The sequence below is a fragment of the Myxine glutinosa genome, chromosome 6 (genome assembly GCF_964187855.1).
Source record: "Myxine glutinosa chromosome 6, kmMyxGlut1.1, whole genome shotgun sequence".
NCBI lineage: Eukaryota > Metazoa > Chordata > Myxini > Myxiniformes > Myxinidae > Myxine > Myxine glutinosa.
Genome location: NC_136266.1, coordinates 151615423 through 151759601, shown reverse-complemented (window position 1 = coordinate 151759601; position 144179 = coordinate 151615423). Strand labels below are relative to the sequence as shown.

Sequence of the window (144179 nt, the reverse complement as noted above, 5' to 3'; positions counted from 1 at the left end):
CTTCTGGGTGTTTTGGGTCTTCGGGGTGTTTTGGGTCTTCGGGGTGTTTTGGGTCTTCGGGGTGTTTTGGGTCTTCGGGGTCTTTTGGGTTTTTGGGTATTCAGGGCATTTTTCTTTCTCAGGGCCTTGAAGGGTATTTTGTGTCTTTGGGGTGTTTTTGGTCTTTGGGGTCTTCAGGATATTTTGGGTCTTCAGGATATTTTGGGTCTTCAGGGGTCTTGGTGGTCTGAAGGGTCTTGGGGGATTTAAAGGGTCGTCAAAGGTCTGAGGGGTCTCAGCAGTCTTATCGCAATTAAGAGGGTTAAATAAGAGGGTGGTAATTTGTTTGAAGAAGAAGAAGACGTTCTCATCGCAGAAAACATACATAGCGACATAACCACATACGTTTGCTCTATTATAATGAGTATGTAATGGCACATTATGATCAACGAGTATAAAGATCGTCAAAAATGACTGGTTGGAACAATTTATTAACGCACAGGTTGTAAACCTGGTGCGTTATAGCGTTTGCCTGGGAATTTCGGGCGCTCAAAAGTGAAGCTAGTTTCTGTCACCCATTTCTGTCGCTCATTTCTGTCGCTCATTTCTGTCGCTCAGATGTGTAAACATGACGTCATCAAATCTATATTTATAGGATAGGTTATAGGAGATATATATGTTATAGGATAGGAATATAGGACCCAAATGACCCAGAGGACCCAAATGACCCAGAGGACCCAAATGACCCAGAGGACCCAAATGACCCAGAGGACCCAAATGACCCAGAGGACCCAAATGACCCAGAGGACCCAAATGACCCAAATGACCCAGAGGACCCAAATGACCCAGAGGACCCAAATGACCCAAATGACCCAGAGGACCCAGAGGACCCAAATGACCCAGAGGACCCAAATGACCCAAATGACCCAGAGGACCCAAATGACCCAGAGGACCCAAATGACCCAAATGACCCAAATGACCCAGAGGACCCAAATGACCCAGAGGACCCAAATGACCCAGAGGACCCAAATGACCCAGAGGACCCAAATGACCCAGAGGACCCAAATGACCCAGAGGACCCAAATGACCCAGAGGACCCAAATGACCGAGAGGACCCAAATGACCCAGAGGACCCAAATGACCCAGAGGACCCAAATGACCCAGAGGACCCAAATGACCCAGAGGACCCAAATGACCCAGAGGACCCAGAGGACCCAAATGACCCAGAGGACCCAGAGGACCCAGAGGACCCAAATGACCCAGAGGACCCAAATGACCCAGAGGACCCAAATGACCCAGAGGACCCAAATGACCCAGAGGACCCAAATGACCCAGAGGACCCAAATGACCCAGAGGACCCAAATGACCCAGAGGACCCAAATGACCCAGAGGACCCAAATGACCCAGAGGACCCAAATGACCCAGAGGACCCAGAGGACCCAAATGACCCAGAGGACCCAAATGACCCAGAGGACCCAAATGACCCAGAGGACCCAGAGGACCCAAATGACCCAGAGGACCCAAATGACCCAGAGGACCCAAATGACCCAGAGGACCCAAATGACCCAGAGGACCCAAATGACCCAGAGGACCCAAATGACCCAGAGGACCCAAATGACCCAGAGGACCCAAATGACCCAGAGGACCCAAATGACCCAGAGGACCCAAATGACCCAGAGGACCCAAATGACCCAGAGGACCCAAATGACCCAGAGGACCCAAATGACCCAGAGGACCCAAATGACCCAGAGGACCCAAATGACCCAGAGGACCCAAATGACCCAAATGACCCAGAGGACCCAAATGACCCAGAGGACCCAAATGACCCAGAGGACCCAAATGACCCAGAGGACCCAAATGACCCAGAGGACCCAAATGACCCAGAGGACCCAAATGACCCAGAGGACCCAAATGACCCAGAGGACCCAAATGACCCAGAGGACCCAAATGACCCAGAGGACCCAAATGACCCAAATGACCCAAATGACCCAGAGGACCCAAATGACCCAGAGGACCCAAATGACCCAGAGGACCCAAATGACCCAGAGGACCCAAATGACCCAGAGGACCCAGAGGACCCAGAGGACCCAGAGGACCCAAATGACCCAAATGACCCAGAGGACCCAAATGACCCAGAGGACCCAAATGACCCAAATGACCCAGAGGACCCAAATGACCCAGAGGACCCAAATGACCCAGAGGACCCAAATGACCCAGAGGACCCAAATGACCCAAATGACCCAGAGGACCCAAATGACCCAGAGGACCCAGAGGACCCAAATGACCCAGAGGACCCAAATGACCCAGAGGACCCAAATGACCCAGAGGACCCAAATTCTATGTATGTCTATGATGATGTATGTTTTGGTGAAAGTACATAATGTGAATACTAGTAGCAATTTTACAAAAACCATGGCATAATTTCAAATCTTGACCCGAGATGATAATTATGCTACATCATAATTTCCATGTGCCAACCTGGGCGGAATCCAAGTGGATTCACTTGTTTGACGGTGCAGCCGCGTGAGCGTGCCAAAGTCTGAAGCCTGGGCATCGTGTCAGGTGTGCTTCTATCTTATTTATTAATTAGATATCCTACAGACGTAAATGAACAATCAGTTTACTCTGTGCATGTTTCACATCACGTGCAGTGAATTTCACCTCCCTGCACCTTGTGTATATTGTGATTTTTTTTTTAACACTTCTGTACACTGATCTTGAGGCTTGGTTTACAAGCCAGCATCTACAATTCCAATGTAAGAGATATAATTACTCTTATTTTTGGTCTTCGGGAGTCCTCTGGCACATTTAGGTCCTCTGGGTCTTTTGGGTGCTGAGGATCTTTGGTGTTCTTGGGATCTTTTGTGTCCTTTTGGTATTTTGTGTACTCTTGGTCATTTTGTCCTCAAGGTCTTTTGGGTCTTCAGGGTCTTTTGTGTCTTTTTGGTCTTCTGGTTCCTCGGGATATTTTGGGTCATTTGAGTCTTTTGGGTTCGCTAGGTCTTGGGTCATTGGAGGTTTTTTGGGTCCTCTGGATCGTTTTGGTTCTCTGGGTCATTGGGGTATTTATGGGTCTTTGGAGTATTTTGTATCTTAGGGGTAATTTGGGTCTTTAGGATCCACTGTGTCTTTAAGGGTCTTTGGGGTCTTTTTGGTGTTTTGGATTGTTTGGATCTGTGGAGTCATTAAGGGTCTTTGGAATGTTTTGGGTCTATGGGGTATTTTCAATCTTTTCGCTCTTTGAGGTCTTTCAAGGTATTGCTATGTTTGTGGAGGGTAGGCAATGATTACCTTAGTCCAGGTAGAGGTGTGTGGATTACCATGCTCCGTATGTCATGATGAAGAAGAAGAACCCCCAAGTACCATAAGTCAGGAATCCGTTTTCATTTCAATGTCGTGAAAGAGTGTATCTTTGTCCCCATGAGAGGGTTGGGGTTATGCTAATTAGTTAGGGATTAAGGGTGATTAATCCCCTGTATGTACTTGCCTCTGTTATTTCCCCACTGTTCCTTATGACAATGCAGCACACACACATTGCCAAGCAAGCGCATTAATAACAACAAATAAAAGTAACTGAAACAGGGCCTTATTCAACTACCGCTCATACCACCGACCTGGTGATCACAAAGATTGTTCAGGACGGCGATAAAGTGATGTGGTGGCGGCCGTTGATTGGAGCGGACACGCAGACGTCATCGGATGACGTCAGAGCCTTGATGACAAAAGACTATGTTCCGACATTTTCTGCCGCTTGGGTCCTGGCTTTGTTGGCGAACAGTCGTGTCCCAACATTTTTTTCCCTCTCTCTGGGCTGGCCTCCATAGCGAACGGTCGATATTTACTTTCTCTTGCATTGGGGTGGTCTTCACGACCAGTCACATTTTATAGCACTCTTCCGCCAGGGACATTGGAGGTTTTGACGATCGTGAGGAAGGGCGGTTGCGGCTCGTGAACTCTGGTGCGCTTGGCCGGAACTTCGTGACGGCTGATGGCTGTGCCGAGTGAACCGGAGAGGCAGCGCTGCTGTGTGGAGCAGAGACGAGGACGAGTGCGGCTGGAGTGACCGAACGGCGCGCTAGGGCCTGTTGCGCCAACACGGACTTCACGCCAACCAGTGTGCTGTTCCCGCACATGGACTTCGCGCCAACCAGTGTGCTGTTCCCGCGCATGGACGTGGGGGCTGTGATGATTCCCGACGGGGTTCAAGAGACACTCAGAGCTAAGTTACAAAACAAACACGCTTTATTTTCACATTCATTTTTCCCCTTTTGTGTATACGGGTCCGTATGGGAGCGCTCCATTTGGGATTTTATGTTTTACCGTGCATTATTTTGTTGCCAGCATTTCTTTCAATAAAGCCGGTATTTTTGCATTATAATTCCACATAGGTTGAATTGATTTATGGCAGGATTGAAGACGTCCAGTGGGGTCCGTGAAGGTAAGAGCTTCGCTGTCTCCCTCCCCCCTCCCTCCCTTAAAGTATTAACTCCGTCATATTTGGATTGAGTGCCTCGGAGTGTTAAGCTTGATCGGTCATCCGTCCGAGACCGGTATTTATCGGCTCGGACAGGACAGTAATTTGGGTATTCGGTGTCTTTTCAATCTTTTGAGTGATCGGGGTCTTTATGGGTCTTTGGGGGAATTTTGGGTCTTCAGGGTATTTTGGGTTTTTGTGGTCTTTTGGATATTTAAGGGTCTTTGGGTCTATTGGATATTTTGGGTCTTTGTGTTCTTCGGGGTATTTTACGGGTCTTTGGGGTATTTTGAGTTTTTGTGGTCTTTTTGGTCTTTTGGGGCATCACGGTCTTTTGGGTATTGAAGGGTCTTGGGGTCTTTTCAGTCTTATGGGTATTCGGTGTGTTTATGGGACTTTGAGGAATTACTGGTCTTCAGGATCTTTTGGGTTTTTGTGGTATTTTAGGCCTTGAAGGGTCTTGGGTTCCTTTGGGTCTTTTGTTGATTTAAAAAAAAAAAAAAATTTGGTATACAAGATCGAGGCTCGTGAAAGAACTAACATTAATCACACAAAAAGTCAAACCGACACACAAAACACAAAACAAGGGGAGCAGTAGACAAGGTGGGGAGAGAGGGGGAAAGACTCAAACACAACATTTGAGAGCAAGGACATCGAGAGAACTGCGGGAGGGAGAGGGCTTGGGGGGAGGTGGGAGAGGTACAAAACATATGGACACTGCAAGGACTTCCCGGAAAGAAGTTGGAATTTCAAAAAAGTGTATCTGGGGTGAAAATTAGTGGGGGTAGAAAACATCAAGGTTTTGGATGGGGGAAGATTGTTCCAGAGGCGGGAGAAAAGGGGAATGAAAGAGTGAAGGTGAGCAGAGAGCCTCGATTTTTGCAGTTTAACCGTAAGAGGGTTGCTGGCAGATCTTGTGCGACCTGTAGGAATATTTGGGGGACAGAGCACAGAGAGAGCTGGGGGAGCAAGGCCGGAGAGGAGTTGGAAGAAGACAGAAAGACCACCAACCTGCCTGCGGTGAGTGAGTGAAAGGCCCTCGGAGTTAGGTTCATCGCAGGAAATTCCAATGATTCTGAAAGCTTTGGTTTCAACAGCGTGAAGCCAAGCTAGGTGTGAGGCAGGAGCCCTGGCCCAGAGGGGGGAACAGTATTCCATTGAGCTGCGGATGAAAGCCTTGTACGTGGTGAGGAGCTCAGGTGTGCCAAGGAAGGACTTCGCACGATGGAGGATGCTCAGTCAGCAACTGGCTTTGGAGGCCAGCTTGGAAATGTAGTTTTCCCAAGAAAGATCATGGCAGATAGTGAGACCCAAAAGCTTGAGCGACAGAACTTCTTGTAGAGGATTGTTGAGAAAGTGGATGGGAGGGTTTTCCAGTCGGTCTTTTCAGAGAGACATAGTAAGAGTTGTCAGGATTGAAAGACATGTTCCACTTGTTTGACCAGTCTGTGATTTTGTCCAGATCTGCAGAGAGTGAGGAGGGTGCAGACTGCCGATCTGAGGCATGAGGAATGGAGTGGCAGAGAGTGGAGTCATCAGCAAAGAGAAAGAGAGGATTTTCCAGAGAGTCAGAGAGGTCATTGATGAAGACCAGAAATAGCACAGGGCCCAGAACACTACCTTGGGGAACTCCAGCCAGAACAGAAAGGGGAGATGAGAGAAATCCATTCAGGGCCACATGTTGACTATGACCAGAGAGGAAGTCCCCAAGCCATGCGAGGAGCTTTCCATGGATACCACAGGAGGAGAGTTTGGTGAGCAGAGCTGGGTGCCAGACCGTATTGAAGGCACGTGATATGTCAAGGGAGATAGCTCTGATTTCCTGTTTGGCATTGAGGACCTCCATCCATTGTTGAGACAGCAGAAGCAACATGTCCAGAGTAGAATGACCTGGTCTGAATCCAAATTGATGATCGGAGATCAAGCCATTGGAGAAGAGGAAGTATTTGATATCCAAAGCAATGATGGATTCCATGACTTTGCTGATAATTGGGAGTAGGCTGATTGGTCTGTAGTTGCAAGGATCTGTTTTTGCACCTTTTTGTGTGAAGCGGTAATGTTTGCTGATTTCCAAGATGCTGGCAGATGACCTTGAGCAAAAGAGAGGGTGAAAAGAACAGAGAGAGGGTGAGATAGAGCAGCAGAGCAGGATTTTAGGACCTGTGGGCTGATGCCGTCAAGTCCAGTTGCAGAATCAGAGTCGAGGTTTGACAAAAACTTCTCCACCTTGTCAGGAGAGAAGGACACAGAGTCCAGGAGCAGTTGGGTTCGACTGGGTAAGGTGGGAATAGAGAGAGATGGGATTGGGATACAAGATTTTGAGGCAAACACAGAGTTGAGGCATTCGGCTTTGTCACGTGTGCGGTGTCAACTGTGTAGCCATTTGAGGTAAGGGAGGGGATGGAGGGGGAACAAACACCAGAAACGGATTTGACCAGACACCACCAGGATTTGGAGGAAGGAGAAATTTTTGTGAGTTCATTCTTGAGTGTGGAGAGATAGTGCTTCCTGGCACTCCTGAGGGTAGACACACACTTGTTCCGAGCTTGGTGGAAGGAACTGAGATTGCCTTCAGTTGGATTGGCCTTCCAAGAGGCAAAGGCAAATTGTTTCAGGGCAACTGCCTCACCACAAGACTCAGTGTACCATGGACGGGAGGAAGGGTAAGACAACTGAAGACGAGATGGAATAAATCTGTGCATGAGAGAGAGACAGCAGTTTGTTTTGGAATAATTCCCATGAAGAATTGATGTCAGAGCCAGTCGAGATGGGAGACCAGTCCAGATGATTGATGGCTGCTTGCAGACCGTGCCAGTCAGCCCGAGTGAAATGCCAGACTCGTTGGCGCTGAGGAGGCTCTCTGAGAATGGCCAGAGAGATGTTCACTTTAACAAGCACATAATCAGAAGAACCGATTGGAGCAGAGAAAGAGCAGCAGACATTTGCAGGGAAGTTTGTCATAACCAAGACTGGACTGGACTGGTCTCCCACTCTGATGGCTGCTTGCAGACCGTGCCAGTCAGCCCGAGTGAAATGCCAGACTCGTCGGCGCTGAGGAGGCTCTCTGAGAATGGCCAGAGAGATGTTCACTTTAACAAGCACATGATCAGAAGAACCGATTGGAGCAGAGAAAGAGCAGCAGACATTTGCAGGGAAGTTTGTCATAATCAAGACTGGACTGGTCTCCCACTCTCTTTCCCACTCGCCCTGCACTGCGCTCTCTCCACCTCACCCCCAGGAATACCTCTGGCTACGGCTTCCCCTTCGCTCCCACCTCTTGTTCATATGTGTGTTATACCGTCCACCAAACAGTGATGTCTCCATCTACATCTCGCTGTCTGATAATATGGACCAACTTCTATCTACTCATCCCAACTCCCTCTTCCTCATATGTGGTGATTTCAATTGTCACCATGCCAGTTGGCTGGATGTGGGTACCGCTCTCACCAGCCATGGCTCCTCAGCAAAGGACTTCTGCGACTCACTGGGACTGACACAACCTGTCAATTTTCCGACCCGGATCTCAGTCAACGGAGCATCTTCTCTTCTGGACTTGGTTATGACTAACTTCCCTGAAAATGTCTGCTGCTGCTCTTCTGCTCCAATCAGCTCATCTGATCATGTGCTTGTTAAAGTGGACATCTCTCTGACCATTCTCAGGGAGCCTCCTCAGCGTCGACGAGTCTGGCATTTCACTCAGGCCAACTGGCACGGTCTTCACGCAGCCATCAATCATCTGGACTGGTCTCTTATCTCTACCACCTCTGACATCAACTCATCCTGGGAATTCTTCCAAAGAGAATTTCTCTCTCTCTCATGCACAGATTTATCCCATCTCGTTTCATCAAGACCCATCAAGACCATCCCATCAAGACCACCAACCTGCCTGTGGTGAGTGAGTGAAAGGCCCTCGGAGTTAGCTTCATCACAGGAAATTCCAATGATTCTGAAAGCTTTGGTTTCAACAGTGTGAAGCCGAGCGAGGTGTGAGGCAGGAGCACCGCCCAGAGGGGGGAACAGTATTCCATTGAGCTGCGGATGAAAGCCTTGTACGTGGTGAGGAGCTCAGGTGTGCCAAGGAAGGACTTCGCACAATGGAGGATGCCCAGGCGGCAACTGGCTTTGGAGGCCATCTTGGAAATGTGGTTTTCCCAAGAAAGATCATGGCAGATAGTGAGACCCAAAAGCTTGAGCGACAGAACTTCTTGTAGAGGATTGTTGAAAAAGTGGATGGGAGGGTTTTCAAGTCGGTCTTTTCAGAGAGACATAGTCAGAGTTGTCAGGATTGAAAGACATGTTGCACTTGTTTGACCAGTCTGTGATTTTGTCCAGATCTGCAGAGAGTGAAGAGGGTGCAGACTGCCGATCTGAGGGATGAGGAATGGAGCGGCAGAGAGTGGAGTCATCAGCAAAGAGAAAGAGAGGATTTTCCAGGGAGTCAGAGAGGTCATTGATGAAGACCAGAAATAGCACAGGGCCCAGAACACTAACTTGGGGAACTCCAGCCAGAACAGGAAGGGGAGATGAGAGAAATCCATTCAGGGCCACACATTGACTACGACCAGAGAAGAAGTCCCCAAGCCATGCGAGAAGATTTCCATGGATACCATAGGAGGAGAGTTTGGTGAGGAGAGCTGGGTGCCAGACCGTTTCGAAGGCACGTGATATGTCAAGGGAGACAGCTCTGATTTCCTGTTTGGCATTGAGGACCTCCATCCATTGTTGAGACAGCAGAAGAAACATGTCCAGAGTAGAATGACCTGGTCTGAATCCAAATTGATGATCGGAGATCAAGCCATTGGAGAAGAGGAAGTATTTGATATCCGAAGCAATGATGGATTCCATGATTTTGCTGATAATTGGGAGTAGGCTGATTGGTCTGTAGTTGCAAGGATCTGTTTTTGCACCTTTTTGTGTAAAGCAGTAATGTTTGCTGATTTCCAAGATGCTGGCAGATGACCTTGAGCAAAAGAGAGGGTGAAAAGAACAGAGAGAGGGTGAGATAGAGCGGCAGAGCAGGATTTTAGGACCCGTGGGCTGATGCCATCTGGTCCAGTTGCAGAATCAGAGTCGAGGTTTGACAAGCACTTCTCCACCTTGTCAGGAGAGAAGGACAAAGAGTCCAGGAGCAGTTGGGTTCGACTGGTAAGGTGGGAATAGAGAGAGATGGGTTTGGGACACAAGATTTTGAGGCAAACACAGAGTTGAGGCATTCGGCTTTGTCACGTGTGCGGTGTCAACTGTGTAGCCATTTGAGGTAAGGGAGGGGATGGAGGGGGAACAAACACCAGAAACGGATTTGACAAGACACCACCAGGATTTGGAGGAAGGAGAAATTTTTGAGAGTTCATTTTTGAGTGTGGAGAGAAGTGTGGAGTGCTTCCTGGCACTACTGAGGAAGCAAAGGCAAATTGTTTCAGGGCAACTGCCTCACCACAAGACTCAGTGTACCATAGACGGGAGGAAGGGTAAGACAACTGAAGACGAGATGGAATAAATCTGTGCATGAGAGAGAGAGAGAGCAGTTTGCTTTGGAATAATTCCCATGAAGAATTGATGTCAGAGGCAGGAGAGATGGGAGACCAGTCCAGATGATTGATGGGTGCTTGCACACCGTGCCAGTCAGCCCGAGTGAAATGCCAGACTCGTCGGCGCTGAGGAGGCTCTCTGAGAATAGCCAGAGAGATGTCCACTTTAACAAGCACATGATCAGACGAACCGATTGGAGCAGAGAAAGAGCAGCAGACATTTGCAGGGAAGTTTGTCATCACCAAGACTGGACTGGTCTCCCACTCTCTTTCCCACTCGCCCTGCACTGCGCTCTCTCCACCTCACCCCCACGAATACCTCTGGCTACGGCTTCCCCTTCGCTCCCACCTCTTGTTCATATGTGTGTTGTACCGTCCACCAAACAGTGATGTCTCCATCTACACCTCGCTGTCTGATAATATGGACCAACTTCTATCTACTCATCCCAACTCCCTCTTCCTCATATGTGGTGATTTCAATTGTCACCATGCCAGTTGGCTGGGTGTGGGTACTTCTCTCACCAGCCATGGCTCCTCAGCAAAGGACTTCTGCGACTCACTGGGACTGACACAACCTGTCAATTTACCGACCCGGATCTCAGTCAATGGAGCATCTTCTCTTCTGGACTTGATTCTGACTAACATCCCTGAAAATGTCTGCTGCTCTTCTCCTGCTCCAATCGGCTCATCTGATCATGTGCTTGTTAAAGTGGACATCTCTCTGACCATTCTCAGGGAGCCTCCTCAGCATCGACGAGTCTGGCATTTCACTCAGGCCAACTGGCACGGTCTTCAAGCAGCCATTAATCATCTGGACTGGTCTCCCATCTCTACCGCCTCTGACATCAACTCATCCTGGGAATTCTTCCAAAGCAAATTACTCTCTCTCTCATGCACTGATTGATCCCATCTCGTCTTCAGTTGTCATACCCTTCCTCCAGTCCATGGTACACGGAATCTTGTGGTGAGGCTGTTGCCCAGAAACAACCTGCCTTCTTCTCCTGGAAAGCAAATCCAACAGAAGGAAATCTCATTTCCTTTCACAAAGCCCGAAACAAGTGTGTGTCCACCCTCAGGAGAGCCAGGAAACAATATCTCTCCGTTCTCAAGACCGAACTCTCTTATCTGTCTCCCTCTTCCAAAACCTGGTGGCGTCTGGTCAAATCTGATTCTGGTGTTCGTTCCCCCTCCATCCCCTCCCTTTCCTCAAACGGCAACACAGCTGACTCCGCACGTGAAAAAGCTGAATGCCTCAACTCTGTGTTTGCCTCTAAATCTTGTGTCCCAAACCCATCCCTCTCTGTACCCACCATACCCAGTCGTACCCAGCTGCTCCTGGACTCTGTGTCCTTTCCTCGTGACAAGGTGGAAAAGTTTCTGTCAACCCTCGACTCTGATTCTGCAACTGGACCTGACGGCATCAGCCCACGGGTCCTAAAATCCTGTTCTTCCGCTCTTTCACTCCCTCTCTCTGTTCTCTTCACCCACTCTTTTGCTCAAGGTCATCTGCTATCTGCTTGGAAACCAGCCAACATCAACGCTTTACACAAAAAAGGTGCAAAAACAGATCCTAGCAACTACAGACCAATCAGCCTTCTCCCAATTTATCAGCAAAGTCATGGAATCCATCATTGCTTCAGATATGAAATCTTTCCTCTTCTCCAATGGCTTGATCCCTGATCATCAATTCGGTTTCAGACCAGGTCACTCTACTCTGGACATGCTGCTACTGCTGTCTCAACAATGGATGGAGGTCCTCAATGCCAAACAGGAAATTAGAGCTGTCTCCCTCGACATATAACGTGCCTTCGATACGGTCTGGCACCCCGCTCTGCTCACCAAACGCTCCTCCTTTGGTATCCATGGAAATCTCCACACATGGCTGGTGGACTTCCTCTCTAGTCGTAGTCAAGGTTTGGCCCTGAATGGGTTTCTCTGATCTCCTCTTCCTGTTCAGGCTGGAGTTCCCCAAGGCAGTGTTCTGTGCCCTGTGCTTTTTCTGGTCTTCATCAATGATCTCTCCGACTCTCTTGAAAATCCTCTGTGTCTTTTTGCTGATAACTCCACTCTCTTCCGCTCCATTCCTCATCCCTCAGATCGGCAGTCTGCAGCCTCCTCACTATCTGCAGACCTGGACAAAATCACAGACTGGGCAAACAAGTGGAACATGTCTTTAAATCCTGACAAATCTCACACTCTTACGATGTCGCTCCGAAACGACCGACTGGACAACCCTCCCATCCATTTTCTGAATAATCCTCTCCAAGAAGTTCTGTCACTCAAGCTTTTGGGTCTCACTATCTGCCATGATCTTTCCTGGGAAAACCATATTTCAAATCTGGCCTCCAAAGTCAGTCGCCGACTGGGCATCCTCCGTCGAGCGAAGTCCTTCCTTGGCACACCTGAGCTCCTCACCACATACAAGGCTTTCATCTCCAGCTCAATGGAATACTGCTCTCCCCTCTGGGCTGGTGCTCCTGCCTCACACCTAGCTCATCTTCACGCTGTTGAAACCAAAGCGTTCAGAATCATTGGAATCTCCCGTGATGAAGCTACCTCCGAGGGCCTTCACTTACTCACCGCAGGCAGGTTGGTGGTCTTTCTGTCTTCTACCGACTCTTCTCCAGTCTTGCTCCTCCTGCTCTCTCTGGGCTCTGCCCGCCAAATATTCCTGCAGATCGCACAAGATCTACCTGCAATCCTCTTATGGTTAAACTGCCAAAATCAAGACTCTCTGCTCACCTTCACTCCATCATTCCTCTTTTCTCCCACCTCTGGAACAAACTCCCTCACTCTCTTCAAACCCACTCCTCCCTCCAGGTCTTTAAAACAGCTGTGCACCACCATCTCTTATCTTCCCCCATCCAAAACCTTGATCTTTTCTACCCCCGCTAATTGCACCCCAAATCCACTTTTTTGAAATACCAACTTCTTTCCTTGAAGACCTTGGTGTCGTTGTGTTTATACTTCTCCCACCCCCCCCCCCCCGCCCCCTTCCCACGCCGCCTCCCCCCAAGCCCTCTCCCTCCCACACATTCCCGATGTCCCTGCTCTCAAATGTTGTGTTTATGTGCTTCCCCTTCTCTCCCCATCTTGTCTACCGCGCCCCTTTTTATATACTTTGTTTGTTTGTCTGTTTGATTTGTTTGTGTGATAAATGTTAGCTCTTTCACGAGCCTCGATTATGTATACAAAAAAAACCCCCAAAAAAAAACTAAGTCCAGAAGAGAAGATACTCCATTGACTGCGATACGGGTCGGGAAATTGACAGATTTTGTCAGTCCCAAAGACTCGCAGAAGTCCTTTGCTGAGTTGCCACGGCTGGTGAGAGAGGAACCCACCCCCAGCCACCTGGCATGATGACAGATGAAGTCGCCACATATGAGGCAGAGAGAGTTTGGATGAGTTGATAGAAGTTGGTCCATGTTGTCAGACAGCGAAATGTAAATGGAGTTATCACTGTTTGGAGGACGGTACAGAACACATATGAACAAAAGGTGGGAGCGGAGAGGAAGCCGTAGCCAGAGGTACTCCTGGGGGTGTGGTTAAGAGAGGGCAGTGCAAGGAGAGTGAGGAAGAGAGTTTTTGATAAAGATAGCAACCCCATCACCTGGACGAGGCTCAGGTCTATCATACCGGAGTAGGGAGTAACCAGGAAGAGATATTAACGAATCAGAGACATCTTGAAGGAGGAAAGTTTCTGTTAAGCAGATCAAGTCTGAATTGTCAGAATCAACCTGAATGGAGAGATCAATCAGGTTTGAGTGAAGGCCCTGGATGTTTGAGGTCCATACCGTTAATGAGGAGAGAGGGGGAGCATCGTGTGCAGGACAGGGGAGGGGAGGCATAGGGTCAGATGAAGGATGAGAGGGGGAGGTAGGGAGAGCAGTTGATAGTGTGTCAGAGATTACAGAAGAGTTACAAGAAAGGGAAGGATGAGGAGGACGAAAGGTTTGATGGTGATGGGATGAGGCACAGTCAGGGGTTGTTTGAGGGGGGGGCAGAGGAAAGTAGAAGGTTGGGGGCAGTGGAGGTATGAGATAGAAGGGAGACTAAGTGGGGAGGAGGCAACTTTGAGGAGGAGGGGGGAGGGGGAAGAATTGGAGGGGGATGGGAGGGGGGGAGATTTGAAGGGAAGGGGTTGGGGGTGAGTTTAGGATGGGAGGGGCAAGGGGGGAGATTTGGAGGGGAGGGACAAGGGGGAGTTTAGAAAGTGGATGATTCATGAAAGACGAATATTTATAACAAATTGGGTTTATTGTGATTTTCAAGTTAGCAATCCGTTTCAGAACGATGGAGGAGTGCAATGAATGTGAATTTAGAGCATGTCGTGAGGAAGGATTATAAGAGATTGAATTTTTTTTTGAAGTGGAATGAGTTGAAGAGGAAATTGAAAAAAGCCTTTTAAATAGGAACAAAAACAGCGTGTTGTAATATACCACTGAATAAAACACTGCAGGGGAAAGTTTAAACATATGAAAACAGAACCGTGAAGAACAATCTTATATTCACAAAAATACCAACGGGGAGAGGGCCGAGAGGGACAACCACGAGTCACGTAAACAGGACAAAAGGTGGAAGGCAAGGAGATAATGGGGACGGGGCGACACAGCACACGTGGACAGAAGCACACAATGAGACAACAACACACGTGGAGATAGGGAAATAAATGTTGTCGTTTAAAAAAAAATTATTATATTGTTTTTTTTGGGGGGGGGGGGATTTAAAACGTTAGACAAAGAGTAGATGTTCGGGTACGTTCGGGGGAGAAGGGAAAATCTAAGAACCAAGCAAAAACAGCGAAGGAAGAAACTTAAGTGAACAAACTTCGACGGGGGACCGGAGACGCCTGAGGCTACAAGGCCGCACACACCGGGCAAACAGAAACGATTAATTTATGAAAGATTAACACCGAGAATCTTCCTCGGGACACACTTTTGGTACACACACCGAAAGATAAATACAGTTTCGACAAAAATACAATTGTGAACAATTACTTAATTTCGAAAACGTGGAGAACGTGTGGAGCTTCGAAAAACCGTGTCTTCGGGGTTTTTTTTAGTCTTCGTGGTATTTAAGGGTCTTGGGGTCTTCTCAGTCTTTTGGGTATTTGGGGTATTTATATGTCTTTGGGGAAAGTTGGGTCTTCAGGATCTTTTGTATTTTTGGGGTCTTTGGGGATTTTGGAGTCTTCGACATATTTTGGGTCCTCTGGGTTTTTTGTATGCTTTCGGTATTTTGGGTCTTCTGGATCCTTGGGGTATGTTGGGTCCTTAGAGTCTTTTCGGTCTTTTAACCATTGGACACAGTGGTGTTCCAAGATTGCCCATGAAAACCCCACTCAAAACCCTCCTAAAACGTGACTCAAAGCCTTTAAAACCTCTTTTTACAAAGGGGGACAGACATCACACAAACACACAAGTACACACACATACAAAGACACAAACACACATTGTGTTTTATATTGAAAATTATCAGTCATTGGAGAGTTTGGAGTTGTCCATATCCGCATAAGTAATCCTGATCAAACTGAGAGTTGTTCACCAAACCAGTCGAAAGTCTTGCAGAGCATTTACCATCATAGCTTGACTGCACTTCATCCCATCACTACCAAGCAGCTCAGTTACACAGGTCCCAACATGGAAGGCCACACAACTAGTTGCTACTACATTTTTCTCAACATCAATGGTAAAATATTGTTACGCTTCTCCGCCGCCATTCTTACCCTTACCAAGGGGGGATTAATCCCCTTGCTCTTTCTGGGCTTGGCGGAACCGAGAGACCTGAAATGCCTCTTCCAGGCAAAACGCAAGGTAGGGTTTCGGGAGCAAGTCTCGATCGTACCTAAATCCCTGTGCCGCCATGGAAGCGAGGAAGCAAGCCTCGCACGAGCCACGTGTGATCTGGGTACACTGAGCGGATTGAGTACCAAGTGGTCCGTGCAGTTTTAGGTAGTGGAACCCGATTCGAGTGGTTATATTCGTACCACGCTTAGCCAATGAGGAAATCACGAGAACGATCGAAAAGGAAGAACACAGGTTTAATTATTATTCCCACACGTATGTACAAGGATCGGTACGCAGAGACACAGAGAAGCACTTAGTCAGTCTTATCTTATTACCCAGACTCGGGACCGTCACACTCACACAGGGAATTGCAGGCAGGTTGACGTTCCGCCCAGACGCGTCGACGTGGTCGTCCAGGAACTGCCCCGTCCGGCTCTCCACGGTCCCAGCACGTCCCGCGAAGATGGCAAGCAGGCGGTGGAAGGGTCCTCATAGCGCGTCTCCTGAACAAAAGGCAGCCGATGAGGTAGGACGGAAAATGCGCGTCTCTCAGCGCGGCTGGCGGTAACACAGCCGTTATCACTCGCGTAACTTAATGCACTGTACGCAGTTCGGCTTTAAGCTCAACCGAGCATCGCTTTATATATCAGTGCATATTTTGGTTCAATGCGCGTTTTTCTCCACTCGCGTATCTCTCAAAGTCCTCTTAGGCTCATCGCGCTGCTGGAACTCAACTCTCAACCGCTGGTGCTCAGTCCTCTGCTCAGTCCATCAGTCGTCAGTCCTCTTGGGGACTTTCTGCAACGGCTAATATAGATACGCCCCGAAACTTCTCGAACCCCCTCGAACCTTCCAACCATGCCCTGTGATGCAGTGCTGCCGCCACACCCTCTGAGCCCTGGTTGGTGGCTCGTGCTTACCGTCTGCTCCTCTGCTGCCCTCATTCGGCCCCGCCCTGACCCTCCTACGCCTGCCTCGTGTTAATTCGCCCAAAATGAACCAAAGTTAGCGCAAAGGGGAATGAGGCTAGGGAGGCCGGATAGTCAGTAGAAGTAGGACCTATTCTCCTTACTCTACTCAACGCAGACTAACATAGGAAAAGGACTAAGCTCACAAATACTGAGAGATAACTACAGTATCGCGAGGCTACATGTTGCTTGTGTGACTAACTATGAGGGGGAAATTTTAACTTTTATTATACTGACTGTACAAAACTCAAAACCGCAACACTACCCCTCTCCCTCGTCAGACTCGTCCCCAAGTCGAACCTACAAAAATTGGAACGACCGGTTTTGAGAAAGATCTGGGAACTAACTTTTACTTTTACATGTGACATATAGATGTGGTTTCCCCTAACATTTACTCTAACCCGTGTATGCGACACTTTTAAATCACTAAATATGTCCCACCTACTGCGTTGAGTAGCTACTCTAACAGAATCACGCCCACGATTAACCGAATCCGGAATTGGTCAAACTAGACATAGAGCCGGTGAGCAGCATTTTATATACAAGCACAAAACCTACTCCTTATTTGCAGTTCTATGACCCAGGACCTGCCCTTTTTGGAAAGAAGATTGGAGGGGAGAGAAAGCACAGCAAAATACACAAAACACTCTCAAAAGTCATATTTGCTGCTTGCTTCTTGCATCTTGCTTCTTGCATCTTCTGTGTGCATATATCAAACCGGCAAGCCCCCTAACCGGCATACAGACCATTCCTGCTCTTCAGGGCTAAGTAAACTTACAAATCTTTTCGTCCCTAGCACACCATAATAAAAATACACAACAAATGTGTTCCTTTTATTTCTTTGCCAGGCAGGACCAACCCTATGTGGTTCGACTGTGTGACATTCATTCCACTCAAAACAAGTGGTCCGAAGATGCAAGGTGAATTTGCAGCAAAGTGCTACACAGGTGAGGGGTAAGGCGACAAAACTTGTGGTCCATAAGTGTAATGTGCAGCAAAGTGTTTGTGGCAGCCATGTGCTGCACAGGTGCAGCAAAGTTAAAACAAAATGATATGGCAGCAAAGTGCTGCACATTTCAGCTGCACAGATGTAGCAATGTGCAGCAGGAATGCTGCACAGATCGCTGGTGCTGCACAGTACCACCTCCAAAATGGTCCTGGGGTGGGGGGGGGGGGGGAAGAGACAAAGCACGACCAGCAAAGCGGAAAGGGCACAAAGGTACACAGCAATACAAGGTAATGCAGCATGAGGGGCGCGGAAGAGCGAGCAGAGCAAGCTCGTCCCTAACCGTCCGTACCCCCCAATGTCGGCTTACACTACCCTAGCCCTTTTCTTGTATTTACAAATTCGTCCCTTCGTCTTGTCTCCCATATCCCCCTCTAAACCAAATTTGTCTCCCAATCCCTCCCAGGAAGGAAGGAATGGAACAAACACAATGACTCATTACGTCATGATGTGTCTTACTCACTCAACAGTTCACTTGATCTTGGTGCGGAGCTTCATCCTCCTTGGTGAATGGCTGTGGATGGCGCGAAGGGATTTCTCTCATCCTAACTACGCTACTGACATTAACTTTTAAACTACCCGGGGTCGTGCCCTGCCAATCAGCCACCTTTAAACTTTGTGGTTCTAAAAACCGAATTCACCATTGTCCATCCTGTGATGCCATCTGAATTTGGGTCTCACTTCCCAATTTTTCACACTGTGCCCTTGCACAATTTCAGGGCTGGGTCATGTGGCTCCACTAGCAGTTCTACCTACCTGCGCACCTCCGCCACTGAAGTCGCCACCCGAGCTTACCTGCTCCTGCGACGACCTAAACTGGGGAAGGCCCCTCCTGGCACTTTACCCCTCTGATGCCCTCCTTGGCATTGGGCAACCCGGGTCCTTCCCTTGGATCCTCGGGCCCCACTGAACAACTCACAACTACTCTAACTGGCTCCCAGAGCCTACCTGCGGCCTCACCTGGCCGACAAACTACCAGTGGCGGAGTGCCCCAATAACCATACGCACCAATTAAGCCACACACCCAGCCAGTCCACATACTCATGCACCCTCCAAAGCACTACATTGCCACTACCTGCACCACAGGTGTCAATCTTCATACAAATTTTTCCTAAGCACTCTACCTGGCTTTAAACGACCCCCCCCCAGCCCCCCGGGCTTTCGTGAATGGGTTCCACTCTTCCCCCATTCAGTCCTTCGCTCCATGCATTCCACACCTTTTATTCCCACACCAAGCATTCTCACACAAAATTTCTCACACACCATTTATTTTTCACACCCTTTGTCTCGCACACCTTTTGTGCTCACGCACCTTTGGTGCTTACACACCTTTTTCCATACACTTCAACACAATTCCTTTTGTTCTCCATACACAATTCCTCAAACACTACTACACAACTCCTCACACATACAGCATCATCTATCTAACTGCTTTTCCCCTAACACTCATGCTCTCCCGTTATCCCTTGAAGCTAAGCACCCCTTTCGTCATTAACATCCATCTAAACTACCTACGTCCCCACTACAGTACAAATGTCACTACTTAAATCTCGTGTCCTCTACAGTCTTCCAATTCCCTATCAATTATCCTAGCCCTCCCTCGGCTAGCTTCGGTGCCCCATGGAAGTAACCATCGCTGGCCCCCCATGTGCCTGTCACTGCCATCCCTCTAATCTAATGCTCATGAGCCCTGGATGTGTGAGGAATGGTCAAACTACCATTCCCCCCACATAGGGTACACTATTTCCATTCGTCCACTGCACTTGAGCCTCTCCAGGTGGATATACATCGTCATAGCTCGACCTCGAAAGGCCCAGCGATCCATGCGGGTGGTTAGTCTACTGTAGGTTGGGTCTGTCCAGGATTTTCGATCCAGGGGAGGAGGCATGGATGGGCTGAGGTTCAGAGCTCCATCTCTGTGCGGGGCCTCGCGGTCCCACACACGATGGCCCAACCGCTCACGGTCGGAGCACCGCACCCGCCAGGGGGCGCGGCTCTGAACTCTCCTACCTCCCCTTGAACCTTGCCGTTCGCCTTTACCGCCACGGCGCAGCACCAACCATACAGGGCGGGGGCCGGCACGAATCGTGCACGTCGGTCCTTGTGACACGGCCGTGGCATCGATCCCTGCCAGTCCCTGCCGCACACAACTCACCGAGGGCTCACGTCAGCTATCCGTCGCACTAAACGCTACCCCGGTCTGTGTCGATGCTTGAGCCACGTTCTCGCCACACCTCGCGATCCACTCCACACTCGCACACCGCGGCGCCCCCATACACTCCATACATTCTGTTACAGCACACTCTCCTCTCGTGTCCGCTGGTGTGCATTCTCCCTCACACACCGTACTCGCACCTGCACATCTAGGTGCACTCACACCTTCCACACACTCCGTTACACACTTTCCTGTTACACACTCTGTAACACCCACGGGTGTGCACTCTCCTGTTGCACACCCAATCCTCATACACTCTTTTCCCCACTCTCGGGTGTGCACTCCTTCGCACACTTTGTAACACACTCTCCTGTTACACACTCTTCCCACACACAGTCCGGTGTGCATTCTCCCTCACACTCTGTAACACACTTTTCTCGCACACACTCGCGCTCCGGTGCACACTTTTCTCTCACACGCGCGCCAGTCGCCCTCGTACACCGCACGATGGACCTTCCACGACCGCCCGGGTTTCGTTTCTTTCCCAAGCGCACCAAAACCCTTTTCGTGCCAAACACAATCCCGCCATTATTCCTACTCACCTTGGGGACCTTCTTCTCCGCCAGCAGCACCTGCAAACTTTTCATTTTGTTAGCAAGCACGACATCACGATGTAAATGCAAACTTTGTTCAGGCTCAATTTTTTTCTCCCGCGCTTCATTCCCCGATTCTACTGTCTCTTCAGTTTCGATTATTTCTTTGAGTTCAATTATTTCCTTTTCTACCTCGGTGACCGCCGGCGTGCATAAAATTTTCTGTCCAATTTGGCGGCCTCCTGCTTTTCTACACCCCGTGTCACGATTTCCATACCCTCGGTCAACCTAGCTGCGCTCTGCCCAAGCTCGCTCTCCACGCACTCCTCACACCGCGTCACCTTGTCGCGTACCAAGGCGACCTCATCGCTCAACCTGCGCCCAATGTTCTCCCCCAATTTTTCCATATCACACCTGGATTCCTCCTTCATTTTTTTTTAATGTCTCCCCTCGGGTGTCCATTCTTTCATTTATTTTATCCATGTCATTCTTTTGGGCGTCCATTTTCGCATTCAGTTCGCCCTTCATTTCTTTCATTTCTTTGGTGGATTTGTCACCTTGGGCGACCAAATTTCCTCATTATCCGGGCCAGGTATAACCCAATGTCGGGCCGGTCCACTCAGCGGCCCCGGCTGCCCCCGCCACGTGCGAGGCGCCGCCATTTTCTACCCCTGCTGCCGACCCCTCTTCAATTCTCCCTTCGTCTACCAGCTCTTCCTGTGGGTCCTGGGTCATTAACTCTTCCTTATCGTCTACCTCATCTTCTACCCCCACCGGCATTCGACCATCTTGTCTAGCCATGGTACGAATATACAATTTGGCTTTTAATACTAAATTTTGGTCGCTCGTAATTTTGGGGCCAATTCGTCCAAAAAAATTTATTAGGGTTCCAAATCCCACTCCCGGACACCAATTGTTACGGCCAATATGTACAATTGGTGTCCAAAATTTTGTCCCGGGTTCCAAATCCCACTCCTGACACCAATTGTTACGGTTCTCCGCCACCCTTCTTACCCTTACCAAGGGGGGATTAATCCCATTGTTCTTTCTGGGCTTGGCGGAACCGAGAGACTTGAAACGCCTCTTTCGGGCAAAATGCAAGGTAGCGTTTCGGGACCACGTCTCGCTCGTACCTAAATCACTGCGCCGCTACGGAAGCGAGGAAGCAAGCCTTGCACGCGCCACGTGTGATCTGGGTACACCGAGCAGTTTGAGTACCACGTGGTCCATGCAGTTTTCGGTAGTGGAACCCGATTCGAGCAGTTCTATTCGTACCACGCTTAGCCAATTAGGAAATCACGAGAACGATCGAATTTAAAAGGAAGAACACAGATTTAATTATTATTCCCACACGTATGTACAAGGATCGGTATGCAGAGACACAGAGCAGCATTTAGTCAGTCTTATCTTATTCCCCAGACTCGGGCCCGTCACACTCACACAGGGAATTGCAGGCAGGTTGATGTTCCGCCCAGACGCGTCGACGTGGTCGTCCAGGAACGGCCCCGCCCGGCTCTCCACGGTCCCAGCACGTCCCGCGAAGGCGGCAAGCAGGCGGTGGAAGGGTCCTTGTAGCGCGTCTCCCAAACAAAAGGCAGCCGATGAGGTAGGACAGAAAATGTGCGTCTCTCAGTGCGGCTGGCGGTTACACAGCCGTTATCACTCACGTAACTTAATGCACGGTACGCAGTTCGGCTTTAAGCTCAACCGAGCGTCGCTTTATATATCAGCGCATATCCTGATTCAATGTGCGTCTTTCTTCACTCGCGTATCTCTCAAAGTCCTCTTTGGCTCACCGCGCTGCTGGAACTCAACTCTCAACCGCTGGTGCTCAGTCCTCTGCTCAGTCCATCAGTCGTCAATCCTCTTGGGGGCTTTTTGCAACGGCTTTTATAGATATGCCCCGAACCTTCTCGAACCCCCTCGAACCTTCCAACCACGCCCTGTGACGCAGTGCTGCCGCCACACCCTCTGAGCCCTGGTTGGCGGCTCGTGCTTACCGTCAGCTCCTCTGCCGGCATCATTCGGCCCCGCCCCGACCCTCCTAGGCCTGCCTCGTGTTAATTCGCCCAAAATGAACCAAAGTCAGCGCAATGGGGCATGAGTCTAGGGTAGCGGGATAGTCAGTAGAAGTAGGACCTATTCTCCTTACTCTACTCAAAACAGAACTAACATAGGAAAAGGACTAAGCTCACAAATACGAAGAGATAACTACACTATCGCGAGGCTACATGTTGCTTGTGTGACTAACTATGAAGGGGAAATTTTAACCTTTATTATACTGACTGTACAAAACTCAAAACCGCAACAATATTGTACATGGAGGGCCTCCTTTGAACACAGACTTCCAAAGAAGAGAAGAGGGGAACAAACCTCACCCCCCTAAAAGGTTGAGATTCTAGTCGATGTGGCCACTGGTCAGATCAAGCAGTAAGAATGATTCCAAAAACTAAAAAAACAAGATTCCAAAAACAGAGCCTGCTCCCAATCAGCCTGCTCCCAATCATCAGCAAGGTCATGGAATCCATCATCACTTCTGACATTAAATCCTTCCTCTTCTCCAATGGCTTGATCTTAGATCATCAATATGAATTCAGACCAGGCCACTCTACTCTGGACATGCTCCTTCGTCTGTCTCAACAATGGATGGATGTCTTCAACGCCAGACAGGAAATCATAGCCGTCTCCTTGACAAATCTCGGGTCTTCGATACGGTCTGGCAGTCCGTCCTGCTCACCAAACTCTCCTCTTATGGTAGCCATGGACATCGCCACGCATGGCTCACGGATTTTCTCCTGTCGTAGTCAACGTGTGGCTCCAATTGGAATTCTATTATCTCCTCTTCCTGGCCAGGCTGGAGTTCCCCAAGGCAGTGTTCTGGGCCCTGTGCTAGTTATGCCTCCGCCGATGATGTTGATGGAGGCTTAATGTTTTCAGGTTGTCTGTCCATCCGTCCGTGATAGGTTTTCGCTATGACTTCAGAACGGCTGAAGCAATCCAATTCAAACTTGGTACAGGTATGTACGATGATGGAAAGATGAACTGATTAGATTTTGGGGTCAAGAGGTCAAAGGTCAAAGTGTAATCGGTCCATAACTCGAGAACGGCTAAAGCGATATAATTCAAACTTGGTACAGATATGTATAATTATGTAAAGATTAAGGTCAAAGGGCAAAGGTCATGCCAGGTAAAAATGTGATGGTAAAATCATGACAGGTAAAATGAAACTTGGTACAAGTATTACGATGATGTAATAATGTGGGCGGAGGCATATTGTTCGACGTCATGACGTTGAAGAGTGTTTTTCTCGTTCTTAGCTTAATCAATGATCTTTCTGACTCTCTGGAAAATCTTTATCTTTTTGCTGATGACTTCACCAACTGCCACGCCACATCTAAGCCCTCAGATCGACAGTTCCGAGCAAAAAGCAGCCTCTTAACTCTCCTCAAACTTGGATATAATTACAAGCTGATCAAGTAACATTGTAACATTGCTCTCAATTCAACATGCAATGTTTAGGCTATTTTCTGTCCTAACCTCGAATCCTCCCCAGGGAAGGTCTCATTTCTTGGACTGTTTATTATTTATTGCAAATAATCCATCTTACAAAATCCACAACTATTTATTGTAATCCTCTGTGTTGTGTTTATTTTTGTGCACCCATCATTCTGATAGACTTTCCTCCTCCTCGTGTCATAAAGGAGAAAACAAAAATAAAACTGTGCTGTTCGTGCAGCAAAGTGGATAAACCAGAATTTCGGTTTTGGTGTTTCCAAGAATGGTCGGATCGGAGGAGTGGGACGGGACGGGGCTGGGCTGGGTGGGACGGGATGGGGCTGGGCTTGGCGGGGCGGGACGGGACGGGGCTGGACGGGACGGGGTGAGGCGGGACGGGATGAGGCTGGACGGGGTGAGGTGGGATGGAATGAGGCGGGACGGGGTGAGGCGGGACGGCGTGAGGCGGGACGGGGTGAGGCGGGACGGGGTGAGGCGGGACGGGATGAGGCGGGACGGGACGGGGCTGGACGGGACGAGGAGGGACGGGACTGGGCTTGGCGGGGCGGGACGGGGCTGGGCGGGGCGGGGCGGGACGGGGCTGGGCGGGGCGGGGCGGGACGGGGCTGGGCGGTATGGGACGGGACGGGACTGGACGAGGCGGGACGGGACTGAGCTGGGCTTGACGGAACGGGACTGGACGAGGCGGGACGGGACGAGGCGGGACTGGACGAGGCGGGACGGGACGAGGCGGGACTGGACGAGGCGGGACAGGACGAGGCGGGACAGGGCTGGGCGGGACGGGACGAGGCGGGACGGGACAGGACGAGGCGGGACGGGACTGGGAGGGACGGGACGGGACGGGGCGGGACTTGACGAGGCGGGATGGCGTGAGAGGCGAGTTGCACTCCGAAGGGCGCGGCATTGCTGGAAAAGGTTCTGATGTTCTCTCGTTTACTATGAGGTCAATATAAGGGGTTGTGTGTAACTGAAATCCTTCTGCCAAGTCGACGATCAAACAACTGAACTAAAGGTAATTACACTACTCACAATAAGTTAGGGATATTGGCAGGTTCTTCGGTGTGGTTGATTTTGTGTGTTAATTATGTTGAAAAAAGTTGTTGGTCCTAATTCTATGGTTATTAATGAGCGTGAAAAAACACAGCATTGTTGATTTCAATACCCTAACCCTAACCCCTATAAAAATAATAAACTCACTCCCACAATATCCCTAACTTATTGTGAGGCGTGTGCTCTCATGCACGGTGAATAGGAGTGGTAAAATGGCCGATGTATGGCTTCAGTTCTTTATCTGACGCCAATTGGTCAATGAGCCATCAACTACTTTCTCATATGGTGGACATCGGTGATTACGAGGAAGACGAAGAATGAATTGCTTCAACAGGAAGAAGTCAATAACGCCGTAAAGCTTCCGGGTGATTTTGAAAACTTTAAACTGTAATTGTGACGAGTTCTTCGTGATCGGGTCGGATCTTCTGAGGAAAAGGTTTTTTTTTGCATAGTACAAGATCGAGGCTCGTGTAAGAGCTAACATTGATCACAAAAAGTCAAACTGACACATAAAACATGATAAAGGGAGCGGGAGACAAAGATTTTGTTCGGAATATTTTCATTTTATGTTATTATAACATGTAAGTTTCACACTAAGAGATTTGCAAAACGATCATTTGAAGGGATTCTTCATAACAGAGAAGGGATTCTTCACATCCGGTAATGAAAAATTAAATAGTACATCCGGTAATGAAAAAAGCAATCACATCCGGTAAAAAAAACATCACATCCGGTAATGGCGGCTCTGGCTAATTTTTTTTGCAGTCCGTTTTTCGCACTGAACTATAACACTACGTGGAACGGACGGTGCCCGTGATCCGCTGAAGCCACCGACATGTATGGCGCCCCCTATCGTATGCACCCAGAAAAATGAATGCCCCCATAGCCTTTGTGGGTAGGTGTAAGTTTTCCAAGATAAATTTTGCCATTATTTTCATCGCAAGAACGTACTAAAAATATTGAATCCATGATTATCAATGTTACACACATGACTAATACTGTAATGTACACTGTACTTGCACAAAATACAAGGCAAAACATGGCTATCAAGGTCGAGTTTAGGTAATTTTGTGGCATACTGTCCATAATTCACACACAAAGCAAATTACAATAAACATGTCAAAAAAAATTAAAGGAAGTGTAGCACAACAAAGCGCTTAAATTGCATCATATACTTCATACATGTACACATACATAGATATAATAGTGAGTAAACATGCATAAATGTCCATGATAGGTACATGAACATTTTCTGTACAGTGTATACAGTAACAAATATGTTGCATTTCAGAAATGAGCTGATGAGAGTGAGGCAAGAACTTTCAACTGTAGTTATACAAATAACAAGGCAAATTACTGTACACAGTCAAGTGTCAAAGCTTCATACTATTAAAAAAATTACCAGTGACAATAATTTTCACTATCATTAAGATCATACATGTCTTTGAAATATCTGGATGTTGTATGCTAATAAAAAAAAAAATCCAATTTATTATCATTTTCTACATAATATAAAGTCCATGTCTACTGATGACGAAACAAAATTGTTTTGGCTAGGAGCTTCCTTACTTTGGGCCCGGTAGCAGCATCTGTTTTTACCCTTCCTAAGTGGTAGAGCTTGATCTGTCCATACCGTGATGCAATTTTCTTGATCAGGCTGTGAATGTGGTTGTTGTCAATTGTAGTATCAAACTGGTGACGGTGCAACTGAGGAAATAAGTTCATGTGGCTTGTGTTCTCCAGAACTGAGGAAGAGATAGCAGATGTCACTCCACGGCCTTGAGGAAGCTTTCCTTGAGTTATTCTTAGAAGTCGCTGGAAACATTTCTCTGTTTCTCTACATACAGATACTACGCTAGCTGATGGCCTCTGCAGCCTCCCGCGATCTTTCATGGTGACAAAGTCATGAGCATTGCCATCAGAAGATGACATTGCATTGGCACATTCCATACAGTCCATATGCAGCCTAAGAGATTTCACAATGTATCCACTGATGTAGTTGACAGCCGCATCCTTATATTCTGATAAGGGCTCAATATGTGGCATGTCACTGTAGTCATGATCTGTCTTGCTGGGTTGTCTGGGAATGAGATCATACTTTCGAGTAATGTTCATAGTTGTGACATCATTGACGCTCTCAGTGTGAAGAATGGCTGTGTCATCACGAAGAATACAGTTCCCAGTGCCATTTTTTATGTGATGTCTCATCAACAGGCGTTTGTATGCAGCTTTGAACTGTCTTGCAGTGGGGTTGTTGTTGAATCCTCCACGTGCTCTGAGGGCGGAAAAGAACAATTCAATGTGATCCTGAGAGAATTTATACGTTAGTAGGTATTTGAGTGGGGCATCGGTTGGTGCGACAAGTTCTTGATACATGTTTAAAATGCTTCTGATGCTAACAACGAAGCCAACAAAACCAGTCTTTCTTGGTCCTTCACACATTTTCCTACCAGATCCATCTTTGAGACCGAGAAGGAAGACTTCAGCATCATGCAATCGTTGTTGAATGGATGCATGGTTGTCCCCTTTCAATGGTGCTTTCAGCCCCCTTCCAAACGGATTTCTGCTGTTTAAAGCATCGAAGGCTGAATCAACATGCCGAAGAAACTCTATAGTTGCACTGCAGCCCTGGAATTGTGGAAGTTGAAGTTTTTCTTCGCAATATTGCAGAGCATCAGCAACACTGGCACTGAATATTTGTGCTGCCAGGTTCACTTTCATTTTCTGCGTTCTCCACTGAATGTGGGCATTTTTTACCTTGTTCCCAAGTCGGAGTCCTTCAGATCCTTGAAGTTTGTGAAGCTCTTCAATGTATGTCCATTTCACACTTTGACCATCCTGCGTTCTAAAAATCCCACCATCTGCAAATGAATTGCGAAGTAGTTTCAGCATATGGCAGACGTCAAGTATCACATATACGCGCACGGAAGGGTCAGCTGGGTGTGGAAATGAAGGATCCATTCCATTGATGTTCACGTTTGCTCCTAGTACCTTCATCATTGCAATATGGCAGGATGGCCCATCGCACGTTAATGACACAGCACGTACACCAATGTTATTCAGTCGCAACAGACATTCCAGAACCAAATTTGCCCTTTCTGCTCCCGTCATTCCATCTATGAGGAAATATGCTAATGGTATTTTCCAAGATTCATTCACTGAGACTGCCATGAGAACAAGGGCATCTTTAGCTAATGGGGTGGCATCATCTGTTGCACCATTTCCAACATCTACATAGCCATGATATTTGCCTTCAGCAAATTCCACATGCTTGTGAATAGACATCTCGTCCAACATCAAGGCGATGATAGTCTCCTTTCCAGTTTCTCTGTTTCTGGTCACTTTTCCTGCTAGTGAGGAGAATGCCTGTTTCGTGAAACCTGGATCACCATCAATCCTACTGTACCATCTCCGAAGTTGGCGTGGGTGGGGTATGCTCAAGTCAAAAGTTTTTCTGACATATTCATAAGCCTTTGCCGAGTAGAATTGTAGTGTGAGTGCAAAGGACTTCAGCTCCTCAGGATAAGCAGATGATCCCTTTCCCTTTTTGCATTCAACGATTCTTGTCATCAAATCTTTAGGTATGCCATCAATGGTGCCATCAAGCAAGTCCGCGCAATTGGTGGAAATCAGGTTTTCATTCCGTAGCTCATTGATGACACCTCTCAGGGTCTCTACCTTCCGCTTAAAACGGCGTGTTCGTTGATGCACTACTTTCATTTTCTTTTGACATATTTCCAGTCTCTCTATGGACTTATCTAACTTGTGCTTCAATTTCCTCGGAGAGTCCATTGTAGCATAATTGTGCTCAGCCAGCGGGTCAACAGGGGCATTTTGCTGTGGCAATGGGCAAGAATGAAGATCTGGTTCCCTTAAAGGTGGTGTAGAAATGCGGACTGCTGGGCATTTCCGGTTGTTCACTTTCTGAAACAAAAAACAAAAAACAAAATTTCAAAGGGTAATTCCATGCAAACAGTGATGTACATTGCAGAAGCTAATAATTAAAATTGCTGTAATCACTATAGGAACTAGTAAATTTCATAAATTAGTATTTTAATCACAAAGTACCAGAAGGTCTTACATTGGTTGCCCATTTGTGTGCACACAAACAAAATCAGAATTTCTGCCAGTGTGCATTAGCAGGTAACATAAATGTTCCCAAAATGTGATCTCTTTCAATACATTAGTTGTCTAAGAGACTAAGACAATCAAATAGACAATGTCATCAGATATAAAGATAAATTCTTTAAAACTATTTTATTGCAGCCGTCTAATGACAGGTGCCTCTTTTGGTGAAAATTGTCATCCCTTAAACAATGGCTTTATTCCAAAGTGTTACTAAAATTCATTATGAAATTTAATTTTGTTTTACACCTCACCAATTGCATCAATTATTTCTGATGTGAAGGATTGTCTTAGTACCTCAAAACCTGATCAAGACACACAATATCAAAGATGGAATCACATGTGACATATATACTGTACATGTCACAATGTACTCTACCTGTATTTCTTAGTCTAAGTTTGATATAATTATTAATAATAGAACAGTGTACACTCAGAGCAACTTGGATTTAAATGTACAGATGTGAATACAACATACCTTTTGGAGATGACGAGGGAGGTCAAATATTGTTGGCACAGCAGAATCACGGAGCTTTACACGCAGTCCAAACGTGTGGAAGCTTTGTGCTGTGAAGTGCTTGGAGCATAGCACAGACCTGGCTGTTGGCATCCATCTGTCCCTCCGCATGTTTATCAGCCATTGCCTCAACCGATCTGGGTTGCATCGTGGAAACCTGAAAAAAAAAGTGATTACATGTAAGTGACAAAAGGGTGACAAGGGAAAAAAATGGAAAAAAATTGGCGTTTCCTTACCTGTGAAATGTCAACCCTTTCTCGCGATTTTCACGAACATCTCGATTCGTGCAGTTGATTGCAGAACAGGATGGCATTCTGTTTTACTCTAGTATCATGTCACCGAAGTGAAACAACTAAGAACAAATGTGCAATTATGAAAGAAATCTCTATATAAATCTTGCAAGATGTGTACGTCGTTCAATCACAGCGATACAAAAGCAATACGCTTTTTGCGTGACTAAATCCCATAATGCATTGCGATCCCGTGGCTTCATGTAAAACTCACTGCCTATGGGCCTTTTGTGTGTGTGTTCGCAGACTGTCCGTTCCACGTAGTGTTATAGTTCAGTGGTTTTTCGTCGTGCAGTCTTCGTTATAAAAACACGATAATAATGGCTTTGTTTCGTAAGTATGGCATTATAATGGAAGTTTAAAAGTTTTAATTGTTATTCATAGGTATTTTATTAAAATGATGCATCGATAACGTGGATGAATGAGGATTTTATTTGCTTGTTTTATCCACTCGATCGGTGACTGATCGAGGCCTGTGTGGCAGGGACGGTTATCCATAATCGATATCTGTTAATATTATCTTTCCGAATATAAAAAAGGGTCCGGAAACATGAAATTGAAGTTCTTGTTGAAGTTTAATCAGCAAAACTCCTTCATTTCATATGAACTCGGGGTCCATTGTACCAAATTTTCATGGTTATGGTTTGCAAGCTCTGACATCATCAAATACGAGTTAAACAAGATTTAATTAACATCGATTGGCTTTCTACCTTCAGTACTTTATCAATGAACTAAGTTCTGCATCGGAGATGCTTTTCTTTGAGCTCACAAAGTTAACTTATTCATTGAAGTAATTGATATCGCTAATTGACAATATGTTAATTGCATGATTTATGAAGTATAAATTGAGCCATCAAAATGTATATCCCATGGGTTTTGTTCACTGAAAGTTTTATTTCCATATTTCAGGTATTAAGGAAGTTATGACGCTTTGCAACACTAAACACCTGAATTTGGGCCACTCTTCTTGACATTTAACTCCTTGTTAAACAAAGACCCAAAAATGGGCTGTTTTCACATTTTAAAATATTGATAATTTCCGAAATATTAATCCTAGAACAAGGATTTATATGTGATTTTTTATTTATTTTTGTAACAGATGGGTAAGTGGCAAGAACAAGGTGATTCGGTTTATGTTAAGATTCGAATCCAGATCCGCCCTATCAGTGGATACAAAACGTAACCTGCTTATCCTGGCGGAGGTTTGTGCGCTACCGAGAGTTCGACTTCGTCACTTGTGAAACTAATCCTGGTGTTGGCTTCATGGTTAATGTGGCTCACTTAAGATCTTAGGGTCACTTCGTTAAAATAATACCAGGTGCGTTGAGTCAGCCTGTCATCCTTTTGAAGTCGGCAAAATGAGTACCAGCCTCGTGGAAACAGGGGGTATTATAACATGTCGGATCAGGTCGTTGAAAGGATCAGAACATGCATGATATTATAAGATGTCAGATCAGGTCATTGCAAGGATCAGAACATGCATGATATTATAACATTTTAGATCAGGTCATTGAGGGAAATTAACATGTGTCCCACAAGGCTAACCCCCGCTCCAGCAGGGAAAATGGCCTTAAAATGCCTGTTGTTGTTGTTGTCGATCAGGTCATTGAAAGGATCAAAACATGCATTATATTATAACATGTTAGATCGTGTCATTGAAAGGGTCACACAGTGCATAATATGATAACATGTTAAATCAGGTCATTGTAAGGATCAGACCGTGCATGGTATTATAACATGTTAGAGCAGGTCATTGAAAGGATCAGAACATGCACGATATTATAACGTGTTAGATCAGGTCATTGAAAGGATCAGAACATGCATGATATTATAACATGTCAGATCAGGTCATTGAAAGGATTAGAACACACATTATATTATAACATGTTAGATCAGGTCATTGAAAGGATCAGAACATGCATTATATTATAACATGTTTGATCAGGTCATTGAAAGGATCAGACCATGCATGATATTATAACGTGTTATGTTATAATCCGAATATTTGACTATATGAATATATGACTCAGTGGTCATTGAAAGGATCAGAACGTGCATGATATTATAACATGTTAGATCAGGTCATTGAAAGGATCAGAGCATGCATGATATTATAACATGTTAGATCAGGTCATTGAAAGGATCAGAACATGCATGATATTGTAACATGTTTGATCAGGTCATTTAAAGGATCAGAACATGCATGATATTATAACATGTTTGATCAGGTCATTGAAAGGATCAGACCGTGCATGATATTATAACATGTTCGATCAGGTCATTGAAAGGATAAGAACATGCATGATATTATAACATGTTAGATCAGGTTATTGAAAAACCATGCATGGTATTATAACATGTTAGATCAGGTCATTAAAAGGATCAGACAGCATGATATTATCATGGTGTAAATCTGCTCGTGCTCCCTTACCTCTGCTGACACTCCTTTCCAAGTCCTCCCCACTCTTCTCTTCCCTTTACTCCTCTCCCCTCACTCCTTTCCAACTCCTCCTTACTCCTCTCTTCACCTTACTCCTCATCTCTCACTTCTTGCCAAATCCTCCTCACTCCTCTCTTCCCTTTAATGTCGCCAATTTTCACAACTTTTGCTGAAACTGAGACTTGAATCATCCTAGCGACTGTGATGACCGCCATCCCCTGGACAGACAGACAGACAGACAGACAGACAGACAGACAGACAGGATCACCTACGGAGATTATCATATAGATGGTAGATCCATGCATGTTTCGTGTTTGATGTGTTAGCGCTTACACAAACCTTCACTTTCCACACAAAAAAATAAATAATTTGAAATGATCAGAACATGCATCACATCTTAACATGTTAGATCAGGTCATAAAAAGGATCAGACCATACCTCACCATTTTAAATTCCTGATGGTAACATTTGCTTCAGTGAGGATTTTGGGGTGGGGAGGGGGGAGGCAATATCTCAATCTCCAAAACCCCTTGAGGAGTGGGGATATTGTTTAATAACATCATTAATATTATGTGATCATCATGTGTTATTACTTTTGCAATGAGAAGGAGCTTTGGGAAAACGCCACAAAAACGCCTTGAAAGAACTCCACGGAAGCGGCAGCAAGGGTCGTGTTATTAACCCCTGGAGGGTATATAGAGTGCAGTAGATCTCCGATCAGGTGTGATCGTCGATGTGATCAGCATGGACTAATATCTGGATTTCTCCAAAAAAAATTCAGTTTTGTGTTAAACAGCATTATCGACTATTTAAAAAGATAACCAAATATGTTTGTGGTTTATAATATTTTTACTTCCTGTAGAGGCCGTTACTCCCACCAAAACGGCACAATAAGCTATTGATCAATTGATCAATAAGCTATTGACACGTTAACACGGCAGGGAAAAAATATTTGGGGAGGTGGGATATTGCTAGTATTAATATTGTTTTACTAGCCGAAACCCGTGGAACATCCACGGAAGGGAGGATGTGGTGTATGGATAGAGTGTACCATTATGGATGGCATCGGGGATTTGCTTGTCCGTGTAAGAGTTAGGAAGAACGATGAGAACGAAGAGTGCGTATATGAACAACGTATTTATTGCAATCTACTTAAATGACAACGCTACGATATACTTTTGAAAAATGAATGGATTCGTAATAGGAATCGGCATAGCACCACTCTGGCCACACTGGCGCAGTGGTATGTGTCAATGGAAAGGAACAGCAGTAGAACCATAGACTTTTAAAAAAATGAACAGATTAGTAAATCAACTGGAATTAGCCCCATACTGGCGCATTGGGAAGCGTCAATGTCAAGGCAGAGCAGTAGGAATATAATACAATGAACGCAGTATCAGAGGTAGAAATTATTTTAAAACCTCTGGATAAACAATGTTTGGGGTAATAGTCAAGCCTCTGACGACTCCTTGCGTACTCGTATTATCAACCTTGATATACACATCTTTGAATGACCGTGCTCTTGAACATGCCACATATAACTGGCCGTGGGAGAAGACAGGAGCAGGCAAATAGATACCCAGTTTACGGAATGTTTGGCCCTGGGCTTTATTTATGGTCATTGAATATGCCAGGCAAACAGGAAACTGAGTTCGCTGTAGAACGAAGGGTAAACTGGCATCAGATGGGGCGAGTCTGATACGGGGTATAAGAGCTTGTTGTCCCTGGTGGGCACCTGTTAGTATTTCTGCATCAAGTACGTGATAATGAAGGTGGTGAAGGCGAAGTCTAGTGCCATTTTTTTTTTTTTTTTTTTGTGTACTGAATCGAGGCTCGTGAAAGAGCTAACATTTACTTCACAAACAAATCAACCAGACAAACAAAATACCCAAAAAGAGGGAGCGGAAGACAAGATGGGGAGAGAAGGGGAAGCACACAAACACAACATTCGAGAGCAGGGAGATGTGTGCAAGGGAGAGGGACTGGGGGGAGGAGGCATGGGAAGGGGGGGGGGGGGTGGGGGGGAGGGAGAAGTATAAAACACAAGGACACCAAGGATTTCCTGGACAGAAGTTGGTATTTCAAAAAAGTGGAATTGGGGTGAAATTAGCGGGGGTAGAAAAGATCAAGGTTTTGGATGGAGGAAGATAAGAGATGGTGGTGAACAGCTGTTTTAATGACTTGGAGGGTGGAGATCCCTGAGACCTTGCAAAGCAGTAGAACTGGAGCCATTGCTCCAGAACTGGAGCCACACTGGAGCCATTGCAAAGACCTTGACGAATATCGAGATCCCTGAGAAGCATTATAATAGCCCCTGGTTTGAGGCTTAGACGGCGGCATCCCCGAAGGTGTTATGCTGTTGAGAAACTCAATTGGATAGCTCTGAGCCTCTTCATTGTCATCAGAAATGGTGCAATCAGTGCTGTAGTAGACTGTCTTTGGATCAGGAATTCTGTCCAAGACCTCATCATTTAGCTTCAGAGTATGTTCGTGCAAAAATGCTACTCACAATTACATCGCCTGTGCGTCGGCCTGTGATTGAGCCAGAGAGTTGGCCTGTGAGTCAACTTCCTTTCCAATGTCTGCAAGAATTGAAATACTGATTGTGAATGTGTAAAATTATATGAAAGAAGAACATGCATATTGTTACAGACACGACTTTGATGTTATGGTGGGCCGAGCGGAATGGCCGCCGTGTCCGCACAAGTTACCCGATTATGCTCGAACGTTGACTAAGTCGCGCTATGCTAGATCAATGAAGGAAAAGGACACAACGGCTGGGTTAAAATGACACGACACCAAGGGTTCAGTTCTCAAGACCTCCGGAGGAGGTTATATTAGGGCGGAAGGTCAGATTACAACTACAAGAGGGACAGCATAGAAAGGCAGGCACTTAGACACACTCTTATATTAACCCCGACAGACGACAGATAAACGGGACAAAAACTGACTCACACGGGGATTGATGGCAAGGAGGGGCAGGTCTTCGATGGCTCAAGGTGCACCTTGGCTCAGGGGCAAAATCGACCCGGTCCAGTCCAAAGATGCGGGAAGGTCACAGCGCTCGAAGGTCGCGACTTGTCTTCTTCAGTCGGGGGCGCATCTCACGTCACGTCCGGTAAGTCGCTGCGTATATCCGGCGGGGAGTGACACGCCCTCGGCTCGTTAGCTCCGTCCCAGATGGAATCGGCCCGTTGCTTCTCATTGGGTGCGTGCGGGGGGGTTACCGGCTCCGCCCTTGACGAGGGGCCGACAGGCAGCCCCTTCTTGGTAACCCCGTCGGCGCACATGGGTAATGGCGGCTAACCGAGCCGGAGTGAGGACGCACACTCCCCGCACGCCGCGCCCCTCTGTTGTTGTAGTTGTTGTTGTAGTTGTTGTTGTAGTTGTTGTTGTAGTTGTTGTGGGGAAGATGGGAGGAGGTAAGGGGAGGTCCTAAACTCACTACTGGTGCCATACAATCATATTCTGGTGCAACGAAGAGTCAGAATTAATGGAAACGAGTCCTTAACTGACATAGACTAAGAATAACTAGCAAGATGTCCGAAAGTTGTCTACGTGAGATGCGGTGGACCTGGGCACGACATTTAATGGGGGAAAAAGGGGAAGGTCGGTTCTACAGAGTGTTATTTACAGGCAATGGGACTAGGGAATGGGGGATTGGGGATAGTTGGGGAGTATTGGGGAAATAGGGGAGTATTTACAAGCGGATATTGAGGCCAAATGCCATATCCGCAACATTGCACCCTTCTCTACCCTCGGGGCGTCCCGACCCGATAAATTTTTACCTATTTTAGTGTGGCACTCAGATGTAGTTCCCTCTACTATTAACTCTACCCTGAGTGCGACAGTTTTACAGATATTCACAAATGAGTAAATATGTCCCCCTGCGACGTTGCACCCTTCTCCTCACAGAAACACACCCACAGGATAACCGAATCCGGAAAGAATTCGCAAACTAAACATACAGCCGGTAGGGAGCATTATTTACAAGACTACGCTGATATTTACACTACGATCCAGGACCTGTTTTTGGAGGAACACATGCAGATGTTATGCATAGAGAGAGCACGCATGCCAGCATCTACACCAACCCACGAGTGCTCTGTGGCCTGACGGCCTTTAATAATGTGCAGAGCACCCCTTCCAAGCACCGAAAGCACCACCCCAAGCACCAGTCAGCACCATCCGGTGCAGTCACCATTGTTCAATGAATAAAAATAAATTCAACAACCCCTAACCCTGCAGGTGTCTCTTGCTCTTCATGTGGTGCACTTGGCCTTCTGGCTTCTTTCAAAAATAAAGAAAGGCGCCAACCGCGTCCATTTCTTTATTGTGGCCGTCAGGGGGCCAACTATAAGTGGTTCACCTGTTTGGCATCGGTGCCACGTTGACCCAGAGGTCCATCCACGGGTGGTGCTTGGCCGCAAAAGAACTGCGGTCCATTGTGGGTGGCCACCAACATTGCGGTCCATATGGTGTATCGATCCAGGCAGCAAGCAGCGAAAGTGCAGGCCCACAACTGCGTAGCCAGCACCTCTCTCTCCTCTCTCTCTACCCCAAAGCCAGATCCTCGGAGGTGGGAGACAAAAGAAGAAGACAAGTGAGTAAGGTGGTAAGGGCGCAAAAGTGCACGCAATGCAAGGTAATGCACACTGGGGGCACATGGGAACCAGGTGAGACAGGTACGTTCCTACCGTACGCCCCCCCCCTCCAGGTAACCTACATGGCCCCTCCCTTACCCCTTACTGTATCCACAAAACACAACACTACCCATAAACATCTACTTTACAAATCAACAAACGTCCCTACTGTCTTCCCCGTTCCTCCCATATACCAAATTCGTCTTCTCTCCCTCCTAACCAATCAAATTTGCCATTTTCAACTTTCATCAAAATTTGCCATCTCCAACTCAACATCATAATTTGCCATCTCCAACTCAACATCATAATTTGCTATCACCAATTCATCATCAGTCCCTCCTAGGGAGGGAGAGATGGAATCACCCCAATGTCTCATCCACGTCGTGATGCGTCTCACCAATCCACACAGCAATTCTCATTTCCTGCACACAGAACAAAGAAAACACAGGTGTGGAGTCATCATCACCACAGGTAAGTGGCTGCGTATGGTGCGACAGGTTCATCAATCCTAACTATTTCCCTAAATGACTTTAACAACTTTACACTACCCGGGGTCTTTCTCCGGCCAAACCATTGGCCCTCTTACACTATGGGTTCTACAAACCAATTCCCATTGGCCAAACTGTGGTGCTTTTCAATTTGGGGTCTCACTCCCCCGATTCATCTCCCGGTGCCCTCGCACAATTTCTGGGCTGTGGCGTGTACCTCTCCCAGCGGGTCTACCCACCTGCACACCTCCACCACTGCAGTTGCCTCCGAGCTTACCTGCTCCTTACCCTAACCTAACTACCTGGGGAAGGCCCTCTGGCGCTCTCCCCACTCGGTGCCCTCTCTGGCACTGGGCTACCCGATCCACACCCGGGATCCTCAGGCACCCACTGACACTAACGGCTCCCAGAGCCCACCTGCGGCCTCACCTGGCTGACATCCTCACAGTGGTGGAGTGCCCAACCAACTACACACACTAACAGGCTACACGCCCAGCCATTTCCACAACACTAATGCACCCATCCACAACACCATTCTGCAACCGCACCACAAATGCCAATATCCAACCACAATTTACCTGTACCCTCTACCTAACACTTACACTACCCGCCCCGGGTATCCGTGATGGGGGTCCACTCTTCCCCCATTCACACCTTCGCACCATGCACACCACTCTGTACCACTTACTCCAACTCTCTCCACACACCTGTACTTGCACACCTGTGCTCTCACACCTGGTGCCACCTGCACCCTTCTCTCCCCAAGCGCATTCGTGCTGATCCACAACACTCACTACTCATACACTGCTCCACACACCTGTCCAGTTGCACACCTGTGCAATCACACCTGTTCCATCCTCACACACACACGGCATCATCTCATCTAACTACTCCCCTCTGAAACTTGCGCTTCCCAGTCGTCCCTTTAAACTATTGCGCTCCCACGTCATTATCATCCATACTAATCTACCTGCGTCCCCACTACAGGTATCAGTCACTAACTAAACTTAACGTCACCTAATGTCATCTTCTAGGGCCCTACACACATATAACCTAACCCACCCGGGCTAGTTTTCACTGCCATACACCCCATAAACTATTGCTCCTTTGCCCCCACTATGGGAAGGGTGGCAGGGATGCCCCCCTTACCCACCGGGCCCATCGCTCACTACCAATTTTGCACATCAAATTTCAACAAATCAAAAATTTGCCAATCACCACCCATCATCTGCCAATCACTACTGCCAATCCCTTGCCAATCACCAAATTTTGTTTTTTTCTAATTTTGGGGCCAAAACACTATCCTCATCACCCGTCTACTCACTAATGCCTCTCGGTGCGCCAATCCCTGTCCAAAGCCCGGCTTCGTAAAGCCAAGCCATGAATGCGGGTTGTTCTGTGCCAGCGGCTGGATGCGTCCGGCACTCGGTGCAGGGACGGGGGCTTACCCGGGCCGAGATCCCACGCACCATCTCGGCGTGGAGCCATCCAATGTCCCGATCTCGACCTGCCGGAATGCCTCAACAAAAAGTGGTCGCCATGACGACTCTTTCTATCGGGCCGCCCGCTCCGCCTAGTGGAGCACGGACGCGGCCGTTCAAAGCGAGGCCCAGCACGCACCGAGGGCCCGATTCGGCTACAAGTCGTTCTAAACTCTACCCCGTCTAACGTCGATGCTTCACCTGGACGCATACACCCCGCAGCCCGTTCCTTGCTCACACATCCAGCCGTTTCCATGCTCCTCGTACCTTTCCTTACACACCCAGGTACCCCCATTCCACTCACAGCCTTGGTCACACACCTGACCACCGAACACCTTGGCACACATTCGTTGGTCGCACACCTCACCAACACACCTCTTCGCGCCCCCTCCTCTGTCACCTCCTCTGTGACAATCACAGGTGTGCTCTCATTCGCACACCCAACCACGTGCCTCACCACCAACTCCAGCGTGCATTCCCACTCACGCTCTACCATTCCAGGTGTGCATCCTTCCATCCCAGGTGTACATCCTCGCTCACCTGTCACAACCAACTCACTCTCCTTGTCACTCTCACTACTCTCACCTCCATTCTTGACAGCGCACTCACCCTTACTCTTGACAGCGCACTCTTTCCTCATGCACCCGTCCGTTACACACCTCTCTCGCGCACACTCTTGCGCACACTCTCCCGTCACACCCTCTGTAACACTCACCACAGGCGTGCATTCTTCCTTACTTTTGACAGCGCACTCTTTCCCCATGCACCTGTCCGTCACACACCTTTCTCGCGCACACTCTCCCGTCACACCCTCTGTAACACTCACCACACCGCGCTTCCATGTACTCCCTCGCACACGCGCTACGACCGACTCACTCTCGCCAGCACCCTCACTACTCCTTGGCACGCACTTTTTCCTCACACACCCCAGAGTCAGACTTTCTTGCACACCTCCTCTTTCGCACACCAGACCTGTCGCACACTTCACCAACGGCCTCTCACGAACACCCGGGTCCATCTCGACCCCCAAGCTTCTTAAATCCCCTGGCGCATCATACGCACGACCATATTGGTCACCACTTACACCGGGTCCTCTTCCTCTTCGCTTCTCCTCCATCACCTGCGAATCCCTCATCCGGTTAATGAGCACATCATCATGATCCAACCACAGACTTTGGACCAATTCTTTTATCTCCTCTTTTATCTCTTTCTTATCCCCTCTCCGTCGCTTCTTAATTTCGCTCACCCCCTCTTCCACTTCTTCTAATTTCTGCTTCACCTCCTTCATCTCCTCGTGCGCCCCTTTAAGTTCTTCCTCTAACTCCACTTAATTTTTTTCTATGTGCTCCCGCACCTCCCGCTCTTTAACCTCCATCACCTCTACCACTTTGTTCATTTTTCTCGTCAAGTCCTCATGTACCGTCTGACACTCTTTTTTAATTACCCCTACGTCCTTTTTCATCTCCTTCTGCGTCGATTTTAACCCCTCTATTACCGCTGTGTTCTTCTTTACCTGTTCCCCCAACTCCTTTTGTCCCACTGTCAGTTGTTCTACTCCCAGCGTCAACTCCTCTATACCACTTTGCAATTTTACAGTCCCCTTTCTCACCTCCCTCTCCATGCGCTCCTTACAGTGCCTCACCTCCTCGCGCACTCCTCCGACCTCCTCACTCACACCTCTTCTGATCTCCTCTCCCATCACTTGCATCTCCTGCCCAGATGCCACCCTCATCTGCTCCATTTCCTCCCTGTGAGCATCCAGTTTGGTTTCTACCCCCATTCTGACCCCCTCTATCTGCTGCCCCATTTGGTTAACTTCCCTTTCCGCTTGGTCCCTCATGTCCCTCAATTTGCCTTCCATCCTGTTTTCTAACCCCTCTAACCCATTTTTCACTCCCTCTATCTGATTCTCCTGGGCAGCCATTCTATTTTCTACCCCCTCTAACCCCTTTTGCATCCCTTCCATTTGATTCTCTTGAGCGGCCATTCTCTTTTCTACCCCCCTCTAACCCCTTTTGAATCCCTTCCATTTGATTCTCTTGAGCGGCCATACTGTTTTCTACCCCCATTAACCCATTTTTCACCTCTTTTATCCCGTTGTCTAACCCCTCACCGGTACCCCTCGCTTCGTCCCTCATTACCCCCATTTGGTTTCCCATTACCCCCAATTGCTCATTCTGAGCCTCCATCCGGTTCCCCATTTGTCCCATACTGCTTTTCAAACCTCTAATTTGGTCTCCCAATTGCTCACCCATTTGTTCCATAAGGGCCCTCATTTGCAACATAAAAAGGTTCGGATCCACCAGGGGCGCTGCCACGGTCGCGGGCGCGGTGACCAGCGAGGCGCCATTTTTGCGCGCCCGCTACGTCGGGCGCAACGACGCTATTTTGTGCATCTGCTACCCTCGCTGCTTCGCTCTCCCCGCGTCCCTCAATTTGGTCCTGGACCGACCCTGCCTCACTTTCCTCTACCGGAACCCAGCTGTCTTGATCCGCCATAGCGCGACTTTCAAAATTCGGGTTTTTATTTTCGTAAAACAAATTCAAATTTCGCCGTTATAATTTCGAGCGCGGGAAACGCGCTCCGGATCGAATTCTACCTCCTCGACACCAATTGTTACAGACACGACTTTGATGTTATGGTGGGCCGAGCGGAATGGCCGCCGTGTCCGCACAAGTTACCTGATTATGCTCGAACGTTGACTAAGTCGCGCTATGCTAGATCAATGAAGGAAAAGGACACAACGGCTGGGTTAAAATGACACGACACCAAGGGTTCAGTTCTCAAGACCTCCGGAGGAGGTTATATTAGGGCGGAAGGTCAGATTACAACTACAAGAGGGACAGCATAGAAAGGCAGGCACTTAGACACACTCTTATATTAACCCCGACAGACGACAGATAAACGGGACAAAAACTGACTCACACGGGGATTGATGGCAAGGAGGGGCAGGTCTTCGATGGCTCAAGGTGCACCTTGGCTCAGGGGCAAAATCGACCCGGTCCAGTCCAAAGATGCGGGAAGGTCACAGCGCTCGAAGGTCGCGACTTGTCTTCTTCAGTCGGGGGCGCATCTCACGTCACGTCCGGTAAGTCGCTGCGTATATCCGGCGGGGAGTGACACGCCCTCGGCTCGTTAGCTCTGCCCCAGATGGAATCGGCCCGTTGCTTCTCATTGGGTGCGTGCGGGGGGGTTACCGGCTCCGCCCTTGACGAGGGGCCGACAGGCAGCCCCTTCTTGGTAACCCCGTCGGCGCACATGGGTAATGGCGGCTAACCGAGCCGGAGTGAGGACGCACACTCCCCGCACGCCACGCCCCTCTGTTGTTGTAGTTGTTGTTGTAGTTGTTGTTGTAGTTGTTGTTGTAGTTGTTGTGGGGAAGATGGGAGGAGGTAAGGGGAGGTCCTAAACTCACTACTGGTGCCATACAATCACATTCTGGTGCAACGAAGAGTCAGAATTAATGGAAACGAGTCCTTAACTGACATAGACTAAGAATAACTAGCAAGATGTCCGAAAGGTGTCTACGTGAGATGCGGTGGACCTGGGCACGACATTTAATGGGGGAAAAAGGGGAAGGTCGGTTCTACAGAGTTGTAGAATAATAATTTTAACTACTGTTCTACTTCAGAAACTTCAGAAACTCGTTTTAGCAAAATCAATGTTTTATTCACTTTCGAGAATTTGTTGTATACTAAGCCGAGATCTTTAATGAGACTTTGTTCCAGAGTTTGTTGAAGCTCGTTTGGTCGGTCTTTTGAAGCTCGTTCAGTAGGTCTTCTGAAGCTCGTTCAGTTGTTGACAATCTCCAGTTGGTTGATCAGTTTCAACTGGTCTTCAGTTTTCACTCCTCTTCAGTTCACTGTCCCAGTCCACTCCTCTCTGCTCGCAACTTTCTCCTGGTTTTAAAGCCCCAAACTCCTTTGATGTTGCAGAGCATGCAGGGTGTTCCTTATCCAAAACCTTATTTGGCTCTCTCGGCCAGCAAATACTTATTTCTGTTTCAAGAGGTCAAATACTCTGACCTGCTGAAGGAGAATTTGCAGCGTGTGCGCAGTGCCCTGAACATAGGCTATTAATGATCGACAGGTGGCGGTCCAAGAGCGTTACACATTCTTGTCTGAAATTAACTCTCCTGACCACATGTTAATGCTAGCTCTATGCTCTTTTGCTCATTCGTAAAGTAAAACATAATTCCACTTTAAACAAGATTACATTGATATATATTCTAGCAATATTGTCAATATGAATATTTAATCCCCAACAATCCCCAGTTTTTCTTTTATGTTTATATTAACCATTAATCTAAACATTACCACATTAAATATTCAAACCACTAATCTTGTAATTCAATTTCCTAAGGCATACACCGTCATTCTGGAAGAATTTTGATCACAATGCATTTCCTTGTTCATTGACTCTTTCTATGTTGATAATTCAATTCAACTCATTTGCATAAAGATCACAAAACATTTCACCTTTACCAAAACGCAATAATTTCAGTTCATCAAAATAATGAAGCATCTGCAACATTTGGCAAAATATTTGCCTTTAATCAAATATTGACTTTCTTTGTTTGAAAAAAGGGGCGGATCACTTGTGTTTGGAATTTCAGCATAAAACATTTTCTCCTGTTGTCTTCATCACACCTTCACTATTTGCATAGGATTTTCTGCTGTTGTGATAACTGGGCAGAGTCAAAGACTGACCCTGCTCTCCATGCAGCATCCTTGCCACTCTTGCTGTGAGCCATAGTAGATTTGAACAAGGCCTCCATCCAGTTGTAGTTGACTTGCCTCCTCACTAATCGTGAGCATGGAGCAAGTATTGATGTGATGTTGATTTGTCAACAAGATGTGGAGCAGGGATGCCGGATGCATCCGCAATGATGATGTTGGGACCATGGTACTCAGTTGTCCATGGTCCATACCAGGAGCACACAGCAGAATCGTGCACAGCTGTTGTGAAGGAAAAGGCAGTCGTTCGCTTGCAGCTCCATGCTGGCTCCCCGGAAGTTGGTGAAGTAATGACACACGTCACCGTATCCCGTAAACGTTGCAGGTAAAATATCGTCGTCCTGCAATTGCTGATGTGATGACTGTTCGAGGTATTTGAACACAAGTAAGTGATCGTCCTTTTCCATATGTTGCAGTGTGACCCAGACAAATGGTCACATAATTTTCCCTTGGTGAAGGTAAACATCCATCTTCCAAAGGAGCATTTCTTCATCATTCTTTGAGAAAGAGGGTGTATGCCAAGATTAACTTCATTTTCACAAATTTTCCTTTTTCAAACTTCTTCCCAGATGTCGTTATCACTCCATTTGGGATGTGGTCTTGTCTTTCCTTTACTTAGCCACATTTATATCTGCTCTCCACACAGATTGAATCAGATGGGGTACATTGTAACATGAAATCACTATATTTTAGAACAACTTCACACGAATAATATTCAACTCAGACATGTGTTTTACACTACTAAAACTAAGAATAGCATCCACAATTGCTTTCAGGTTCATATAATTCAAAAAATTAAACTCATGCAGGTGTTGTAACTCAACTCAAAGAAAATAAATGCATTAATAATGATTATATGATTTAAATCACAAACAGGAATATCTAATTCCCAACAATTCTTGCAAACAAGCAAACTATGCCTAATATGTTATTAGCATAGTCCTCCCCGCTTTTTTTTTCTTTAACAGTGTTACTTGTGGTGATATGAGTTCATCGATCGTGTAAAACGGACATAGTGCACAACAAGTTGTTATGCCCTCATTTATGTCAATGACATTCAACATTATATACCAAACTAACAAACTTCTTAAAATGTGACTAAAGAAAAATCCCTTAATATGTAACATAAATCTGATTATTTGCCTTATTCTGATGCCCCTATTTCCCGGGGTCCATATTTATTTCTATTGTTATCAACTTCCTATGATCTGTGAATTCGTTCCAAAATACCACAACCATAGGTTTTAACAAAGCTCTACCAAACTATTTCCAATGTGAACTCAAAATACTAGTAAAACAATCAATTTCAAAGAATTAACTTCAAAGGGTCAGCAAATTCATTCTATAACCAGATCTAATTTTCCCATCCAATAGTTTGCCTTGACACATGTCATATTATAACATTTTAATAAACCTTCAGAAATGTTTCCCATCGCAACAACTTCCCTTTTACAAATAGCCATGTGTAAATTACGTATTGAACGACAATTTTCTCTCAATGTGTTTGGCCTAAATGGCCGCAAAAGTGGCTGCCAACATGCAGTACCTTTTTTTATCTACCAAGTAAGTGCTCGTCGACATAAGACCTCTACCAAATGTTGTTTGTAAAAACAAATCTGGGATTTCTAATTACATGGATGCACACTCTCAGGACATTGCAGGCTGCTGTTATCAATCCATTACGATAAAATAATTCCTTTACCCACAATCAAATAAGTAACACAAATTGAGGATATTATCCCTATCACATTCATTTATAGATTCATTTGGTTCTAATTCACTCTTTTCCCACTGCTATAAGGAAGAACAGTAGCTCTTATAAGTCTTTGTAATATCTCATTAAATTTACCCAGCATTGAAGAATTTATTTACTATCCATTTCCCTTCTGTTTACCAGTAACTTTGTTTAAACTGCATAACTTAATTTGATAAATCTCATGTGTACAGCTACCACTCATTGAAACCCCTACTTTTGTAGAAAATATCCAAATACGTGGTTGTATACTCCCTTAAAAGTTGTTCCTCCATTTCTATGCAACTTAGTGAATACTACTGTCACCAGTATGCCAATATAGGTGTGGCAGAGTAACAAAATATGTTGCAGGTACACGTAACATCGTGTTCTGAGTGTAAAAAACATAACAGCGCGTTCACGTCTGCCCCTTGGTTTTAAGATTCACAATGCATTTCGTTTTAAAACTCACAAGTTCAATTCAACAAAACTTTCTTTACTATCTGCCCATATCGTCTATGCCTAAGACACATCCATACATACAGCACAATTTATATGCTGATAAAGGTCAAGTTTATATATGTAAAAATCCATGAGCAGAGTACTCTGGAAAGTCAATGTAAGACCACTTCCAAATTTGGCTAATTTTGTACTCATTTTGTTTATGAAGCTCCTATCCATAAATAGCTGTTATTCTCATATAAATTCTATCAAAAAATGGAATCCCAAAATTACTCACAATTTTACCATTAATTAATGGCTGCTCATAACCTAGCACATCAAATCTGTATATTTCATCGCCCTTGACAAAAGAGATAATGTTCATAATCAAATTATATTCCTATTTTATTTTACGAATTTTCTGGATATTCTAGTAAGATTGACACACAAAACCAAAAAAAACACAAACATTGACGCACAAACATACACAAACCCAAGCATTATGTATATTTGTTTGCATTTGAACCATCATTAACAGATCAAGATGGGTGTCAATTGCATTTCAATTTCGTAAAATTTATCCTTTAATTTTAGAAACGCTAATACACAAATAGACAAAAAGTTTATTTGTTTTAGAAAACCCCTATAATGTCACATTGAAATTACCCTTTTTTTGGTCCCACAATAATTTATCCCAATTTGACAATACATCTATTTACATGTCAGTCAACCACTGACCTATCAGCATGCAAAAAAATAGTCCAAAATGCCCACCTGCTGATCATGTGATGCTCGTCACTTGGTTCCCAAAAAATTTTGCAAAGCAATGTTCCACACTTTGGTAATTGTTTTGTTGTAAAAAATTGTTTCACCCAAAATACTCCCTAAAACGCCATCTATAATTGGCAAATATGAGGCTTCCAGAATGAACTCTAATTCTGGATCTTTTAATTCATGTTCCAAAAAAATCCAATTTTGGCATTTAATCAATTAATTATTAATTCGCTAATAAGCAAAAGTAAAATTCATTCTTGCTCCGAAAAAAATTTTGAGACAAGAAGCAGGAACAATTATTCATGTTGGTCTGTTGGCATTTGATCTGTTGAGGCCTGTCGTCATTTGGGATCTGCAGCAATGAAAGCCTAAACGTTATCTGAGGTACTGGTAAGCACTGGTACCCTTGATCCTGGTTTTTTCTATGAACTAGTCTTCCTATTTGAATATGGACAACGTCGTTTCCAGTGTCCCATATTTCCACACTTGTAACATCGATGTCTGTCATTGGCTGGTTTGTCCACCTGTTCACTTGTATTTCTAGGCTGCATCTCCAGATCCCTGAGTTGCCACTGCAATCTCTGGTTCTCTCCTGAAACACGAAAAAATTCTCTGTACCGTCCTTTTTGGGGAGACAAATGGGAATCAGATGGGACAACTGTCACTTTTATTCCTATGTTCGAGGGCAGTTGTGCATTTATGTCCTCCAATGTATCCTGCATCGTTTTTATTTTAAGTTCTAGGTCCAATATACGTCCTTGCTGTGCCCTATTCCTGGATTCCATATCCCAATAATGGAATGCAAGCCAGTCTACTGTTAAATTATGTTGCTTCCTGGCTTTCAATTCTTGTCCTAATCTCTCCAATCGATTTCGCTCAAATGTACCATCTCTTGGAAACTCCTTATCATGTCCCTTTGTCCACAAATACCAATTTTCAACCTCACTAATAGCCTCTTCACCATATCGGTCGTACATATAATATGCACAAGTACCTTTTTTTGGAATATCTGGTTGTCCTTGTGTATTCTTACAAGCTGCATTCCCCATTCTGGCTGTATATGAATAACACTCAGTATTTACTCAATGTACCAGATAACTACCAAGACTACACTTTAAATTACACTTGTACCCCCTGTCAATTTCCTAGCTTATGTCCTATAAGCTCGACTCCGTAATCGTCCAGGAAGTGTCTCTCCACCTTTGCAATTGATGACTTCAAGTGACTGCCAGAGAGTCTTCCTGTTCTGTGGCTTTTCCCACACCCCAATCTCACTGATCAGTGTTGCAGATGAGTCTGGATCAGTAAGTCCTGTTAAGGGGGGGTCAAACAAAAATAACCACATAATATAACAAATAACCACTAGACTCACCACCTCGCTCATCGTCCCAGGTTGTCTGCACATTGATGTTTTGCAAATGTCTCAAAGCTTCGTTCTTGAGACCGCACTTTTTATTCATCCATCAATTGACTTGTTTAAATTAAATTTAAATAAAATCAGATCAGATTAAATTAATCAGATCAAAATCAATCAGATCAATCGGGTCAGAATCAGAATCAATTCAAATATGCAATTTCAATCATTCATCAACATTTATCAATAAAATCCTAATAATAATACATAATAAAATATCATAAATGATAATATCAAAATTCAAATATCAAAATAGCAAAATTCACATTTATCAGTCTGATAACCCTATATCTAAGCCTGTACCCAATGTTGGCAAAACAGTTCCGTCTACTGACGGGGAAATATGATCGCCGGTCCATGGTCACCGTTTGACCCATATCTGCCGTCAGTTGACAAATCACCGTTCCGCCTCTGGATCATATCTGACATATTTTTTCAATCCTGTGTGGTCATCATATCACAAATTAAAGTTTAACAACCACTGAAGGCAACTCAACCCTTCATTTGTGAGACAATCAACCAAATTGATCCGACCGATATGAACCAGTTCATTGGGCAATGTCGCACATGTCACACGTGTCACATGTCACACGTCATGTGATGTCACATGTCATGTCATGTGTCACCCACCATGTCTCACTTTGAAAGACACTCAAAGTTCTTGACAATTAAAATGGTGTAAGATTCCTGAAATGTGTACCAATGAATGACAATTCATAATATTTATCAATGGAATCCAATCATACCGAAATTTCGACACTCCAATAAACTTTGTAACTTGTAATACATCATTAATCCTGCAGGGCTATAAAGCTATCCTTAAAGTCCATGCAATCGATTTACATCAAAACCCAATGATGACATGCCTGATAATCATAGCAATTTTCATGATTGTAAAATCATGACCATTGTAAATCATTGTAATTATAAATTGTAAATATAAATTTACCATAATTGTACAAAATTTGAGAATGAACATCAATAATAATCAGCATATGACAATCATGATGACAATGATGAATCTCATCAACAATGAGAGAAAACAATGAGAATGAGAAACAATGAGAGAAATGAGAAAACAATGAGAACTATGAAAGGTGAAAACAGGTAAAAGAAGAAGCAAAAGAGGAGGAAAGGAGAAGGAAAGGGGGGAGGAAAAGGGTGGGGAAGGGAGGAGGAGAAGTGGCAGAATGCCAAGGGAGGAATGAGGAATTAATACTATGCGAAATACGACACTCATTGTATTTTAACCTAAAGATAGCTGTGTATCATTGGCCGCACTCATGACTCCCTTACAAGGCTGTGAGATTATATGGTAAATACTGTCTCCCTCTCGAACTTCTGTGCGAGCCATTACACTCATCTGTGTATTTTTTTTAACCATTTCAACTGTGTCGTACCATGGCACTCATCACTTTAACACTATGGGGCCATATTCTTTAGGGAGAGGGAAAAAAATTTTTAAAAATGAGAATGAAGAACACATACCCACACACACAAAAACACATAAAGCCACATAATGAGGTGATATGCTAAATCAACATGGGATCCAATGGGATATGGGATCAACAATCCTTTACATGCCTCATACAATCAGTAATATAACATGATTTGGAGGGGATGGATAATGGTAGAATGAAGTTAGGGTTAAGATTGGGTTGGGGTCAACAAATTCATGTACATGTAAATTCATTCATGTATAAACAGATCACAATATATTTCATCATTGGTTTCCCTCCATTTAATTGCCTTGTCAAATGTCATAGGATCTTATATCAATAAATTCCCTTTTTAAAATCTTAAAAGACAGATGAAATATAAAATGATCAAAGGTACATTGGATGGTTCTATTTTTTAGAGATTACGGATCACAGTAGCATGGGATTGGCTCACATTAAATTTCATCTTGATTGAAGGATTTTTAGCTGTGGTCCAAGATGGCCGCCGCCATAAAAATCCTAAAAATATATATATATTTTTTCTAATCAGGATGTAAAGAGGTTACATTTAAAAAATCGCTTCTGATTCCATAGATAAGTGGACACAACACCAAACGGTTACCATGGGCAACCTGCCTGCACGCATTCCAGTGGCAGGGTCAGTGTGTGCAAATCTTACGGGACCCAGGACACAACACCAAACGGTTACCATGGGCAACCTGCCTGCACGCATTCCAGTGGCAGGGTCAGTGTGGAAAAGAATGCCTATTTTTGGACTGTCTGTCGACTCGTGCAGACAAATTGGCTAAATGCTAAACAATGCTAAATACTAAACTCACTTTTTGGTACCACACTGGAAATGCATGTTTGAAAATCGAATCCAGCCGATTTTACCATTATTTGGCTTACTGTACAGATGCTGTATAAAATCGCTTTAATCGCTTTTAAAAAATCGCTTGAAAAATCGCTTTTTACAAAAACCGCGAATATGATTATAAATCAAATAGTGTCCATTCTGCAATCTGCTCGTCTGTGGTCACAACCCAAGCAGGATCTCAACCATTATTTTAACGGGAAAATCGACACACTTATAAGTCATTTAATCACGAAAACGAGCAGAGATTTGAATGCAGACCATTGCTGGAAATCATTTTAAAGATATTTACAAAATTGACGTTCTATTTCATGAATTCATGACATTCATGAAATGAGCAAGAAATATACAAAATCCATATTTCAGTTGTACATGACAAGACGAATGCAGCACCTGTTGGCTAACGCCCGGGGTTCGTTAGTGGCTCTTTGCAATCGTCTCATTAAACTCGTAAAATGTACCGAAAAAAAATTCAAATTACAGAAAAAACCAAAAAATAATTGATTATTAATTATAAAAAAAAATTTTTATCGTCATGACTTCTGAAATTTTTTAAAACAAATCCTTCATGAAAGCACAGCACCTTTTCTAAAGACACCAAGCTTTAGTGGATATTTGTGACAGTTCATGGCACCATCCCTCAAAAATGCGTATACATAAATTTTGGAAGAAAAAAAATTGGCATGATTTCTGAAACCTGTTAAAGGCCTCGTGTTTTTTCCTTCCACACATCAACAAACGTACACAAAACTCAAACACTGAACTATTTTCACAGATTAACATCAGACTACACAGATAACAAACAAAAGCTTACCTGGGCAGTTGAGTCCCTACGGGCCACCAATTGTAGAATAATAATTTTAACTACTGTTCTACTTCAGAAACTTCAGAAACTCGTTTTAGCAAAATCAATGTTTTATTCACTTTCGAGAATTTGTTGTATACTAAGCCGAGATCTTTAATGAGTCTTTGTTCCAGAGTTTGTTGAAGCTCGTTTGGTCGGTCTTTTGAAGCTCGTTCAGTAGGTCTTCTGAAGCTCGTTCAGTTGTTGACAATCTCCAGTTGGTTGATCAGTTTCAACTGGTCTTCAGTTTTCACTCCTCTTCAGTTCACTGTCCCAGTCCACTCCTCTCTGCTCGCAACTTTCTCCTGGTTTTAAAGCCCCAAACTCCTTTGATGTTGCAGAGCATGCAGGGTGTTCCTTATCCAAAACCTTATTTGGCTCTCTCGGCCAGCAAATACTTATTTCTGTTTCAAGAGGTCAAATACTCTGACCTGCTGAAGGAGAATTTGCAGCGTGTGCGCAGTGCCCTGAACATAGGCTATTAATGATCGACAGGTGGCGGTCCAAGAGCGTTACACATTCTTGTCTGAAATTAACTCTCCTGACCACATGTTAATGCTAGCTCTATGCTCTTTTGCTCATTCGTAAAGTAAAACATAATTCCACTTTAAACAAGATTACATTGATATATATTCTAGCAATATTGTCAATATGAATATTTAATCCCCAACAGTGTGTTATTTACAGGCAATGGGACTAGGGAATGGGGGATTGGGGATAGTTGGGGAGTATTGGGGAAATAGGGGAGTATTTACAAGCGGATATTGAGGCCAAATGCCATATCCGCAACAATATCAATAGACGATGCCATTGAAAAGGAGAGCAGCTGTCATTAGAAAAGGATGTCTGACTTATCAATTTGACATTATTGCACAGGAAATGACAAACAAAGAAACAGTTCATTTCCATCGGGTAATATTACGATGAGAGATCAGCCGATACCTTTATTTTGTCCATCAGCATCCATGGCACTTAGAGAAAAAAAAACGTGGCATCAGCCAGCCGCAGCCAACTATCACGTACCATCTCGAAGTCAATGCCATCCTTTTATCTCTTCGTATACAACTCACTGATTTCTACCTTATCGTGAACAGGGTAAAGCCTACTTTGATAATCATGAATGGTGGCAGATGCAGGAGTTGGTGAAACGAAAGGGGGAAGGGGGTGGGGGGGGGGGGCTGATCATGACCTACCCTACGCCACATGGCCTACGCCATTTGTTGAGATCATGGCCACAATGGAAACACAACTGGATAGGTAGGGCCTAGGCCTACGCCTACGTTTCGTCACTCGGCGAAGTACACTTTGTTTAAGCTTTCAGAAGCGGAAGCCTTGGTATTTATTGCTTTATATGATACTGATGGGCTGCTGAACGGTTTCACTTCGTTGTAATCACAGTATATGGAAGAAATTATGGTAAACCCACCTGATGAGGTTAGCGTACACCGCGATCGACGACACCGGCACAAATCCATGCTCTGGATTGTCCACTCGGTGGACGGCTTGCTGTCGCCTTCGACTGTCCAATCAGCGGACGGCTTGCTTCGCCTTCACCCAGCAGACGCCAATAAGATGGCGTCGTATCGGCAGTTAATCGGATGCTTTTGGGCCCCAAAGTCAACTAATTCAGATTTTTCGAGTATGGCTGCACGTGATAAACAAAGAGCCCGGTTGGAAGAAATTATGGTAAACCCACCTGATGAGGTTAGCGTACACCGCGATCGACGACACCGGCACAAATGCATGCTCTGGATTGTCCACTCAGTGGACGGCTTGCTTTCGCCTTCGCCTGTCCAATCAGCGGACGGCTTGCTACGCCTTCACCCAGCAGACGCCAATACGCTGGCGTCGTATCGGCAGTTAATCGGATGCTTTTGGGCCCCAAAGTCGACTAATTCAGATTTTTCGAGTATGGCTGTACGTGATAAACAAAGAGCGCGGTTGGAAGAAATTATGGTAAACCGACCTGATGAGGTTAGCGTACACCGCGATCGACGACACCGGCACAAATGCATGCTCAGGATTGTCCACTCAGTGGACAGCTTGCTGTCGCCTTCGACTGTCCAATCAGCGGACGGCTTGCTTCGCCTTCACCCAGCAGACGCCAATACGATGGCGTCGTATCGGCAGTTAATCGGATGCTTTTGGGCCCCAACGTCGGCTAATTCAGATTTTTCGAGTATGGCTGTACGTGGTAAACAAAGAGCGCGGTTCGTAGATCGTAAATCCATTAGTGCCGTGGGCATCGGGTCACTGGGTGCGGCGTAAAAGGGATAACAAAGTCGAGTCCTTACGCTATTATTATATAGACTAGCCGAAACCCGTGGAACATCCACGGAAGCGAGGATGTGGTGTATGGATAGAGTGTACCATTATGGATGGCATCGGAGATTTGCTTGTCCGAGTAAGAGTTAGGAAGAAAGATGACAACGAAGAGTGCGTATATGAACAACGTATTTATTGCAATCTACTTAAACTAGGGCATGCCCGTACTATATATATATCTACAATTATATCCCCCCCCCCCCCTCTATTTACATGAAATGGTTTGGTCCATTCGCAAAGCCAAAGCGAACGGCTTGCGAGTACGGTGACAATCCCCCCCCCTCTATTTACATGAAATGGTTTGGTCCAAAGCGAACGGCTTGCGAGTACGGTGACAATCCCCCCCCCCCCCCTCTATTTACATGAAATGGTTTGGTCCAAAGCGAACGGCTTGCGAGTACGGTGACAATCCCCCCCCCCCCCCCTCTATTTACATGAAATGGTTTGGTCCAAAGCGAACGGCTTGCGGAGTTTGGTAAAGAAATCGCCATAGCTCGGTAACTACTTGTCCGATTAATATGAAACCTTGAAAAGGCACATCCTCGGGTCCCCAGCATTTTACCTGGCAAGTTTCAAGTATATCGGACCTGTGGTTGTCGAGAAACAGCGGTCACAGACAAACACACAGACACACAGACACACAGACATTCACACAGAGATTACTGGAATTATAGATAGATGACAACGCTACGATATACTTTTGAAAAATGAATGGATTCGTAATAGGAATCGGCATAGCGCCATTCTGGGAGTGTTACGTCTCGCCACCTGCTACACCTCTCTGAGTTACGAGGATTTATGCAACGCACCCCGAGTATCGCAACGTCACTCCATTTAACTTTATTAAAATGACGATAAAGACGTTTCCTTATATATCCTAATTTAAAATGTTCAAGGGAATAAAAAGGCCATTTGGTTCACACCAGCCATGTTCACACCACTCGACTGTCCAATCAGCCGACGGCTCGCATCGCCTTCGCCCAGCAGACGCCAATACGATGGCGTCGTAAGATGGCGTCGTATCGGCCGTTAATCGTATGCTTTTTGGCCCCAAAGTCGACTAATTCAGATTTTTCGAGTGTGGCTGTACGTGATAAACAAAGAGCGCGGTTCGTAGATCGTAAATGCATTAGTACCGTGGGCATCGGGTCACTGTGTGCGGCGTAAAAGGGATAACAAAGTCGAGTCCTTACGGTATTATTATATAGATAATAACATTAGCTGAATGCACCCGGCGTTCCCCGGGTTCTTTTTGAACGAATTTAATCTTTTGTACATAGGTCTGATGCGAACCCAGTATCAGTTAGTGCTCAACGATTCCTTGTTCTTTCTTCTGTCGGTCGCCACGAGAGAGAATTTTGAAAGCATGTGTTGCAATCAGTCAGATATTCCTATTAAGTGCATAAGTTGTACTTCAATATAATTTTGAAAGAAGAAGAAGATTTATTCCTCGACCGGCCTCGCCACCGAGCCCATAACCTTCCCGGGGCCTGTCCCGACATTTTTTGTTTCAGAGGTTTCTTCCTAACTTGCACCGTTCAGGAGATTAGGCCGAAAAAATACATTGCTGGTCTCTGGTCAGACCAAAGTTCCAGAATTGATGCGGCGATGCGGTTTTTTTTTTCTTGGTTTTTTTGAAAAGCATGTATTGCACATATAAAGGTGTTGTTTTTTGTGTCCTCATGCCTTGCGGTCCTCCTCATCTGCCGTGGCGCCGTCTGGAGAGAAATTAAAGACGGGCAATGGGACAGGTCGGCCTTTTAGTAAATAATGAACACAAGCTTAATAAGTTATTTTAAAATGTATTTATTCTGAAAATCACTGAGTTCTTCCAGCATATTATAGATTGCCATTTCGTTCTCGAGATCGCCTCGAAGCAGGGTCGGTGTCATGGGAGGGCATTCACGGGCCATTCCCCTCCCCCCCAAATGAATTATTGTGCCCCCCTCCCCCCCCCTTCCCCATCCCCAGGCCAAGCCTTTGGTGCCAAACTTTGCCAGCCTTGGTTTTCATGATTATTACGCAAAATGTTGAATGATTTTTGGGTCTGTCTGCTTTTTAAGAGTGGAGTATACAGTCTGTTTCAAATGATGGTCTAATGACGTGCACAGTGCAGTGTGTGTGAGAGAGGGAGAGAGCGACAGAGAGAAAGAGGAAGACGTGGCTTGCACGTAGGCTATAGTGTGTGTGTGTGTGTGTGTGTGTGTGTGTGTGTGTGTGTGTGTGTATGTGTCTGTGTGTGTCTGTCTGTGTGTGTCTGTGTGTGTCTGTGTGTGTCTGTGTGTGTCTGTGTCTGTGTGTCTTTGCAGCATGTTTTTAAATTCGAACTGGGTTGGTGTGTTGGTTGTTGACGGCAAACTCTTATTATCAAGCATTTACATCATAGATTGAGTTCTCGAACGGCAGTTTGTGCCCCCCCCCCCACGGTTACCCTAATGCCCCCCGATTAGATTTGTTCTGACGCCGAGTCTGCCTCAAAGTACCATCAAACATTCCAATGCGTCGATCGCGTCAACACTGCGCATGCGCAAGTGGTCTAACAGGCCGATGGTCTCCCACGATCTCTTCTCCCAGTCCACCAGATTATCACAGACACCGACCAATTCATGACAAACGAGATAGGATCCACGCCTAACTAACGAGACCACCCGCAGCTCTCTAGGCCTTCTGGTTGCTTCACACGAACCCGACAAAGAACGTCTTCGTTTTAATAAATGAGAATATCCAGCCGATTGGGTTCATGACGGCATGGCACACAAAACTACTCATATCTTTGGAGAACCGTGCGCGAACGTCGATACCAATGGCGACCCTCACAGACCCGTATTCCCCGAGATAGCGCGCCGTCCCGGCAACAACAGGCGTGCGATGTTGTAGGTACCGTTGGAAATTTGAAAAAAACAAAAAAAAATTGTTGACGCGCAGGGTCAAAATGGATGCGCTCGCTGACCAGAGACTGGAAATATATTTTTCTCGGCCTTAGCGCATGCAGACAAACAAACAAACAAAAACTTTCTTTTATATATATAGATTAAATTTATGCTATTATCATTGGTTTTGTTGGTCGAAGCGGCCTTGGAAAAACATCACATTAAAGCTATCTTAACACTGATATACACCTCAATACGCTTCCCCATTGGCGGCAATGGTGAGGAAAACACCTTTAGGGGGGAAAAAAACCCTTGGGAATGGGGGGGGGGGCAAATGAATGTTTTACAACCTTCATTGTGTGACCATTAGTCCTGTCAAGTTTGGTTGAGATTCGATACGTGACGACGGAATGTATCGCGGTCAAAAATCATCACAGACAGACCCCAAATTGCGTATTTTAGTATGATAATTAAAATAAATGCATTTCCCCATTTGTATTTGACGTGCTTGGATATACCTGGTCGTGCCACATCGTCTTATCCACATTCCTACCCTCATTCTTCAAATAAAATTGCATCGTTTTCGCGGATAAAATTGGTTTGATGTTGAAGTGGCGCAGCATAATGGGCCAAATGGTCTCCTCCAGTTTACTCTGGGTTTATATTTCTCTGTATATTAAAACTCGCATTCATTAGATCCTGATTGGTAATAAAACTTACAAAATGGGACACGGTGGGTGAACAAACTGGATACAAAACCCCGTATTTATTGGATAATAATTGATTGGATTGTCCATGGAAAAACTCACAAAAATTCCAAACAGAGTAAGGAAAACTAGCATTCTGAGTATTGCGCTGCAATACATGTCCCCTACCGGCAGTCTGTCGTCCGGAAAACTGTTGGGGAAATTACCAAAGTTCAAAGTGCCATAACTTTGTCAAAAATGATTGAAACGTTGTGAAGTTTGAACTTGATCTGTAACTTATCATGAGGAAACCATGTACCAAGTTTGAAAGCGTTAGCATTAAGAGTGAAGAAAAAAAGTCTGGAAAACTGTTCTTTGCGTAACGGACTGACAGACGAACAGATGGAGGGACGGAGTGCAAACCTATAGTCCCCTCCGGTGTACACCAGCAGGGGAATAATAACATGTATAACTTTTCTGTGATTAACATGAGCATTGTATCCTTGGCAGGTCATCAGTGAAATGGAGAGCTTCTTGAAATGGCTCCAATCACAAGGCCTGAGAGCAGAAACAGCCCAAGCAGTGATCGATAAGCTTGGAATTGAGGATCAGAAGGTTATTCGAGCTTGTACTGAGTCGGATTCATTGCGGGAGGAGCTCCTCGCTCTCTCCAAAGATAAATTTCAATTTGCAATGTATGCTGACTTCTGTAAATTTATGAATTCTTTTTTAAAGCCGCAAGATATCCAGATTGCAGGGTCTTCTCTGTTGGGAAGTATTTTCGTCAACTTGGATAATGTTATTCTGGAACTTTCCAGTTTCTGCCAAAACTTTATCAGATTCCAAAATGTAAAGCTGGAAAATTTTCCTTGTGTCTCTGGAATGGGGTTCAGTGATGTCTGCAGCCTCCGCTCTCAGGATGATGGATTAAGACCCACGTCTGGTATGTGACTTTTTTTACATGTCATCAAATATCTTGATCTTCTACCATTACTTTTTTTTAAATTCTTTCAACTTTTATAATCTCTTTTGATGCAGTTTTGTATTGTCTAATATGAATGGATTTTTGATGTATGGTACAAAGTCAATTTTTAGCTCACCTGGAATATGTTTCCGGGGAGCATATGGGATGGCGCATCTTCATTCCGTCCATAAACACTTGCAACTTCTTCTCCGAAACTGCTGATCAGATTGTGACCAAACTTGGTTAAAATTATATTTTGTGTGACGGAACTTAAGTTTGTTCACGGCATTAAAAAAAATTGGGGTCTCGAAGGTCTACCGGGGGTTAAAGTAGGTCGAGGTTTGACCCAACCCAGCCCCCCAAAGTGGAACTACCGGGGGGTCAAAGGTAAGGGGAGGTGGGGAATCAACTTGGCTTCAGGTTTGATCCCCCAAAATATATATCTTCTGAAATTGCTCGCCTTATGAGAGAACAAGGTGATGGACCAAAAAATGTTGTTGTGGATGTTCAAAAATATACTTCAAAATCAACAATTAGACTTAAAAATAATTATAAAGTTGATTTCATTTTTGATAATTAATTTTGAGAGTTATTGGGTTTCTCCTCAAAAAGGTTGCAATTAGCAGGACGTTTTACAGTGATAATGTAATTCAAATATCGTCAGGTATAAATTCGGTGTTGATTCACTGTGATTTGATTGATGGTGCAACAAATAAATACGATGGTTATTGTGAGGAAATATGAGTTGAGAAAATATAAAATAATTACGAAAGACGGGGATGGGATGTTCCTTTCACCGTATTATAAGGGTGGAGGTATGTTTCTTTGTCGAGGATACTATAAACCTAAGAGACAGCTGGGACATCAATTTAGAAATAAAGGAGATGGGATAATTGATACTCTAATGGGTATTGGTTCTTAAACATAAAGACCGAATTGGTTCAACCGCTTCTGCGTGGGAAATGTAGCAGGTGCTATAAAGAGCATAAAAGACGCTCAAAAGGAGTCTAACAAATTACAAGCAATCAAAGAAATTAAGAAAGGCAAAACTCAACTATCTCCACAAGAACGGTAAAAAATAATTCAAATACTTGGGTCGGTGTTTCAAAAGTTTTAACAACTTTTTTTGACGAAATAAATACAAGTGTGGAAGCAATTGATGGTATCTATGATTTGGATGATACGATTATCATCTCAAACTCTACTAAAAAGAAAGACGATTTCAAGGTAAATGCTATAACAGAAACAGACTGGAATTCAAACGGAACAAAAAGTTTTGAAATAAATAATCAGCAAGCTTTCTTCAATCTGGCTGATAGTTTCTTGTTGTGTAAATTTAAATTCACTAAGGCTGTGAATAATACTAATGCTACACTTGTAAATGATTTCTTCTGGAAAATGTTTGATAGTGTTCATTTGTCTTTTGGTTGAAGCAGTTGATTATGTTTGCTGCATCTGAAATGATGAAATTTACACAATATTCATTTTGTCGGGGAGGGGAGGGGAGGGCAAGAGAGGCAGGAGAGAGGGAGTGGGGAGAGTGGAAGGGGGAGGGATGCGAGAGGTGAGGGAAGAGGGAGGGGAAAGATATACTACATAGATGCCTCTTCTGCGAGGACTTTGACAGGCTCCTCCATTTTGGCAGAGGGGGGATGAGAAGGAGAAAAAATTTATCCGTGCAAAGAGTGCTTTAACCTCAGTGTTTCCCAGGTAAAAAAGGAAATTGTAATGCCATCTGCCGCCATCACCAGGTGGCGCTACATGGTGCACATTTACATGGAGAATTTATGCCCCTTTTCCGGTCCCCCATCCCCCGCTTGAAGCCGCGGCCACATAGGCTATGTTACCCCCCCAGACATTTTGTATTTGTACCCCGAGTAAAGTAAAAAAGCATTTATAGCTGGAGTACCCGGCGTTGCTCAAGCGAAAAAGAAACATTGACATTGTAGCGGTTACCGCTGGATGTACATAATCGCCTTGCACCGGCCAGAACACGGCCAGACGCGCCTCTCCCGGGCACGCCCGCTCTCGCCTTTCCAGGGCTCGCCCAGAGCGTCCGGGCATGCCCGCTATCGCCTTTCCAGGGCTCGCCCAGAGCGTCCGGGCATGCCCGCTCTCGCCTTTCCAGGGCTCGCCCAGAGCGTCCGGGCATGCCCGCTATCGCCTTTCCAAGGCTCGCCCAGAGCGTCCGGGCATGCCCGCTATCGCCTTTCCAGGGCACGCCCAGAGCGTCCGGGCATGCCCGCTATCGCCTTTCCAGGGCTCGCCCAGAGCGTCCGGGCATGCCCGCTATCGCCTTTCCAGTGCTCGCCCAGAGCACCCGGGCACGCCCAGCCTCGACTTGCCAGGCCGCAGCCAAACACGCCCGGGCAGGTCCAGACTCGCCTTTCCAAGGCTCGCCCTTGATACCCGGGCATGCCCGGTATAGCTTTTGCCGGGCAAACTTCCCGACATAAATGTGTATATATATTGTTGCCCGAAAAACGGGCTTGTCAGAATACCTGAGCTGTTTTGTTTCAATAAAGCAACTCGGACGAATTCCGTCTTTGGTCGCGTCAATTCTTTTGACTCGCGTTGGAGCGCAGTTCCTTCAACATCTTTGAAATGAGGGTTAATATAATAGAAAAGCAATTACAACCAAATCATTATCCATCACAAATGTCAAATCATAATTTTACCTTTTTGCTGAATATATGCTGGTGAATATGCCGTTCATCACGTTTCTGAGTTAAGTATGATGACGGCCAGGAAGAAGAAGAACCCTTAACTTCGTACACTTCTGGAATTGTTTGATTTATTTGTGTTCAAATAATGGTGAATGGTTTTGTATTTATTTGTGTGAATGTGCACTTGTGTATAATTTTCACTGTCATTAATCAAAAAGGCTTCGGCATTATATAGCGATTTTTATTTTTATTTTTGTTTTTGAAAATCCAAAAAAACGAACTTAAAAATATATATATTTATATATATATATTGCCTAAAACACTCCTAGGCACTCACTGATGAACCTCTGAAAGTTTGACGAAGATCCGTTCAGCCATCTTTGCGAAAAATGGCGACACACACACACACACACACACACACACACACCCACACACACACCAACGGCTCTCTTATATAGTAGATATGTCAACGTGAACAAACGCAGACCTCGGTTATAGTCAAAGAAAGTCAATCTATAACGATGAAACAAAAACAGAAAATAATTTATCATAGCAGATCCCCTTAAGGGCATATTTGGATGTTGTGATTGTGAGAAAGTTCTGTTTGGACTTAAAATTAGATTTCAACGACAAAGGAATGATAATGTAAATAGCTTTTTGGTGTTGCCAATGCTTTCGGTGACAATAATAAATTTGTTATTCTTCAGATGTGTTGGTATATTATCAAATATACTCCCACACACGAGATCTAGGCATGTGGGAGTATCAAATATACTCTCACATGCCAAGATACACCCACACACCAGATTAGAAGTTGGGACTTCGCTTATTTTTCAAGATATTCCGCTCACAAGGTTCAGACATTCATGGCGGCAGCCATCTTGGATTTTGACGTGGCGACCCAATTTTCAATAGCGTTCTTCCTTATGCCTAGATACACCCACACACCAGATTAGAAGTTGGTACTTCGCTTATTTTTCAAGATATTTTGCTCACGGTTCAGACATATATATGGTGGCGGCCATCTTGGATTTTGACGTGGCGACCCAATTTTCAAAAGCGTTCTTTCTTATGCCTAGATACACCCACACACCAGATTATAAGTTGGTACTTCGCTTATTTTTCAAGATATTCATCTCACAAGGTTCAGACATGCATGGCGGCAGCCATCTTGGATTTTGACGTGGCGACCCAATTTTCAATAGCTTTCTTCCTTATCCCTAGATACACCCACACACCAGATTATAAGTAGATACTTCACTTATTTTTCAAGATATTTCGCTCACAAGGTTCAGACATATATATGGTGGTGGCCATCTTGGAATTTGACGTGGCGACCCAATTTTCAATAGCGTTCTTCCTCATGCCGAGATACACCCACACACCAAATTCGAATGCGGTCCTTCGCGCACACACACACGGACTGACTGACGGACACACGGACGGAGGGGAAAACCATAGTCCCCCTTTCGCTCCACGGTGCGACGGGGGACAACAAACGCAGACCTCGGTTATAGTCAAAGAAAGTCAATCTATAACGATGAAACAAAAACAGAAATAATTTGTCATAGCAGATCCCCTTAAGGGCATATTTGGATGTTGTGATTGTGAGAAAGTTCTGTTTGGACTTAAAATTAGATTTCAACTACAAAGGAATGATAATGTAAATAGCTTTTTGGTGTTGCCAATGCTTTCGGTGACAATAATAAATTTGTTATTCTTCAGATGTGTTGGTATATTATCAAATATACTCCCACACACCAGATCTTGGCATGTGGGAGTATCAAATATACTCTCACATGCCAAGATACACCCACACACCAGATTAGAAGTTGGGACTTCGCTTATTTTTAAAGATATTCCGCTCACAAGGTTCAGACATACATGGCGGCAGCCATCTTGGATTTGGATGTGGCGACCCAATTTTCAATAGCGTTCTTCCTTATGCCTAGATACACCCACACACCAGATTAGAAGTTGGTACTTCGCTTATTTTTCAAGATATTTTGCTCACGGTTCAGACATATATATGGTGGCGGCCATCTTGGATTTTGACGTGGCGACCCAATTTTCAAAAGCGTTCTTCCTTATGCCTAGATACACCCACACACCAGATTATAAGTTGGTACTTCGCTTATTTTTCAAGATATTCCGCTCACAAGGTTCAGACATACATGGCGGCAGCCATCTTGGATTTTGACGTGGCGACCCAATTTTCAATAGCTTTCTTCCTTATCCCTAGATACACCCACACACCAGATTATAAGTAGATACTTCACTTATTTTTCAAGATATTTCGCTCACAAGGTTCAGACATATATATGGTGGTGGCCATCTTGGAATTTGACGTGGCGACCCAATTTTCAATGGCTTTCTTCCTCATGCCGAGATACACCCACACACCAAATTCGAATGCGGTCCTTCGCGCACACACACACGGACGGACTGACGGACACACGGACGGAGGGGAAAACCATAGTCCCCCTTTCGCTCCACGGTGCGATGGGGGACAACAAACGCAGACCTCGGTTATAGTCAAAGAAAGTCAATCTATAACGATGAAACAAAAACAGAAATAATTTGTCATAGCAGATCCCCTTAAGGGCATATTTGGATGTTGTGATTGTGAGAAAGTTCTGTTTGGACTTAAAATTAGATTTCAACTACAAAGGAATGATAATGTAAATAGCTTTTTGGTGTTGCCAATGCTTTCGGTGACAATAATAAATTTGTTATTCATGAGATGTGTTGGTATATTATCGAATATACTCCTAATCTTAAAACAGAAGAGACGTTGAATAAAAGACTTTACTCAAAGAAACCACGAAATGTATCATACCTTAAAATAAGATGCCAACACGTTAAACTGAACCAAATTACCTACACGTGGAATTTGGGTGTTCTGGAAGGAAAGCCATGATATGGCTCATGCTGGACGGAATCGATCCCGCAGGTGACTTCGGACTATCTGCCTGTCCTGCCTTGCAGTGGTGACTCTTGGCCTCCCTGATTGAGGTCGGTCATCTGCAGAGTTGTGGAGGGTGTCTCTGTCCACCAGGGCCGATATCGTCTGGTGTGAACAGCCAACGCGACGTGCCACCTCACGGTAGCTCAGTCCGCCTTGCAGCATGCCCAGGACACGCTGCCGTTGATCCCTTGACAATCGTGGCATGTTGATTGAAATGCCCATTTTGCACTGGCCTTTTTAAAGCCAATATCAAGACATCACGTGCAGCTCATTAAAATCATCCCGTACCCCTTGGCTAATCACTGACAGTCAAAACGGCTGTTCAACAGCTGTGCTATGAAGTGACCATTGAAGGTTCAAGTGACCATCCGTGACCGTTTTGTCTGACAGTGAGGACACAATTGTCCACAAATAAGTTCACACATTTACTACACGCAGTGTTATTGTTGATATTTAAAGGTTTCAAAGGTGGTAAGTTTCTTTTGCGTTTCAGTATATATATATATATATGAATGAATGAATGATCGTTTTTAAGGCCATTTTCCCCGCTAGAGCGGGGGTTAGCCTTGCGGGCCCCATGACAATCATGGTTCCCTGTTTGAGGCAATGTTTTTATGGCCGGATGCCCTTCCTGATGCCAACTCTTAGTCGCCTCTTATGATTCGCAGGGATACGGTGTACCTATTCTAAACCGGGGTACACACACACACACATATATATATATATATATATTGTTACAGACGCGGATTAAAGATGTTATTTTACCGAGCGGTTTGGTATTACCGCGTCCGAACCGTTACTCCCCGCTTAGAACCCGATTTCACCCAAACGTTGGCCGGATCGCACCGCAGCTAGTCAATAGGGAAAAGACAAAGGCGACACGGATGTGAAGAAGAAGAAGGAATAAAACGAGAAGACGTACAGACGAGTAATGGGATTTATTATTTACACAAGCAAAAAGGAGCAATCAAGGTTTATTTACAACACATAAGACGCAGGTGACACAGTGCAAATACTAGCTTATCTACAGACTTAACTTATTCCCAGGACAGAACAAACAGAACAAACTCACGTCCACAAGAAAGGTGGAAAGGCAGGAGGTGGATGGCTGGAGGGAGAGGGAGGTCCAAGGGGGTCCCGCAGCACAACCGGCGCGTTTAGCAGCCGCCGTTCAGGCCCCACGCTGCTGTTTTGGCTGCTGTGGACGTCGCGTGCTTTGCCAGGCCTCGTCGGACGCGTCTGGTCCAAACCCTCCACTCGTTCTTGGTCCACTCACTCTTTACCACCGACTCCTCACCGCAACCAACGCAACCAACTGACCACCACCACCGACTCCTCACCGCAACCAACACAACCAACTGACCACCGACTCCACTGCCTGACTCCTCACGACTCTCTTGGTGACCAAATCACTTGCTTCCTGCGTGCGCGCCTTTTATAACGCCTCCGGCGATTAAGCCGCCGGCCTTCAGGACACGCCCATCGGTGTGCTCACCTCGGCCCTGGTTGGTCACGCGACCCTCTGGCTCCGCCCTTGATGACGACGGGCGGGCACGCCTTTCTTCTCCGATTCGAGCACATGTTCAATGGCGGTTATTGGAGGGGAGGTAATTCGGCAATCGAGGCCCGGCAATGACGGAAGGGGATGTAAAAGGAAATGGAGATTTTGGGGATGGGAAGGAAAGGGGATCTATTCTCTTTCACTGGTGCAATGGAGTACTTTAATTAATGGGAGACACAGCCTTACTCTAAAACACAGAATAAGAGATAACTATCAACAGGGGTATTCTATTATTTGGCTGATGTGTATGCTTGTGGACTAATTATGGGATGCCCTTTCACCTTTACACAGCTCCGGAGGTAGGGGGGCGCAGAATAAACAATAATAATAATAGTACAGCACACAATCAAAAAATATACAGTCCTCATCTCCGCAACACTGCACCCTCCTCCTCTTAGGCACGTCCCGGGCCTACAACATTTACTTTTAGTGTGACACGTAGGTGTAGTTCCCTCTACTTTTAACCTGACCCTGAGTGCGACAGTTTTAAAACATAAATAAATGTGTCCCGCTGCTCCATTGCACCCTGCCTAACAGACTTACGCCCACAGTTAACCGAATTGCGGAATGGTCTTCAAACTATACACTGACGGTGGGAAGCATTATTTACAATGACGCTATTTTTATTTACAAAACTAACCCAGGACCTGTGATTGTTCTTTCTGGGGGGGGGGGGGGGACAGTCTGCTCTGCATCAATGCACCATTAAAGCACCCAAAAACGCACCAAAGCACCCTCAAGCACCAATCGGTGCAGTCACCATTGTTCATCAATAAAAATAAACCAACAACCCCTAACCCTGCAGGTGTCTCTTGCTCTTCGGCTCCCTCTGCTGGTTATTATTATTTTCCTGGTGTTGTCATCTTCCCTTGCTGGCGGCCTATTTGCAATAAAAGAATGCACCTAACGTGTCCGTTTTTATTTTATTTATGGCCCACAGGGGCCGACTACGTGTGGTTCACCTGTGGGGCATCGGTGCCCTGTGGCCAAGGTCCGCCAGCAAGATTTCGGGCCCTCATGGCCGGTGCCAGCAGAGGGGCCATGCCCCAACCCATGGGGTCCATAGGTGGTGCTCGGCCACAGACATGTGGTCCATAATGTGGTGCATCGATGCAGACAGCTGGTTCTGGGAATTCCGGGCGCACAATGGCCGACCCACGCACGCTCCCCTCGGCACACAATGGCACACAGGTCATGTGGGAGACAAAAGGGGAAAGACAATTGAGCAAGGGGTAAGGTCACAAGGGTACACATCAATAAGGCAATGCAAGGCGAAATGCGTACGGAGGGCGAAGTGAGAAAGCTCGTCCCTACCGTACGTCACCCCCCTGTCACCTACCCTACCCTTGCCCTTACCCCATATGTACAAAAATCTACACATTTACAAATTCGTCACTACTGTCACGTCTTCCCCATATTTCCCCTATACCAAATTCGTCTCCACAATCCCTCTACTTCAAAATTTGCCATCACCAAATTCATCATCAATCCTCATAAGGAGGCAGAGATGGAACATCAAAGCACAATGTCACACCCACGTCATGATGCGTCTCACAATCCAAACATTTGCATCATAAAAAATAATCAAACCATGGCATGGTGTGGAGTACCTGTCACCTCAGGTGAGTGGATGCAGATGGTGCGAGGAGATCCTTCATTCTAACTACTTTCTAAATGACATTAACACACTTTACACTACCCGGGGTCTCTCCCTGCCAATCCATTGGCCAGCTTACACTATGGGTTCTAAAAACCAATTCCCATTGACCAAACTGTGGTGCTTCTCAATTTGGGGTCTCACTCCCCCGATTCATCTCCCGGTGCCCTCGCACAATTTCTGGGCTGCGACGTGTAGCTCTCCCAGCAGGTCTACCCACCTGCACACCTCCACCACTGTAGTTGCCACCCGAGCTTACCTAGCTCCTCACCCTAACCTAACTAACGGGGGAAGGCCCTCTCCTGGCTCTGTCACCCCTTGGTGCCCTCTGGCACTGGGCTACCCGGGTCCGTCCTCCGGATCCTCGGGCCCCATCCACAACTACCGGCTCCCAGAGCCCACCTGCGGCCTCACCTGGCCGACATCCTCACAGTGGTGGAGTGCCCAAACCAACTACACACACTAACAGGCTACACGCCCAGCCATTTCCACAACACTAATGCACCCATCCAAAGACCATTCTTTCACTCGCACCACAGATGCCAATATTCAACCACAATTTACCTGTACCCTCTACCTAACACTTACACTACCCGCCCCGGGTATCAGTGATGGGGGTCCACTCTTCCCCCATTCACACCTTCGCACCATCCACTCCACTCCACAATTTCCACCATACTCACTCCACGACCATCCATTCCAATACTCCATACCATTTATTCCATACCCTGTTCTTCATTCACCTGTCGTTGCACACCTGTGCAATCCTACCTGGTGCCACCTGCACCCTCCTCCTCTTCCTGGACCAGTTGGTCAACACAACACACAATCACCACTACTCCCTCATACACTGCTCCACACACCTGTTCAGTTGCACACCTGTGCAATCACACCTGTTCAATCCTCACACACACGGCATCATCTCAGCTAACTACTCCCCTCTGAAACTTGCGCTTCCCAGTCGTCCCTTTAAACTATTGCGCTCCCACGTCATTATTATCCACACTAATCTACCTGCGTCCCCACTACAGGTATCAGTCACTAACTAACCTTAACGTCACCTAATGTCATCTTCGCTAGATCCCTATCAATATAACCTAACCCACCCGGGCTAGTTTTCACTGCCATCACCCCATAAACTATAGCGCATTTGCCCCATTATCAATTTGGCACACCAAATTTCAGCCAATTCAAAAATTTGCCATCACTCTACCATCATTAATTTTTGCTTTTTTCTAATTTCGGGGCCAAAACACTATCCTCATCACCCGTCTACTTATTACATCCTCTCGGTGCGCCAATTCCCTTCTAAAACTCGGCTTCGTACAGCCGAGCCATGAACGCGGGTTCTTTTGTGCCGGCGGCTGGATGCGTTCGGCACTCGGTGCAGGGACGGGGCCTTACCCGGGCCGAGATCCCACGCACCACCTCGGCGTGGAGCCATCCAATGTCCCGATCTCGACCTGCCGGCACGTCTCAATAGAAAGTGGTCGCCATGACGATCCTTCCTATCGGGCTGCCCGCTCCGCCTAGTGGAGCCCGGACGCGGCCGTTCCAAGCGAGGCACAGCGGGGATCGCGTACGGCGGTTCTTTCGAAACCGCCGTGGTTCGGATCCCCGCTGGTCCTCGCGGCACGCGAAGCTGCCCGACGCGCACCGAGGGCCCGATTCGGCTATAAGTCGTTCTAACCTCTAACCTGGTTACCGTCGATGCCTCACCTGGATGCTTACGCGCATACGCTACCCCTTTCTTGCTCATACCTCCAGCTGTTCCCATGCTCCTCGTACCTTTCCTTACACACCTCGGTACACTCATTCCGCTCACCGACTTGGTCACACACCTGACCACCGAACACCTTGGCACACATTCGTCGCTCGCACACCTCACCAACACACCTCTTCGCGCCCCTTTCTCGGTCACCTCCTTTGTGACAATCACAGGTGTGCTCTCACCCGCACACCCAACCACGTGCCTCACTACCAATTCCAGCATGCATTCCCACTCACGCTCTACCATTCCAGGTGTGCATCCTTCCATTCCAGGTGTACATCCTCGCTCACCTGCCACAACCAACTCACGCTCCGTGTCACTCTCACTACTTTCACCTCCACTCTCGGTCGCGCACTCACCCTTACTCTCGACAGCGCACTCTTTCCTCATGCACCTGTCCATTACACACCTTTCTCGCGCACACTCTTGCGCACACTCTCCCGTTACACCCTCTGTAACACTCACCACAGGCGTACACTTTCTTGTTACATCCTCTGTAACACTCACCACACCACGCTTCCATGTACCCCCTCGCACACGCGCTTCGACCAACTCGCTCTTGACGGCACACTCACTCCTTGGCGTGCACTTTTTCCTCACACACCCCATGGTCGGACATTCTCGCACACCTCTTTTTTCGCACACCAGACCTGTCGCACACTTCACCGACGGCCTCTCACGAACACCGGGATCCAAACCAATCCCCAAGCCGACTGAAGCTTTCCTCACATCATATACATTGCCACTCACCTCCGTACCTCGTCTCCGCACCTCCTTTGCCACCTGCAAACTCTTTATTTGGTTAGTGAGCATCACATTATGAGTTGAGCACCGACCTTGCACATATTCCATCACCTCCTCCTGGATTTCTCTTTTAGTTTCTGTCCGTCCCTTCTTAATTTCACTCACCTCTTCTTCCACTTCCTCTAATTTTCGCTTCACCTCTTTTATCTCCCTGTGCGCCCCCTCTATCTCTTCCTCTAACGCCACTTTAACCGTTTCTATGTGCGTCCTCACCTCTCGGTCCTTCGTCTCTATTACTTCTGTCACCTCTTCCAACTTCTTCGTCAACCCCTCATGTACCATCTGACATTCCTTCTGTGTCGCTATTAATTCATTTTTTATGTCCTTTTGTGTCGCTTTTAACCCCCCGATTATTGCAGTGTTCTTTTCCACTTGGTCCGCTAGTTCCCTTTGTCTGACTGTCACCTGTTCTACTCCCTTCGTCAGATCCTCTATGCCCCCCCTGTAACCTAGCCGTATTATTCCTCACTTCTTTCTCCATACGCTTCTCACCTCGCTTTACCTCCTCGCGTAGCCCCGGAACCTCCTCACCCACACCTCGTCGTATCTCCTCCTTCATCTCCTCCCTTTCTTTTGTAGATGCCGCCCTCATCTGTCCCAATTCATCCCTCTGAGCATCCAGTTTGGTTTCTACCCCGATTTTTACCTCCTCTATCTGCTCTCCCATTTGTTTAATTTCTCTGGCGGATTGCTCCCCTATCTCCCACAATTTGTCCTCCATCCTATTTTCTAGCCCCATTAACCCATTTTTCATCCCCTCTATCTGATTCTCCTGGGCAGCCATTCTATTTTCCACCCCCGTTAACCCATGTTTCACCTCTTTTATCCCGTTGTCTAACGCCTCACCGGTACCCCTCACTTCGTCCCTCATTACCCACAATTGCTCACCCTGAGCATCCATCCGGTTCCCCATTACCCCCATTTGGTTTCCCATTACCCCCATTTGGCCCTCCAATCGCTCACCCAATCGCTCACTATCAGCCCTCATTTGCTCACTATTAGCCCTCATATCGTCCTTCTGCAGGTTGAGGGACGCCTGCATTTGTACCATAAATTGCTCCATGAGGGCCTGCATTTGCGCCATCCCTCCCACTTGTGCAGCGGGTGCGGCCGCCGTAGCAATGTGCGAGGCGCAATTTTGCGCGCCCGCAACCTCGTGCGTGAGGACGCCATTTTGCGTGCCTGATACTCCCTCAACCGCCTCCTCATTGCTCCCCTCCATTTGATCCTGGGTTACTCCTAACCCCTCTATCTCTCCCACCGGCATCCCGTCGCCTTGACCAGCCATGGCGTGATTTCAAAATTCGGGTTTTGTAAAACAAAACAAATTTCGGCCGCTCCAAATTTTGACCAAATTTTTTTTTTTTAGATGTTTAAAAAATTTGGTTCGGGCCCCGAATCTCACTCCCAGACACCAATTGTTACTGACGCGGATTAAAGATGTTATTTTACCAAGCGGTTTGGTATTACCGCGTCCGAACCGTTACTCCCCGCTTAGAACCCGATTTCACCCAAACGTTGGCCGGATCGCACCGCAGCTAGTCAATAGGGAAAAGACAAAGGCGACACGGATGTGAAGAAGAAGAAGGAATAAAACGAGAAGACGTACAGACGAGTAATGGGATTTATTATTTACACAAGCAAAAAGGAGCAATCAAGGTTTATTTACAACACATAAGACGCAGGTGACACAGTGCAAATACTAGCTTATCTACAGACTTAACTTATTCCCAGGACAGAACAAACTCACGTCCACAAGAAGGGTGGAAAGGCAGGAGGTGGATGGCTGGAGGGAGAGGGAGGTCCAAGGGGGTCCCGCAGCACAACCGGCGCGTTTAGCAGCCGCCGTTCAGGCCCCACGCTGCTGTTTTGGCTGCTGTGGACGTCGCGTGCTTTGCCAGGCCTCGTCGGACGCGTCTGGTCCAAACCCTCCACTCGTTCTTGCTCCACTCACTCTTTACCACCGACTCCTCACCGCAACCAACGCAACCAACTGACCACCACCACCGACTCCTCACCGCAACCAACACAACCAACTGACCACCGACTCCACTGCCTGACTCCTCACGACTCTCTTGGCGACCAACTCACTTGCTTCCTGCGTGCGCGCCTTTTATAACGCCTCCGGCGATTAAGCCGCCGGCCTTCAGGACACGCCCATCGGTGTGCTCACCTCGGCCCTGGTTGGTCACGCGACCCTCTGGCTCCGCCCTTGATGACGACGGGCGGGCACGCCTTTCTTCTCCGATTCGAGCACATGTTCAATGGCGGTTATTGGAGGGGAGGTAATTCGGCAATCAAGGCCCGGCAATGATGGAAGGGGATGTAAAAGGAAATGGAGATTTTGGGGATGGGAAGGAAAGGGGATCTATTCTCTTTCACTGGTGCAATGGAGTACTTTAATTAATGGGAGACACAGCCTTACTCTAAAACACAGAATAAGAGATAACTATCAACAGGGGTATTCTATTATTTGGCTGATGTGTATGCTTGTGGACTAATTATGGGATGCCCTTTCACCTTTACACAGCTCCGGAGGTAGGGGGGCGCAGAATAAACAATAATAATAATAGTACAGCACACAATCAAAAAATATACAGTCCTCATCTCCGCAACAATATATATTGTAACGATTTTGAGAAGTGTGTAACGAATTTGAGAAGTGTGTAACGAATTTGAGAAGTGTAACGGTTTTTGAGAAGTGTAACAATTTTGGAGGAAGTGTAATGAATGTGAAAACGTTACAATGGAAACGTTACAATGTGAACGTTACAAACGTACGGTACCACCCTGTAATGTAAATAATGGTCGCAGTCAGCGTCCTAGTTAATTGCATGAAATATACACGCAGGTCACGATATATCTTTTAAATAGTGTATTTCCTTATTCCATGTAGGCTAAGTATGTGTTTTCCCACTAGATTGACTTTGCATTGTATCAAACAAAATAAGCGTAGGCCCTTCCAATTTCCCCAAAACCTCCCTTCCAATTGCCTTCCGCATTTTGGCCGGTTTTCTTCAAACCACCATTGGCCACGAGGTAAGGTTGTGGAAGAAAGGCGTGTCTCCACCTCATCATAAGAGGAAAGGAGTGAACCAGCCCTAACAGCCAATCAACACCGCGGTGAGTGACCCGGTAGGCGTGCCCTCGGAGTCGGCGGCTTGATTTCGCTCGAGGTGATAAAAGCGACTGCAGGGGACTGCTTTGAGAGATGAGCTGGAGATGACCCTGGGAGAGGAGCAAAGAGGCTGCACCAAAGAGAGGCGGTGAGATGCGAAACGCTCCAAGCAAAAGAGGAGAGGTACTCGGCAAGGAGACCAGCTTTGGAGAGACGCGCTGAAAGGAGGGAGACGGCCCCACCCCAGAAGAGGAGCAGGTGTGCCGAACCAGTGCGTGCCGTCGACCACAGCGGATACACGACGAGGGTTTCCCGCCAAAACCGCGAGGAATTGCGAACGGCGGCCTCCCGACCTTGCCTCCATCTCAAGCCTACCTGCCTGCAATTATCCCCTGTGTAAGTGTGAACGTCCTGTCCTGCTCGTTTGTCTTGGGGCTAAGTAAAAATGAATAGTGTAAGTTAAGGATTCGCTGTGTTACTGCTTCTTCCATCCATTGCTTGTGTGTGTATAATAAAACCTGTTCTTCCTCTGTATTCTTCTTCTTCTTCTTTTTCATTCTCTTTCGGTCGCTTTAGAGATTTCCCGATTGAATATCTGTGGGGCGATCGGGTCAACGTCGGGTGGAATCGGGTTTTAATCGGGGAGGAACTGTTCGGACGCGGTTAAATACACCACCGCTCGGTCAATATAACATCTAAAAGCCGCGTCAGTAACAATATATATATATATATATATATATATATATATATATATATATATATATATATATATATATATATATATATATATATATATATATTGTTGCGGATATGGGAATTACATCCATCCATATCCGCTTGTAAATATTCCCCTATTTCCTCAATACTTCCCAACTATCCCCAATCCCCCATTCCCTAGTCCCATTTTCTGTAAACAACACTCTGTAGACCCGACCTTCCCCTATTTCCCCCATTAAATGTCGCATCCAGGTCCACCGCATCTCACGTAGACAACTATAGGACATCTTGCTCGTTATTCTTAGTCTATGTCAGTTAAGGACTCGTTTCCATTGATTCTGACTCTTCGTTGCACCAGAATGTGATTGTATGGCACCGTTAGGAAGTTTAGGACCTCCCAATACCTCCACGCAGCTCTTCCTCACGGTTCAGCAACAACAACAACAACAACAACGGCGGCGGCGCGGGGAGTGCGCGTCCTCACTCCGGCTTGGTTGGTGGGGGGTGTTGGGAGTGCACCAGGCCTTTCCAATGAGCCGCCATCGAGCATGTGCTCGACGGGGTTACCAAGTAGGGGCTCGCTGTCAGCTCCTCATCAAGGGCGGAGCCCGGTAACCCCCGCACCCAATAGAAGCGGCGGACCGGTCCCATCTGGGGCGGAGCCAACAAGCCGAGGGCGTTTGACTCCCCGCTGAGCATGCGCAGGACGAGGGAGGTGACGTCAGATGCGCGCTGAGCTTGGAGAGAGAAGGACGCCACCTCCGAGCGCTGTGACACCTCCCTGCATCTTTGGACTGGACCGTGCTTTATCCTGTCCCTGAGCCAAGGTGCACCTTGTGCTATCAACCGACCTGTCCTTCCCTGCCATCAATCCCTGTGTAAGTCAGTCTTGTTCCGTTTGTCTGTGGTCTGTCGGGGATAAGATAAGACTGTAACTAAGTGCCCATCTCTTCTGTGTCTTTACCTCATTACCTTGTAATCTACCCCTTTTCTCCACCACTAATTATATCCTCCTCCGGAGGTCTTGAGAACTGTACCCCTTGCGTTGTTTCATCTATCCCAGTCGTTGTGTCCTTTCCAATCATTGATTTAGCATAGCGCGATTTGGTCAACGTCGGGTGGAATCGGGTGAGTTGGGGAAGAATCGGGGGAACTGTTAGGTCGCGGCAATACCACCGCTCGGTAAATAACATCTAATCCGCGATCCGTAACAATTGGTGTCGAGGAGTGAGATACGGACCTGAAGCGCGCTTAACGCGCTCAAAATTACAAGCAGTTGGAAATTGTTTTGTTTGAAAGGAAAACCCGAATTTTGAAAGTCGCGCTATGGCAGATCAAGACGGCTGGGTTCCAGTAGAGGAGAGTGGGGTAGAATCGACCCAGGACCCCAGGGAAGAAGTGGGGAAAATGGTGGAGGAGAGTAAAGAAGGTGTGGTTGAGGGGGTATCAGACGCACAAAATGGCGGCCTCGCGCACGAGGCTTCAGACGCACAAAATGGCGCTCTCGCGCACGTGGTTGAGGGGGCAGCTGCGGCCGCACCCTTTGTACTACCAACGGTGGCCCAAATGCAAGACTTCATGGCGCAATTCGCCGAGATGCTGAGAATAAACGGGGAGAAATGGAGTAATAGAATGGAAGCCAAAATGGAACAATGGGGAAACCAAATTGAAGCAACAACGAACGGAATGAGGGCCGATATGGAGGAAAGGGAGCAGAGGGACAGAGACCGCAAGTTGGGCGAAAGGGTCCCAGGGGTGCACGAGGAGGTAACGCGGGTCGAAAAGCGCTGGTTGAGCGAAGCGGAGGAAAGCGCGGGTACAATGACAGGGGTAGAAATCGCGACCCGGGGTTTGGAAAAGCCGGCGACCGCTGAGGTAGAGGAGGGTGTTTTATTAAAGCCAGCGGTCGCCGAGGTTAATAAAGAAAAAGCAGTGCTGGGAATTAAAATTGAAGAGATGACGGAGGTAGCCCGGGAATTGCAGGGAGAAATGGATTATGTACAAAGTCCCTGCTCGCATCACGATGCTGTGCTTAACCCGAATGGAAGTTTTCAGGTTCGCGTGGAGAAAAGGATCCCCCAGGTGAGTCGTGCTGTATATTGTGCGGGTCGATTTTGCAGGAGGATGTTTGGCGACAAAAGAATTGTCGCGCGATTGGGATCGATATGGCACCCGGGCGTTGGTAAAGGGTCCCGTGTGAGTGGAAATGGCACGCGTGTGAGGAAAAAGTGTGCGTCGGCGAGTGGGTGTGTTATAAAGTGTGGGAGTGAAACCGAGTGCGAGCGAGAATGCACGTCGGGGTGTACGGAGTGTACGTGCGAGGGTGAGAGTGACCCGGAGAGTGAGCTGGTGGTGGAGCGGGTGCGAGAATGCACGCTTGTAATGGTAGAGGGTGTGCGAGGAAGCACACCTGGGTTGGTGGTAGCGCGAGTGTGGGAGAGCCCATCCGAGCGCGTTAGTGGGTGGATGCAAGAGTGCACGCCCATGGTGAGTGTTACGGAGGACGTAACGGAGGAGAGGTGTGGACTGAGGTGTGCGAGCGGCGAGTGTGCGCAAGAGTGTGCGCGAGAGGTGTGGTTTATAACAGGGAGTGCGTTGGTGGAATGTACGGACGGCGTTGGAACGCCGGGTTTTGTGAGGGTGAAAGGGGTAGCGTATGCGTGTGAGCATGCAAGTGAAGCATCGACGGTAACCGGGTTAGCGGTTAGGGCGACGGATAGCCGATGCGAGCGCTCGGGGCGCGGCGTGCTTTGTTGGATGCAGGGCCCGGCGCGGATCGAAGCTGCGTCGTTTCCCTTCGAAGCGTCGTTGCCGAATCGGGCTTGGCCCCGCCCCGCACGGTCGAGTCTGGGCCTTGGCGGGCGAGGCGACCGGTCCGGTTCAAGGGCGAGTGGGAGGAAGCGGAACGGTGCCCCCTCGTGGGGACGGGGTTCCGACCGGGGGAGATTGAGCCATCGGGCCCGGGACCGCAAGGTGCCGTGCCGAGATGGTGCGTGGAACCTCGGTCCAACCAAACCACCTCCCTTGAACCGAAAGCCGGACGGATTCAACCTGCAGGCGACCAAACCACCCAAATTCATTGCTCGGCTTTACGAACCGAGTTTAATGATGTCATGACGCACCGAGGCTCGGATATAGCGGACTGTGATGATGATGGTAGTGATTTGATACGAAATTTATAATAGTGGGTAGAATTGGCAGTAAATGGAAAATTTTTGAATTGGTTGGAATTTGGACGAGCAAAATTGATAGTGGGACCTCCCCGATGTGGTGGGATGGGCAATCCACCATCCCTCATGGCGAGTGGGGGGCAAATGCGCTATAGATTATGGGGTGTATGGCAGTGAAAACTAGCCCGGGTGGGTTAGGATATTGTGTGTAGGGATCTAGAAGAGATTGACATTAGGTAACGTTAAGGTTTAGCTAGTGACTGATACCTGTAGTGGGGACGCAGGTAGATTAGTATGGATGATAATGACGAGGGAGCGCAATAGTTTAAAGGGACGACTGGGAAGCGCAAGTTTCAGAGGGGAGTAGTTAGATGAGATGATGCTGTGTGAGAACTGGACAGGTGTGTGGAGCAGTGAGGGAGTAGTGAGTGTTTGGATCAGCGCGAATGCGCTTGGGGGAGAGAAGGGTGCAGGTGGCACCAGGTGTGAGTGCACAGGTGTGCACCAACAGGTGAATGGAATAAATGGTTGTGTGGAAGACATGGAGTGTGGAATAAGTGGAGTATTGGAACGGATGGTCGTGGAGTGAGTATGGTGGAAACGATGGAGTGGAGTGGGTGGTGCGAAGGTGTGAATGGGGGAAGAGTGGACCCCCATCACGAATACCCGGGGCGGGTAGTGTAAGTGTTAGGTAGAGGGTATAGGTAAATTGTGGTTGGATATTGGCATCTGTGGTGCGGGCGACAGAATGGTATTTGGATGGGTGCATTAGTGTTGTGGAAATGGCTGGGCGTGTAGCCTGTTAGTGTGTGTAGTTGGTTTGGGCACTCCACCACTGTGAGGATGTCGGCCAGGTGAGGCCGCAGGTGGGCTCTGGGAGCCGGTAGTTGTGGATGGGGCCCGAGGATCCGGAGGACGGACCCGGGTAGCCCAGTGCCAGAGGGCACCAAGGGGTGACAGAGCCAGGAGGGGCCTTCCCAAATTAGATAGGTTAGGTAAGGAGCAGGTAAGCTCGGGTGGCAACTACAGTGGTGGAGGTGTGCAGGTGGGTAGACCTGCTGGGAGAGCTACACGTCACAGCCCAGAAATTGTGCGAGGGCACCGGGAGATGAATCGGGCGAGTGAGACCCCAAATTGAGGAGCACCACAGTTTGGTCAATGGGAATTGGTTTTTAGAACCCATAGAGTAAGTTGGCCAATGGATTGGCAGGGAAAGACCCCGGGTAGTGTAAAGTGTGTTAATGTCATTTAGAGGATAGTTAGGATTGAAGTCTCCTCGCACCATCTACATGCACTCACCTGGGATGACGTACCTCCACACCATGCCATGTTTTGTTATTTTATTGTGCAGATGTTTGGAATGTGAGACGCATCATGACGTGGGTGTGACATTGTGCTTTGTTGTTCCATCTCTTCCTCCTTATGAGGATTGATGACGAATTGGGTGATGGCAAATTTTGGATAGAGGGATTGTGGTGACGAAGTTGGTATAGAGGAAATATGGGGAGACGTGACAGTAGCGACGGATTGGTAATGTGTAGATTTTGTACATATGGGGTAAGGGCAAGGGTAGTGTAGGTGACAGGGGGGTGACGTACGGTAGGGACGAGTTTTCTCACTTCGCCCTCCGTACGCATTTCGCCTTGCATTGCCTTATTGATGTGTACCCTTGTGACCTTACCCCTCACTCATTTGTCTCTTTTGTCTCCCACATGACCTGTGCGCCATTGGATGCCAAGGGGAGCGTGCGTGAGTCGGCCATTGTGCGCCCGGCACTCTCAGAACCAGCTGTCTGCATCGATGCACCACATTATGGACCACATGTCTGTGGCCGAGCACCACTTATGGAACCCATGGGTTGGGGCATGGCCCCTCTGCTGGAAACGGCCATGAGGGCCCGAAATCTTGCTGGCGGACCTTGGCCACAGGGCACTGATGCCCCACAGGTGAACCACACGTAGTCGGCCCTGTGGGCCATAAATAAAGAAAATAAAATGGACACGTTGGGCACACTTTATTGCAAATAGGCCGCCAGTAAGAAAATGAAAGAAAGACAACAACTGAAAGACAATAATAATAACCAGCAGAGGGAGCCGAAGAGCAAGAGACACCTGCAGGGTTAGGGGTTGTTGTTTTTATTTTCATGAACAATGGTGACTGCACCGATTGGTGCTTGGGTGTGTATTGTTGCGTTTTTGCGTGCTTTAATGGTGCATTGATGCAGAGCAGACTGTCTTCCCCCCAGAAAGAACAATCACAGGTCCTGGGTTAGTCTTGTAAATAAAGTAGCGTCAATTGTAAATAATGCTCCCTACCGGCTGTATGTTTAGTTTGAGGATTCTTTCCGCGATTCGGTTATCCTGTGGGTGTGTTTCTGTTAGGAGAAGGGTGCAACATCGCAGGGGGACATATTTACTCATTTGTGAACATCTGTAAAACTGTCGCACTCAGGGTTGAGTTAATAGTAGAGGGAACTACATCTGAGTGCCACACTAAAGTAAGTAAAAATTTATCGGGTCGGGCCGCCCCGAGATAGAGAAGGGTGCAATGTTGCGGATATGGGATTTACATCCATCCATATCCGCTTGTAAATATTCCCCTATTTCCTCAATACTTCCCAACTATCCCCAATCCCCCATTCCCTCGTCCCATTTTCTGTAAACAACACTCTGTAGACCCGACCTTCCCCTATTTCCCCCATTAAATGTCGCATCCAGGTCCACCGCATCTCACGTAGACAACTATAGGACATCTTGCTAGTTATTCTTAGTTTATGTCAGTTAAGGACTCGTTTCCATTGATTCTGACTCTTCGTTGCACCAGAATGTGATTGTATGGCACCGTTAGGAAGTTTAGGACCTCCCAATACCTCCCCGCAGCTCTTCCTCACGGTTCAGCAACAACAACAACAACAACAACAACAACGGCGGCGGCGCGGGCAGTGCGCGTCCTCACTCCGGCTTGGTTGGTGGGGGGTGTTGGGAGTGCACCAGGCCTTTCCAACGAGCCGCCATCGAGCATGTGCTCGACGGGGTTACCAAGTAGGGGCTCGCTGTCAGCTCCTCGTCAAGGGCGGAGCCCGGTAACCCCCGCACCCAATAGAAGCGGAGGACCGGTCCCATCTGGGGCGGAGCCAACGAGCCGAGGGCGTGTGACTCCCCGCTGAGCATGCGCAGGACGAGGGAGGTGACGTCAGATGCGCGCTGAGCTTGGAGAGAGAAGGACGCCACCTCCGAGCGCTGTGACACCTCCCCGCATCTTTGGACTGGACCGTGCTTTATCCTGTCCCTGAGCCAAGGTGCACCTTGTGCTATCAACCGACCTGTCCTTCCCTGCCATCAATCCCTGTGTAAGTCAGTCTTGTTCCGTTTGTCTGTGGTCTGTCGGGGATAAGATAAGACTGTAACTAAGTGCCCATCTCTTCTGTGTCTTTACCTCATTACCTTGTAATCTACCCCTTTTCTACACCACTAATTATATCCTCCTCCGGAGGTCTTGAGAACTGTACCCCTTGCGTCGTTTCATCTATCCCAGTCGTTGTGTCCTTTCCAATCATTGATTTAGCATAGCGCGATTTGGTCAACGTCGGGTGGAATCGGGTGAGTTGGGGAAGAATCGGGGGAACTGTTAGGTCGCGGCAATACCACCGCTCGGTAAATAACATCTAATCCGCGATCCGTAACAATATATATATATATATATATATATATATATATACATATATGTCGGATTGGGACTTAGGACTTGGGACTCAGAAGACTCAGAAGAAAGGAGCAACGGATATATTTATTGGAACTCGAGTACTCAAGCTTGAGGACAGCAAAGTTGCATTGAAACTCACAAGGAATGACCAACAGTACAACAAGATGCTCTGAAATAATTCAATTAACATTGCTTTATATAAAGAAAGTCAGGGGTGGAGTTAGCTCACAAGACACAGAGACAGAATGGGCTCATTGGGCCTCCCACCATAGTCCCATCCTGTTGTTCAGTTAATTAAAGGAAGTTCATCCAAGGCCAGTCATGGGTTAGCTCTGATAAGGAGATGGTCAGCATTATGTGGCAACATGTTTACAACTTTCTGTATAGCAGCTGGCTTGGGAAAGTACAAAGGGGAGTGGACACTCATAAAACTGTCAACTTGCAAGATAATGGCAGAGTCAGGAGAAAGGCAAAGAGAGATAAGAGTTGCCTCCAAGGCCTGAAAAGGGGAACTAGAGATTGTGCCCACGCAGGCCAGAGCACACAGGCAGAGAACTCCTTATTAGGATATTACACATCCTCAATGCAGTAGAAAGAACTCAGTATCATAAAAGAGTACAGTAGCAAGTCAAAACAAAACATATAATTGGTTATACTTGGTAATTGGTAAAGCAGCAAGGATATACAAAGGGGGAGGGGCATTACAGCTCCCTACATACCGCCCTTTTGGATCTAAGATACAAAGTTATCTACGAGCCAATCAAAGGCCTTTATTTCAAACAAAAACAGAAAAATCATTCAACATATCACGCGAAGGCAGCCCCGTAAGAATGTCCCGTACCAAAGCACCACACAAACTCAGTAGGATGATTCGCGTCTGTATGTGAGTATGCAATGTAAGGCCGTAAAAGCAGAGTGATCAAATGGCACACAAAATCCACCAAAAGAGGTGGGAGAGAGAGAGAGTGTAACTAAACGTAACGTACCACACGAATGCAGCCCAGTGAGCATGTCCCGTACCCAGTACCGCACAACGAACCCAGCAGGCTGATCCGCGGGTGTGTGGGTGCAAGTGGGTGTAAGTGGATGTATGATGTATGTAAGTCGGGTGTAGATGGGTGTATGAGGTGAGACCGTAGAGACATGAAGATCGAATAGCGCGCCAAATCCACAACGAAGACCTCTGGTTCCACCGGGGTCCACACCCAGGAAGATCTCCGACCCACCCTTGGTCCACAGAGGTGCAGCCGGACTCCTCCCCAACTGGAGCTCGCCCAGGCTTCCCCAAGTGAAATCCTTGTAGATCTTCAGCGCTCAATCGATATTCATGTTCATGAGGTCTCTTACGTGCTGGTGATCTGGGGAAGACACAACATCGTCAGTATCAGGTGGCTCAAACCTATGGCCATGAAATAAAGCATAACGATCCAAAGGTGGGAGAGAAACTTCCTTTGGGTCAAAGTCGAGATCGTCCGAGGCGATGCTGCTTGCTTCGCTGTTATTCAAGGGCGAATCTCCAAAACAATCAGACTCGGAACTCAGAGTATTTTCACGATCGAGTTCCTCTCCATCCGGGCTTGGGTTCACAGCTGGGTCCAAATCCCGAACTGGGTCAGTGGCGTTTGACTCACTGTGGGCTTGTGAGACATAAAGGTGAGCTCGTGAAACATGGAGAGGCAGAGCCTGCATTGAAACATAAACATCAGCCGGGGACCCTCGCAAGTGGCCCACATCATCATTGGTAACATCATCAGTAACATTATTCTCAGGTGGCGTAGGCCTGCGGAGTGGACGGCCCATAGTCATAGCCACGGCATGGCATATCGTGAAGAAACGAGAGGAATCCTTCAGGAAATCGTCGATTTCTTCTTCCGACGTGTCGGGGCCCAGTTTAAACGGCCTTCTGGTAGCCTGAAATGCTTCGAGGTCCGCATAAGTGTACTCGACATCATTATCGGTAATATCAACAATGGAAGAACAATCTTCGGAAGCGGAGATCTCATTGTCGCGGCCCAGGGACTCGTTCAGGTCGTCGTCCCAGGATCCGCGATTGGCAGTTGAGTTGACAGCTGGTGTGTCATCCGGACCCGCGATCCGCTGGTCGATCATCACCATGGCCTTTTCCGGTGTCGTCTTCAGTGTCCATCCTGTGGTAAACTTTCTCGCACACGCAAGGACTAAAGCCTTGATTAGTACACAACAAACCACTAGTCCAAGGACTATTGCCAAGGCGGTCAATATCCACTTTACTATCGTCCCTGTCCATCCTTTAAACCAGTCGGTAAGCCACTGGTGGGAGGCTTCCCGATCCATGCGATCCTTTGTCAATATGTGAGCACTTTCTCTTAACCTTATAATAGCAGCACTGACCCCTTGTGAAGGGTCAGGAATAAAAGTACAACATTTACCCTTAATTATCCCACATACCCCTCCTCGTTCTGCCAGTAGCATATCTAACGCAACCCTATTTTGCATAACCATTGTACGCAGGTGGACAACCGTGTCCAACATTTCGTCGTGTGCTGTAGCGGTGTCGTTGGCCACCCTTTCTAAGATTAACGCAATTTTGTCAATGCGGTAACTGTTCATGACCGTCCCAGCCCATGGGAAGAAGAAGCTAACGGCTTTCTCCCAATCAGCGCCGTGTAAAGTAGTGGTGTCGTCGTCGTGCCAATAGGTGCTTCGTTGTGTCCTTATGAGTGCGGTGGTATTATGCAAGTGCTGTCGCATTTCCATCTCTGGGAAAACTGATCCTAAATAGCAAATTCCTCCCCAATTATCAGGTAAATACGGGTAAGCTTTATTCCCGCATACAAACATGGTCCCGTGCGGAGCCACCAAATGGGTGGTCATGCAAGTGAGAAGGCCTGGGATAGTGTTTGTCCCGTTTTCCCCTTTCCATGCCAACTGGAGGTGTGTGAGGTTATGCAAGGGCGAGCTTGTAACGTTCACTAGCAGCGTGTGTTTCCCTTTTCTCGGGTCCGCGGGAAGGGTATCTCTACACACGGATTTGCCTACCATTACTTGGCCCTTTCCTTCTAAGCAGAGGGCCCCCCATGCCGGCTTGACCCAAACCGGCGCCGGACGTTCCTCAAAGTGTCGGGACAGAATGGGAGGGGAGTACTGGAAAACTCGTTTACACGCGGTTTCATCAGAACCTTGGCTTGTTAGAGTTGTACTAATGCATTTGGTATCTAGTGGCTTCGAGCACAAATCATTGAGTGATAGGGGTAACACTACCATTGGTATGCCTGCTGTGCTGGTGCGGGGAAGGTGCATACACATCCAACACTGTGTCCTATTCTGTACTGTGGCCATATGCCGTGCGACCTTCCAGTATGTGTTCTCCTCTGGCTTCCTTCTTACTTCCTGGGCAGGAGGGGGTTTAATAACGTAGGCGGCACAACTAGGCCGGAATTGGTGTTGGGTCTCTCCCCTCTTTTTGTTCCTTCTAATCAGCGTGCGCGGGGGCCATATTCCACATTCAAGTATTATCGTGGTGTGTGGGCCGACGAGGGCATGCGACAGTAGGAGAGTAGTATTGTCGATGCCCGTGCCCCCATTGATATCCTGCGGCGGCGTGACTATTCACGGTCCCAGTAAACCTTCCATTTTCCACCTGTCTAACTTTAGTTAAGACTATGCGTGGGGTTGTCATGCGTGCCTGTGGTGTCCCATTATGTACCACCATGGCTTCCATCCATCTTACAGATAACCACTTGAAATGTGTCTCCAACTCACAGCAATGTACTACTATCCCCTGTCCCCGGGGAGCCGTTATGTATTTGACGGAGTAAAGTTTAAATAACGTGTAGTTGTCGTGCCCTGGGTATTTGGGGAGATCCTCTCTCAGTGGGTTAAACTGCAGAAGCCTATCCTTGGCGGGGTTTGTTAGGCAGCTGCCCAGAATTCCCATCATCATGACCGTCATCGCCGCCCTTAGGAGACTGTGGTGCCCTAGACGATGCATTGTCTTCGGCAGTGTGAGGTGCGGTGTCTTCAGCAGTGAGGGGTGCGGTGTCTTGTGTGACTTGTGGTGCGGGAATGGACAACTTACAATGGGTGGCGTGGATCCACGAAGGTTTACCCTCGCAGAAGACTGCCGTCGGTGTGACCAGTAGCACCTGGAATGGTCCCTTCCACCGTGGCTCCAAAGCAGCCTTGCGGGTGAAGTGCTTCACGAGCACCCAGTCGCCGGCCTGAAAGTTGTGGATGGCGTGGCCTATTGGTTCAGGCAGCGCCTCTCGTACTCGAGCATGGATGCTGCGTGCCACATTCGACAAGCCTATGCAAAATCTCAAAAGCATGTCATCCATTACTGGCAAAGCAAGGGTGGACATGTCTGTTGGTGCTGAAACGGGCAAGCTCATAGGTCGTCCCATTAATATTTCGTGGGGGGAAAGGCCCGTAGTGCGACCCGGGGTGGAACGAATGCTCATCAATGCAAGCGGAAGAGCCTCTGGCCACCTCAAGCCTGTGTCTGCGCAAAGTTTCGCTAGTTTATTCTTTAAAGTCTTGTTCGTTCGTTCCACAAGTCCTGAGGACTGTGGGTGGTAGACGCAATGGAAGGATTGTTTAACGCCCAACGCCTTCAGGATGCCCTTAACCACCTGCGCCGTGAAATGGCCTCCTTGATCTGACGAAATTATCTGGGGAATGCCAAATCTGCACATAAAATCCCGCACGAGGCGCTTCACTACTGTCGGAGCATCGGATTTGACGCATGGGTATGCTTCGACCCATTTGGTGAACGTATCTACGATTACCAACACATAGCGAAACGACATGCTTGGTTCCAATTCTGTAAAATCGAACTCAATAGTTGCGAACGGCCCACTAGGCGGGGGTCGTCCCCCATCATGTGCATGTCTCGGTGGCGCCCCTCTATTGTGTTGCTGGCAGACCACACACGATCGGCACACTTCGGATACAATCCGTGACAGTCCTGGCGCTGCCCAAGTGTAGTCTATCTGTCCCATCACCCCCCTCTGGCACACATGACCATTCTGATGAGCCATGCGTGCCAGCCAGGGCAGTAAAGCCTGGGGTGCTATAGGTTTTTCATCAAGGGTCCACATTTCCCCTGGCCCAGGGCGTATCGCTCCTCGTTTGAGCCAGACCTCGTGTTCGGCCGTCGGTGCAGCATTTTGCAAATTTATGATATCGTCCTTAGTTGGTGTGGCGGGTGGTCCCGCAGTCGGTATGTCAGCAATCTGTGCGGCTGTCTTCTGTGCTCGTGTCACCATCGGCATGTTGCGTTCTATCTGTTGGTTGGCGGCCTTTCCTGCCGCCTCGTCCGCCCTTGCGTTGCCCCGGGCAACGTCAGTGTCCGCCCTTTGGTGGCCACGACACTTAATTACCGCGATAGCGCGGGGAAGTAAAATGCTTCGGAGGAGCCCTTCTACCAACGCGCCATTCTTTATCACTGAACCGGCAGATGTGAGAAAACCTCTCATCTTCCAGATGGCTCCTTTATCGTGGACTACGCCGTGAGCGTAGGCCGAATCTGTGTAAATGTTGACGGCAAGGCCTTCCGCCAAGCTGCACGCTCTGGTCAAGGCGCACAGCTCCGCCTGCTGTGCGGAAAATGTAGGTGGAAGACGCCCGCTCTCTACCGTTTCGCTATCCGAGCACACGGCGTACCCGGACAACAGGGACCCGTCCCATGCGCGCCTAGCGGACCATCGACATAATATATGCAGTCGGGGTATTCTAAGGGATTGTCCTTTAAATCCGATCGCACCGTGGAAACTAGCTGCACAACGTCGGTGCACACATGAGGTTCGCCCTCCTCTGGGGTGGGCATCAGTGAGGCTGGGTTGAGTGTCGTGCAACGTTCGATCGTAATGTTGGCTGCAGTGATCAGTGCGGATTCGTATTGCATTAATCTAGTGTTAGACAAATGCTGTGTGCTTCGCTGTAACAACAGCGAAGTGACGCAATGTGGTACCCGTAGCGTTACTGGGTGTCCCATAACAATGTCCGCTGTTCTTTCTACTGCGTACCTGGCCGCTGCCACGGCTTGCAAGCACACCGGAAACCCTTGTTCGACCGGGTCTAACTTTTTACTAAAGTAGGCCACCGGCCGCTCCTTATCCCCATGGGTCTGTGTCAAAACTGACTGGGCGAAACCTCCCACGGCGTGAGTGTAAAGGGTAAATGGTTTCGCATAATCCGGGAGTCCTAATGACGGTGCCGTAACCAGCGCCTGTTTCAGCCCGTCAAAACATCGCCTCAATTCATCCGTCCATATCAATAGGTCCAGGGCATTTGATTTGGTCGCCTCGTACAGTGGTTTAGCCAGCAGCGCAAAATCAAGTATCCAAGTGCGGCAGTATCCCGTCATACCTAGGAAGCGCAGCATTTGCCGTTGCGAGCGAGGGCGAGGCAGCTCCGTGATAGCGGTCACTCGTCCAGCATCCAATTCTCGTTTTCCGTGCTTAAGGGTGGTATTGTCCATTGTTGTTTTACCTCGTTCATATTAATTAGTCCAAAATCTTCCTCAGTACAACCGTCGCAGTTTTCATTTTCGCTGTGGATCCACTCTCCGTTGGGGAATTGGCCCTTATAGAAAAAAGGATAACAACTCCTCCTATGTTCCTCTGGACCTCGAACAGGTCCCCACTTCTGGCACTGTTCGTGTATGTAGTTCTGACTCTGATCCCCTTTTTTATTTTGGTTAAATTGAGCCCGTTTCTCCTGGACAAACATTTGCAATATTTCCTCCTTAATATCCTTCTTCTCCTCTAGGGAGGAGCCCGGGCATTGTTCCAGTTTGTCGCATAATTCGTTGGTTGTCATTCCCTTCCAGCCGAAGAGGACGGTCTGTACCTGTTTCTTTAACACCGGCCGAAGCCCCTCGATTAGATATTGATTTACCAATGGTTGGGGTAGCCCTCCCAGCTGCATCGGACCCAGTCCTCCCCAGCGCGCCATGGCCTTTTCCAACCTTTCTCGGTACTCTCCAATTGGTTCTCCTGCCTTTTGTTTTATGGCCCCAATTTTTCCCCAATCCGGACCTCCTGCTGGCAACAGCGCATGCTCGATGGCACCCAGCAGCCGGAGCTTCAGTGCGTCCCATTGTGGTACTGTTATCTGGGCCGCTCCTGCTGCCCTTGGATCGACGTGCGGCCAGTGTGCTCTTAATCTAGCCCTTTCCCATACTTTGGGTGGGAGCACGGATACTCCCATATGAGTTATGTCTCGATAGTCGCACTCGCCGGCTAAAAACCAATTCGACATGGTCGGCACTATCTGCCGTGGATCTTCAATAAGCAAATGTTGAATCCTTTCCCTCATTACAGTTAAAGAGGATTCTTTCCATGGTACTCTTTCTCGAACCCCCTGTCCTTGGGCATCAACTCCGATAACTTGTACAGGGCACAATGTTTTCCTTTCCTCTATTTCCTGACATTCCGATGGGGTAGTTTGTGAGGTCCTTTTCCCCTTACAACCTACCAGTGAGGGGTATAACCCATCCGGTCCTATCGGTGGCGGGAACCCTGCGATGTCGGTCCCGTCATCTATTCCGTTAGCCCCGAGTTGTGCAAACGGCCTTCCCTGGCTCGGGTGGTTCTGGGGTATCTGGGGCGCGATGGTAGCGGGGTTATAGGGAGGTGGTAGCGGGGGCGCAGAAAGGATAGGTGGTGCCTGAAACCCCGGGACAGGGTTTAGGTCTGGGGCTGGGGAGGGTAGATTGGTCGCTACCTCCCCTCTCGCGGGGTCTGGTTTTTCAACGAGCGGCATCAGTCGCGCGTTGGCCTGCCTCTCTATTTCCTTAAGCGCTTCATCCTGCTCTTTATTCGCCTGTTTCCTCAGACCCTTGAGTTTTGTTACCTCACCAGCCAAGCTGGCCTGTTTCGACTTTGCGTGTCGCTTCATCGCTTCTTCCTTCCACCAGCCAAAGACTTTCCAATAGTCAGGCGGAAAGTGTTTCGTGGCCTGTTCGAACTTTTCTAATGTCTCATACAACACGTCCAATTTTTCCAGCGCAAAAGACCCTCCTTCGGGCCACGGTTCTCCTAAATCCTTCGTCAATGCAACCCATGACTTCCCTGGTCTCACAGCAGCATAGCCATACCTCTTAAACATAAAAAATGCTGGGGTATGTCTAAGCGGTTCACCTGCCTTTACTGTCTTATTACCTATACTGTTACCCATCCTAAGAAACCTTAGCTTACCGACGTAGCCTTGTACTCGTGAGGATCTCCCGCCTCGCGGCACAGCTACACTACCTAACTCTGAGAGGCTCGCAGCCTTGTACCCGTGAGGTTCGCCCGCCTCGCGTGGTACGGCCGCGCTACCTACTCTCCTGAGAGGCTCGTCCGCCTACACAGCCGTCTATCCTACCCTTACTGCACTTTCCTGGCGTCCTACGCCCGTATAATAGTTCTGATCTTACTTAAAACTAAAATCCCGACGTCTCCCGGGTAGGCCTCGGATCGGGACGCCGCCCTTATCCTTACCCTCACAACCCAGAGATCTATTACCCCTTAACCTCAGGCGCCCAACGTGGGGCACTTCTCCTTACGTAACGTTACCCTAACGAGTCCATAAACAATCAGTTGCTCCAGGACCCAAGCGGTCCGTAATTAAATTTAGGTTCGTGGAACAGGTATGAGCAGGGAACGGAACGTACGGCGACCGAGCAAGAGAGAGTGGGTTACAATTTGGACTGACCCCCGGGCTAAAAAGGAAAAAACAAAAGAAAACCACAGCTCACCTGACCCGGATCAATTGCCAGCTGGTCTCTCACCACTCCCTTGCCTGGGACCGCGTCCCGGACTGCCCAGACTGATCCCACCGCTGCCACCAGTTGTCGGATTGGGACTTAGGACTTGGGACTCAGAAGACTCAGAAGAAAGGAGCAACGGATATATTTATTGGAACTCGAGTACTCAAGCTTGAGGACAGCAAAGTTGCATTGAAACTCACAAGGAATGACCAACAGTACAACAAGATGCTCTGAAATAATTCAATTAACATTGCTTTATATAAAGAAAGTCAGGGGTGGAGTTAGCTCACAAGACACAGAGACAGAATGGGCTCATTGGGCCTCCCACCATAGTCCCATCCTGTTGTTCAGTTAATTAAAGGAAGTTCATCCAAGGCCAGTCATGGGTTAGCTCTGATAAGGAGATGGTCAGCATTATGTGGCAACATGTTTACAACTTTCTGTATAGCAGCTGGCTTGGGAAAGTACAAAGGGGAGTGGACACTCATAAAACTGTCAACTTGCAAGATAATGGCAGAGTCAGGAGAAAGGCAAAGAGAGATAAGAGTTGCCTCCAAGGCCTGAAAAGGGGAACTAGAGATTGTGCCCACGCAGGCCAGAGCACACAGGCAGAGAACTCCTTATTAGGATATTACACATCCTCAATGCAGTAGAAAGAACTCAGTATCATAAAAGAGTACAGTAGCAAGTCAAAACAAAACATATAATTGGTTATACTTGGTAATTGGTAAAGCAGCAAGGATATACAAAGGGGGAGGGGCATTACAGCTCCCTACATATATACTGTATATATATATATATATATATATATATATATATATATATATATATATATATATATATATATATATATATATATATTGTTATATTGATATATTGTTATATTGATATATTGTTATATTGTTATATATATATATTGTTATATATATATATATATATATATATATATATATATATATATTGTTATATATATTGTTATATATATTGTTATATATATATATATATATATATATTGTTATATATTGTTATATTGTTGCGGTTTTGCCATAAAGGCAAAAACCCCCTATAGTTAATTGCCTGACAACATGTAGCCTGCAGTCGTTAGTTATTTCTTATTGAATGTAAAGATTAGCCCTTTCCCATTGTGTTGTGATGGAGACCAAATATGCGTTGAGTAGGCAGGATTTCAAACCTTCGTGTGGTTAAGGGAAGCCATTACTGATGAGCAGGAAGGCGTGGCCAGAAGCACAGGCCCACGTGACCAACGTGACCAATGACGGGTCGGAACACGTCGACACCAATGCGACAAACCTCAGCCAATGGGAGGCTGTGGAACATTTTGAAGGCGTGGATGGGTGTGATAAAACCCCCGCCCATCGGATTTTGACTCCTCTTGCATTTTCGCCTCGCCAACGAGGCCTGTCTTGCATTTCGCCTCGCCGAGGACACACCTCTTGGATTTTGCATCGCCGAGGACACTCCTCTTGCTTTTGGCTCCACCAGGCGACTCTCTTGGTTTGTGCTTCGCCGATCTCTCGCTCTGATCCAGTGGACCTGCAAGCGTTGGCCCCTCCCGCGACCCATCTTGAAGCTGGTCATCCCACCTGCGCTGAATCGTCCCAACTGCGCTGAATCTTGCTCAACCTGCACTGAATCGTCCCACCTGCGCTGAATCTCGCTCAACCTGCGCTGAAGTTCATCAGTGCCGACTTCGAGGCGGCGGTTCGTCCTTCGGACCTTCCCTCATCCAGGCTGCACGTCCGGATCAAGGATCGAGCTGCGTACACCAAACCACGTGGCCACTTTCGAGTCAGTCCCTGCGAAGCACCATCGGTACCAATAACCAGTGTTATTCCCTGTGTGAGTGTGAAGGTGCCAGTGGGGTTTATTATTAGGTAAGGAATTGATAAGCTTATATCTTCGTCTGTTTCTCTGTGCCTTCAAAATAAAAGGCTGTTCATTTTGTTACATTCAAACCTGTTCGGATACGTCTTTTCTCCATTGGCCTCGCATCATCCGAGACCGATTTTGGCTTGAATCGGGTCCATAAATCACGTGAGGTAACGTCGCTTTCCACACTGTGCAAATCTGCTCGGCACTCAATAAAGTGTGGAAGCGAGGGTTTGATCCCCGGTTTCTTCGGTTGCGTGTCTTGAAGGTATTTGGGAATATTTGACCAGCAAACCCTTTGGCGCGTGGCTGGGAGGTTGGCGACCGGAATTGCTTAGCAATCCGTCAATCACGAGTTTAGTCGCTCGCAGTCGGCGGCCTCAGTGGAACCGGAGTTCGTGGGGGAACGGGGCATAAACCCCCCTTTGTACGTCGACGAACCCGGGATCCGCAACAATATATATTTTTTTTAATGTTTAGTTTTTTTTTTTTTCCTCTTCTTCCAACTGTCTTTCAAGGCTTTCAAGTTTGAAGAAGTGGAAATGGGGAGGAAGAATTTTCCAGAATTTTCTTCCGAGAACATTCTTGATATTGCTGAAATATATGTAAAATAAATATATTACTTCTCTGATATTGAATTAAATACCATTTATATAATTTAATTTATTTTAGATCAACTGAACTTACCTTAAATAAGACACCATCCAACAAAGAACAATGTTCATTGGTTTAGAATCCAAAGAGTATTCTTTGTATAATCCATAAGAGTCTCCAACATAGGAAGAGTCTCCAAGATAGACCCCACAAGTAGAGTTTCCAAAATGACCAGTTTTAAAAGTCTCCAAGCTAAAACTCTTTTCCTGATTTTATTAAATTTTGTGAGTCTCCAAGGTAGGCTCCACATTTAGAACCATCTAGGCAGCACTCAAAACATGTTTTTCCCAAATTTAGTGAGTCTCCAAGGTAGGTATTGAAACCATCTAGGCAGAACTCATAATGTTTTACCCAAATTTAGTGAGTCTCCAAGGTATAACTATTTGGCTGGATTATCAAGGTAAAACTCGTTCTGTGGGTCGTGGTTGTTCAAAAGGTCTTCAAACAAATCAATATTTTCATCCCAAGTTGTGGTAAAAGCAGTATTTTCATTTTGTATCTCAGATACAATTCCCTGTGAGGGAAAATAACTATTAATTTAATACAACATTATTATATGTATAAATCAAACTCTCCTAATATTAAAAGAAACTCTTACCTCCATTGATAAGAGGTTTGAATCCAGTTAATCAATCTTAAGGTTTAGTTCCACAGAGGCAGTCGGACTTCAAGGAACTCCAAAGTCATCCCTTTTAAGCTCAGCACAGGTGTCCATTCTCAATAAAAGTAAAAAATTGTTTACATTTAGCCTGTGTTTCAACCTTTTATATAAGAATGGTGGGTGTGGTTTCCTTTGGAAATTCCCTCAGAAGATCTCTGGGCAAGCCTGGGCAAGGCTTAATTGAAAATGATGTCATAGTTGGTGGCGTTTGTAAAAGTGGGCGTGCTTAGCAAAAGTGGGCGTGCTTAGCAAAAGTGGGCGTGCTTTGCAAAAGTGAGCGTGGCCTGTGGAAAAGTGGGTGTGGTTTAGGGAAAGTGGGCAGGGCTTGGGGAAAATGGGCATGGCTTAGAAAAAAGTGGGCGGGGCTTCGAAAAAAATGTGGCTCAGGTGTTCAAAGAAAATATGGGTATTTCAGAATCAACAAAGGGTTTGGGGGTTTATTGAGGATTTAACCTTTGTCAATGGATTAGATGGGGATTCCCTGTTTCCCTGTTTGTTCCCTGTTTCCCTGTTTGTCGTGTTTCCAAACAGATTCCCTGTTTGTCGTTAAAGGCGGCAAAAAGGGTTGGCGTCAGGAAGGGCATCTGGCCGTAAAACATTGCTTCAAAAGGGGACCAAAAAACAACAACAACCATGGTTCCCGAAAAAGGCCAACCCCCGCTTGCGGGGAAAAATGGCCTCTAAAGGTGGTTATATATATATTTTAATGGATTAGATGGGGAGGGAGAAATTTCCAGATGTTTTTGGGTGGGTGGTCCATAAGTTCCAACGCTCTTTCCCCATTCACTTAATGTAAAATTAGGTGTCAAAGAACCAACCTTTTCCGACGACTCTTAGCGGCCCCAAACTTTGCATGCATACACCCGGACTTCCAACAGATTGCAAAGATGAAAGCTGGGTGTTTGGGTGTGTTATAACACCCTTTTTGAAGGTGCTCATGAGAGAAAAACCCCGATGTGGTGGCTTATCAATATGGCGGCCTGCCATCTTGGTCAGCACACTGCACCTTGCTGGATTCTTAACCCACTGTTGTGAAAATCAACCAAATCCACAACTCGTCCCATAGATAGGTTTAATTTCAATTAGATCGTAACATCATCCTGTAAAATACACCATGCAACATATATGTCAGGAACAAGGCATCATATGAGAAAGATTGGATATATCAGTCAATGCAAGCAAGCCTAGAATATAAGTGGGTACGTACCATTCAATTCTACATGTCATTGTATAAAGTCGCAGGAGTGGCCTCGAGTCGCGGACGTCCCGAGGTCTTATAGACACCGCCCAGTGGTTTAAGTGAGCGTCACACCTGGGTTCAACTTACATTTTCACCACATTCTCCCCGCCGTTAGAACTATGCTGCCACTAGGCAGGAAGCGAGCGCGCGTCAGCATTAATAGGTAGAGGAAGTCATTATCATTATTAGGGTGTCAAAGAAATATCCCTATTGATTCTTGTCTTTGCGCCATTGTGTTATGTTTCGCACACTGTCAAAGTGTCTTTAGGGCTTCCTGGAAAGCGCTATACGAAACAAATCCATTATCAGTAGTACAGGTCAGTCGGTCCATCCGTAGAGGTCAGCGTGGCGAATTACCCTGCCAGCACAGGTTCGGGAACTACCGGGTACGTCGTCCCCAAATCCGGAGTCCCCTGCTTCGGAGTAGCCGCTGGAGGCAGGTGTCGGAGGGGCACCTCAGTGCCCTCACCGCTTCAGGCAGGGGTGTATCAGGCGAAGGGAGGGACGGCAGATGTTCTCGAGGCACACTCATAGCCTGGTTAGCAAACATGTCCGATACTGGCAGACGATGAGCCTGTGGGTCACAATAGGCTAGTCTCACAGGCCTATGTGCTGGATAAGGTGTACCTTTGCGATATGCAACTCATTACATAAGGTGTACCTTGTCGAAGAGCGAATGTCCATTCGTCACAATGCAACGCATTTCAGGCAGATGTGTCGATGTGGAAGATGTGTAATCCAGTAAGCCATGTCTATTCGTCGCAAGGCAACACATTACAGGAAGATGTGTCGATATGGAAGATGTGTAAATCAGTAAGCCTCTTTACAGTAAGCTGTAACAGTAAGTAAGATTACATGACAGGAGGCCATGACAGTGTAAGTCAATTGCAGTAAGTCTGTACCGGCCTAGGAGTCGTAACAGTAAGGAAGATTACATGACAGGAGGCCACTACAGTAAGTCCATTACAGTAAGTCTGTACCTGCCTTGGCTCCCAAGGGTACATGGTCGACCCATGTTAGGTCCATGTCATGGAATTGCCGAGGGAGAGAATCGATGAGAGCCATAACGAGAGTTACTCGACACCGGCAGCGGCCCTGTTGAATCACGAGACTCGAGCGTCCTCTGACGGCAGCTCATACGCATTACAAACTCTTGTTTCGGCACACGAATCTACCGTTGGCAGCGATCCTTCGCACGAGACACGAGCGGCCTCTGAAGGCTGCCTGGACGACCGGCATGGCTGATTACGACGACGCCCAAAACGACCGGAACGCGCCTCCCCAGCGGAGCGTGCAGAACCTCCGCGATGCATACGGCAATCCCGTCCTGCAGTACAGCGCTCGGAGGATCGGAGAAGACCGGCTTTACCGGCTGCCGAGAGAACGTCCCGGATGGACGACAAAAACGACCGAAACGCGCCTCTCCAGCGAAGCGCGCAGAACCTCCAGGATGCATATGGCAATCCTGTCCTGCTGTACAGCGCGCGGAGGATCGGAGAAGATCGGCAAACCGAGAGAGAGTCCCGGCTGGACAAACCGTGTTTGTCCCAGCGTTGTCCCGGATGGATTGTCTAGATGTCGAGATGATTGTCATGCGAGATGTCCCGGATGGATTGGCCATCCACGGATGTCCGACCGATCCATCCATTCAACGCCTTCATTGCATGGCACGGATCCAGCCGGACCGCGGATGGATCGACCATCCACGGACGCAAAGACTCAGAGACCCAAAGACAGTCATCGCCCCGGATGGACTGTCCATCCACGGATGTCCGACCAATCCATCCATTCAACACCTTCATTGAATGGCTCGGATCGACCATCCATGGACTCAAAGACTCACTCAAAGACACAAAGACTCACTCAAAGACACAAAGACATCCATGGATGTCATCCTGGGTCCCCACAAGGGGCGAGGTGGGAGTCGTTTTACCGGACGGCATCCGGGCGAGCAACAATAACCTCCTGGGATCCCCCCCCCCCCCCCCCCACCGAGGTTGCAGCAGCGCGCTGCATACCGAAGTCAGACGACCTTCACCGTCTGGGTCAGTCTGAGTCACAGTCAGTCTGGGGCAGAGGGGGAAATGGAATCAGACGAGGCGTCTCGCAGTCTCGAAATGTGCGTGGATACGAGCCAAGAGCTCTGTCCGATAAACAACAAGCCCAGAGTCAAGGGTGAGCAGGCAGTACGGTGCCCCCGTTACTTGCGCAGGTGACAAGGGAGTCGGGCGCGACGCTCAATGTCACCATTTCACGAGGTCACCGTGTACTCCCTAAATGGCGCGGGCGCGCGACCTTGAGGTAGCGCCGCGTTACGTAGTTTACGTCGTTTACGTAAAGGACATTTGGTACGTAGTTTACCAAGGTACATGGAAATGTAAACGAATCCCCGATGAGATCGCGTGAAGCACGCAATTACGTTAATGACGCCGTAGAGCAAACGCGTGATTAGTCGGTGACGTCATCAATTGGTTCGGGCATGTGCGGTTCGTTGGCGAAACCAGCCAGCGTGGCACGCTGAGACGAGACGCACGCACGAGACGCACGAGAGGCCTGAAGTAGCGTCTTGTTCGATGGCTTTCGGGCAGGGTTTGTCCGGGGTTGAAGCGGGGGAATAGCGGCCGCAGTGCGGTAGTTATCAACGGTATCTAGCATGATACGATACATCACGCCAACACAAATCACATTTCACAAATCACATTACACAAATCCCCGAGTGCTGTGAACCCCTCAGAACCCTTTAAGATTGTTTATTAATGTTATGACAGCGGAAGAAGATGAAAGTTTAGGAAGACCATGCTCGGCGAGTCGCTGAGTGGAGCCAAACGAGCCACACGCGTTGAGGCGAGTCCGGGCAGCCGTGTTCGCCGGCCTCGCTGAGAAGCCATGCGTAGGTGGGATTCCGACCATCAGCAATGGGGCCACAGAGTAGTGCCAGCAAGGGGAATCGCATGCGCTTCGTGTGAAGAAGGGGTCCATCCAGCGAAGATGCGGCGCGCGCGACTGGCGCGTCATGCCTAGTGAGGATGCCATCTAGCGATGGTGCAGCGCGTGATTTGTGCGTGAGGAGGTGATTCCGGCGAGCAGCGATAGGAATCGCCGGCCTCACCGAGTAGGGCCCGCGAAGGGAGCAACGTGCGGCTTCGCGGCGAGGAGGTGATCGGAATCAGAATGGAATCGTGGGCCTCCCAGAGTATTAGCACGCGATGGGTGCAGTGCACGACGATTTGCGCGGAGGAGGTGATTCCACCGAGCAGCCGGAGTGAGCTGGCCGTGTGAGGCACAGCGTGATTCCTACGAGCAGTGCGCGATTCGCGCGGAGGAGGTGGTTCCACCGAGCAGCAAGGGGATTCGCGTGGAGGAGGTGATTCCACCGAGCAGCCGGAGTGAGCCGGCCGTGTGAGGCACGGCGTGATTCCGACGAGCAGTGCGCGATTCGCGCGGAGGAGGTGGTTCCACCGAGAAGCGAGTGGTCAGGGTGAGCCGGCCGTGTGAGGCACGGCGTGATCCCGACGAGCAGTGCGCAATTCGCGCGGAGATGGTTCCACCGAGAAGCGAGTGGTCAGGGTGAGCCGGCCGTGTGAGGCACGGCGTGATCTCGACGAACTGTGCGCGATCCGCGTGGAGGAGGCGATTTCACCGAGTAGCGAGTGGTCGGAGTGTGCCGGCCGTGTGGAGGCATGGCCAACATGGGAGTCGTGATCACTCGCGTGGGAATCTCATCTCGGGCTGAGGCACGCAAATCTAGGATGATTCTCTCGGACGGAGCCGTTAGCGTTTCGAGCAACCGAGGCTAGACTCGTCCCTTAGCGGGTCCGTCGTTCCGACGGGGTTGCGGCCCAGGACATTTCCCAGTGGCCTCCTTCAGCAGGCGCCTTGCCGGAGTCCGTCATGCCTGCTCCGGCGTTCGGGCCTCAGGAGAGCAGTTTGCGTTTTGACGATGCGGTCCCGCAAAAGGCTTGCGAGGTCCCCATCGCATCCGGTCCTTTTGAGGCAGACCGGCGGCGAGAGTAGTCGGAGCTCCGTAGCTGGAGCTGGTTCGACGGGTCCTCCGCTGGTCATTCTTCTCCGAGGTGGGCCTCGCAGGAGCGCGGAGAATGTCGGGAACGCTCGTCTGTGATCTGCGTTCATCCGGCCATTGCAAGACTCGTGTCCCGCCATTTCCGAAGATCATAATTGAAATTAAGTGTTGTGAAAATCAACCAAATCCACAACTCGTCCCATAGATAGGTTTAATTTCAATTAGATCGTAACATCATCCTGTAAAATACACCATGCAACATATACGTATGTCAGGAACAAGGCATCATATGAGAAAGATTGGATATATCAGTCAATGCAAGCAAGCCTAGAATATAAGTGGGTACGTACCATTCAATTCTACATGTCATTGTATAAAGTCGCAGGAGTGGCCTCGATTCGCGGACGTCCTGAGGTCTTATAGACACCGCCCAGTGGTTTAAGTGAGCGTCACACCTGGGTTCAACTTACATTTTCACCACACCCACCATTTTGTTTCAGCCTCCTTAAACGTGCCTTGCCTTGGAAACACGATCTATATTATCATTACATAATTGAAGCATATCATAAAAATCTGGATTCGGATATGAGCATTGGATGCTGTAGACTAACTAATGTCCAAATCTGGAGTGAAATCTGCAAAATTTTACCATATTTAGCATTTAGTGAATGCTATTCAGGCTGCTTTTGCATTGCAGTAGACAGAGCTCCCTTTTTGTTTTTAGTCACAAGGCCGGGGAAGTTTGTGTGTGTTATAACACCCTTTTTTAAATTTGTCTGCTCTCAGTGCTTTCCACATTATTTTCTGCTTGAAATCGATCTGTTTTTTAAATTCGCCGGCCATTTCAACCAGAAGCAATCAGCTTTCTGCCCTTGCAAGGCTGCCGTTGAGGCAAGGCTGCCCTCAATCAAACACAATTGTGGCTGCCCTTGCAAGCCATGGCATTACAGTAGACAGAGCTTCCTTTTTGTTTTCACGTACCAATTTGTTCATTGACTAACATTTTTGTGTGAAATTGTCACTCTCCCTCCCCCTCCCCCCCCCCCCCCCGCTTCCTCGCTCCACCGGCCTTTTCTTCTCTCTCTCCTCCCTGCTCCTCCTCCCTCGCTCCCCCACCCCTCCTCATCCTCCTCCCTCCTCTCCCCACCTTTCCCCCTCCCTCCTCTCCCCACCTTTCCCCCTCCATCCTCCGTTCTTCTCCCCTCCCTAATTTCTCTATCTCCCCTCCACCCTCTCTCCTCTCTCTCCCTCCTCTGTCTCCCTTCCCCCACTCCTTCCTTCCACCCTCCCCTCTCCTTTCCCTTCCCCCTTCCTCCCCCCCTCCACCTCCCTCCCCCTCCCCCTTTCCTCTCTCTCCTCCCCTCACCTTCTCCTCCTCCTCCATACTCTCCTCCCCTCCTATCCTTCCCCCCTCTCTCTCCCTTCTCCCCCTCCCCTCATTCATATTCCCATCAGGAAGCGACTCATCGTTACCCGGCAACACCAGGTACTTTTGCTGGTACAGAATAAACCAGGGTCCCAAAGCAATCTCTTCACCTTTAAGACAGCTTTGAGATTTAGAGTACTTCAAAATAATTTAATACTGACATTATTTGCTCACTGGTATCTCCACCCACGTCATACTATCCTCTTCAACTAAAGTATCAAACAATCCCGGCTACTAGTCAGGTTCACTGTGTATTTTCGTTGGTTTTTCTTGGAGATTTGCAAAACTATACTTTTTTGGAAACGTTAGTATAACCAATCGGAAAAGTGATGTTTTCATTTGCATGGAAGGTTCCATGGCGGCCATCTTGGATTTTCAAAATGGCCGCGCTAAAAATTGATATTTCTCAATATCTTGGCTTCTAGATGACCTAGGGTCTTGATTTTAACAGCTAAACCTACATTTTCTGGGGCAAGGAATCCAATCGTACCAAGTAAAATAAGATAAAATAACCATAGAGCCAAATATTATGTTGACGAATGTTTTATTCTGTAGTACAAAGAAGATAACCTGCATGGAGAGTTGTGAATTTCAGGAATAGGTAACCTCAAGCATTAATTTTATGGCAACCTCTTGGATGCTATGTACCTGGACTTCAGCTAAAAATTAGCTTGAATATCATGGCGTAGGAGAACACATCAGATCAAGTATTTATATAGGGACTAATCGATTGCAGCGTCTCTGACAATAAACACGTTTACACATCGTCATCACTCTCATCAGACAACATCACATCATGGGAGTCCTCATCGTTCTGGCACTGGGTGCTGCACTGACAGAGGTCTGTGCATGTTAAGTTGTTTGATCTGCCAGAACATCTGGAAGATGAACAGTCTGCCTTGCATTGACATCTAACCATCTCGATGATGGCCTTGGGGGCTGGGAGGACCTCAGTTGTGGTGGGCTTGACCTGACCATCTGTGTCCTTGTAGAAGCCACTTTTCAGTGGATCCAGGATGTCGATTGCATCATGGTCCTTCTTGACTGCACTTGGTCCCAGGTCATGATGCTCTGTGACCTTCCCAGCTTCCACATGAAACTGACCCTTGAATTCTCTCGACAGGCATGATAGTTCTGGTGTGGCCATGAAGAATCTCTGTCTAGCATTGGCATTGTTAGAGATGCCAATCAGTCCAGAGCGAACCTTCATCAGTTTGTTGATATGTTTGCATGCGTGGTCTGCACCAATCGATACAAAGGGAATCTCGTTCTTGGTGACTGATATGTTGCCTGCTGCAAGTTCCCTCCAGGTGTCTGGGTGGTTGGTTCTCAGGTCATACATGTCTGCGATGTAGCGGGGCCAGAGCCGCTTGTACTTGATGCGGTCGAAGGCAAAGAATAGCTTGCTCAGTGCTTCTCCAGCTTCGAGATGCAGCACCAGATCACCATTCCGAGATGCTGCCACGAAGAACAGGATCGTCTCGACTCGGTGTAGGTAGTTCATCATGGATTTGAACATGGCGTTCTTGGATCTCTGTTCCTCCCAGTCCTGGAATGTCTTCACCACATCAGCAGTGGCAAAGGCCTGAAGGAGGTTGCAGTTGGCTTGTTTCACTGATTCGGCCTTCATGGATTTGTTCCCCTCACGGCAGGCAGTTTCTACTTCTTCTGTGGCAACCAAACAAACGTCTTTCAGTTGTGGATTGTCTCTGAAGAACTCCTTCAGTGCCATCTCATACAGTGCTACATATTGTTACGGACCGCGGATAAGATGTTGTGTTTGCCGAGCGGATGGCCCCGCGGCCGTACAGTTACCCCGACTAACCCGATTCCCGAACGATGGCTGGATCGCGCCACAGATATTCAATAGGGAAAAGACTAAGGCAACACGGATGTGAAGAAGAAGCAGACAAAAAGGTTGGAAATACGAATATAATTTATTTACTATTTACAGGCTCAAAGGTAACCAAGGAGAAGGAAGGATAATAAAATAAAATAGACAGAGGGACGGACCAGAAGGACACAGTGAAAATCGCTAGCTTATCCTATGCAGTCTTAATTAACCCAGGGACAGAACAAACAAGGACAGACTCACGCGGGGAATGATGATAGGACTGGCGGGAGATGGATGGCTGGAGGGAGAGGAAGGTCCAAGGGTCCTGCAGCACGATCGGCGGTGCCGTTTCCTCAAAACTGCCGTCAAGGCCCCAATTTGCTGTCGTTGCTGCTGTGGCTGCGGCTGCTCTGGGGACATCGCGTGCTTTGCCAGGACTCGTCTGGTCCAACCACACAACTGAACAACGTGCTTGCTTCTTGCCCAACTCTCTTGCTTGGTCCAACTTTGGCGAGCAAGGCGACGAATAGCAGGCTTTGTGCTTCCCTGGACAATCTCTTTCATGTTCTCTCTGGATGATCTCTTTAATGTTCTCTCTGGATGATCTCTCTGGATGATCTCTTTAATGTTCTCTCTGGATGATCTCTCTGGATGATCTCTTTAATGTTCTCTCTGGATGATCTCTTTAATGTTCTCTCTGGATGATCTCTCTGGATGATGTCTTTAATGTTCTCTCTGGATGATCTCTCTGGATGATCTTCTCACGCAGTACCTTGCGCACGCGCTTTTATAGCGCCTCCGGCGATCAAGCCGCCGGCCTTCAGGACACGCCCCTCGGTGTGCTCACTTCGGCCCTGGTTGGTCGCGCGACCCTCTGGCTCCGCCCTTGATGACGACGGGCGAGCACGCCCGTCTGCCCCGACCCGAGCACATGTTCAATGGTGGTTTTGGAGGGGATGTAATTGGCAATCGAGGCTTGGCAATGACGAAATGGGAAATGGAGGTTTTGGGAATGGGAATGAAAGGGGATCTAGCTTGTTTCACTTGGTGCAATGGAGTGTCATCTTAATGGAAGACAAGGCCTTACCCTAATACACATAATAAAGATATAACTATCAACCAGGGGGAAATCTATGATTGGCTGACGTGTATGCTTTATGGACTAATTATGGGGACGCCCTTTGACCTTTACACAACACTGGAGGCAGGAGGGTCCAGAATCAAGCAATATTAATAAAACACACAATAAAAAAAATACAATCCTCATATCCACAACAATATGAATAGATGTGAGCACGGAGAGCGCGCTTGTAATGCGTGCATTTCAGGATTTGCCTGGTCGTGGCAGAACCATAGACATCACCCTTCATCCAGGCATCATCGATACCTGAGTTCTCCATGGAGGTTCCGATAGCCCTCAGACCAGCCATCACGACATGCAGTTCACCCAGTCTGGGAACAACTGTGCGTTTCAAGTCAGGTCTGGCATCTAGTAGCTGCACCACTTTCTCGTACAGAGCCATGTCAAATGAAATGACAGTGGGATGATCTTCACCAACTGCCAGTCTTCTCAGCTGACTTGCTTGCATGATCACAGTCAGTAGTGTTGACCACTCATGTGCCACCTCTGGGAGTAGTGGTAAGGCTCCAACCTGAGTTACCGACTGGCCTACAGACAGCAGCGAGTTGTAGCCTGCCCAGCCAGGAATCTTGCTCGAATGTCCTCCGTCTTGCATCCTTGATACAGCAGAAGCGACCAGCCATCCCAGGTGTGTCAGCTGATATGATCCTGAGACTCCAACCTTGTTGATGATGAACTCCTCTGGCCTCTTGGTTACTTGTGGTTTTGGCTTGTCACAGTGCAGCATGTCCACATGGTATGGAGTGACTGATAGACTCTGTGCTTCACCTATGATCAGAGGTGGTGCAATCTGCACTTGTTTCATTGATTTATTTGCTAGCTGTACCATTACATGGGTCTCAACAAATGTATATATTCATTACTGTGTGGGAGCATGAACCTACGCCAAAGACCAATGTCAGGCATAGGACCACGTGGCTAAACTTGCGACAATCCAAAATGCCACAATTATTGACAATGGGCAAAACATACAGTACTCTGGTCCTCGCTGGACCAGTTGCAACGGTAGTTGTCACTACACTCACTAGGTGGCACTGCAATCACATTACTGCACATCTTATGATTAGTGTGGAGTTTATAATAGGACCAGGCATCATAATAGTGATGTAACAAGTGTAATGGTCTAATGGACAGTGGAAACACGATACATGTATATCAAACTATGGAAAAAATAGTAGGACAAAAGTGTTACGTGGTCCTCCCGGTAACTACCTGGTCTTGGTGACCCCCGGACCGTGGGAGGGACCCCGCCAGAAAGATATATGGTTTATACGCTTTCGTAACGCAATCAATATGAATTCCGGTCAAGAAGAAACCCCACACCAAGGATCCGGAATAATCAATAATATATTCCCTGAGCAATCCACAACCATCAACAATGCACAATCAATATTACAAAGATGTAAACTCATCTACACTAACCCTAAGATGGCCATCTTATATATTCCTCACGTGAGCCCCACTCCTGACTCCCTCCGTGGTCAATGTCTCTCACAATGTCTCTCGTCTCCGCACACGGGCGGTTGAACGAACCCCGGGCGGACGTGCTCCACACGTGCCGTCTCGTACCGGGGACAGCTGCTGCAGCGCACCTCCTTGCCAAGCAACGGGGCAAAACCCAGCGCGGCTTCCAACGTGCGCGAGGCCCCGAAGTGCGACCCGTACGCGTCCTTGTAGACGGGGCAAAACCAAGCGCGGTTTGTAACGCGTGCGAGGCTCCAAAGTGCGACCCGTACGCGTCCTTGTAGACGGGGCAAAACCAAGCGCGGTTTGTAACGCGCGCGCGGCCCAACGTGCGACCGCTTGGTTCCGTGCACGAACTCACGGGGACTTCACGTGTCAAAAGGTAGTTACGCGGCCAGGTAACTCCTCTCGCCAAACGGGTTTCGGAACGCCTCTGTTTTCCGCGCAGCGCAAGGTCGATTCCCCCTTCTGTCGTCGCGGGGCGAGGAAGAAGAAGAACCGTCCTTTTTTCTCCTCGTGTCTTTTCTTCTTCCGTTTCCGGCCACTTCCGTTTCCGGCCACTTCCGTTTCCGGCCACTCCCTCCGAAGGGCTCCTGACCCTCCAACCACAACAACTACACCACAACTTAATATACTACACACGGATAAGCAAAGACCTGAATGGTAATTCACATACATTCACATAAATATGTAACACTCCCCCCCTTCAAGAAAGAAAGTTTGAACCCAGCGAAAACTTTCTTTGCCGGCCAATTTGGAGAAACAAACCAGATAACTCAACCCCCCCCCCACATTATCAGTTCCCCCCGGGCCCAGTTATCACTTAAAAATAAAGCAACCAAAATTTCACCACAACCCCTCCCGATTACTCCCTCTGAACTAAGTACCAACAACGACATTGTCCCTGCCAAATCAAACTCCATCTCATGACCCTCTGACTTTGACCGTCCGTATCTTGGGAATGAAGGTTAAGGGTTGATCAAAGATCCAAAGTTAAGCAACTCGATAGCACTTTTTCCGGGAGGCCAAGCCGAGTATTCACTACATGGATGCCTTTAGGAACGCGGAGTTCACGGTTAGTCCATGCAGGAAGGTTCTCTACATGGGCGCCTTGAGGAACGTGGAGTTCACGGTTAGTCCGTGCATGAAAGTTCACTACCTGGACGCCTTTAGGAACGGCGTTCACGGTTAATTCGTGTAGGAATCTTGGCTCGGCGGCTCCGCCGCCTTCAGTGCTTCAACTTCTCAGAACTTCCCTAATAATTAGGGTGGGACCACTGGTCCCTGTAGTCCCATGAATAGCGGTCTCCTTCTCGGCCACCACCAAAACTACCGCCCAGTTGTCCTCTCCTGTAGACCTCTCGACGCCTACGAAATGCCTTCCCTACTGTTATGGTCCGACCCTCCAAATCCTTGCCATTCCAATTCTTCTCTGCCTCTCTGGCGTCTTTTGTGCTGGCAAACGTGACAAAGCCGAACCCTCTTGACTGTTGCGTTTCCCAGTCTCTTACCAACCGCACTTCCACCAGCGGCCCATATCTGTTGAAGACAGAGGTCAGAACTTCTTCCTCTGTTTTGAAGTTCAGTCCCCCTACAAATAACTTGGCACTTTTGTCGCCATCCCGAGCTGGTGTGGCGTTATTTTCCCTGCTGGGCTCTTTACCAACCCTCAGGTTACCATAAACTTGACCCCCGGCCAAATCATTCCCGATAACCACAGATACACCCTTTACAGGAAGCGTGGCTTGTAAACCGACGGTGACCGGTCCTGACACCAAATCGGACTCCAAATGGATGACATGAAGGGGAGCACTAACACCGCCCCCGATCCCCTGTAAACGAACACTATCCCCCGTTGCCGTCTCCTCGGACCATGGCAAAATGCCTTCAAGCATTAAAGATTGATGTGCCCCTGTGTCCCTCAATATCCTAACCGGTTTCCGGTTAGTCGAGGCTCCATCCCGTGACACAAACCCCTCTGAAATAAATGGTTGGTAACCCTTTTGATGGCGATTTCTCACAATGGCCATTGCGTTTGGAGTCGTAGTAGTCGGACTCCGCTCTGGGTCTTCGCTTTTCATGCGGTAACAACTGGACATCAAGTGTCCAGGTTTCTTGCAAAAAGCGCAAGTAGGCCCGGAGGAAAAACTCGTGGTCTGCCTCGGGCCCCCCGAACTATAAGTTTGTCTTGGGCCCTCATCCCTCCGATTTCGAACCGGTGGGGTATCATAGTTGTCCCCATAATCATCTCGAGGCCGCCGCCATGTATGGTCGTTCTCCGCACCTGCTGTTCCCCACCTCCCCTGCGGAGATCTAGGCGAGGAGTTAGGTTCGTGGACCCCTATTCGGTGGGTTAAGGCATAATCATCTGCCATGGTGGCTGCGTCCCACAACTTTGGTACCTTCTTTTCCTGCAGGTACACTTTGATGTCCTCGTGGACACACTGCTGGAATTCCTCCACCAGGATCAAGTCCCGCAATTTCTCGAAGTCTTTCCCGACTCCTTTTGACTCACACCACCGATCAAACATGTTTTCTTTCACTCTGGCAAACTCCACATGGGTCTCACTCTCCCTCTTCCTGGCATTCCTGAATTTTTGCCTGTAAGCTTCCGGAACCAACTCATAGGCTTTGAGGATGTGCTTCTTCAGTACCTCATAATCTGCACATTGGTCCATTGGTAGCGCCGAATAAATTTCCTGAGCTTTCCCCACCAGCACACTTTGCACGAGTATGGTCCATGCCTCCTCCGGCCAGTTTAATTGTCGAGCCACTTTCTCAAAGTGTGGAAAAAATTTCGCGACTTCTTTTTCACTGAACGGTGGAACCAGCCTCACATGTCTGCCCACATCCCAGGTTTTCTGGTTAGGTGTCGACCCCGTCAGCAAGGGTGGTGCCTCTCCCCGTTCTCTCATTAACTCCAGCTCCTTGAATTTGATTTCTTGCTGAAGCTCCATGTCACGTTCCTTTAATTCCCTTTCCGCTTTTCTCTCCTCTGCTTCGAGGTCCCTTGCAGCTCTCCTCTCCTCTGCTTTTTTGTCTTCTAACCTTTCCTGGAGTTCTCGTTCCACTCTCCTTTCCTCTGCTTGTTTCTCTTCTCTCCTCTCTTCCGCTTTCCTTTCTTCTTCTGCTCTTTCCTTTTCTGCTTTCCTTTCTTCTTCTGCTCTTTCCTTTTCTGCTTTCCTTTCTTCTTCTTTTAACCTTTCCTGGAGTTCTCTTTCCACTCTCCTTTCCTCTGCTTGTTTCTCTTCTCTCCTCTCTTCTGCTTTCCTTTCTTCTTCTGCTCTTTCCTTTTCTGCTTTCCTTTCTTCTTCTGCTCTTTCCTTTTCTGCTTTCCTTTCTTCTTCTTTAATCCGTTCCTGGCTCCGTAATTGCAACTCCAGTTTCCGGAGCTCAACGTCTTCTGGTTCTTCGGGTAGCCACTCCCAGGCTAACTCGTCCCATGTTCCTAATCCCACCATAGATTGTATCACCGTGGCCTGCAACTCTGCCTTCCTCAAATTAGTTCGGACCTCCAAGTTAAAATGTTTGGCCAATTTCAAGAGGTCCGACTTTAGCAACGCTCGGAACTGTGCCTCACTCGGTGTTACCCCAAAGTTCTGTGCCACAAACGCCATGGTGCCTATCGTTAACACCTGTTAACCTTCACCCAAGATTTTACCCCAATTTCTCAAAAAAAAAAATTTACCAATTAATAATTCATTAATAAATTTTAATTAATAAAAATTATTATTTTATTATTTTATACAATTTTAAATCCCGGACGTAGACCCAATTGCGAAACCGCAAATCGTAATTTGGACGAGCCCCCAATTCTGTTACGTGGTCCTCCCGGTAACTACCTGGTCTTGGTGACCCCCGGACCGTGGGAGGGACCCCGCCAGAAAGATATATGGTTTATACGCTTTCGTAACGCAATCAATATGAATTCCGGTCAAGAAGAAACCCCACACCAAGGATCCGGAATAATCAATAATATATTCCCTGAGCAATCCACAACCATCAACAATGCACAATCAATATTACAAAGATGTAAACTCATCTACACTAACCCTAAGATGGCCATCTTATATATTCCTCACGTGAGCCCCACTCCTGACTCCCTCCGTGGTCAATGTCTCTCACAATGTCTCTCGTCTCCGCACACGGGCGGTTGAACGAACCCCGGGCGGACGTGCTCCACACGTGCCGTCTCGTACCGGGGACAGCTGCTGCAGCGCACCTCCTTGCCAAGCAACGGGGCAAAACCCAGCGCGGCTTCCAACGCGCGCGAGGCCCTGAAGTGCGACCCGTACGCGTCCTTGTAGACGGGGCAAAACCAAGCGCGGTTTGTAACGCGTGCGAGGCTCCAAAGTGCGACCCGTACGCGTCCTTGTAGACGGGGCAAAACCAAGCGCGGTTTGTAACGCACGCGCGGCCCAACGTGCGACCGCTTGGTTCCGTGCACGAACTCACGGGGACTTCACGTGTCAAAAGGTAGTTACGCGGCCAGGTAACTCCTCTCGCCAAACGGGTTTCGGAACGCCTCTGTTTTCCGCGCAGCGCAAGGTCGATTCCCCCTTCTGTCGTCGCGGGGCGAGGAAGAAGAAGAACCATCCTTTTTTCTCCTCGTGTCTTTTCTTCTTCCGTTTCCGGCCACTTCCGTTTCCGGCCACTTCCGTTTCCGGCCACTCCCTCCGAAGGGCTCCTGACCCTCCAACCACAACAACTACACCACAACTTAATATACTACACACGGATAAGCAAAGACCTGAATGGTAATTCACATACATTCACATAAATATGTAACAAAAGGCATAACTGTCCATAACTGGTCTGGGGATGGGTATATGCCATTTTACTTGGTACGATTGGATTCCTGGCCCCTGAAAATGTAGGTTTAGCTGTTAAAATCAAGACCCTAGGTATTCTAGAAGCCGAGCTATTGAGAAATATCAATTTTTAGCGCGGCCATTGTGAAAATCCAAGATGGCCGCCATGGAACCTTCCATGCAAATGAAAACATCACTTTTCCAATTAGTTATACAATAAACTTTCCAGAAATGTATAGTTTTGCAAATCTCCAAAGAAAACCAACGAACTTAACAATCTGAACATGGTGAACCTGACTATACGCCGCTGTTAGACTTTTGGTCTTGTTTAATGTAACCTTGTATGTGCAATCAGCATTGCGGGGCACATGGAATATGTAAACTTTTCTTTGACTCCCAGTTCATGCCCCAGGATTTAGCGTCGCAGGTCAAAATGGAAAGGAAACCCTCAAGATCGGATATTGGGTCATTCCTGGTGGAACTTGTTTCCATCTTTTTACTTTGCTTTGGGTACGAAGCATGGGGATTTGCGATTGCGAGCAATGCTTTCCTCTTGTAGTTTGAGAACCTCTCTTTACCCATGGACGGACTTAAACATTATTGTCCCCCGTCGCTCAGCGGAGCGAAAGGGGGACTATGGCTTTCCCCTCCGTCCGTGTGTCCGTCCGTCCATCCGTGCATGTGGCGTGCGTGCATGTGTAAGCGAAGGACCGCATTCGAATTTAGTGTGTGGGTGCAACCCACGTCAAAATCCAAGATGGCCACCGCCATGTATGTCTGATGCCATGTTTGTCTGAACATTGTAACCTGCATATCTTGAAAAATAAGCGAAGTACCAACTTCTAATCTGGTGTGTGGGTGTATCTAGGCATAAGGAAGAACGCTGTTGAAAATTGGGTCGCCACGTCAAAATCCAAGATGGCCGCCGCCATGTATGTCTGAACCTTGAGATGAATATCTTGAAAAATAAGTGAAGTACCAACTTCTAATTTGGCGTGTGCGTGTATCTCGGCACAAGTAAGAACGCTGTTTAAAATTGGGTCGCCACGTCAAAATCCAAGATGGCCGCCGCCATGTATATGTCTGATGCCATGTATGTCTGAACCTTGTAACCTGCATAACTTGAAAAATAAGCGAAGTACCCAACTTCTAATCTGGTGTGTGGGTGTATCTAGGCATAAGGAAGAACGCTATTGAAAATTGGGTCGCCACGTCAAAATCCAAGATGGCCACCACGATGTATGTCCGACACTTGTGAGATGAATATCTTGTAAAATAAGCGAAGTACCAACTTCTAATTTGGTGTGTGGGTGTATCTCGCCATGAGGAAGAAGGCTATTGAAAATTGGGTCGCCACGTCAAAATCCAAGATGGCCACCACCATATACATGTCTGACCCTTGTGAGCGAAATATCTTGAAAAATAAGCGAAGTACCAACTTCTAATCTGGTGTGTCGGTGTATCTAGGAATAAGGAAGAACGCTATTGAAAATTGGGTCGCCATGTCAAAATCCAAGATGGTCGCCGCCATGTATGTCCGAACCTTGTGAGATGAATATCTTCACAAATAAGCGAAGTACCAACTTCTACTTTGGTGTGTAGCTGTATCTCGCCATAAGGAAGAAGGCTGTTGGAAATTGGGTTGCCACGTCAAAATTCAACATGGCCAGCACCATATATATGTCTGAACCTTGTGAGCGAAATATCTCGAAAAATAAGCGAAGTACCAACTTCTAATCTGGTGTGTGGGTGTATCTAGGCACACGGAAGAACGCTCTTTAAAATTGGGTCGCCACGTCAAAATCCAAGATGGCCGCCTCCATGTTTGTCTGACCCTTGTGAGCGAAATATCATATCATAGCATGTTTTCTGCGTGTTCCACTTTGTCAACTCACATCACTTCCCCGACGGGGGACCGAGGCATAACGCTTGTTATTGTTGTTGTTCTTCTCTAGCCCTGGATAGTTCTCTTGGGACAGGCCTGCTGCACGGAGACAGCCGATCAATCTCCCAGGAGATCTTCAAGAGATCCCCCACATCCAATATGATGTACCTCCACCTTCTCTTATCCTTGTTTTAAACAGTGAAATGCATTGCAGAATTCTTTGTCTTGGAAATATTTGGATGAACAATGTGAACGTTTAAAAAAAACAAAAAAAAACTTTAATTTGAAAACAAACTCCAACCCAGGATGTGGGGGATAAACAAAAATAAAATAAACAAAATCACTCACCGCAGACAGGTTGGTGGTCTTTGTCTTCAACCGACTCCTCTCCGGCCTAGCTCCCCCAGCTCTGTCTATGCTCTGTCCCCCAAATATTACTACAGGTCGCACAAGATCTGCCAGCAACCCTCTTCTGGTGAAACTGCCAAAATCAAGACTCTCTGCTCACCTTCACTCCTTCATTCCTTTTTTCTCCCGCCTCTGGAACAAACTCCCTCACTCTCTTCAATCCCACTCCTCCCTCCAGGTCTTTAAAACAGCTGTTCACCACCATCTCTTATCTTCCCTCATCCAAACCCTTCATCTTTTCTACCCCTGTTAATTCACCCCAGATCCACTTTTTTTGAAATGCCCTGTTAGGGATATTTTCCTACAGTAGTATGTAATAGATGAACCAAAAAAAATTCAATGTCCATCAACTTGTCAGAAGAGAGTCACAAATTTTAATTCCCGAGGAGGACAACACTTTCTGTCTGCCAGAAATACACAGCAAGAAAACAATGACCCTTATCAAACCAAGGAGAGCATGGTACGATTCACAAAAACACACAAGGAAGATTTACAACAAATCATCGATCAAAGTCCAGAGTGAAAATCCTGGTACAGTAGGGATGCACAAAGAAATATCATACTAAACACCAGCATGCACAGTATACAGTTAACATACAGAATCAACCAGCCAAGTGAAGTATCCTGGCTATTTGGTCATTCGTTCTGATTTTTTATACAGTTTCAAGTGGGAGGAGCAAGTGGAGGGGGGAGGAGCAAAGAGAGGGGAGGAGAGCAGTAGGATTGGTTGGGCAAAGTTTGGGTGGGAGGGAACAAGTGGAGGGGGGAGGAGCGAAGAGAGGGGAGGAGAGCAATAGGATTGGTTGGGCAAAGTTTGGGTGGGAGGGAGTAGGTGTCGAGGATGAGGTTGCCGCCCGCTGACAGCAGGTTTGCATTCCAAATTATTTAATGCGGTTTTCTGCTTTTCCATTGTCTCCTGCAAAACACCTCGGAGCCCCGTCTCTCTAATCCCTTCAAGAACATCTGAAGGTCATTCTCAGTGAAGTGGATATATCTTTTACTCATTTTCGACACGACAAGAACAAAGACCACTTACGTATTTCAAAGCACTTTTTTTTTTACCATTTTGTGGTTTTATCTGTAATTCATTTATTGTTTGATGCAAGGGTTATTATACCATATTACGAATTAACACACTAGTAACATGGGTTGTGATAAGTCATGTTAAAACTTCAAAATGAGGCATGCAATAAGAAAAGTCTTTACTCAATCAAAACAGTCACTTCAATAGCTATGGCAATCCCATCCCTTTTCAATCTGCAAACTCATCTTTTCCCTCACAAGTCAAATCCTACTGCAATCCCACAAAAGATTTTACTGAGAAACAGAGAGTGAACAGAACAGTGAACAGAGTGAACAGAAAAAACAGAGAGAGTGATTTTTCATATTTCAGACTCACCCTTATCAAATACTAATAAGCTATTTTGATTCAGTGTTTAATTATCGTTCTTGTTGAGAGATTTTCCTGAGAACGCTGGCAATTTTATAAAACTATTTATTAAATAAACTCCAAGTAAGAAAGAAAAAAGCGTCCGCTGAATTGTCTTTACAACGGTCAGCGCAGAGCGATTTATCCGCTTCCATTGTTCGACTCTGCAATAATTACCAAGTACTTTACATTCACTTATCTAGTTCAGACTTGGTGCTGAGTCGATTACTCACAGTCACAATGAAAGCTTGCTCACCGAGCACATTGGTAAGCAAACCTTGATGATCCAGCAATTATCTTGTTAGACATTGTGGCATCAGTTGTATTATTTAATTATTTACCAAGAAAACAATATCTTTTCTCCAACTTGCTTATCTATCTATAATTCCAGTAATCTCTGTACGTTTGTACGTTTGTACGTTTGTCTGTCTGTGACCGCTGTTTCTCGACAACCACGGGTCCGATATACTTTTAACTTGCCAGGTATATTGTTGGGGACCCGAGGATGTGCCTTTTCAAGGTTTCATATTAATCGGACAATTACTTACCGAGCTATGTCCAAAAAACGATTCAACCAATCAGAGAGCAGCGAACGATCGCGTGTGCCGAACGTGGCGGACACACTCTGCCTCGGATGGCACATTTGAGAGCGTATTCATTTATTTCACGTTTGCGAACTATGTTGGCGTTAAACTATGTTTTAATAAAGTTTTAAAACTAATAAAAACGAATTTGCGATTCATTCGCTTTCCTGCGCGTTTGTGCACGCGATGGCGATTGCTTTACCAAACTCCGGAAGCCGTTCGCTTTGGACCAAACCATTGCATGTAAATAGAGGGGGGGGGGGTTCTGTGGTCGTTGCGAATGGACCAAACCATTCATGTAAATAGAGGGGGGGGATTGTCACTGTACTCGCAAGCCGTTCGCCGTTCGCTTTGGCGTTGCGAATGAACCAAACCATTTCATGTAAATAGAGGGGGGGGATATAATTTTAGATAGATATATAGTACGGGCATATATATAGTACGGGCATGCCCTAGTATAATTCAATAAGACACTCGATCCAACATCACATTATTTTCCAAAATCACATCCCATCTGTATTACATATTCCCCTATTTGTAATAATGTTCCATCAGTCATTGGTGACAATATGGTTCACCATTGCTTTTTACTCTTCTCGAGCCACGATTCTGTTCAGTGTCGGAGACAACTTGCCAACTGCAGGGGATCCCAAATTTGCATGGAAACCACAAAAAGACACCTGCAGACTAGGAATGGAGGGTTGAGGCTCATAGAAATTGCTTGCTTCATAAATTTACACTTCCACACCCACTTCTTTCCCGGAAGTCCTAGCAGTGTCTTTGTGTTTTATACCTCCCTCCCCCCACCCCCCTTCCCATACCTCCCCGTCCCAAGCCCTCTCCCTCCCAGTGCCAAGCCCTCTCCCTCCCACAGATCTCCCGATGTCCCTGTTCTCCACTGTTGTACTTGTGTGCTTCCCTCTCTCTCACCATCTTGTCTCCCGCTCCCTTTATTGTATGTTTTTTTGTGGCCGCTTGTTTTTTTTGTGATTAATGTTAGCTCTTCCACGAGCCTCGATCTTGTATATGTATAAAATTAAAAAAACCCCACTTGTCAACAAAACGAACAAAATGTGGAAATTGTTTCCCCCCCCCCCCCCCCCCCCAACAACAATTTGGTTTTTCTTCTCAAGAAAAGAATCTGTTTAATTCTGAAATGTTTATTTAAACCTAAATCAAGGCCTGAGTTGTAATGAATAAAATTTCTGAAACTGCAGTATGGACATCTACCATCTATGTGCAATATTGGGTAACTTCTCTTATCTTCTCTTATCCACCATCTCTTCTCTTCCTCCATCCAAAACTTGATGTTTTCTACCCCCGTGAATACATTCCAAATCCACCTTTTTCAAATTCCGTTCTTCTCTCCTGATTGTCCAAGTAGTGTCCATTTGTTTAGCACCGTTTCTCCTCTTCCCCTCCCCTCCCCCCCCCCCCCCCCCGCCCTCCGGTCCACTTCCTTCTGCAGATCTACAACAGTCCCTGTTCTCTACTGTTGTTGTGCTTCCCTCCCACTCCCCCTCTTGTCTCCCACTCCCTCTATTTTATGTTTTATGTGTTTTCTGTTTGTCCTTGTGCTTTATGTGTTGCTCTTACACAAGCCTCGACTTTGTAGACAAGAAAATAAAATGTCGACTTGTGTGCAGGTGAAGGTGATCTGGAAGAGGGAACTAATTTCAAAATGTATATTCCTCAAAACCTTTAGAACTCACCTATTCCGATAAAACAGTAAAACGATGCATCAACATAAGAATCCAGCAGTATTTCCCTGCCTAACCCTCACCAACTAATGCCCACCAACTAATGTAGGCAGATGAGATGCCAGTTTAATGAACATCCAAGGGATGGCACACACATTGATGAATTACCCTCTCTTTAATTCCACTACCCCAAACACCAAAACCTCTTTCCTCCCTCCCCCAATCCCCAAATCACCTTCCCATTTTCCCACTCCGACAAATGCATCATTCATATTTTAAATTTTTCTCTGATTGTCCCAAACTAATCAAGATGGTAATTAGCGCTGCCAGGCCGGCAGAGATTCAGAGGCGAGGTCAAGCTTGGTAGTTTGAATGTGGGATCAATGGCAGGGGGAAGGGGAGGAGGGGGGAGTGGGTGGAGGAGGGCGAGGGGTTGAGGTGGTGGAGATGATGCAGAGAAGGATGTTGGAAGAGTTGTGTGTGCAGGAGACCAGAGGGAAAGGGGACAGGGCCAGGAGGTTTGCAGAAGGGGGTACAGCTGTTGCATGTGGGTGTCGATGAAATGAGTAATGGTGTAGGAATAATAATTTCAGAAGAGATCAGCAAGCAGGTGGTCAGAGTGGAAACATGGGGGGGATGGTGAGTTATGGCATGGGTGGTGTTTTAGAGGGAAATGGTGTGTGTTATATCTGTATATAGGCCACCAACGGGAAAGTCTAGGACGTAGAAGCAGAAATTCATGCACGCACTGGAGAGGATGACAGGAATTGTTAGGATGGAGGTGATGCTGTGCATTGTGCGGGAGTTTAACGCTCATGTCGGTGTAGCGGAGCCGGGTGAAGAGGATTGTGTTGGTAAATTTGGTTGGGGGAAAGGAATAGAGAGGATCAAGAGCTGGTGGCATTGATGGCAAGGAATGGGATGGCCATAGCTGGTTAATTCTTTCAAAAGCGGTAACCAATAGGAGTGGACAGAACAGAACTGGATTTGGTGGTGGTAAGGAAGTGACAGTTGTGGAGGGTTAAGGATTGCAAGGTCATGGTAGGAGAGCATGTTACCTCCCAGCACAAGCCTGTGATGTGTGTGGTGAGGATGAAGAAAAGGTTTTGAGGTTAAGAGCAGGGGTCAGAAGGTTGTTATGTGGGGGTGGTGTCGGGGAATCGTCACCCAAGTGTACAAGGAGAGGTTGAGGGCCAGGTATGAGCAACTTGGCAAAGAAGCGGAAGAAATGGAGAAGGAATGGAAGAAGTATGGAGAGGCATTCAAGGGAATTGCAGAAGATTAAGGAGGGAAGCGGAGGGCTAGTGACAAAGACTGTTGCATGATTGAAGGTGTGTGTAGGATATTTCAAAGAGCTGTTTAATCGGGAAGGAAGCAACAGCGAGCTGTAGCTGCAGAGTTATGTGGAGGGAAAAGTCGAGATCACGGAAAAGGAAGTGCGGACGGCATTGAAGAGGATGAAAAAGGGAAGGGCGTCAGGTGTTGAGGTATTACACAAATGATACTTGCATCAGGAGATGTTGGAGTCAGGTGGACAAAGAGGTTCTTAAATGTATGTACGAGAGGTGGGTCAATTCCAGAGGTGTGAAGGACAGGGTTAATTGGGCCGATTTGAAAGGGGATGGGGGGTATTCAAGATCTGAGGAAGTACAGGGGAATTACACTTCTTTGTCATATCATGAAGGTGCTGGAGAGGGTTCTGGATGAGAGGATAAGGCAGAGTGTGGAGAAGCTTCCGTGGGATGGCTCATTTGTAAAGCAGTGTGTAAACTGTCATGGGGTGGCCCATGTGTGTGAATGGAGTGAGAATGATTGTGTCGTTGATTGTGTGAATAATTGGTGTGCGAGGGATCGTGAGATGGCCGGTGTGTGTAAGTTGTGGGTGCTGGTCTGCGAGGCGGCTTGTAAGCTTGCATGGTTTGGGGAAGTACCATGGTGTGAGTGTGGGCATGGTGAAGGTTATGGGGAGGGGCGTATGTATGTGTGTTACTTCTGCAGAGGTTCCACAGCATAAGCAGTGAATATGGAGAACACGTCAGGCTTCCCTTTAGGACCGTGGTTCCCAACCTGCGGCCCCTAGGGGGGCCATGGTGTATTTCTCGGGGGGGGGGGGCATGGGGCAATTTGAACCATACTAAAAAGGATTTATTTTATTTTATTATTGTTTGTCTTTGATATTGCTTTGTTTTTTTCCTATAGCAGATTTGACGTTATGGCTTCTGGGAGTAAAAAAATAAAGTATCTTGACGAATACATTAAGCTTGGATTTACATCCATTACCGTGTCTGGCCAAGAGAAACCACAATGTGTGCTGTGTCCAGGTTTTGAGTACTGAATCCATGAGGCCATTCAAGTTGAAGTTGCACCTCGAGACAAATCACGCACAACATGCAAAGCAGGATCCCGAATTATTCAAGCGGCATGAAAGAAATTTAAAGCGACAGAAGTTGGATGAGGGAGGAGCTTTTCAACAACAAAATGTAGCAACTGTACAGGCTTCTTATGAAGTTTCTCTTGAAATTGCAAAGAAGAAAAAACCCCACTCGATTGGGGAGACACTCATCAAGCCTTGTACCCTCCTCATTGTTGAACGGGTTCTCGGCAAGGCAGAGGCTTGCAAAGTTGAACAGGTGTCTTTATCCAATAACACAGTGCAGCGTCGTATCCGTGACATGTCGGAAGATGTGAAACAACAGATCATCAATGAGATTAAGGCGGCGACTTTCGGCTTGTTTTCTTTTCAACTTGATGAATCGACCGATGTTAGTTCCTGCTCCCAGCTACTGGCATTCATTCGCTATGTCAAGGGAGATGATATCAAGGAAGAATTCTGAACACAGAACCACAGAATAATTCAGCAGAACCAGCTGAACCTCAAGCTCCAAGGAAGAGCGACTAATATTATTCTTTTCCACGATCATCTCAGTGGATTTGTTGCCAAGCTCCAAAACTGTTGCAGGAAAGTGAACAGAGGAAACATTGCTATGTTCGAAAGAATGCCTGAATTGCAAGACAGCATGGGAAAAGAGCTTCATCCTGTTCTGAAAAATGACATTCTTGAGCAGCTGCAGTCACTGGAGCTAGAATTTCATAAGTATTTTCCTGATTTCGACGACAATGAGGCAAAAATTGTGAGGAATCCTTTTTCCGTCAACCTTTGCATGGAGAGCATGCCGGAGGCAATGCAAGATTAATTCCTGGATCTCCGAAACGATTCATTTGCAAAAGACACATTCAAAGAGAAGAGCTTGATGGAGTTTTGGGTGGGAATGGGTCGCTACCCTAATATCAGACAGATAGCTATCAGGGTGCTTCTGCCATTCTCATCTACCTATCTCTGTGAAGCGGGGTTTTCCACGCTGTTGAATATCAAATCGAAACCGTAATCGGCTCCACGTGGAAGATGACCTCTGCTGTGCCCTGACTGTGACTCAACCATGGATACCCCAATTGGTAGCTAAAATGCAATTTGAGCCATCCCACTGAGTTTTTAATTCACTTTTACGGCTCATGCACCACGTCCCTAGTTTTAATTACCTGAGTTGTTGTCGAATTGAGTTTCTTTTTGTGAGATTATTACACACTGCGTTAAATACAGACACAACAGAGGTTTTTAGTTTTCACATATTCTTGACTTGGAACCTTTTCATGCTGTTTTCTTGTGTGACAGTTCTATTTTATGCTGTCCATAGTGTTGCTTCTGATAATATTAAAATCTCATATCAAACATGCATCATTCGAGCGACGTTGCTTTGTTTGCTTCTTCCAAAAACGATGTAGTTGGGAGCCAGTGAGGAACAGAAAAAAACTATAGAACTAAATGTTCATGTTGGCTCCTTGGAATTCCTCATTTTCTGTGTCATAATTTACCAATTCTCAAAAAAACAAAATAGCCAATTAAAGCAAAAAACTCCTCTCAGAATGCACCACACAGCATCTAGAAATCAAAAAATTTCTGGGTGGCATGCCCCCAGACACCCCTAGCCTGCTTGCATGTGCTCTGCCGCTCGACCCTTGCGAAATGGAGGGGGGTGCTGGGGATGTGCTCTGGGAGCCAAGGGGGCCATAACACAAAAGAGGTTGGGAACCCCTGCTTTAGGAAATCCACTGAATGCCAGTGCGAAAATTTAAATTAATTGACAGGCTACGGATGCACCGCCGAACTTCTCCACAGAGAGGGGCTGACTGAGGATAGAATATTGAGTATGGAAGCGGCTTAAAAGCTGCAACGCCAGAGCAATCGCTGCTGTTTGAACGCACTGGGCACCCAAGGAGAAGCTTCCTGCCTGTTCATGCCATGGAGGGATCACCTGCCGAGATCAATTGTGTTGCTATGTTTGGCGGTCTCAATCAGTGTCACTAGTCGCTTAACTTCTTTTCGGGCCGGGGACCTATCCACGGCACGGCGGCCTGCAGGTTCAGAGGTCAGGGAGAGTCCGAGAAGTCTCACATGTGATGCACCCCAAACCCCGTGTCTGCAACAATATTTTCACTCTGTCTGCTGATTTGGCAGTCAAACAAAATTTCAAATCATTCCAAACAGGAAACTTAATGTTTAGAATGACATCATAAAGGACACAAACAACAGGCACAAATAACTAATGTAACTTGTTAGATAGAGTGAGGTAATAGACACTACACTACAATGCCAGTAAATTCCAGAATTTTTTTTAAAAAATTTTTTAGAATCTCTATTTTATTTCAATTGAATTAAATACTTGAACACTGTTTAACATAAATCGTCTTCTTGTTCATTCCAATAACCTAATTCTGTATGTTTGTGTGCTTCCCCTTCTCTCCCCCATCTTGTCTTCCGCTCCCTCTTTTTATATATTTTGTTTGTCTGGTTGATTTGTTGTGAAATAAATGTTAGCTCTTTCACGAGCCTCGATTCAGTATACAAAAAAAAAAAAAAACCTCCAGTATAGCAGCACTTGGACATGTCAAATAGGGTGGTGTACAAGGGTGATGTAGAAGACTGCTTCAATCGGACTTAACATCCGGAACTTTTATTTAACAATCTTTAACTTCATTGTTATATTTGAATTGAAGTATACATTGTGTGGCGTAACATGTTCTATGAACTCTCCAGATGGTTCTCAATCTCATTTCCCTGCAAAAGACTGATGCTGATTTATACACAGGTGATGTCTCTCCTGTAAATGTGGAAGGCAAACAACACGACAACGATTCATCTGTCACAGAAGATTCAAAATGTGCTTCTGCAAAGGAAGGTTCAGATGATATTCACATGACAAACGGAAGTGCTTCCTGTTTTGCATCTGGTGAGTTGAAACGTAAAAAAAATTAACATACAATCTTTTGTGTTGCGAAAATGTAAAATTTTCAGAAAAGTGTCAAATATTTAGCATTTTGATTTTGACAAAAAAAGAAAATATTGTGTTCTTTATTTCTGTAGGACAATCAAGAAATAATATGGGACAAATGAGGTCCAGTCGCAGCTTGACAGTGAGGAAGAAGCTTTTTTTGAAGAAACAATCACAAGATCAACACTCACTTCCCATAAAATACAAGTGCTTGTCTGGGCCTCGCAACACCAAGATTAATATGAAATTAAACAAACACAAAAATGTTCAAGAAAAGCAAATACGTTATAAGTGCAATGTGTGCAGAATGGATTTTGCTTCAACTAGTAAAATCAAAATACACATGAGGATCCACACTGGAAAACGTCCTCACAAATGCTCGATATGTGATAAAGGTTTCTCTCAAAACAACGATTTGAAAAAACATATGAGGATCCATTCAGGAGAGCGTCCTTACAGTTTCTCGATATGTGACAAATGTTTCTCTCATGAAGGTGGTTTGAAAAAGCATATGAGGATCCATACAGGAGAGCGACTTCACAAATGCTCGATATGTGATAAAAGTTTCTCTCTCAACAACAGTTTGAAATTACATATGAGGATCCACACAGGAGAGCGTCCTAACAGCTGCTCGATATGTGACAAATGTTTCTCTCAGAAAGGTCGTTTGAAATTACACATGAGGATCCATACAGGAGAGCGTCCTTACAAATGCTCGATATGTGACAAAGGTTTCTTTGGAAACGGTGATTTGAAAAAGCATATGATGATCCATACAGGAGAGCGTCCTCACAAATGCTCCACATGTGATCAAGGTTTCTTTGGAAAAGGTGATTTGAATAGGCATATGAGGATCCATACAGGAGAGCTTCCTCACAGCTGCTCGATATGTGACAAATGTTTCTCTCGGAAAGATGTTTTGAAAGAGCATATGACGATCCATACAGGAGAGCAACCTCACAAATGCTCCATATGTGATAAAGGTTTCTTTCACAACAGCAAATTGAAGTTACATATGATGATCCATAAAGGAGAGCGACCACACAAATGCTCGATATGTGACAAAGGTTTCTCTCAAAACAGCGATTTGAAAAAACATATGAGGATCCATACAGGAGAGCGTCCTCACACCTGCTCGATATGTGACAAAGGTTTATCACAGAAAGATGTTTTGAAAAAGCATATGATGATCCATACAGGAGAGCGTCCTCACAAATGCTCGATATGTGATAAAGGTTCATTGTAAAAGATGTTTTGAAAAAGCATATGATGATCCATACAGGAGAGCGTCCACACAAATGCTCGAATTGTGGCAAAGGTTTCTGTGGAAAAGGTGATTTGAAAAAGCATATGATGATCCACACAGGAGAGCGTCCTCACACCTGCTCGATATGTGATGAAGGTTTCTCTCAAAACGGCCATTTGAAACAACATATGAGAATCCATACAGGAGAGCATCCTCACAAATGCTCGATATGTGATAAAGGTTTATGTGGAAAAGGTGATTTGAAAAAGCATATGATGATCCACACAGGAGAGCAACCTCACAAATGCTCTATGTGATAAATCTTTCCATCATAACAGCCATTTGAAAAGGCACATCAACATCCATACATGAAATCTGAAATACCAGGACTTGAAAAATAACATCAAAAGCATTTAGAAATGGAAGAAACCTGAAATTGTACCAGTGATTGTCGGAGCAACAGGAAATCCGGATGATCAAGAAAACACCAATTGAGCACATAAAAAGCATTCCGGGGAATATCGCCACAAACAAGCTACAGGTGGAGGCTGTCAGAGGTTTTGTGAGGATGCTAAAACGAGCCCTTGGAATACAACTATGAGAATGAAGTTTCACAAACTGGTTCATGAACAATGATCCTTTACCGAAAAAGGAGGTGGAGATTTTGAGTTCTGGGAGAACTTACTCGCACCTCCTAAACCCGCATGTGGAGATGACAACCAACAAGAGTGTCCTTACAAAAGTTATTTTTGTGACGAGGATTTTATTTCTAAATAGAGCTTGAACTTCCATCATGCAACCCACGCTGGAGTGCTCACATAAAAAAATGGCTGACTGTGGGAAGAGTTTTGCTGATGAAGGTTTGTTAAATTGACGTAGCATTACCCACACCAGGTTGTGCGTGCCCCTCTTGTAAGCATTCCGCAGCAGTAAACGAGATATTCAGTGAACCAGTAAGGAGAAAGCTATTGTGAAAGCGTACAGCCCTTTTGGCATATACCATGTGAGCACAACTCTTCAGAGAACCACCTGTAACTCAGGACAACCAGCCAGCAGCCCTGATCCCCTTGATGAAAGCCATATGGCTGGCTCTCACCAGAATATCCACAACAATGACTGCAACCTGATGCCAAAAGGCAACAAGAATCTCAGAATGCTAAGCCCATCCACGTCCACCCAACTCAAACTAAATTTATAGAAGATGACAGGTAAAAAAATGTAAAATTTATTAATTTGGTTCTCCACATTCTCATAACAGAGCATTGTTGAAAACTTGATGCCAAAAACTTGTATGTTAACACAACTTAATCTTTCAATCTGATCGTGGATCTCACCGTGCTTCTTCCAGGGCCTTGACGGAATGCAGTTTTGTAATTCTTGTCTCTGTCCTTCCCATGTATCCAGCCAAGTTCCATTTGAGTTTTTTGATTGTGACCAGTGTCTAGAAAATTTGTTTTCCATCTGATTTCGTTGTTTTTCTTGTCCCTTTTTGGTTATGCTCAGATGGCATCTTTCCATGGCAGTTTGGACATCAATTTTACTCGATCTTTGCTGTCGTCCATGTTTCATTGCCATGTGTGATATTGGGAGAACACCCTTGTTGTAAAATTGTTGATCAAAAGAACACTTCTGCCTATATTTTTCATGAAACTTGAATTTGTTAATGGTTTCACATTAAAGAGAGGTCCTCAAAGCACAAATGCACTGCCTGTGTTGTTGTGAATATGTAATGGCACATTATGATCAATTTTATCAGTCAGTGGCGAGTTTGGAATTGTCCATATCCCCAGAAGTAAACTTGATCAAACCGAGACTTGATCACCAAACCAGTCGAAAGCCTTGCATAGCATTTACCATCATTGCTTGACTGCACTTCATGCCATCACCGATTCCTGCCACGCAGCTCACTTACACAGGTCCCAACGTGGAAGCCACAAAGCTGGTTGCGACCACATTTTTCTCAACATCAATGGTAAAGCATTGTTAATGAAGGGCATACCTTTGAACACAGACTTCGAAAGAAGAGAAGAGGGGAACACACCACTCCTCCCTAAAATGTTGAGATTTAAGTCGATGCGGCCACTGGTCAGACCAAGCAGAAAGAAGTATTCCAAAAACTTCTTTTTTTTTAAATTCCAAAAACAGATCCTTGCAACTACAGACCAATCATCCTTCGCCCAATCATCAGCAAGGTCATGGAATCCATCATCACTTCTGACATTAAATCCTTCCTCTTATCCAATGGCTTGATCTTAGATCATCAATATGGATTCAGACAGGCCACTCCACTCTGTACATGCTCCTTCGGCTGTCTCAAAAATGGATGTCCTCAACGCCAGAAAGGAAATCAGACCCGTCTCCCTTGACACATTTCATGCCTTCGATACTCACTGATGCACTCACTCACTCACTTAGTCCCTCACTGACTGACTCGCTTTCACACAATCACTTACAGTCGTGGCCAAAAATATTGGCACCCTTGCACGTTTTTCAAATAACTCACAATTTTCTGGAAAAATAAGCTAAAATTGACAAAAGTATTTGGTCTTCACAATTCTTTATTTCACTGTTAGTATTACAGAACCTTTGTTATTGATACAGAACTTAATACATCCTTTTAAATCAGAAAATAAAAAGAAATGGCGCAGACAAAATTATTGACACCCTCGACTTAATATTTGGGAGCACAGCCATTGGACAAAATAACTGCAGTCAAGTGCTTCCTGCATGAATGAGCTTCCTTCACCTCTCTACTGGCAGTTTGGCCCACTCTTCTTGTGCAAACTGTTCCAGTTCTCCGAGATTTGAAGGGTGCCTTCTCCCAACTGCTGTTTTTAGATCTCCCCACAGGTGTTCAATGGGATTTAGATCTGGACTCATTACTGGTCACTTCAGAACAGTCCAGCGTTTTGGCTTGAACCATACGTGGGTGCTTTTTGAAGTGTTTGGGGGCATTGTCCTGCTGCAGGACCCATGCCCTTCGACGGAGACCCATATTTCTGACACCGAGTTGAACATTGCGCTCCAAAATGCCTTGGTAATCTCCTGATTTCATGATGCCATGCACACATTCAAGGCACCCAGTGCCAGAGGCAGCACAGCAACCCCGAAACATCACTGAACCTGCTCCACGTTTGACTGTGGGGAAGGTGTTCTTTTCTTTGAAGGCTTCATTTGGCTTTCTGTAAACATAGAGAGTATGTGCTTTACTTAAAAACTGCTCTAATTTGGTCTCATCTGTCTGCAGGACATTCTCCCAGAATGATTTTAGCTTGTTCAGGTGTGTTTTGGCAAACTCCAGTCAGGCTATCTTACGTCTCTCTCTCAGCAGTGGGATCCTCCTGGGTCTCCTACCAGAGAAGCCCCTTTCATTGAGTTGGTGATGGATGGTGTGAGTTGAAACTGTCGTATCTTGTGTCGAAAGGTCAGCTTGAATCTGTTTGGCTGTTGATCGATGTTCTTTCTCCACCATTCGAACAATCCTTTGCTGCAATCTTCGATCAAGTTTTCACTTGCGGCCGCAGCTAAGGAGGTTTGCGCAGTGTCATGGGCCTTAAACTTCCTGATAACATTGCATACGGTGGACACAGGAACATCATCACGAGCCTCGATCTTGAATACAAAAAAAATACAATAAATAAACTAGCCAGGGTGGAAGGAGGGGGAGCAGGATAGGGAGGGGTTAGGAAGGGAGTGAGGAGAGAGGAAGGGAGTGAGGGGAGAGAAAGGGAGTGAGGGGAGAGGAAGGGAGTGAGGGGAGAGGAAGGGGAAGGGGACTAGAAAGATATTGTACTGTCTGTAGCCGATGTACACCAGCCTTGGACGAATAGCCGAACGGTCCTTAATTCCGAGGCGAGTTGCCGAAGATGACAGTTATTTTTATGGCGTGCGTTGGATAGAAGGCAGCGAAGGCGCTTACCTGAACAGAAGCACACAGGTTTATTCCTGAACGCACAACGAATACAACAAATGAAAAATGCTACACAATGAAATTAAATCAAAGAAGAAAATGAATGTTGAGGTAAACTAAGATTTTCTACTGTGAGATGTCTCCACTTGGTCAAATAAACAACACAGAGGAAAGATAAAATAAAAATAAATGTTCCTTTAGCCGACCGGTGCTCAGCTTTGGCCCCAAATGGCCTTTATGAGCTTGGTGGTCGTCGAACCTCAAAGCCAATGCACGGGAAGCAAACAACATGGTGCGGGTTCGCTCTCCATGGCGCCACGAATGTTAGGTAATTCGTGAGGGCCGTCCTCTTTCGTGTCACTCTGCTCGAAGCACCAAGACCACCGCTTTATTGCTCTTTCACGTCCGCAACAGCCTCCTCCTCAATGCGCCAAAAGTCTCCACAGCACAAGCACAGAAAATTCCCAGTACGGTCAAAAATGGCCCAGCTTTCTTGTCCGTGCAAAAAGACCAAAGCGACCCCTCCACTTGCTCAAAGCTTCTCTGCTCTGATGTCACCCCGACCATTCACAAGATCAGGGGCGTGGCCTGCCGGTTACGGTCTTTTGGAGGCGGGGTTTAGTTTGGGAGCCTGTTTGCTTGGCCTTTGTCGGTGGTTGTTGTTTAAACGGAGGTTTTTATGGCCAGCCTTATTGTTAAAACGTAGGGAAAAGCCACAGGGGGCAATGACATAGTGGGGGAAAACTAACCTATCTCGTTAACACAGCTTCACCCAGCCCCCCAACCCCCTTGTGCTGACACATAAACAATCTCAAGCTGCATGTTCCCTACTTACAGACTTGGCATTTAATATGGAATATATATTTTTTCTTGACTTGGGTTTACTTTCTTAACTCAGTATATCAATCTGGTGAGTTTCTTTTACACTTTGGTGATTTATTTGTTGAAAGAACCATGTCACTGATTGTCTGTCGCAGCAAGAAGTCAACAACAGGATTATATCACAGGTGGCGTGGCAAAATGTACGGACAGGTGCATTTGATGATTGGCTTCACAGTCGGGTATACAAGGGTTGTTGCGTTCTGTATTAGTGGAAAACAACTGCTGCACGTCTCCAAAAGTTATTGCCGCTTCCTCTGGGGATGGTCCGTCAACTCGACAATGCTGTTTGTCATGGAGTGGTGGCTTTACGAAATTACGGCATGAAACAGCGTGCTCTTGCTCGGCAGTATGGCATCACTCAAGGTCAGGTGTCAAAGATCCTGAAACGAAATGCTCAGAGGGGTGTCCCTACTCTAATACCGAGGCCAGGACGTCCCCGCAGAACCACAAGGAGGGATGATCGCCAGCTGCACCGGTTAGTCCGCAATGGCCGTACCAAGTCAGCTAATCGGCTTAGGGCTGAGTGGCAGCAACTGACAAATGTGCCTGTATCCAGAAGGCTAGTCAACCAACGACTGGTTCAAGCAGGCTGTCGTGCCAGGCGTCCCCTGAGAAAGCCACGCCTGACCAGACAACACCGCCAGTGCCGATTGCAGTGGGCCAGAGAGCACCGTCAATGGCAGCCAGGTCACTGGAATCACGTGATCTTCAGTGACGAGTCTAGATTTCTGGTCTATCGTCAAGATGGCCACGTCCGAGTGCGCAGACAAGTGCATGAAGCCTACAACAAAGTAGTTGGTGTGTTTTGGCAAAACGTAGGGAAAACAAGGAAACATTGTATCGTGCCAAGAGTCCAAGCTGGAGGTGGTGGGGTGACCGTTTGGGCTGCTTTTCATGCAGGGGGCAAAACTGACCTGGTTGTTCTGAATGGAAACCTGAACCAGTTCAAGTACAGGGCCATTCTGGAAGAAACATTGCTTCCATTTGCTCGTGCAGCCTTTCGAGGAAACTTTGTCTTCCAAGATGACAATGCACGGCCTCATCGTGCTCGCATGATCCAACACTTTCTTGCTGCCCGTGGTGTAGAGCATATGGAGTGGCCTGGCATGTCCCCGGATATGAATCCGATAGAGAACTTGTGGGCAGAATTAACGCGTCAAATCGACCACTTGGACCAGCAGCCGACCTCTGTGCGTGAATTGCAGCAGGCTATTGTCACTGCATGGCAAGCGATTCCTGTCCAAACCTTGGCAAATCTCGTGAACGACATGCCTCAACGTGTACGTGCTCTCCTGAATGCTCGTGGGGGTTACACGAAGTACTGAACTTTAATTTTACTGTCCGTAATCCCAGTCGTAATTTAACTTTTGTTTTTGTTCAAAAATTTTTTGGCTAATGTGCAAAATAAAGAGATACTTCTGGAAAACGTACAGAAGTTTAACGCAGTACTGTCCATGAATTGAGTTCGATATCAGTTTACATCACTTTCAAGGATCAATTTATTTGCTTCGAAATGTCAAATGTGGTTTTTGTTTCTTTTAAAGGTCACATTAACAAAATCTAGAATAATTTCAACATAATTCCAATGAACTTTAGGTTCTAAGACATCTTGAAAAGTAAGTTCACCCCCACCAAAAAAATATTCCATATTAAATGCCAAGTCTGTAAATACATCGAGATGTCTCCAACGCGTCCACCATCCATGCAAGACCTATACAATCCTATCTTTACGAAGACCTTTCATCATCTACCCCCCAAAACGTTACAATATCCTACATTTACATCTTTTGGAGGGTGGAGGAGGTGGCTTTAATAAACCCCTCATTTTTGGGGGAGGGGAAGAAAGGAAGGAGGAAAAATTTACCTGTGCAAAGAGTGCTTTAACCTCAGTGTTGCCCAGGTGAAAAAGGAAATTTTAATACCCTCTGCCACCATCACCAGGTGGCACATTTACATCGAGAATTTACACCCTTCTCCTGGTCCCCCACAGCCACACATGAGGCCGTGGCCACATAGCATATGTTACTCGCCACACAAAGTTGTATTTGTATTTGTGCCTTGATTAAAGTATATCAGTGTTTATAACTGGAGTACCTGGCGCTGCTCAAGCGAAAAAGAAGCAATTGCATCCAAATCAGAATTCATCACAAATGTAAATCATTTTACCTTTTCATTGAATATATGCTGCTGAATGCGCCGTTGATCATATTTCTCAGTTAAGTATGATGATGTTCAAGAAGAAGAAGAAGCCTTACCACCAACTTTGACCGTTTCCGGAATTGTTTGATTTTTGTGTTCAAATGTCTGGTAATTGCTTTATGTTTACCTATGCGAATGTGTACTTGTATATTAAACCGTCATTAATCAAAAAGGCTTCGGCACGACAGAACAGTGTTTTTTAAAGACAAAAAAACGAACTTTGTTCATTAATCTAAACACTCCCAAGCAGTCATTGAACCTTTGAAAGTTTGACGAAGATCCGTTCAGCCATCTCTGAGAAAAATGGCGACACACTCAGACAGACCAACAGCTCTTTTTGGATATATTTATACACATATATATTTTTTGTATGAAAGATTGAGGCTCGTGTAACAGCTAACAATCACAAAAAACATAAACGGACACATAAAACATTGTTACGTGTGTGGGGGAAGGTAATGAAATACCTTAGTCGAGGTAGAATTGTATCGAGCAGTGTGCTCCGAATGTCGCGAAGAAGAAACCTTCATGTATTTAAGTCAGGGCCAGATGTCCGTGTAAGCGTCATGTGTCTCTATGCGAGGGGTGGAGCTATGCTAATTAGCAAGGACATATTAATAAATTCCCAGTGTGTAATCGCCTCTGTGATTTTTCCCTTCGTTCTTGTAAAGCTCACTCGGCCAACCATGTGATCAGCACCTAATTAAAACTATGCGATCGCCGACGGTAACCAGACACGACTACACCACCCAGCCAAATCTTCCCGATGGGCGCCAAGTGTGGCTATGAGGCCATGCCCTGGAGGACGATTGGTTGTGACGATTCAACGGCACTTGGTGATTGGTGAGAGTGTAACGTCATTGTCGAACATTTGAGCACCAGGAACGAAAAGGCGAAACGACCGCCATTTTCCTCTCTCTTGTTGTGTGCTTGGTCACGAGCAGTCGCATTCTCGTTCTCTGTGTTCCTGGCTGTGTGGAAGGCGGGCGCATTTTGCTCTCTCTCTCTCTCCTTGTGCCCTCAACGGATGAGGCTGCGTGTGGAGTGGGGCGTGCTGGTGAAGCGAGTGGTGGATCGTGACAATAGGAGGAGGAAGGGGTTGGCCATCGCTCCACGGGTCGGTGGCTGTTACGGGCGCAACTGCACACCATCTTGTGCGGTTGCCGCTCGGTGGTTCCAAGATTGGTCAAGGACGCCAGGCGGGCTATCAGCCAATGCACCACACTACATTTTCTTTTTTATTTCATTATCCCCTTGTGTTGTATACTTGTATCCCGGTGTGTACCCTGGTTTAGAATAGGTACACCGTATCCCTGCGTGTCGTAAGAGGCGACGAAAAGGGTTGGCGTCAGGAAGGGCACCCGGCCATAAAAACATTGCCTCAAAAAGAGAACCATGACAATTACAACTACATATGGGCAGGGTACAGCCTGAAGTACCCCGTGGGGGACCCCACTCCCCTCGTCAAAACTCAAGGTGGGGAACCCGATCGAAGCAAGGGTGGAAATCATTCCATTTATGACGACGAAACGTCTGATGCCCGACATGGAGATCGGTTTCTAAGGTTTGGGACATGGAATGTAGGGACAATGACAGGGAGATCAGGAGAAGTGGTGGAAGTATTGGTCAGAAGAAGAGTGGACATATGTTGTGTGCAAGAGACGAGATGGAAGGGAAGTGGTGTGAGAATGGTGAAGGGTAGGCAGGGACAGAAATACAAGTTTGTGTGGCAAGGGTGCCCGGAGGTCGTGAATGGTGTTGGTGTCCTGTTTTCTGAGGAGTTTGTAAACATTGTGGTGAGTGTGACGAGAGTGAGTGAAAGGTTGATGATGGTGAAAATGCTGATTGGAAAGCTCTTGGTGAACATCATCTCAGGATATTCTCCGCAGGTTGGTCGGAGCGATGAAGAGAAAGACAAGTTCTGGTGTGCAATAGAGAAGCTGATGGAAAACGTGAAAGATGAGGAAGTTGTGGTAGGAGGAGACCTAAATGGACATGTGGGAAGGAGTATGGATGGTTTTGAAGGAGTTCAAGGGGGTTACGGATATGGTGTGAGAAATGGAGAAGGTGAAAGGATTTTGGAGTTTGCTGATGGAGCTGATTTGTTGATTTGTAATACTCAGTTCCAGAAAGATGATAATAAGCTTGTTACATACACGTCTTGTGGGTCGACGACAACCGTTGACTACCTGCTGGTGCATAGGCGAGATAGGGGGCACCTCCGGGACACAAAGGTGATCCCGGGGGAGTTGGCTGTTTCACAGCACCACTTGGTTGTCTGCGACATAAGGATGAAAGGTGTGAGGAGAGCTCGGCGGGTGAAGTACCAACCGAGAATGAAGGTGTGGAGGTTGAAAGAGGTGACAGTGAGGGAGGCATTAAAAGAGAGGCTGAGTATGGTAGAGGATGATGTAGTTGAGCTTGAAAGTGGTTGGATGTCAATGAATGATAGTCTGTTGGGAGCCGTTGGTGAGGTATGTGGATGGACAAAAGGACCACCGAGGCACTCGGAAACATGGTGGTGGGATGATGAAGTTGGAAAGAAGATTGATGAGAAGAGGAAGACGTTCAAGGAGTGGCAGAAGGCGAAGGGTATGGGGGCAGAAAAGGCAGAGCATGAAAGTTATAAGGCAGCCAAGAAGGCTGCAAAGAAAGAAGTAGCAAAGGCGCAGGAGGCATGTAGGAAAATGTTCGGAGAACGCTTGGATATGGAAGAGGGTCAGAGAGCAGTATTCAGGATTGCAAAGCAGATAGCGAAAGAGAGGTGTGATGTGATGGGGGTGAGTTGTTTGAAGGATAAAGTGGGACAAATCGTTGTCGTTCGTTGTTGCAGAAGTACATGTAGAAGAGGAAGAAGTTGTTTCTTGGGTTTGTTGATCTGGAGAAAGCATTCGATAGGGTTCCACGTGAAGTAGTGACATGGGCATTGAGGAAGTTATGAGTGGAGGAATGTTTGATCAGAGTTGTGATGGCAATGTACAAAAGAGCATGCACAGCTGTAAGGACGAAGGACGGGAACAGTGGTGAGTTTGAGGTGAAACATTACACCTATTGAGGTGCGGACTCCCAAATTAATGTGGGTACAACCCTTCCATGGGCCATGGATGTACATGTGTGTTGGGACAGCATGCATGTCCAATGGAGTTATTCAGAGATGTTTTAAATCACATGAATTGTCGAAGCTTATTACAGGAGAATTCGGAGAACCTGGAATATTGGTGAGCTCCAACAGGTGGTGACATCTCCAGTAATTTGCAGGCACACTAACTGGTTTGGAAAGGGAGGTGCCAGAGGCATTATTACAGGTGGAGTACAGGTGGTTGCAGGGGAACACAATGCTATGCGTAGTACCTGAACGGAAAGTTTTAATGTGACATGATGTTGACAAATGGGAAATTGCAAAATAATAACATGACGGTGCCGGTGATGCAGTGTCGCAATTCTAGTGAACTGGAGTGCTTTTTGTCAAATTTGACGGATAATGGGCTAATTCAATCCGCCTGGTGCTATCTAGCATCACAATGGGGGTTTGGGCTCAGAAAGTGAATGAACGATGGGAAGAGTAAATACTAATTTGGACTATACAGCTTATTAAAAGGAGGAACAAATTGTTCCAGAGTATAAAAGTAAACATGTTTTGAAATAGAGTTGAGCCAATGGCAGACACAAGTATATGAATAAACCTTCTGGCCTCCTGGACTAAAAGGGTAAATGTAACCACCGCAGCAAAGTAATATGCAAATTTGGGACACCTAGAAAATTTTTGAATGATTAGGGGAACCCATTTTACAGAGAAAGTGGTATGGGATATTGTGTGCCACCCTACAAATGAAAAAATGTTTCCAGTGTCCCCAAAAACAGCTAATAGGAAAAAGACAACAGGTTCCTAAAAATAAATTGGGAAAACAAATTGTGACCAAACCTGGAATAAAATTGGATGGGATACCAATATTTTTGATAACAGTGAGAGATCAACCTCTAGTGGAAAACGGGGCTTATCCCCAGATGAGGTTATAATGAGAAGATCAATGAGGTTATAATGAGAACATCGATGAGGTTATTATACGTGGAAATAACAGTTAAAATTTTATGGTGATTTAACAAATGGTGCCCAAGGTCTTTGGGGTGCACCTGGGGCATGGCTGGGGTAAGATCTGACTGACTGACAGTCTGGTGGTGGCTGACAGCTTCACGAGGGAAATAATTATGGGAATGTTCAGCCAGTACTGTACGTTTTTCACCACATATGAGATGTTGTGTTATTAAATCGGAGGGAATACCCCAATGAAAGGAGTGAATTATGGGCCTTAAACCAGAGGAGCAACATGAATTTACAAAACGTTGAACGCGCTGTCATGTAACTTTAAATCAGAACGTGATGTTACGTACACCTGGAAAGTATACTTTTAATAAGTCTGGAACACCCACATTTACATGTCGGTGTCATTTGTACTCACTCGCTAAATACAGATGGAGATAAGAAACAGCCATATGGAATTAAAACTTATTTGGTTTTTTTTTCCTACAACATGCTAAGGGTTTGAATTAAGAGTAGTGGTTTGTACACATATGAAGAGTGGAATGATATTGTCAAGTCCGTGGCCGATGAAGACCAGCTTTGGACAGATAGCCGAACAGTTAACTCCGAGGCAGCAGTTCAAAACCTGGTGGGATTCACTTTTTGCGCACGTGGGAAAGGCCCGAAGACTTATCTGATCGGACGGCCACCACGGGGTGTATTTCTCAAACCCACAAACAAGTAAACGGACACGACACACAAAAGTAAGATGCAACAAATAAGGAATTTATTAAAATTAATGCGAAGCAATAAAAATGAAAGTTGAGGTAAAAACTATTTCCTAATTTGAGACGTCTCCATTCAGACTCGTATACAAACAAGGGAAAAACGAAAGTAAAAATAAATTCTCCTGCAAGTCCCTCTGCCATCCCGGGGAAGCACAACAAGGACCCAGTCCACCACCCATGCCGATTCTCTTCTTCGCGATGCCGACTGCCCCAAACCGCTCTTGCTCAGTTTTTTTTCCCACAAGCACACATGAGCCAAAAATGCGCTTTCTAGGTTCATGAACATTTCTAGGTTCAGGAAATATCAAATCGACTATTAGCAGTGATTACCTTAGTCCAGATAGAATTGCATAGGTAGTATGCTCCAAATGTCGTATGGCCATCTTGATGTAAATAAGTCAGTCCGTATGTCGTGTAGCTCGTGTCTTTGTTCGCATCACAAGGGGTGGGGTTATGTTAATTAGTTCGGGATTATGAGTAATTAATCCCCTGTATGTGATGGCCTCTGTTATTTTTCCTCTGTTCCTTATGACACACACACAGTACACACACAAGAAAGAAATCGCGCATTAATAACCCTAAATATAAACCAACCAACCATTCACATTCCAACCAACCAACCAAAAACCATTCACAAAAACCAACCTAAACAAGCAGGACATTGAGCAATACCGCTGATAACACCAACCAACCTGGTGAGCACACAGGCACAGGCAGGGCCGTGGGGCCACGCCCCAAAGAGCAGTGATTGGTCCGGGATTGATTGGCGCAAGGACTGCCAAGATGGGACTCGCTGATAGGAGTGGACACGGAGACGTCGTGAGATGACGTCAGAGCCTTGGGTATAAAAGAATGCTCTGCCTAAATTTTCTCCTCAAGGCTTTCCCTCACTCTTGATTTCCACTCCTCTTCTTCGTCTCTCGAGTCCTGGCTTTGACAACGAACGGTCATGCACCGACATCTTTCTCTTGGGTCCAGACTTTGATAGAGAACGGTCGAGGCTCTGGACTTCCTCGCATCTTCTGGTTTTGGTGTTGGTGAACGAGATCGTGAGGACAAGCGCGGCTGGAGCGACCGAGCGGGCGCAGCCCGTTCGCTTCGCGCACAGAGCCAGGAGTGAGCGGACTGTGCAGCGAGGCCTAAATCCCGCCCACGGGCAGTGCGGCCTGCGGATTCCCGCGCAAGGACGTAGAGGCCTTTGACGAACCGGGACGATTCCTGCGAGATTCAAGAGAAGCTCTGAGCTAAGTGCCCACAAATTAACGCATTTATTTTCACAGTTATTTTTCCCATTGTTTGAACTAGCGTGACTCAGCGCGCTCCGCGCACCTCACCACACGCTGTTTCCGAATCAGAGGGATAGTCTTTTGAGTCTTCATGGTGTTTTGGGTCTTCAGGACCATTTGGATCTTCAGGGTTTCTTGGATCCTCTGAGCCTTTCAGGGCATTTTGGGTCTTTGGGGTGTTTTGGGTATTTGGGTTGTTTTGGGTCTTCTGGGTATTTTTGGTCTTTCCGGTGTCTTCAGGGGCTTTTGGGTCTTGAGGGTCTTTTGTTTACTCTGAGTCTTTAAGAGTCTTTGGGGTATTATGGTTCTTCATGGTATTTAAGGGTCTTTTGGGTCTAAAGGGTCTTTGAGGACTTCAGGGTGTTTTGGGTCTTCATGGTGTTTTGGGTCATTGGGGTCTGTTTGGGTCTTTTCGGTCTTCCGGGTCTTTTGTGTCTTCAGGGTGTTTTGGGTCTTCTGGGTCTTTTTGGTCTTCGGGGTCTTTTGGGTCTTCAGGGTATTTTGGGTCTTCGGGGTGTTTTTGGGTCTTCAGGGTCTTTTCGGTCTTCGGGGTGTTTTGGGTCTTTGGGGTGTTTTGGGTCTTCAGAGTGTTTTGGGTCATCGGGGTCTTTTGGGTCTTCAGGGTCTTTTTGAGCCTCAGGGCCTTCAAGGGTATTGTTATGTCAGGGGGGGGGGGGTGGGGGTAGAGCAATATCTAGAGTGAGGTAAATCTGAATAGGGAACATGCTTCGTCTGTCGCGATAGGGAATCTACCTGTAATAAGTTCTATGTTGGGCGTTTTGTCGGTTAAGGAGTATACCTGTGAACATACCAGGATGTTCGTGTGCTAGGTATTTCTTGGGATTAAAGATCAGCCCCTGTGTGCCAAACCTGGCAATCAAACCTTTGTCCCTTATGGCAACACACACCTGTAAACACTTAGTTAGGCCCTTTAGTGCACACATTAATTAAATTCCCTTCCCAGACAAAGACTTTGGAAGACGGACAGGAAACCAATGGGGGCACCGCCGATGATGGCTGCCGCCGGCCGCACCACGAACTCGCCTGGCAACATCGGGTGGTACGGGCTGTGATTGGTTGGAGCGGGAGGCACTTGACCAATGGAAGAAAGCCAGCGAGTGCGAACCTGCATCGAATCAGGGGAGGAGAACGAAGACACAGCTGGAAGGGAGGTGACTCATTTTGAAGAAGGGGACTGGAAAGTTCAACGAAGAGGAGGAAGGTTATAAAAAGGGCGGGCCGGACGACATTTTGTCTTGCGCAGCACGTCCCTCTCTGTGCTCTTGCGCAGCACATCCCTATCTGCCTTTTGCGCTGCACATCCCTCTCTGGCTATCTTGTGCTGCACACCATTTCAGCAGCTCTGATTTCAGCAGCTCTTAGCTCGCAGCTCTCTCTCCTGGCTGCCTCGCGCTCGTCGTTTCTCTTGTCTCTGTGCTTCCCCTTCTTGGTCTTGGGAGGTCCCTGGTGGTCGTTGGTGTGCCATCTGTGTGGTGCTTGGAGTGGTGCTCGGTGCTTTTGGTGCTGAGTGGGCGGGACATCGTGGCGAGTCACAGTGTCGAAGTGTGCGATCGATTGGAGCTTGGAGCGAGGCCTGGTGGCGCACGAGCGGCGCCGAACGGAGCCGCGTGTGGACGGTGGACACGAGAAGATGACGGACAGTTAAGACGCACCACATTTCCACCACACGCCGAGTTCTTTTCCTTTCATTCGTTCCCTGTGTGTCGTATTTGAAGTCTGGTGTGTGGGATCCCAATTTAGAACTTAAATTTATCGTCGCATTTCCCTGTCCCGATCCTTATTGTAAATAAACCCTTGTGTTATTTTCCATTCCCTGGAAATCTTGTGTTCGTTTGAGTTCATTCGCCTTCCATAGGTACGCGCTTCAGCCACTTCTACCGCTTCACTTCTTCTCTTCCCGCGTTTGATAGCATAATCCGTATTGGTCGTTGCCTCCAGTAGATCCGTTTTGGTCCATCCATGAGCCCTGGTATTAACCGGAAGGGTTCGCGCGACAACTGGTGTCAGGAGTGAGTATCTGGGCCCGTCGGACAAATTTTTTTGTCCGCGGCGAGACATCGACACGGTCGGGCGTACATTGCGCCCGACATTTGGACGAAAATGTTTTCGTAGTCTGAGGCGATAAATTATATCGTCGATTGGGCATACGAAGCACGATATCGCGTCTTCGGAAAATTTAAATTTTATTCTGAGGAAAACAAAATCCGCACGGGGTAGCGATCTGCTCTCGACGGAGGAGGAGGTGAGCTATATGGAGGAAGAAAGAATGAGAGATGTGGGAAGCATTGGGGGTGAGTCAGAGGTAGTTGGGGTTGCGCGTAGTATTGGAGCTTCCCCCGCCATAGGGACGGCACCTATAGATGCCCAGGCCTTAATGCAATTCATTAGTGACCAATTGGGAGGATTGGAGAATTGACAGAAGGACGAGATGAAGGGAATAAACGAGCAAATGAATAATATCATGAGGGGAATGAAAAAAAAATGGGAGAAATGAATAATAACTTGGAGCGACTGGAAAACAGCATTGATGCACGGGGTGAACTGATCAAAAGAATGAGTGATCGTTTGGAAGGAAAGATAGAGGGAATGAACGAACGAAGGAGTGAATCGGGGAAGGAAACAAGAGGAGAAGCCAAGGGTGGCAGAATTTGAATCGGAACGGGGGGAAGCCAAATTGGGGTTTGCACCGGGAGCGGCATGTGAAGAGGTAAAAGGGGAGTGTCCACAGGTGAACGTGGAGTGTCCACAGGTGAACGTGGAGTGCCCACAGGTGAATGGGGAAGGAAATGTGGAATGTTTCGAAGTAACTGGGGCATGTTTCCCACCTGCTGGCCTGGAGCTTTATCGGGACCAGGTGGATGCCACAACACCTCAACCGGGGGATGGATTTGAATCCTTGCTGTGCCAGGGCGGTGGTTCAGAGCAAGAGGAGATAACAATAGGGGGGGGGGGTCCGAGTAATGGAGCCGGACTGGGTACTTATTGGGGAAGGAGGCCTGTCGGGGCCAGAACTGATTGGTGATAGGGATGATGTGCATGATATGATAAAGCGGCTGGGGACCTGGGACAGTCCCATGGGGGTAGAGTTTGTTCAGGCCCAAAGGAGTCTGGGTGATGAGGTGAGTCGGTCCGAGGAGGAGGTTGAGGTGACCGAGGGGACCCTCACCGTGCATAACAATTGGGAACAGGAGGCTCCGAAATTGCAGAACCAGTTGGGGAAGTGTGTTGGCTCCGGGCTGGATTCGGACAGAGGGGGATCGGGAGATAGAGCCTCTGGAAATTTGGTCCCCATAGGGAATTTGGAACAGCTGCAGGGAGGGGCAGAACAACCTGTGGTAGGGGTTGTTACCTGCAGCTGCGGTTTGGGATGGGAAATCAAAATTCTTTAAAGTAAATCTAAAATAAAATTAAAATGGAAGTTTGATGTGGAGCAGCTTTGGTTGGAGTTGGTCCCCGGGCTGTGGAATTTGGACCAGGGGAGGTCATTGAGGCTGGCCTCGGGTAAAAGTTGCCCCTTTCAAAATGTGGGTATGCCAGCCAGCTGGGGGGCTGTGCTGGCGAGATTTGGACGTGGGTCCAGCCTTGGGTGTTGTGGTACGACCTGGGCTCCACGGGGGGGGGGGGCGGGTCTGGTGGAGTGTGGCGTCCCTTGTCCGTCGGGGGGCCGCCCGAACTGGTGGCTCGGGCCGGCAGTGTCACCAGACCCTGGTAGGGGTTAAGACCTCCAGGGGGTCCAAGGTGGTTTCTCAAGCCTGGGATGGCATTTATTGAGGGCCACTAGGGAGAGGTGTTGTGGGTCGCACTTTGGTGGTGGCACCGCGGACGGCCAACTTGGGCCTGATGTGGTGATCGCCCGGGCATGCGGCCTGTCACCCTCCTCCTGATACTCTGGGACAGCCGGCATGTGGTGACCTGCCATGCCGTGCTCGTCTGTGGACGCGGGTTGATCCGCATGGACAGGAATGGACACAGCCTACTGGACAACCGTTGAAGCATCTGTGGAACATGATGGTGTGAGAGTGACCTTTCACAGATGTTCCGTTATGATTTGTGGACTCTCGGTTTGGGAAGAGAGCCACGGGATTGTTGAATGGGGATTGGTAACGTGCCGAGCATATGGGCCATGCTCGGCTGGCATGTGTATGGCAAAGCATCTTTCTTTGGTGAGTTTAGTAAAATGTGAAAAATGTTTGGCATGGGTAATCAGGGGGTTAGATGTAAATTTAAGGGTGAATTTTGTGAAGATAAATGGTGGACACTGTATAGTGACACCATTATTGATCCAGGTATGTAGACCGAAGTGTTGGAGGCTGTGATAAAATTGATAGGTTAGCAGGACACAGCCTTCAACTGGTTGCGGGGGCGACTGCGCCAATATTTGGGACGTGGGATCATGGGGATGTAGTTGTGTAGTCCGAGGGTCAACGTGGTGCTGTGCGTGTCCGAGGTGTGTGGACCATGTCTTCTGGGTGGGTCTCCTGGTGGAGCATGGCTGTTGACTGGACCTTGGTGTGGTCAAGTGTAGGTGGGCACTGGGGGCTGCATGTGGTCGGACTGGGGGAAGATGTGGAGGTGCAGAGGACGTGTCTGTTGGGATGCCACACACTGCGACCGTGCCCCCAGGTCCGAGGCCTTGGGAATGGCGGTGTGGGCAGCAGGTGCTCACCACATTGGCCAGCTGGGGCTGGTGCAGCTGTGTTCCTCGCAGGGGGGCCGAAGGATGGATGGTGGGTCGCACCCTTGTGGACAATCATGGGCCATGTTGGCGGTTTGACTTCTCACCTTGTCCCGATGACCCTTGCACGGTAGAGGTGCAGAGCTGTCGTAGCCACAGATAGTTGTTTAGAACAGTTCACCATTGGATGCGGACCCACATACCTGCCGGTGTCGTGGGGACAAAAGTGAAATTTGGTGAAATTTGATTGGTCCAATGAGAAATTTTGGGATTGTATGGGTGGATTGCACTTTGGACCTGACCAACCGTAGTTACCTGTATATCAAGTTAGAGGTAAGGCCTTGATGGTTACTGTCCCAGGCGTCAGGACCTGCCTATGGAAATTTTGGGACATGTAATTTGGAGTTGGGAGGCGGGTGAGAGTGATGACATGGCCGGTGAGAAGGATTGGAATGTGTGCCACACAGTGTCTTGTGGGTGGTGTTTGTGTTAGTGTTGTGGTGATGTCTTTATATGTGGTCGTGAGAGTGGAGATAATGGAGAGTGGGTGGTGATTATTGTGTTGAAAATGGAAATGTGTTGGTAAAATGTGAACTGGGGATTTCACATGAAGCAGGCCATGCCAAATCTTCTTGTAACATCTGCTCTGGAAATGTGTTTGGAGAATTGAATGGCAGCGGGCGAGGAATTGTGTTTTGGGATCTTGTGGGTGGGGAAGGTGTGTGTGCCCGCAGGTACAGATCAAGCTCGGAGGAGCGATGCCTGCGACCTCCCTCTGCGGCAATTACCCCTGGCAGCCAGTGGTATCTGGAAATTGGAGCTCGTCGGTGGAGGGTCTGGTTGGGCGCTGTGGGGTAAAGGAGACCCCGGCGACCCGTGGAGCTGCATGGAAGCAGGAGGCCAGGAAGGAGTCTGGGGTTTGGAGACCCTCACTGGCGAGGTAACGGCGGAATGGGCTGTTCAGCTGTCACGGGCCCAAGAGGTAAGGGGGGGGGGGGCAATGAACTTGTGAGTCGGTTGACTTGTGTTTGGGACTGCGGGCACCACAGCCTGAAGCACCCCCACCATGTTGTTGTGCGGCACCTCCCCACTGCCTAGTTGAAATGATGCACACACATGAATATGACATCCATGCCATGGTCCTGTAGGGGGGTGTGATCAATATGTGCTTTGAAATGATTTTGTGTGTAATGAGTTTTGGAATGAGTATGAGTGGATAAGGGGTTTGTGTTGTATGAATGAGGGCGAAAACCACCGAGCCATGTCACTCACCTGTAACATCTGGACAGGGCCTGCGGAAATTTAGGGGCGCATTGGGATGGCCCCGCAGGTAAGGTTGTGTCTTGTGGCATCCACCGGGGGACGCGGTCTGTGGAATGTGGTTGTACAAATGTTTATTACAGTTTGGAATTTTTGTACGTTTGGTTAAGTTTTGTGGTGAAGTAGATTTTGTGTGTTGTTTGTTTCCTCCCTCCGCAGGAACAACGACCTGAATCATTGTAAATATTTGATTGCATGATTGTTAAGGGGATTAGCATGTCAAGGAGAATAGGTAGGATGTCCGACTCACTTCCCACAGCCCTCCTGCTTTATTTCATAGGTTAATTAAGTGTGTGACAGTAAGTGTTAAGACTGGAATGGTAGCGCCTGCAGTGAACCTAGCAGGAGCTACGGTTCCGGGGGGGGGGGGGGCCCTGTGTTATGTCGGGAGGGTAGAGCAATATCTGGAGTCAGGTAGATCTGAATAGGTAACATTGAAGGAGCTGTGCTCCAACGCGAGTCGAAATAATTGACGCGACCAAAGACGGAAATTCGTCCGAGTTGCTTTATTGCACGTATCAAACTCGGGTACTCTGAAAAGCCCGTTTATCGGGCAGCAATATATATACACATTTATGCCGGAGCGTTTGCCCGGGAAAAGCGAGACCGGACATGCCCGGGTGTCAAGGGCGAGTCCTGGAAAGGCGAGTCTGGACCTGCCCGGGCGTGCTGGACGAGGCCTGGCAAGTCGAGAGCGGGCATGCCCGGGCGTCCTGGACGAGCCCTGGAAAGGCGAGAGCAGGCATGCCCGGGCGTTCTGGGCGAGCCCTGGAAAGGTGAGAGCTGGCATGCCCGGACGCTCTGGGCGAGCCCTGGAAAGGCGAGAGCGGGCATGCCCGGGAGAGGCGCGTCTGGGCCCGTCCGGACGAGCCCGGCATGGCGATTGCGCCCTGGCCGCGTCCTGGCAGGTGCAAGGCGATTGTGTACACCCCGCGGTAACCGCTACAACATGCTTCGACTGTCACGATAGGGAATCTACCTGTAATAAGTTCTATGTTAGGCGGTTTGCCGGTTAAGGAGTATATCTGTGAACATACCAGGATGTTCGTGTGCTAGGTAGTTCTCGGGATTAAAGATAAACCCCTGTGTGAAAAAACCTGGTAATCAAACCTTTGTCCCTTATGGCAACACACACCTGTAAACACTTTGTTAGTCCCTTTAGTGCACACATTAATCAAATTCCCTTCCCTGACAAAGACTTTGGAAGACGGACAGGAAGCCAATGGGGGGCACCGCCGATGATGGCTGCCACCGGCCGCACCACCAACTCGCCTGGCAACTTCGGGTGGTTCAGGCTGTGATTGGTTGGAGCGGGAGGCACTCGACCAATCGAAGAAAGCCAGTGAGTGCGAACTTGCAGCCAATCAGGGGAGGACAACGAAGACGCAGCTGGGAGGGAGGTGACTCATTTTGAAGAAGGGGACTCGAAAGTTCGATGAAGATGAGGAAGGTTATAAAAAGGGCGGGCCGGACGACATTGTGTCTTGCGCAGCACGTCCATCTCTGCTCTCCTGCGCAGCACGTCCCTCTCTGCCTTTTGCGCTGCACGTCCCTCTCTGGCTATCTTGCACTGCACGACATTTCAGCAGCTCTGATTTCAGCAGCTCTTAGCTAGCAGCTCTCTCTCCTGGCTTCCTCGCGCTCGTGGTTTCTCTTGTCTCTGCGGTTCCCCTTCTTGGTCTTGGGAGGTCCCTGGTGGTCCCCGGTGTGCCATCTGCATGGTGCTTGGAGCAGTGCTCGGTGCTTTTGGTGCTGAGCGGGTGGGACCTCGTGGTGTGCAGTGGAGCGAGTCGCATCGGGGCCTGTCGAAGTGTGCGATCGATTGGAGCTTGGAGCGAGGCCTGGTGATGCACGAGCGGGGCAGAACGGAGCCGCGTGTGGACGGTGGACACGAGAAGACGATGGACAGTTAAGACGCACCACATTTCCACCACACGACGAGTTATTTTCCTTTCATTCATTCCCTGTGTGGCATATTAGAAGTCTGGTGTGTGGGATCCAAATTTAGAACTTAGATTTATCATCGCGTTTCCCTGTCCCGATCCTTTCCCTGTCCCGAAATAAACCCTTGTATTATTTTCCATTCCCTGCAAATCTTGTGTCCGTTTGAGTTTGTTCGCCTTCCACAGGTACGCGCTTCAGCCGCTTCTTCCTCTTCACTTCTTCTCTTCACGCATTTGATAGCACAATCCGTGTTGGTCGTTGCCTCCAGTAGATCCGTTTTGATCCATCCGCGGTCCCTGGTATTAACCGGAAGGGTTCACGCGACGGTATTTTGGGTATTTTGGGTCTTTGGGGTGTTTTTTTTTTTTTTTTTTTTTTTTTTTCGTATACTGAATCGAGGCTCGTGAAAGAGCTAACATTTACTTCACAAACAAATCAACCCGACAAACAAAACACATAAAAAGCGGGAGCAGAAAACAAGATGGGGAGAGAAGGTGAAGCACACAAACACAACATTTGAGAGCAGGGAGATGTGTGGAAGGGAGAGGGCTTGGGCGGAGGAGGCATGGGAAGGGGGGGGGGGGGTGGAGGGAGAAGTATAAAACACAAGGACACCAATGACTTCCAGGACAGAAGTTGGTATTTCAAAAAAGAGGAATTGGGGTGAAATTAACAGGGGTAGAAAAGATCAAGGTTTTGGATGGGGGAAGATAAAATTTTGGATGGGTGTTTTGGATCTTTAAGGGTATTTTGGGGCTTTAAGGGTATTTTGGGTCTTCCGGGGTCTTGGTTGTCTTGAGGGTCTTGGGGGAATTAAAGGGTCGTCAAAGGTCTGAGGGGTCTCAGCAGTCTAAACGTAATTAAGAGGATGTTAATTTTAGTTGAAGAAGAAGAAGACGTTTTAGTCACAATTAAACAAATATACATCACGACATAACGAACCTTATACGTTTGCTCTATCAGTTAGACTGCGACAATTGATCTGTAAGAGAATTGATCTGTGACAGACTTTATATGTGAGAGACTTGATGTGTTTCAGACTTGATCTCTGAGGGATTTGATCTGTTAGAGACTTGATCTGTGAGAGACTTGATTTGTGAGAGATTTGATGTGTGAGAGAATTGATTTGTGAGAGACTTTATCTGTGAGAGATTTGATCTGTTAGAGACTTGATCTGTGAGAGACTTGATCTGTGAGAGACTTGATCTGTGAGAGACTTGATCTGTGAAAGACTTGATCTGTGAGAGACTTGATCTGTGAGAGATTTGATCTGTTAGAGACTTGATCTGTGAGAGATTTGATCTGTGAGAGACTTGATCTGTGAGAGACTTGATCTGTGAGAGACTTGATCTGTGAGAGATTTGATCTGTTAGAGACTTGATCTGTGAGAGATTTGATCTGTGAGAGACTTGATCTGTGAGAGACTTGATCTGTGAGAGACTTGATCTATGAAATTTGATCTGTTAGAGACTTGATCTATGAGAGACTTGATCTGTGAGAGATTTGATCTGTTAGAGACTTGATCTGTGAGAGATTTGATCTGTGAGAGACTTGATCTGTTGGAGACTTGATCTGTTCGAGAATTTATCTGGGAGAGACTTGATCTGTTAGAGACTTGATATGGGAGAGTTGATCTGTTAGAGACTTGATCTGTTGGAGAATTTATCTGGGAGAGACTTGATTTGTTCGAGAATTTATCTGGGAGAGTCTTGATCTGTTGGAGACATGATCTGTTGGAGACTTGATCTGTGAGAGACTTGATCTGTTAGAGACTTGATCTGTTAGAGACTTCATCTGTTAGAGACTTGATCTGTTAGAGACTTGATCTGTTAGAGACTTCATCTGTTCGAAAATTTATCTGGGAGAGTCTTGATCTGTTGGAGACTTGATGTTTAGAGCCTTGATCTTTAGAGACTTGATCTGTGAGAGACTTGATCTGTGAGAGATTTGATCTGTGAGAGACTTGATCTGTGTGGATGTGCGAATTTAATTACGCACCAACCTGCTGATTGATTAAACAATTTTTAAAAAGCTTTGGTTAAAATCGTTGTGATGTTTTCGGGTTGTCCGTCCGTCCGTATGGGCTAAACCTCGTTTTTCTCAGCAACCATATGTCCGATTGAGAAGAAACTTTCAGGGTAGGTGTGACACCCATTCAGAATGTTTTTCTGATAACTGTGAAAGCATAGGTCACGTGGTATGGCAGCCATCTTTGATTAAAAGCAAATAATGAAAAAATTATTTCTCGGAAACCACAGAATGGAAATTATTTGATATTTGGCGCATTGTCGAGTACTCCCATTGAGGAACAAAGGCATGATAATGATGACATCACAGGTGAAGTAGTATACCAGCTAACATTGTTTTAATCTAATTCCTTATCCTAAAAATCTGAAATTGCATGCACA

The 144179-nt window shown here is 47.0% G+C and overlaps 1 protein-coding gene across 1 annotated transcript; it reads left to right on the top strand.

Moving 5' to 3' along the window:
• Positions 1-24885: 24885 nt before the first annotated feature.
• On the top strand, positions 24886-141740 carry LOC137428884 (uncharacterized). Its single transcript, XM_078781088.1, has 6 exons — positions 24886-25017; positions 57686-58118; positions 119300-119440; positions 119575-119979; positions 120214-120398; positions 141516-141740. The coding sequence occupies exons 2-6, from the start codon at positions 57698-57700 to the stop codon at positions 141738-141740; spliced, it is 1377 nt and encodes a 458-aa protein (XP_078637214.1). The 5' UTR covers positions 24886-25017; positions 57686-57697.
• The last annotated feature ends 2439 nt before the right edge of the window (positions 141741-144179 follow it).

Excerpts from the sequence above, each read along its gene's own strand:
- LOC137428884 (XM_078781088.1), top strand. The coding sequence starts at position 57,698 with ATGGAGAGCTTCTTGAAATGGCTCCAATCACAAGGCCTGAGAGCAGAA. Across the intron at positions 58,119-119,299 it reads TGGATTAAGACCCACGTCTG|GTGATGTCTCTCCTGTAAAT; the intron begins GTATGTGACTTT and ends ATTTATACACAG. Across the intron at positions 120,399-141,515 it reads AATGTTTCTCTCGGAAAGAT|GTCCCTGGTGGTCCCCGGTG; the intron begins GTTTTGAAAGAG and ends TGGTCTTGGGAG.